Below are 116,929 nucleotides of genomic sequence, written 5' to 3'. Positions count from 1 at the left end.
GCTTGATGGGGAAACAGGAAGAAAGTGGTTAAGGAAAGTTCTTAACTCGATTAAAAAAAAAACAGAAGCTACACATCAAAGATAATACACAATCAAAGTCAACTAGCTTTAAATCTGACACATTTCCTTCCTGAAGCCATTGCAGGAGCTTTTGTGGATGTTCAAAACAAGCAACAATCTCCTAGCTTCATTACTAAAGAGACCTTAATCTTTCAGAACATCAAGGATGGGAAAAGCAGCTTGCTTTTTGCTTTTAATGCTAACCATTCCTCTTCTAAAGTTATTATAAACTGACCTCTCAGAGTAGTTATTGTGTTATAATTTGCAATACAGTCGAGGGTCCCCCTGTCCCAAAACCACTGACTGGTATAATTTACTCGGCAGGTGAGAGCTGGGTGGGTGTTACACTGTGAAAAAAGGTTATTTAACGGTAGGTAAGACAATACAACTGGTTGTTTTTTTTAAACAAAAAAACACGTAACAGGGATTTTATGTAAACCAGAACAAATAGAACTGGATTCCATCTACCTACAATAACATTAAATATATTAATAATATATATCATAAAAATGATTTGAATACACACACAATAACTTACTACTAAGTTTACTTAACTATATATAACCCGGTCCCTCAATATATATGTGTATGCACAGGCTATTATCTTATAGATTATTATTATTAGTTCCAGGTTCCCCTTTTCCCAATCTTTCACTAGGTGCTGTCTAATGCCCAAATGAGTCTTTGAACCTCAAGCGCCTCTCAGAACTTCCTGTGGAGATGGATTTGACTCAGTGGTGTTTGCTTACAGAGGTACACAGTAGACCGAACCCATGGGATCTGAAGGACCTTTGGTTCTCCTGTTCTGGATCTCTGGGACAGTATGAAGCAGTGATAGGAGATGGCTGGATCTGATGCTCAAGGAACATGCCATCAAATATGGACTGACTTGACCAGACAGCTCTAAAACTGAAGGGCCCCTCTCCTGCATGTCTCTGTCTGTCCTGCCCAGTCTAAGCCTCTCCATCCACTCTTGGTTTCTCTCAGTCCCGGTTTCCCTCTGTCTATCCCCTCCCCTTGTTCTCTTTCTCTCAGCTACTCCCAGACTGTTTCTCTGTGTTTCTCTCAGGTTCCCCCTGCTTGCCTCTGTCCCTCAACTGTCCCCATTCTTCTCCAACTCACTTCCCCTCCTCCTGAGGGGAGGAGCCACCTCCCACTTTCCCAGAGGGAGGGGCTACCTCCTTTCCACAGAACAATGACATTGTATTTGCCCTGAACACACCCTAAATCATATATCCCCAGCTAGAGTCAAGTCCAGTCTCTTTACCATATTTACATTCTATTCAAAGAAAGATTCCTGGGGGAAATATCTTCTCACTTGTATACACAGTATTGTTATATGTAAAGGTTTACCAGCTCGCTATGAAGTTCTCCTATGAAAGAACAAATATGGTTATGAGATTAGATAACATTTGAGCTGTACTGTGGATATGAAAACATTCAATAAAAGCACTATGTAATGGTAATAATTTTAATGCCATTGTAACCAGGACATTAGGCAGAATTCCCAAATTTGTTTCCTGGTTTTTTAATGAGTCTTAAGTGTGGAAACATGGTGCAAAAGGGTTGATTTGTCAAGTATTCAGAGGCTTTGCTCTGTAATGGGGAACAGACTCAGGGCCCAATCCTGCCCTCTTCTCCATGGCTCTAATTCCCATTGACTACACAAGAATGACAACATCATGATCATGTTGGTCCAAATGTATGCGGTGGGAACCAGTGTTATGCATTCTGGAAATCCTCAGTTAGATTGTTACAATTCCTACCCATCACGCTGTAGGAATAGAAGTCCCTGGCAGTGGAGCTGCCACAGGTTCCCCTGTGCTGAGGGCAGGGGGATGTGGAGAGCCCATGAATGGGATAATCACCTCATGTGCCAGTAAGCCCAGCTGCCACACACAAGCTTGGGGTTTGAGCAGGCATATTAATTGTTAATCACTAAGCACATCCACTGGCCATCCCCACTGTATACAAGACTTTATTTATGGCAACTTATTTTAAAAAGCACCTATTATGGGCTCTAGGTGCTAATATTTTATTGGGAGTATGTCCTCCACTTTGATCAATCACAGTGGGGTTTAAAATTGGTCTCTTTTCATTGCCTTCAATAGACTTTGGATCAAGTTCCTACTGCGCTTCAGTAATTACACTTTATAAAATAAATCTTCTCCTGGACCAACATCCTCATCCCTCACTGTTTGGGTCTCAACATGTTTCCCTGGCAAATGCTGGCAAGTTGCAAACTAAGGATCACTGTAACACAGTAGGAAACAGTATCCACATTCACCTGGAATTATCTTCTCTATCAGCTGAGTGCCTAGAAAAGGAATATAACAGCACACTAAACATTCAAACTCCAACAAAATCATTTCAAAACAAAACATGTACACTCCATATTCCAAACTTGAAAATTCCTGGAGCCTGATGCTGTAGATTGCTGATTTCACTTGGACTTGACTATTCATGGGCCCCATGACTGATCCCTAGCCCACTGGTTCCCAAACTTTTTACTAAGGCAACCTCCCCCCCCCCCATCTGCATTTTGTCTTTTATTGTGGCCCAGCCATGGTCTAAATTCATGGTGGTGGCACAAAATCATAGGGATCAGCGTCCTTTGCCTACTCTTGCCCCTTGCCCTGTCAAGGGAGCATCCACCACGCACAACAGCACCTTGTGCCTCAGCACTGCAAACCTAATCCCAGCCCAGCACTGAGGAGAGGCCCCTGTATGTGGGGAAGAGGGGAGGGGGGGGAGAAAGTGAGCTCATCCCACAGCAGCATTCACTCAAATGTGGCCTGTTTGCCCCTTCATCATCACAGAGGAGCAGTAGTGTAACCTTGTGCTTCAGGTTGTAGTACCTGGAGTGGGGAGCAGGACCCAGACTTCAGGACTGGAGCCACTGCTGTGGAGTGAATGTAGGGCAGTGTTATTCTACAACTCCCCTCCCCTCCCAGTTCTCTCCTCCTCACTGCGCCTGTGACCTGCTGCCTAGTGCCTTCTGCAATCCACTGGTAGGTTAGGACCAACCTTTTTGGAAACACTGCCCTAGACCAGGGGTAGGAGTGCTTGGTTCTCATCTCCCACTCAGGGAGCACAAGCACAGTCCCCAGTCTCTAACTTCAATCTACACAATAATACCCCCATCAGGCTCCCTTCACAATCTTCTCCTCCCCGCCCAGTAGCTCCAACAATGGCTTAGGGTCTCCCCCAAAAGACTGCAGCTACTGTGAACTCCACCCTCTGCCTCCCTGCGTGTGCTTATTGCCACTGCTCCAATGGCCCTGGCTGGGCATCGGAGAGAGGGGTCACCACCACAAGGGTAGTTAAGCTCTAGAACCAGGGCCGGTGCTACCATTAAGGGAAACTAGGCAGTTGCCTAGGGTGCCAAGATTTGAGGGCACCAAAAAGCAGTGCCCCCAATTTTTTTTACAGTGTTCCTACGCCCTCTCCCCAGCGCGCGGGCGCCGCTCCACTTCTCCCGCCTCCCAGGCTTGCGGCACCACTCAGCTGTTTGGCACCGCAAGCCTGGGAGGGGAGGAGAATTAGAGCGGGGGTGGTGTGCTCGGGCAGGAGGCGGAGCAGAGGTGAGCTGGGGTGGGGAGCTGCAGCACGGCTCCCCGGGCGAGAGGGGTGGGGAGCTGCCACAGGGCTCCCCACCCCAGCTCACCTCTGCTACGCCCCCTCCCCGAGCACGCCGTCGCTGCTCCACTTCTCCTGCCTCCCAGGCTTGCGGCGCCAATCAGTTGTTTGGCGCCACAACCCTGGGAGGGGAGGAGAATTAGAGTGGGGAAGGCGTGCTCGGGGAGGAGGCAGAGCAGAGGTGAGCTGGGGTGGGGAGCTGCCGCACGACTCCCGGGGGGGAGTTGCCGCAGGGAGGTGCCTCAGGAGGGCTGAGAGCTGCCGCAGGGCTGGGCGAGGGGCGCAAGGTGGAAGTTTCATCTAGGGCACGAAACTTCCTTGCACCGGCCCTGTCTAGAACAAGCTTCCACCAGAGGTTGTGGAATCGCCATCACTGGCGTTTTTAAGAGCAGGTTGGCCAAACCCCCTGGCGCAAGGCTGGTGGAGGTTTAGCTGATTCTGTTGATGACTTCTCCAGGTCCCGGCCACCCCTACACGTCTAGGAGTCTCTGACTAGAAACAGGACAGCCCAAAGTCCTGTACCCAAACACCCCCGTGCTCCATGCTCTGACCTTTTGCGCTCCTGGGACCTGAAGACGCGCACAAGTATGAGGAAGTTGGGCGCCTGTTTTCCCAGCATGGGGCCCCGGGGAGGAGAGAAACTAAGCAAACTATCTTTCCAGTCTGGGTGCCAGCGCCGTTGACCCCGGCCAGCAGGAGTCCAGCTAGCTAGGGAAAGGCGTGTGATCGGCCTCATCCCGCCCCGGGTGGAGGGGGCGTGCGGGGCCAGCCACCCCCAGGGGAGCGGCAGAGGGGCCCTGCGGTGCGGCTACACCCTGTTCTCATCGGACCCAACCGGCTCTGCGGGCCCGCCCAGCGCCGCGGGCGCCAGGCAGGGCAGTGCTGTGTGCGCTGTTCCGCACCAGCAGTCCCCTCCCTGTGGGCTGCTGCTCCTCCGCCAGGCCCGTCTCACGTCCCAGGGCGGAGCCTGGGGGGACCCCGCCAGCCGCAGCTGCCCCCCAGGGAAACTGGGGGAGCAGCCACGAGCCCCCAGAGCGGCACGGGACAGCGCCGACCGGGGAGCTGTGAGGCAGCCCCGTCCGGGGCTGGGGGGAAGGAGGCTGGGGCGCAGCAAGCCACTTCCCTCGGGCTGCCAGGCGAGGAGGCAGCGTCTGCAGGTGGGTTTGGCTCCTCCGAGCTCAGCGAGCTTGGGCTTCCCCCCATCCCTAGAGCTCCCACCACCGGCACAAACCGCCCGCCCCAGCCTTGGGCAGCCTGTCTGCATTGCCCGCATTGCCCGCCCCGGCCGGTTGCGGGAGACACTCTCCCGCCCCCCTCGGTCCGACCCCACCTCATCCGCGCGGGGAGAGACCCTGGCTCGCCCCTCGGCCCGACTCACCCTCCAGGTGAGAGACCCCCTCGGCCCGACTCACCCGCCAGGGGAGAGACCCCTCCCACCCCGAGACCCCACCTTACCCGCCAGGGGAGAGACCCCCTCGGCCCGACTCACCCGCGACCCCACCCCACCCCACCCACCAGGGGAGAGACCCCGAGACCTCACCCCGAGACCCCACCTCACCCGCCAGGGGAGAGACCCCCTCGCCCCGACTCACCCGCTGGGAGGGAGTCGCCCCGAGACCCCCATCTCACCCAGCAGGGGAGAGACCCCACCCACCCCGAGACCTGTGATTTCTAAGAGAAGCGATGTGTTTAACAGTCAGAGCAGAGTATGCAATGGAACGCCAGGGTTTTACTCCCAGTTCTAGTGTTGATTTTCTGTGGCCAGTCACTTGCTGGCACGAATACTGTTTCTTCCCTAAACACCACTCTCTGACCCATTGCTCTCACCACAAGACCAAGAAAAAGAAAAGATTAAGTTTTCTACTCAGTGCAACCCTCATCCCGTGTCTCTAATATATTTTAAAAAACAACTTTGTTTTGGTGGCAGTTATAATACAGTAAGGTTTGTTTTAAAGTGTTTGGAGAGCACAAGAGGGGAGGACTCCTGCCTCATACTGAGAAAGCAGCATGATCAGCGAGTTATCTTAAGTGCCTATACACAAATGCAAGAAGCCTGGGAAACAAGTAGGGAGAATTGGAAGTCCTGGCACAGTCAAGGAATTATGATGTGATTGGAATAACAGAGACTTGGTGGGTTAACTCACATGACTAATATCAGAGGGGTAGCCATGTTAGTCTGGAGCTGTAAAAAGCAAAAGAGTGTCCTGGGGCACCTTATAGACTAACAGACGTAGTGGAGCATAAGCTTTCGTGGGTGAATACCCACTTCGTCATACGTCTGTTAGTCTATAAGGTGTCACAGGACTCTTTCTCGCTTTTCACATGACTGGAGTAGTGTTATGGATGGATATAAACTGTTCAGGAAGGACAGGCAGGGCAGAAAAGGTGGGGGAGTTGCATTGTATGTAAGAGAGCAGTATGACTGCTCAGAGCTCCTGTATGAAACTGCAGAAAAACCTGAGAGTCTCTGGATTAAGTTTAGAAGTGTGAGCAATAAGAGTGATGTCATGGTGGGAGTCTGCTATAGACCACCAGATCAGGGGAATGAGATAGACGAGGCTTTCTTCAGGCAACTAACAAAAGTTACTAGATCACAGGCCCTGGTTCTCATGGGGGACTTCAATCACCATATCTGCTGGGAGAGCAATACAGCAGTGCATAGACAATCCAGGAAGTTTTTGGAAAGTGTAGGGGACAATTTCCTGGTGCAAGTGCTGGAGGAACCAACTGGGGGCAGAGCACTTCTTGACCAGCCCTCTGTGGAGAAAGAAGTGGTTCAGGACTATTTAAAAAAGCTGGACGAGCACAAGTCCATGGGACTGGATGCCTGCATCCAAGGGTGCTAAAGGAGTTGGCAGATGTGATTGCAGAGCCATTGGCCATTATCTTTGAAAACTCATGGCGATTGGGGGAGGTCCCAGCTGACTGGAAAAAGGCTAACATAGTGCCCATCTTTTTAAAAAAGGGAAGGAGGAGGATCCGGGGAACTACAGGCCAGTCAGCCTCACCTTAGTCCCTGGAAAAATCATGGAGCAGGTCCTCAAGGAATCAATTTTGAAGCGAGGAAGAGAGGAAAGTGATCAGGAACAGTCAGCATATATTCACCAAGGGCAAGTCATGCCTGACTAACCTAATTGCCTTCTGTGACGAGATAACTGGCTCTGTGGATGAGGGGAAAGCAGTGGACATATTAGTCCTTGATGTTAGCAAAGTTTTTGATACAGACTCCCAGGGTATTCTTACCAGCAAGTTAAAGTAGTATGGGCTGGATGAATGGACTATAAGGTGGATAGAAAGCTGGCTAGATCGTCGGGCTCAACAGGTAGTGATTAATGGCTTCATGTCTAGTTGGCAGCCGGTATCAAGCAGAGTGCCCCAAGGGTCGGTTCTGGGGCCAGTTTTGTTCATATCTTCATTAATGATCTGGAGGATGGCGTGGATTGCACCCTCAGCAAGTTTGCAGATGACACTAAACTGGGAGGAGTGGTAGATATGCTGGAGGGTAGGAATAGGATACAGAGGGACCTAGACAAATTAGAGGATTGGGCCAAAAGAAATCTGATGAGGTTCAACAAGAACAAGTGCAGAGTCCTGCACTTAGGATGGAAGAATCCCATGCACTGCTACAGACTAGGGACCGAGTGGCTAGGCAGCAGTTCTGCAGAAAAGGACCTAGGGGTTACAGTGCATGAGAAGCTGGATATGAGTCAACAGTGTGCCCTTGTTGCCAAGAATGCTAACGGCATTTTGGGCTGTATAAGTAGGAGCATTGCCAGCAGATCGAGGGACGTGATTATTTCCCTCTATTTGGCATTGGTGATGCCTCATCTGGAGTACTGTGTCCAGTTTTGGGCCCCACACTACAGGAAGGATGTGGAAAAATTGGAAAGAGTCCAGCGGAGGGCAACAAAAGTGAATAGGGGGCTGGAGCACATGACTTATGAGGAAAGGTTGAGGGAACTGGGATTGTTTAGTGTGCATAAGAGAAGAATGAGGGGGGATTTGATAGCTGCTTTCAACTACCTGAAAGGGGGTTCCAAAGAGAATGGATCTAGACTGTTCTCAGTGGTACCAGACGACAGAACAAGGAGTAATGGTCTCAAGTTGCAGTGGGGGAGGTCTAGGTTGGATATTAGGAAAAACTTTTTCACCACGAGGGTGGTGAAGCACTGGAATGGGTTACCTAGGCAGATGGTGGAATCTCCTTCCTTAGAGGTTTTTAAGGTCAGGCTTGACAAAGCCCTGGCTGGGATGATTTATAATAATAATAAATAATAATAATAATTAATGGAGATATCCCATCTCCTAGAACTGGAAGGGACCTTGAAAGGTCATCGAGTCCAGCCCCCTGCCTTCACTAGCAGGACCAAGTACTGATTTTTGCCGCAGATCCCCAAGTGGCCCCCTCAAGGATTGAACTCACAACCCTGGGTTTAGCAGGCCAATGCTCAAACCACTGAGCTATCCCTCCCCCCCTATTTAGTTGGGGATTGGTCCTGCTTTGAGCAGGGGGTGGGACTAGATGACCTCCTGAGGTCCCTTCCAATCCTGATAGTCTATGATTCTATGAAAACAAAATGTTATGACTACATGAATTGAGTTTCACCCCACAGTGAACCTTTTAGGCCTTTTGAAAATAGTGGTTTATAATAGAAATGCTGACACAACTTAACTAGTAGCTGGATAGTTGAAAATGACAGCAACAACATTTGGGGCAGGAGCTATGGGCAAAAGTTCTCTCTCTTTGAATAAAGGACTCTGGTATTATTGTTCAGGAGTTAATACCACTAACCCTTTTGATGCTGATTGACCACAGGTCCTTCCTCACATGTTCAGCAGGTAGAAGAATTGATGTATGCAGAATAGTACAGGTTATTTTTTCATCCATTCATAAGTGCTTTAATTTATATTGTATAATGTTCTTTGCCTACACACACACAAAATTGCGCCAGCCTGACTTGTGCACATGCAACAGCCAGTACACAATTACAGAGTGAACTCTTGCATGATGTGCACTTTTGAAAATGTGGGCCATGTTGCACACAGTAAATTGAGTTAAAGCATGAATGCACTAAAAAAAAAAAAAATGTAAAAATTTAGAGCCTACAACTCCAGTCAGTCCTACTTCTAGTTCAGCCAATTGCTTTGTTTACATTTATGAGAGATAATGCTGCCCGCCTCTTATTTACGTCACTTGAAAGTGAGAATAGATGTTCGCATGGCACTGTTGTTGCCAGTGTTGCAAGGTATTTATGCACCAGTGACTAAATTTGCACATGCAAACAACATTTATAGGTGATGGTGCAAACAAAATTAAGAGCCATGTGTTAAGCTTGGACCAATATTTGCCTCCTGATTGAGCAGATTTTCAGTTCACCTGTAAAGTATTTTCATGGCTGTTTGATTAAACGTGGAAAGATCTGTCCAAGTGTAACCAGGTTAAATGTGTGCTGAACTTAATATGCTTTCAAATGTACAATTATTTTAATAGTATAAATGTGTGTATAGTATATTGAAAGCCTTAGGGCTACCTTCTAACCCGAGGTATATATCCACTAGCTATCATTAAAGTTGGGGAGACAGTAAAATTCAAACTCCAGATAACCCTGTCTTCTCTTCCCATTGAGAGTAGTATTTAAATTACACCTAGTTCACAAATGTTGACTATTTATGCAAAATGGTCACAAGATGTGGATGGAGATTTAAATATAAATAAATCAGGCATAAAAGAGAATGGAAGAATAATTCTTTATTTATTTACCTTAATGGCCATGGCATGAGTTCTGGGGTTTTCCTCTGCAACAGTTGATCACACCACCCTACTGCAGGGTGAATGCTTGCAGCTCTCTTTCACCTGAAGCAGGTGAAAGTACTGACAGACAGATGAGTGTTGCAAGAGGAACATAATACCCTGACCAAAGTCTTGGCAGGTAAAAAGTTTTTCAGCTCCCCTGGAAAGATTTTATTTTGGACAATAGATTTTTTAACTTGTTAAAAATAGAATGTTGGAAGCAAAAGTTGATCTGTAGCAGCTGAAAAAAATTGAGAACTGAAGCAGAAACCTCTGAGGGGAGAATTGGGATAAGGAAGGAGAGAAGGGTAAAGTGTAGGGAAGATTAATGAAAATGTTTCATGAAAATGCCTAGATCTGATATATGAAGTTATATTAAGATAATTATAAGTGTTATATCTGCAGTATAATAAAGACTGCAAAGATTCTTATTTGTGGAAAAATGCGAACTGATCATTCTTACTGAATGAAAGGACAGCTTATGTTCTCTCTCTCACAGGGAGCTATGGACCATGCTTTCAAGAAACAGGAGGCTCTTTAATAATGATGATAGAGTATTTATAAGCACCCTATTAGAGTTTAGTAATTTAGGATGAAGTTAAGACTGCACATCACAATAACTAAAAACATAACAAATTAATGGGATCCGGAGGTGAAAGTAAGCCGGTACGCCCCAGTACGGCATACCGGACCAGCTTCCCCAGGTGGCAATGTAAAGGGCCCGGGGAAGCTGCCAGAGCCCCTGGGTAGCAGAGGTGGCTAGGACCCCTGGGGCTCTAGCGGCGATTTAAAGGGCCCGGGGCCCCACTGTGGTAGCGGCAGCTGGGAGCCCCTGGCCCTTTAAATCACTGCTGGAGCCCCGCTGCTGCTACCCTAGGGCTCCAGCAGCAGGGCTCAGGTAGCAATTTAAATGGCCCAGGGCTCTGGCCACCGCTACCGCCCCGGGCCCTTTAAATCTCTGCTGGCTCTGGCAGCAATTTAAAGGGCCCGGGGCAGTAGTGGCAGCTGGAGCCCTGGGCCCTTTAAATCACCGCCCGGGGCTCCGGGCTCTGAAGCTGGTAACTCTGGCAGTGATTTAAAGGTCCCGCCCCTTCCAGTTGAGGCCCCACCCCTGTTCAGGACTCGGGCATACCGGTAAATCCTTTAAGTTACTTTCACCCATGATGGGATCCGACACAGGATGGAGAATGGGATTAGATTAGTTACAATAGGGAAAATATAAAACGATCTTGGGAAAGTGGTATTTAATTATGTGTAAAAGCTGAGAAAGATATGTTTAAAGATGAGTTTAACTATGGAAGTGGTAACATACAAGTTCTCTAAGGAAATAGAACCCCTGTTATTAAAGGCCAAATCCTACTTACCTTACTCAAGTGAGTATTATTGAAGCTAATTGAACTAAAAGGTCCAATTCAAAATTAATTGAAATCAGTGGGAGTTGAATTGGAACCTCACTCATGTGAATATGGCAAACACGATTTGGCACTAGTATATGCCCACCTTTGCTGCCTCAGTTTTTTAACACAGGAAGATGCATGTTTTCAAAATGGCCACAGCCTCCAACTGTTCCCAACAGAAGTGAAACCAAGATTCCCTCAGAGTGATGATGGACCCTGACACCCTTGAGGACAGTTGGTAGCCTTAGTCTCATAGTGAACAAAAGGAGGAGATGGCTGCCATTTTGAAAGAGGGCAATTCTTTGTAGAATTCTCTATAGTGGAATATTATTTATCAGTCTCTGCTGAAGGAGAAACTGTTATGAAGAATAATGTCAAAAAGTTACCATTAATTCTCCCCAAAATTCTTCAAATGTAGCTGATGCACAAAATTTGAGTTTTAATGATTTGAAGTGTCATACTCTGTTCTGAAACCATTAGACACAAAAAGTCTGACACCCAATACTAATTTTTTAAAGGACCCACTTCTGATTATTTAACTCAACCTAGTTAATGGATTTACTTGTAAATTTTCAGAAAATTAATTCTAATTTCAAAGTACTGTAATTTAGGGAAGGATACACTATGTTCTTCATATGTAACAAAATAGTTGAACATTGGCTGAAAGTGCAAAACTTAACTCTACCTTAACTACAACTGGTACTTCCATACTACACATGCCTCTGTGCACAGGGGCCTAAGAGTGCTCTAGACTTGGGCTGCTTCAATCTGTAAGGCTTCCTTGGCCGATCAGGAGGAGCTACTCCTGGGGAAACTGTGGCTTAAAGCACCCCACACCCAATTTTCTCCGAGAAGCAGGCAGAGGAGAAAACAAGCGAGCAGACATCACCCACAGGGCTGTAGTGGCTTCTTTGTAGAAGACTGGGTGAGGAGAGAAAGCCACTTTTAAAAAAAAAATGAAAAAGTGATAGTTATTGGCTTTGTGGGATTAGGAAACAGATTTTTAAAATTATATTAGGTGGCAATCTAATTCACTTACTCTTATTCACTTCTCTAAACACACAGATAAGGACAGTTGATCTTACCACATCCTGATTCTCTAGGAAAAATGGAGGAAAGCAAAATGACTTCTTCCAGAGGACAGCATAAGCATGAGGATGTTACCATGCCGATATAGGTGAAGCAGCCATCCCAGGCTCACTTTGTATAGAAATGAACCTATGCAAACAAGTTATAAAAAGAAACCCAAAAAATCCAAATGGAAAACAAATAGTGAAATCGCTCAGTAAAAATAAAATCTAAATTTAAATTATTTAAGATGACAGATCTTTTAATTCCCAAAACTAAGAACATGTACAGAAGATAAAGGAACTTGCTGTCAATAAAATGGTGTTTCATTTAAGCTTTATACACAATCAAAGACTTGTGAAAATTCAAGTAGGAGTTTTATAACTGCTCGACTGACAACGAAGTTATGATTGTATGCAGTGTTGTGGTAGCTGTGTTGGTCCCAGGAATTAGAGAGACAAGGTGGGTCAGGTAATATCTTTTTTTGGATCAATTTCTATTGGTGAGAGAGACAAGTTTTGAGATTACACAGAGCTCTTCTTCAGGTCTGGGAAATGTACTAAGAGTGTCACAGCTAAATACAAGGTGGAACAGATTGTTTAGCATAAGTGGATAACACATTTCAAGGGACCATTGAAAGTCAAGTGGCTTGTAACATCTCTTCGGGGGGGGGGGGGAGTTATGATTGGCAGGGGAGTTACAACAGTAATCAGTTAATATACTTTCCAAGACTGTCATTAACTCTCTTTTCAGGTATGAACCACTGCGTCCTGTAAGATTTATTTTGCTGGCTCTTATCCTTGAAGAATGGCTGCCATGTCTTGTGCAAATTGTTCCCTTCAATACTACAGCCAACTCAATCAACCTCTTGAAGCTAGCTGTATGCTGCTCCTGATTATGCTTGGAAAAGTGTCGCTCAATCTCTTCATGTTGCGAGTTAGAAGTCTGGATGTAAAACAAAGTTTTATGGGATATTTCTGTATTTCACTGGCACTCCTTGACTTCACAGTTCTGGTGAATATAGCTTTCATCTCCTATTTTGAGGACTTTGCACTTTGGGGTGTGAGATTTACCAAGTACCACATTTGTCTATTCACTCAGATAATTTCCCTTATGTATGGTGTCTTGCATTACCCAGTTTGTCTTGTGTCTGTTCTGGATTATTACATGACTATAGCTCAAACCCCTAAACCTGCTAGCATAGGTCAAAGACTATTTTATATACTTGCTGTGGTTTTTATATGGATTTCAGTCCTCTTTTATATTCTGAAAGTTCCAGCTGTCTCTGCAGAATTAGAAATACAGAACCACTTTTTTACATGCCCTTTCTATATCAGTGTTCAGAGCTACTGGCTGTCATTAACCATCCTGTTTGTTATAGGTGTGGCTCTTGTGATTTGTTGGTCAGAAGTTATAACTATGGTGCGGTCCGTCCGGATTATTTCCTTTACAAGTGTGACTGTTTTAATCTTTTCATATGCATCTGACTGCGATTGCACTGTCTGTAAAAAGCAGCTTTTGACAAGACTCCTCATCTGCTTTCTTGGCACCTGGACACCTTTTGTTTTCCTTCAGATGATCATCTTGTTGCTTGGTGCTCAGATTCCAGCCTACATGGAGATGAATGTCCCCTGGCTATACTTCATAAACAGCTTTCTAATCGCAACAGCATACTGGTTTAGGTGTCATGACATTCAATTGACAGAGGGGATGTGGTCTGCAGATCCATTTGTCAGCTGGAAATTCTGCTTCATCCCATTTAACAATCAAAATACAGAGCAAGCTGAAAAGCCAGGCACAGTAATCATCTGTTAATGAACTGCTGTGTGAAAAGAATACAAATAAGTGCTGTGCATCAGAGGTGTCTGACTATGCTATTTTGATGTCCTCTGTGAACACATGTAAATAGATTATACAAGGAAATTCCTCAAACTACAATATGAAGAAAAATTCACCAAAATTCTCCAATATATAATGGAATATTGCACTATAATGTGGAATGCTGCACTGTTTTCCAAGCTACACTTCACATAAAAATGGGTGCTTAATGCACAAAATATTTTAATGGAATGTGTTATATTTTCAAAATATAGTTGAAAATAGGTAAATAAAAATGTCCAATACTTCTGCAAAAAACTGCCTGATTTTAACATTAAATGCTAATAAACAAAGTTGAGATTGTTTAAAATAAAGCAGGTCTGATGCATGAACTTCCATATAAAGAAAAGAGAGGAGTAAAATCTTTAGCTAAACTTGAGACTTCTACAGCTATGGACAAGTATTATTTATTGTCAAATGTTTTAGCTTTAAACACCTCCTTTATAATTTATCAGTTCTAAAAAAGTTTTACTATTTCCTATTAAAAACTGAAGTTTCCCTCTCTGCTTAAGGAAAAAGAAACTGTCTAAAAGGAATGGATAGAACTTTTAATATCACATAAACTATGTTTAAACCTGTCCACAAAAAAGGAAAGGTGGGTGAGGTAATATCTTTTATTGGACCAACTTCTAAGAAGGGGAAGAGCATCTTTGCATGGTGACTCACCAAGCTAGTGAGAAGGAATGGTAAATTACTATAGAGTCATATGTGAAAGAGGATGGAATTACGTGAAGGAATCTGCTTTACATCTTAGATGTATATACACAAATGCAAGGAGTACAGGGAACAAACAGGAAGAACTGGAAGTTTTAGTGCATAATCTAAATTATGACTTACTTGGCATCACACATTGGTGGGATACGTCTCATGAGGGGAATGTTGGTAAATAGGGGTATAGCTTGTTCAGGAAGGTCAGGCAGGATAAAACCGAAGGAGGTGTTGCATTATACATCAAGAATATGTACACTTATTCTGAGATCCAGAAGAAGGTGAGAGGCAGAAAAGTTTCTGGGTTGAGATAAAAGGGGGAGAAAATAGGAGTGATACCATGATAGGGGTCTAAATCTGGAAGAGGAGGCGGATGAGGCATTTCTAGAATAAACAGAAATATCCAGAACACAAGACCTGGTAATATTGGGGAACTTTAACTACCACAAATATCTGTTGGAAAAGTAATACTGGAGACATTCCAGAAGACTAGAAAAGGGCAAATATAGTGCCCATCTATAAAAAGGGAAATAAGGACAACCTGGGGAATTACAGACCAGTCAGCTTAACTTCTGTACCTGGAAAGATAATGGAGCAAATAATTAAGCAATCAATTTGCAAACACCTAGAAGATAATAAGGTGATAAAATAACAGTCAGCATGGATTTGTCAAGAACAAATCGTGTCAAACCAACCTGATAGCTTTCTTTGACAGGGTAACAAGCCTTGATAGGGGGAAGCGGTAAATGTGGTATATCTTGACTTTAGTAAGGATTTTGATACTGTCTCGCATGACCTCATAAACAAACTAGGGAAATACAACTTAGATGGAACTACTATAAGGTGGGTGCATAACTGGTAGTTATCAGTGGTTTACAGTCATGCTGGAAGGGCATAACGAGTGGGGTCCTGCAGGGATTGGTTCTGGATCCGGTTCTGTTCAATATCTTCATCAATGATTTAGATAATGGCATAGAGAGTACACTTATAAAGTTTGCGGACAATACCAAGCTGGGTTGCAAGTGCTTTGGAGGATAGGATTAAAATTCAAAATGATCTGGACAAACTGGAGAAATGTTCTGAAGTAAATAGGATGAAATTCAATAAGGACAAATACAAAGTACTCCACTTAGGAAGGAACAATCAATTGCACACTTACAAAATGGGAAATGACTGCCTAGGAAGGAGTATTGCTGAAAGAGATCTGGGGGGTCATAGTGGATCACAAGCTAAATATCAGTCAACAGTGTAAGGCCATTGCAAAAAAAGCAAACATCATTCTGGGATGTATTAGCAGGAATATTGTAAGCAAGATGCAAGAAGTAATTCTTCCACTCTACTTGTGCTGATTAGGCCTCAACTGGAACATTGTGTCCAGTTCTGGGCGCCACATTTCAGGAAAGATGTGGACAAACTGGAGAAAGTCCAGAGAAGAGCAACAAAATGATTAAAGGTCTAGAAAATATGACCTATGAGGGAAGATTAAAAAAATTGGGTTTGTTTAGTCTGGAGTAGAGAAGACTGAGAGGGGACATAACAGTTTTCAAGTACATAAAAGGTTGTTACAAGGAGGAGTGGGAGCCGCGATCGGCCGAACCTGCAGACGCGGCAGGTAAACAAATCAGCCCGGCCCGCCAGGGTGCTTACCCTGGCGAGCTGCGTGCCAAAGGTTGCTGACCCCTGCTTTAGATGATATTGATTTACAGATATGGGGAAGGCAGGCAGGCTGATGTAAGGATCTTAGTTGTACAGAATGGATAAAGAAACTAGAGCTGTGTTTTGTTATTTATGCCTTTTTAAAAAAGATGCTCTTAGTGACATTTTTAAAATGTTTCATGATTTGCCAAGATAAATAATAATATATGGAGATATACCTATCTCATAGAACTGGAAGGGACCTTGAAAGGTCATTGAGTCCAGTCCCAGCCTTCACTAGCAGGACCAAGTACTGTCCCTGACAGTTATTTTTTTGCCCCAGAGCCCTAAATAGCCCCCTCAAGGATTGAACTCACAACCCTGGGTTTAGCAGGCCAATGCTCAAACCACTGAGCTATCCCTCCTGCCCCAGATGTGTAAGTATGCCTACTTTACATGCACCAAAAACAATAGATATGTGCATACATTTAAAAAAACTAAATTGCAATGTGATAGCAGTCAGAAAGGATAGTTACTTCCTGGTTAAAGCTAGAAAGAATTTTTTTTATAGTTGGAATATGAAAGCAAATGTTTTATCTAAAAATTATATTTTAAAAAGAGCTACATTAGTGGGAAAAATATTAACTTGTAACTGCTAACCCAACTCAAGTGAATAGATGTTATTTGTTCTTTTGTCCTTAAAGCTTTATGTAGCATTTGATTTTTAATTTTAAAGTGAAAAAGTAAAACAGATTAAATAATCAAAGTAAACAAATGGAAGTAGCTTTTATTTTTGAAGCACTGAACTCACAATACAACATAGTATTGAAATATAATGATATAAGTAAATGATGCTGTAGGTTGGCTAATTTTCCACTTAGACCCACAGGGAGCAATGTTATCACGCAAGAATGTTCAATAAGAAAAAATGTGCCGATAACAAAAGGTGCAATTACAAACAAATTTAAGCAGCATAGTATAAGGTGCTTTGATTCAACATTTGTATAATCAGATTATCCATTCACAGACATGTTGTTAAATGTAAATTTTACTTCACTCTGTTACAGACTAACAAATATGAGAATCTATAATTCATTCACATGCTAGCTAATAGGAAAGTGCTTTTTCTTTGAAAATGATACACAAAGTGAACATAATATTTTACATAGATCACTGTGCTCTTCAACTCTAAAATTTCTTTAACTTAATTTTTGGATTAACATTTACATTATTACACTTTAATTATAGACACTGATATTACATTTTAATTATAGACATTGATCTAGGTGCTGAATTTGATGCTACATATGCTAAAACTTCTTGGTAAAGAAGAATCCAGTATGATATCACTCCATGAAAAGAACAAACACATATCATTCTCTTTATATATATTAATCTAAAATTTGTTTCTGCAAACAAAGTCCAATTGTCAGTTTTAATACATGACTTTACCTTGCATAAAGCTTCTCTCATCCACCGCGTGCCACATCTTTCTGAGGTTTCAATAACCAAAGTGTCCTTTTTTAAAGATGTAACCAAAAGGAGGAGCAAAATTTTAAACATATGCAAAATGGTTGGGGGAAGTATGGTTAAAAAGCAAGTGAAATGACTGGTGTCATTTGCTAAATTACCAACAAACAGTTGAATTTTAAGAACTAGTGCAAATAGGAAAAGGCAATAGTTAACAATATGTAGTTTGAAATGTTTGGCACCACAATCACAGCTTCATCCCTTATGCTGTTTTACACAGCATGGAAATGTTATTATATTTTATGTTAAAAATAGGAAAATAACTAAAATACCTTCAAGAACAACCCTGAAAAACACCAACCAATACATTTAATTTCTAGTTACTATTTGAAAAGATATAGGGCAAACCCTGCCCTACTACATTTCTGAACACTGTTTCGTCAGCCTATATAAACTGGATACACACCTAAAAGGGCTGATAAAATATTTACAAAAACCCAATGGAATTTAAAAATCAGCATATATCTCAAATGTATTCATGCACCAGGCATTTAAAAAGATAATGAAATAAGTAAAACTTTACCGAATCTACAGGTATATGTATGAAAATACTTCATTTTAACTTCATATGACAATAGATGGAGATTATAAGGTTATGTCCTGTCACATCCATTTTAGCAGCTCCTGTTTAATGAGGTTAATCTAATCTCTAGTCCAATAACAATTCTGAAACATCAACTTCTCAAATGGAACTGGAACTATAGATGAAATTGTAAAAAGTTAGATAAGGTTGCTAACATATTGACAAGTCGGATTTGGTTTTTAAAATCTAGATCTAATAGTACATTATACGCATTTTTTCTGTCCTGAGATGGCAGCATTCTTTATATTTGCTGCAATCATTTTAAAGCTAATGGCAATTTTTACAGGAAAACGTGACATCAAAGCAAATCAATTTCAATTCACAAACATTATATTACAAAGAACACTTTTAAAGCAAGATTTGGAAAACTTTAAAATAGAATAGTTCTTTTTATTTTACCCATACACTTTGGGAAAAGGTATCAGATAGGATTTCAACCTTCAGTGTTGCCAATGTATCCACTGAATAGATAATAGTAGGAAGACAAGCTTCCACATACCATCCTCCTACTGTGCTTTAACCCAGTGTTGGAGGAACCATCTTTAAATATGAAATGGTAGTTTTCTCTTTATGCCCATTTAATCCTTGTCTTCTTATTTAAAGAAAGCAATTAGAATGTGGAAAAATTGTTCACTAAACCCTAGACTGAAATCATAGACTCATGTCATGTAGGATACCAGCTCAAGGATAATGATTTTTTTTTTAAATCATAGTTGAATCCCAGCGTTTTATGGTAAAACTATCTGTATCCCATTACCCTTCCATAAGATATCTGTTCAAATAAAGGATCTTCTCTCTATAGCCCATCTTCTTCTCTTAGCTGATACTACAGCAAAGCTATAATGCTGCATCTTTGATATAACAATACAACCGCACACCATGATATGATCAGGGCTGGCTCTAGGTTTTTTGCCGCGCCAAGCAAAAAATTTGCCGCCCCAAGCTCAGGTGGGGCTGGGGCTCACAGGCAGCACTGGAAGCAGAGGGAGTGATGTCACCTTCTCCCAGCGCCTGCAGGGGCTTTACCCCCTCCCCCACCCGGCCGTGCAGAGAAGCCCCGATATAAGGGGTGGCACAAGGCAGCGCAGCAGCCAGTGCGCAGATGAGGTTGCGCAGCCCCGTCTCCCCGGCAGGACTCGCCCTCTTCTCCCCAGGTAGCGGCTGGGCCCTGGCAGCTCAGCATCCCGGGGCTAGGGCTTCCCCTTCCTGCTGCGGATGTGGGCGCCCATCTAAGTGGCGCAGCTCTGAGAGCGCAACTGCCCCCCCAAAAAGGATGGCCGGAATGTGGCCCCTGGAAATGTGCCGCCCCAAGCACGTGCTTGCTTTGCTGGTGCCTAGAGCCGGTCCTGGATATGATTAACAGGATTACAGATTTGCTGCAGAATCCAATAGGAAGAGAAACTATGTTGAGAAGGTGGTAACTGCAAATATTTCAAATCCTGGCAAAATAACTATAGAAAAATCACTGCCAAATAATGTGCTTTGTGCATTACTTGATGTGCATGCTTGTGTCAGCATTAAAGTCCTCCTTTAACAGGCCATATGCCACCCAAATGCTGTATAGTCATCTAGCTATCATCATCAACATCCAATAAATTCATGATGATGAAGGTGCTACCCTTATTAAAACTCTTCTGTACCCATCTCATCTTAGATTCCATTAAGAAACCAATGAATGGACTCAGATGGGACAGTGTAAATCTGCTCTTTAATGAGATATTCTATTTGCTTTTCATCTCCAAATGGAAATATTAGGTACTTATTAATAAACCTTTTATTTTTCTTACCAATGCTAACCCACATCTCTCCTGGGTCAAACTGGTTTCATCTGCAGAGCAGTTGTACATAATAGACCATTCTATACTTGTGTCAATTATTTTTGTGCTTCTATTCCTACTTCCTCATCAGGAGGCTGAAATATCCTGATTTATTATGTGTTAACAATGCTGTACTTTCCTACTACAGCTATATAAGAATACAGTACTTTAAAAATGTTCGTTAAGTATGAATTAAACATTGTACTTATTTAATATTTATAATCATTGTACTAAGATATCTGTGCTCAAATTATCATTCATATAAAAATCTCTTCAAAAGGCTCCATTTCTAGATGTCTATTTCATATCTAGATGCCATTTTGGATAATTTAGCAGCAAGCAGCTTGCACTGGAAGTCAGTCTAAAATTTTCACTCATCCTCGCAATTTCTCTTGAAATATATTCACACCACTGATTCTTATGCATGTGTTTTAGGAAAAGCTGAATCCATATCTATGTCAACTCCAAGTGAACTGCAAGCTTATTGAAAAATTTAAATAATATGCTGCTTATATATGATCTTTCTTCTCAAAATTTCACCATTTCAACATTAATTTGCCCCATAATATTACACTCACTTCATAGAAGTTTTTACTGAAGTGTAGAGAAGTTAACCAAAGTTACACAGCGATTTTAATGTAAGGGATTTGAATAGAACCCAGAGATCCTAATGATCAGTCCCTTGTTCTAACCACTACACAAGAGGCACTAGTGCACACAGCCTACACTCATGATGTAAATATCGCATTTTTTAATCTCTGTGGTGATGCTTGGGGAGGAAATCTGGCATAGTTTAAAACTTCTCCTTAAGATGTGTGGTACGAGAAGACAGCACTATTTCTCTCACTCAGATATAATAATTTCTTAAAATCCAGAACATTTTAGTATTTGCAATGCACTGAGAACACAAATTAAACAAATAGAGTCATATTCTTCTCTTCCATAAACAGCTACAACTCTATAGAGTTGAATTTGCTTATGCCAGCATTGACTAATTCCCTTAATCTTTCAAGACAAATATTAACGTATCTAATTTTAGTCACCTTTGCCATTAAAATAGTGGAACTCCCCTCTCTCTTTAAAAATATACTTGGCCATGTTCTCTAAATTACATTAAAACAAACAGGGGGGAAATGACCTTTTAATCATGTTTACAAAGACATTTTTGGCAAAACTGATAAAACGTTCTTACCTTGTGGCTCAAACTTACCTGATAAGCACACTGCAAAACCTGGCTCAAACTATAACTTATTTCACTATAAATATATATACAGAGAAATCTTCAACAAATAAGAGAAAAGACTTGCAAATACTAACAGTGAGATTTCTTGACTTACTAAATTAAGGTTATTTGGTAGTGCACAGTTCAGTGGCACTTTCAAATCTTTCTCTGTTTAGCTTCCCTGAAGGATCCAGCACCCACTGAAGTCAAGAGGAATCAACTTTCAAAGAGTGCTAGACCAACCTCTAAATGCCAAAAGGTACATTCTTTTAGCAAAATAAAGCACAAAACAACTAACTCGTAAGTTATCACAATAGTAAATAAACAAACAATGCTCGTAAAAACCCTACTATAACAACTGTACTCACAACTTGAATGTAGGTGTTGACAGGACCTACTGCATAATGAATACAAATTAATATACGAGTATGTCCAAAAATGTATAGAGCCTTTATAACACAAAAATCTCTCCTCTGGTTCCACACAATTATTACACACGTAGGGCTCAATACAACTTCCCTTGTCTCCAGAGATAGTTGGAACAGGCCCTCTTACTCTTAATTTGTAAGTCATTGGTATTCTAACACTTTAACCTGATGTACAGTGGGAAGGTTTTATTTAATGTGCATCCTACTGCTTTCAATCAAAATAACGGAGTTGTCTTTTAAAAGGCCTTGCACATGAGAAAACAATAAAGCTTTTGTTAGTATGAAGATGCAATAACACCCCTCAAACATGGGTCTAACGTTTCAATGTATAGAAGAATCTGAAAATGATACTGGGATTAAACTTTTTAAAATGCCCCCACATTTTCAAAGCAATCTGCAGGGATATAACCACACAGAGTCTACTGGCTCTAATGGAAGTCACCTGACTTATACCCATATTAATTCCTCTTAATATGTAGAATTTTTATTCTATTTTAAATCTCTTTAAAATATTTCCAAACTGAAACTATAGCTTATTGTGCAAAAGTGACTTTTTTAAAAATTACAATTACTTCTATAGGAACAATAAATAACATCTAAGACTGAAAAATATTAATTTAGAGCTCTGTTCAGCCCCATATCCCAATCAACATTCAATAGTAATGATTAAAAAAAAATACTCCAAAACCACACACATTAGAGAAAACCATAAGCTTCTCTTCCTTTTTGATCAACTAGTTTTGAAGCAGCATCAATTAAAAAAATGGACTTACTGAATACATTGTGCCAGGAAAAGCCCCAGCGTGTATGCAGTTATACCAATATTAATTACTGTGTTCCAAGATAGCTTATTGCACTTTGCCAAACCAGAATAAGCAATATTTTTATACTAATATAACTGTATCTACACTAGGTTTTTTTGTTTGCACTGCTTTAATTATGCTAGCATAGTTAAAGCAGCAAAAATTTTAAGTGTGGACCAGGCCTACAATCCCCAGTTCTCCAATCCATGATATTTTAAACCATACATAGTGTTTTGTGGCTCTCCCTGCTCTATAAGGAATTATGTATAAAAGTGTACCTCAGCAAAAGAGCCAGAATAAACGTGTACAGAAATCTGGGTTACTTTGAGCTCTTGGCAGTCTGTCAATAATTACTCAACAAGGATTTATACATATAAAGGCTAATATATATAAAAATCCTTGTTGACATAGCTGATGGATAGATATATCTATATCTATCTATCTATCTCAGCTAACTGTAGAAGTGTTTTTTCTGAAAACTGTCCAACAATTCAAGATTAAAACAATAACCAAACTAATATGCATGTAACACTATAAACAACTGTAGATCTAGGATATAAGCCTCACAATATAAGATCACACTTTCTAACATCATTATCAATTACATGTGTAACACATGTACTTTCTACATTGCCAAACAAAAAACACAATAATCAGACAAAGATTAAAAAATAACCAAGTAGTATTTTTGCATAATCAACCCTCTCTAGTTTTGACAAATCCAAGAGATAACTATCAACATATATTTAGTCGTCTACTAGCTTATCAAACCAGCACAGATAAGATTAAAAAAAAAAAAAAAGGCAGCTAAGGAGAACTCAAAGTATACATTATTTTATCACTGAAATGAACATCACCAAATTCAGTACAGTGCACTCTCAGTTGAGGAGTTTGATTTAACCACACTGTGATTAGCCAGATTAGATTCTCTTCCCCACACCATCAGGGGTGCAGAAAAAAGTAAATCTAAAAGTGCTTAGCAAAAAAACCCAGCTTTTGGCTGTGTATTTTTCTAAATCTTTTGGTGCCGCACAGGGTGTTAAACTCTCACCAATACATTTTGCATTAGTAGGTAACTTTGGGCAATCCTAACTTCCAGCTTCAGAGGCGGATAGAAAATATCAGAACAGAATCTTTTGATAGAGTCAGTTCAAGAAGTTATAATTAAATGCAGTGGTTCTAATGCTGACCTCTGTAGATATCGACAGAAAGTCTGCTGATAGAAACAAAGTGTTATATCTACTGAAGGAAAGGGAAATACACATTTTTCTGCAGGTCCCATTTGCTCTTCAAGGTCATCTGTGAAATAGGAGCCAAGTATCAGCACACCTTTGACCAATTCTTTTCTTTTAACCAGCAAGTGTGCATTGGTCTAGGTTAACTAGCAGCAAGCAAACTAGAAGTATAACAACTTAATGCCCTCTTTGTGCATACCAGCATACAATCAACAAAAGTAATGTGTGTGCTTCAGTACTCTCTGGGAAGAGTGTCATGCCATTTGCATGTCAGTAGCTCTACCATTGCGAATGTCAGGATTATGATGAACATCCTACATTTTACAGAGTGCTTCCAAACGAAGAAAATACTACAATGGCATACAGATAAGCTTTAGGCTATAAGAAGAGGTTTGTTACAAATTCCCTTCAAACGATATGCTCAAGACTAAACAAAACTCAGAAAGCATGTCTAAATGCATAGCATTTTACCATAATAAGTGCTTCCACAGACTTTGTGGACTCTTCTGTTATTCCATAGTCTAAAAAATGCTTCTGTGGGAAAATCTGTTTTTCTGAACATAATTTAAATGATGATCAGATTGTGTTAAAAAAACCTTAATCTTGTATGATACAGACCATGGGGGGGGGGTTGGGGGGGGGAGTGGGGGAGAATAGTATCATCCACCACAACATATTACATTTTGTATGTGCCATTCATCCTACCTCACCCTCTGCTTTATTCTAACGATTCCCCAGCATTGCTTATACATCTGCTAATTACTGGAAGTTTTGGAGGATTATATGATACAGCTGGAGGAGTAAATTTTAAAGTCTTTATGTGGAAAAAAAAGGTATTTAACAAAACATCACAGTAATAGGTATGCCATAGTGTGTATCAGTCTGTTAGAGAGAGGCTACTGTCTAAAGCTTCCCACTAGGACTCCTTCAATGAGTTGATGCGTGCACAAATTTTCAGTGCAGGTCCCAGCTTAATGTTCATTGCACTCATAAGGTGATCCTCTTTCAACAAGAGAAGGGCCTGTCCATCAATCTCTTGTGCTCTAAATTCATCTGCAATATCTTGACAACCTGCAGCGGAATAAGAAATAATAGGTTAGAAATAAATGCTGACAGATGCAATGGCCTTGTATACACTTGAATTTTTCTGATTCAGAATTCCCAATGGCTGTATTTTTCATTGGTGGAAGTTGTAGTGTAGATGAGAATTAGACGATGATTGCAAGAGGTCCTGAGTTCAGCTGAGTCCTACCTACATTACATCATAGACTGGTGCTAACATTGGTGCAACTGTGCCCATTAGAAATTAAAAATCCTAGTATAAAACAAGGCAATTTTTTACTATTTTGTTTACAAGAATGAGTGCCATGATCTCAGAGTCCTTTGAAAGGACCTGAGATGCAGACTAAAGAAATGCCTATTAAATAAAAACGCAGAATCCCTCTGGATTCTCTCCAGCAAGAAAAGACGACATTAATATTCTGCAGGCGCAAACAGCTCAAATCTCAGAGGCTCAGAAAAAAATTACTTACCTGTAATTTCTGAAATATCCCCAATTTTTGGGTTCCCGTGTGCAACTCTGTCGACTTAAATTTTCAGCATTTTTAGCTATGAAGTTTTATTAGAACTTCCCCAACAAAAATCATTAATATTACAGGCATTGATCAAAGCGCATACTCTATGTCTGAAGGAGGAAAGATAGCAGATTGGCACATCAATGGAGGTGAGTTAAGGTAGTTGGGTGCCTTGTTTGAGGACAGCCATAATGCTGCATTTCCCAGGTGTCTGTTGGTTTTTCTTTCCTTAACTAACATTCTTGAAAGGTAACAAGCACTCAGCTCACTGATACATGGCTGCAATCTTAACACAGAAAATTGGGATGTTCAATGGGAAAGACTGTTTCAAATAACCAACAATCTCTCCCACAGATTGACATTGGGGGAAAGAAAATGATTCTCTGAGAGATGTCCTGATGAACAGTTTTCCTAATCCAATTAGGTGGGGAATTCTGTTATATTTCAACTCCAGCCCAGGCACCTGTTAAGCAGAAACTGTCAACTATGCCAAACTGTATGGTAGCTGTATCCTATAGAGAATGTATAAATTTCCTCTAGCACCTAGAAGACCACTCATTTTTAGTTGTGACTTGAAGATTTTCCTTTCCCCTATAATTCATATTTTTATTGTTTTTAAATTAATATACTTATTTTCTTAAACCACTTGTCTGACACATTTCTTCTTATAGTCTTTCAGATGTTTTCTCCCTTAACCTTCCACCCCTCACATCCTGATTTTAAATTATTACTCAATAAGTTTTACTTTCTTGATTTAATTTAATGTTTTTGGCCTTTCCCTTTTATAAAAAATCTGTACAGTTAATGGGGAAATCCTCAACATGGAAAAGTCCCTATTTGTGTTCCCAACAGAATTGCGCACCATCGTCTCTATGATGAGAGCAACTGACTAATTCTGGATTTAGTTGTAACTTCATATTTAAATTCTATAAAATAATGAATATTGTCCTCTTTTCAGTCTGATTTATAAATGAGCAAAGGACAGGTAAATAGAAAGTGGTGAAGAAGTGTTAGTTCAGCTTGAGTGGAGTGACATTGCATATGAAAGCAATAACATTCATGAGCTGAAACAGGAAGCCCTCCATAAAGAGTAAACCCACTTTCTACTTCCTTTTTAGTACTCTATACACAGATTTGGTTATGTACCAAATCAACTGACCATTTATTAAGGAGATGAATGAGTTACGGTCCAGGGTGATGCAGATTAGAGGACCGTTGAGATAAATGGTTAGGAAACAGGAATGTCTTGATGGGGAATTCCATAGCATAAACTAGGTCTTCAGGAACTTCAAGCTACAACTCAGTATCACAATAATTAAGATAGCTACTGTAAAGCGGCAGATTGTCTTCTGTGTTAACGGTCTATATAGCACCTACCACAATGGGGCCTTGATACCTGATTGGGGTTCCTGGACACTAACATGTATAGAGTGGCATAAAAAGGGGAAAAGAAAAATTAAGCATCTCATAATAAGGATTTATACACCCTGATAACACATCAGAGAAAGGATTACATATTCTGTTATGTGCATCAAGTGATAGAACAAGGCGTTTTTTTAGGCTTAGGTCACAAATGTATTACATAACTTCTACTACACCACTAAGCATTTCAGCTGTAATACAGTGATGCTTTTGGGGCCCTATCTAACAACTAGATCACAACCTGTATGCTAAGAACCATTGATGTAGCAATAACATACTTTCACCATGGATTCTTGACGGCACAGACATACACAGAGAAATAACAAGTTTTAAAAGCATCAGAAATCAACCTTTCAGCTATGAATTGAAGACAATGGCCTCAATAAGCAGAAGTGAAATTAAAACAGCATAGACTACTGGTTCACACACAAATGACTGCCAAACTCACACCCTTGATGATACAAATATTGCAGACAGATGTGATGTTTTAGACATCACTATAAAGGTTCTTATTTATTGATTGAATGTAGCTAAAACTGTCACAAGTAAACTGGAAAGTAAATATTTCTGAGAAAGGATATCATCCTATGTCTGGCATGGGATCTGAACATGGCAGTTGACAGACATTACATGCATTTACAGAGATGAACAAGAGCAAATGATTATTTTTAAAAAACAAAATCAATTAATCCTGTTAGAAGAGATTACCTGTTTTTTTAAGAGGTTAGCTTTACGAGGCACCTAGATAAGAGTTTTACTAAGAAACTTGTTTTAAAGTCAGTTTTGGAAAATTGAGGAATTGGAGTTTGGATTATTTCAATTCCCTTATTCAAATATATACTAGCATTCACAGCTGCCAAAAGAGTGAGTATACTGTATATACCTTGTATTGCACCCAGCTGGTAATGAGCGCTTGGAGTTATATAAAGACCACTGACCTTGGAACAGTATATGTGAAAGTGGAACATCTCTGGAGGAGCATAGCAGATCCAACAGTTCTTCCTCTTCCCCACGAGAAATTAGTGGCAGTAAAAATGTCACAGAAACCAACAGTCCTTAAAAAAGCTCCAAGGGAATTCAGGAAAAGCTATGTATTGAGGCCAGATGAGGAGACCCTATTCTGTGCTTAGATTTCAGTTCATGGATTCTATTTAGAAGGCTGTAAACCAAAGGTATCTAATGGATTACCAAAGACAGAAACTGACAAATCAATGTTGTATAACAAGACTGATGGCCTGTATGGAGTGCATTAGATTCATAATCCAAAAGTCCAGTTACTATCCTGATACTTTCCTGTACAAATGTCAATCACCTCTGCCAATTCTGTTAACAACCTAGGAGAACATCTTCTAGAATGCTGCTTGAAAACATATTGAAGGTGTGACGAGAACCTGAAAGTGCCCAAAAAGATAAGAAATGTAGTCATATAGTAATAAGGAAGCTTTCTGGTATGTTGGGCCCATCATTTGGATATCTAGAAGATAAATAATTTCCAAGGAGGGCAGAAAACAAGAGCTTAGACTGGACTGAAACCTAATGTTAACTGTAGAAAAAAATTTCTGAACTAGTGTCATTTAAATTCAGAAATCAACATGTTTATCAAACATATATGAGGAACAGATTCAGTATCCTGTAGAAACTTCCTCAGGTAATTGTTTCAAAGTAGAGAACTGTACATTAGGATTTTAAAAACAGTGTCCTTGTTTAACACAGTTGTACAGGAATTTCTCACGCCTAGGCTGCTCTGCATGTTTTAAAAACATACTGTAGGGTGATCCAAGGTAGATAATGCAGCTTAATATACATCCACATATAATAGTCACCAGAAGGAATGTACATCAAGGGTAATTTCTGTGGATTTAAAACTTCCACCTCTTTATAGAAGCATCATTTACTGTCAGAGATTAAATTCTTCTACTAAATTTGATTTACTTCGTAAAAGACTAGTGGCAAAAAGGCAAGTTTTATCACCCAGGGATGAAGATACTTTCCCACAGAAAATCATCCTACTAAAATGTTTGTGTTTCAAGAGAAATTGTTTGATATCACTATAAATCCCAGAAGCGAGTAAGCCAATAAGAACAGAGCCAACCTGAGTTTCAATGCGCAGAGATGTAAGTGACATGTTTTGGTGAGAGAAGAATCTTAGATTGCTTCAGATAGTGAGGTGGGCCTCATCACCAGCAAAGGGTAAGATATGTGCTTGGGAAAAACTACATTCGCCAAGAGGGAAGCAGATATGGGAGCTAGTCACGGAAGAAAATGCCAAACAAATGTAAAATCACAACTATGAACACTGAGCTAAAAGAGAAAATATGTAAATAACGAGACAGGAGACCCATCCTAGATATTAGAATGGAATATTACAATTGTCTGTATGATTTCTAATACATGCATACTTAGAGGCTACATAGAAAAGGCTCTCTGTATTTCAGGTCCTCTGAAAAGTCATACAAACTATGGATTTAGTTTTATATAGGAAAAAAAATTTAAATCAGTCTTTTATATTATAAAAGATCTTTAATGTTAATCTTTCAATAATATATAAGGAAAGAAGAGCCCCTTTCTTGCTTTCTCTTTTAAATGAAGAACGAGTAAGGAGGGAAGAGAATAGAAAGAGAGAAGCATAAAAGGGAGGAAGTGTGTCTGATTCAATCTCTCTACTGACCTCTTGAGAGAAATCAGACTGAAGGGAGGAACACCTTTACTCTCCATCAGCTGGGATGCCACAGCAGAGGTGGGACTAGTTCTATCGACATGGGGCTTGGAGGGGAAACCCGGTTGTGCTGAGGGAACAAGCAAGAGGAAACAAATCACATTCCAGCCTCTACTACCAATTAACTAGCATCTGAGTGCTGTTACAGTACCTCTCCATCATAACCATGCTAAAAAAAGCAAAGAGCTTTATTGTTGCAAAACTGTAAAAAAGTGAAAGTACTCTACATTTACATACCAGGCAAAGAACGTATGAAGGCCCAAACTTCATCAACTGTCCACATTGATGGGTCAGCTTGTACAGATGGTAGCAAGTCAACATTCTCTGGCATTTTCCTAATTTTTAGTTCCCTAAGTTCACGCTCTCTTTCCCTCTCACTTTGTCTTCGCAGACGAGTGGTCATGGCAGCTGGCACAGCATCATCATGAGAAGCCAAATCATTTTCTGCAGATGGATAAGTAATTGGAAGCTGGAAAATGTAATACAAATAAACAACTGTATTATATTTCTTTTGCAATTCTTAAAATGGTGCTCTAGTTTTAAGCAAGTATTCCACAGACCTGTCTAAGGAAGTGCTCTCGTGATACCCCATCAGAGCCACTTGGTCGACGTGCACATCGTCCAAGACTTTGGCTATCTGACTTCCGATTCCAACGACTGTTCTTGTCTGATGTAAACAGCCCAAATTTTTTAGTGCAACTAACGTTGTGCCTAAGGAAACAAAATATATTCAATAGTGTACTGATAACACAGTAGAATTAAGTTAAAAAAATCAATATAAACAACATTTTATGCTTCCTACAGAACTGTAGTCTACTTGGTGGAACATGTTTGTTTCAATCCTGTTTCCCTAGAAAAGTTGGAGAGCTGTAATAAGGCTTGGCCTGCATGCTAATACTTTAGTACTCCCTGAGCCAGCTGTAACCATTATTCAGATTATTCTTAACTTTTAGTAGGGGCAGAATGCCCATTGTGGCTATACATATAATTGCTATTATCCAGATTACAGGCATACATTAGCACTGATTTTGCAGTGTGTATATTTTGGGGATAACTACACCACTTTTCTGTCCCTTATCAGAATTTGGCCATATTAAAAAAACAAATAAACAAAATAATATTTTGAACAGGTGGCACCAAAATATATATATATATATCATGCCTTGACAGCTTATGACCAAAAATGATAGGACAAGGTTACTTACCAATAACTGAAGATCTCCAATATATTTTCTCTGCAGAGCCACACTGTAGGAGCCACAAACTTACTTCACAGATCATCGAATCATTGCCAGCAGTAGCAAAAATCATCAGTGCTCAGTGCATTTCCCACCCAGAGATGTTCTGGCAGGTAAATCTTGTCTACACTGGGAAATTTATAAGTTTAACACAAGTGGGAGAAGTCCCAGTACAGACAATCACTGTCTACACTGGGGCTCCAACTGATACCGCCTTTGGGTTTGAAAAGTCCTGCCCGCTAACTGTCCCATTTCTCTCAATTCAGAAGAGCCTAACACAAATTCCAAAGGTGGCGGGGAAAATGTCTGGGTCCAGTATGGAGTGGCAGAGGTAATATAATTGGAGAACTTCTGTTACTATTATGAAATATACTTTTTTCACCCCTTGCATGAAACCAGCTCTACTGAGCAAACAGTGAATCCTCAGGACAAGGGCTACATGGTACTACATGAACAGAGACAAAAGCACTGGTCCCCTCACATGAATATCCAACCTTGTTGCCAAATAGAGACAATTCTTTGTAAAAGCATGAACTGAACTTCAAATGGCAGCCTTGCCAATTTTCAAAAATGACATTAGTTTAGCCAAAGACCAGTGGCTGCCACTCTTCTAGAGAAATGGGCTCTAATGAAAAAATGGACTCTTAAGGTGTGTCTTTCCTGTGGAGGTAACTGAGTTAGACAACTCAAGTTGCTTCTCTTGAATTAGTTTAGCATGAGTGAGAGTAGCCATACTGCAAAATTAATCTCAAGTTGTTGTGTCCAAATTAGCATTGCACTCGTTCATGTGTTGCACTAAGACTTGTAGAGGCATATCCCATGGTTCTTTGCACTGCAAAAAGCTGAGCTGTTCTGTGACTTCTTTCCCAAAGAATTGTGGGAGAACATGTCTATTCTTTCTGGGCACAGGAGGAAATTATGGGATGCCACTGAGGACTAGTGACACTGAAGTGCATGGACTCAGACTATGGTCATGTTAGCAGATGTTGTGCTAACTTGAGCTGTAGCATGAACCCCTGATGAGCCAGCCAATTCAAGTGAAAAGCACCACCACACTTGAGTTAAGGGGTTTTGTGTTTGCGTGTGGACAGGAAATACTCAAGTTATAACTCAAATTAACGGCAGTGAAGACAAGTCCTAAGTCATTTTGGCACTGGAACACAACAAATCTGAATACATAACTTGATCCATTTTGACGCTTTCTAAACTTCAACGGAGACTTTAGGTTTTCTCACTAATGCCACGAACAAATTAGGTGATTTATAGAAAGGTTTATATTTCTATCTACATTTAAAAAGAGAGACACAGCATCCTTGTAATATCTAACCAATGGATTCTGAATGTGGCCTCTCAACATAAATCACAAGGTCTAGGAAATTAAAGGTTACAAACAAAATAAATGGTTTGGGATGAAATTTCTTGTAAGGTACCATAAAGAAGGATCAGCCACAAGGGCATGGATTTATTGACCATTCTAGCCAAAGTAATGGCAATAAAAATGCAAGCTTCAAAGGATAATGGCGAAAGCAGCCACTTATCAGCAGAGCTGGTCAAAATAGTTCAAATTTTGATGAAAAATAGCAAAGAAATTGATGCATTTTTTGTGGTTCCTCCCCCCAACTTTTTAAAAATAGCTCAATTTATCAGTATCCAAAAGAGCTGGTCGGATCAAATTGAAATCCTGAAGACTTCTACAGTTAAAAGTTAATAAATACAAGTGTGACAGCCCCTTAAGGAACAGTTTTTCTGTCTCTTCTCACCCCTTTGTATAGTAACCCACAGGTGCATGGTAAACTTAAATGACTGCCAGATGTACCTTAGCCAGAAATCATACCATCTTCGTCATAAAGAGAGGGTAACCAAAAGTAACTGTGATTGGACAAGTAGCAGGAGCAACATTTTTAGGACTTGACTACTCTTTTAAACATTTCCACTTCGAAGTATAACAGTGCCTAGTGAAATGCTTTCTGGATTTCAAAAGAAACTTTCCAACCTCTGTTGAGACCAGAGATGGAATTCTATGCATACTATGAATGACTAGATTGTAAAGAGAATTTAGCCAAACCCCTAAAGCAGATGCATAAGAAGTCTCATAAATGGCATTATGAAAGCACATGAAGCCATCAGTCCTACCACTCTAAAGAGATGCTTACTGGGAAGTTGTGATACAACTACCTTTCGTAGAATCAGCCTTGAACCAGAGAAGCAGGGATCCTTCTGGAGTCCAAAGAAGCTCCTATAAATTGTTGCATTTGAGCTGGACTTAATACAGACTTTTCTACATATATCCTTCAGCCCAAAAGGGTTGAAGAAGCAGCATGTTATCTTGCTGATGTGACTCAAACCTGATCTGACAGAATTCTTATGAGCCACTTGTCCAAACAAGGATACATCTGTGATCCTTAACAACAAAGGCAGATAGCCACAACTGCTCGAATCACTAGGGTGAGGAGCAGAAGGCTTTGGAGCCTCCTCATCATGAGGCATCATCTGAGGTCAGCGGAATCAAGAGGTTGACAAATATTCCTCCACTAAACAGATTTTGAGCCTACAAGTTCCGTTGCCTCTGGCTTGGGATGTAAAAGCCCAAACAGCCTGTAGAGTTATAGTGTATACGCTCCTCACGCAGACACCAAAGGTAGTAGTAGGACCTAAACTGACAAAAGAGAGAGGTGGAGGTCACATGGCAACCCTTGATGGCAGAAAAAGGAACAGAGGGATGATTAGGAAGCAGGGCCTTTTACCCATACTGCTGTATTTCGAGGAAGTCTGGGGTACGCGTGCCCCTTAGTTTTGTTTCTACTGAAATGATTCAATGGCTTGTAAGACAAAGCAAGGCATTCCTAACAATGGGTATTTGCACAAATAATTTCAAAAGGAGACCTTTGCTATGAAATTTTGTTTTTCCTCACTGGCAAAAGCTTAGTAGGGGCTCACCTCAGAAGCTTTTCGTGCATGTTCATATGAATCTTTTAACAGAATCTAAATAGAATGATTGAAATTAGACATGGGAAAATCTATCTCCCACCCAGTGTAGGACTATTCCCTACAGTACATATTCCAGTGCTTTATTCTATCTATTTTTAAGTAGCTCAAGTACTGGGGCTTCATTCAGACCGCCTTGGAAGACTATTCCACAGACTAACAAACCACACCGTCAGGCTATTTCCCTTGACATTTAAGATTTCTTTTTTACTTTAATCTCATGGTCCCTAACTATGCCTCCTTGAAGAACATCAAATAATTTTTCTCCCTCTTTGGCCTTCAAATATCTGTAACAGTTATATTCTCTTCATAATCATGGGTTAGTTAGCCAAGCTATACATGTTTAGCTCTTTTAATATTTCATCATTAAGGTCCAGCTCCTTAATAATTTTTGTTGCTCTTCTCTCATTTCTCTCAAATTTATCAATACTGTATCATTTTGATAATGTGATGCTGAGAGTGTCCATTACTGCCTTGTTCCTCTGTGTACACAGCCCAAAAAGTGCATGGGACATTTTTCCTGCCACATCACATGTGTGAACTCATTTAATTTGGTTAAAAAACCAAGTTCTCAAATTTAACCTAAAGGGTTCACCCTTGTTCCATTGCTTCAGAAGGTAGATAAATAATGGAGACTGGACTTTTCTACTTTCAGCTCAACTATAAAAATTATCACTAACTGGAAATTTTAATTCTGAGTATTTTCATTAAATTCTTAATGCTCTTTACACAAAAAGGAGTTTAAATTCTTAGCATCATGCAAAAAAATCCTGCAATATTGTAATATCTGTAGTTAGAAATGGAAGATATTTAAGATCATCTAACATTTCCCTTACAAGTGAAGGATTGTTCCCTACATTATGGGTCAGATTCTCAGATGGTGTAATCAGTGCAGCTTCATTGATTTCAGTTGAGCTACGTCGATTCACATGGACTGAGAATCTGGTCCTATATTTTTTAATCTGACAATCACATGTTCTTTAGATGTAGGGTTGTCAACTTTCAACTCACACAAAACCGAACCCTCTTGCCCCACCCCTCCTCCGAGGCCCTGCCCATGCCCCGCACTTTCTCTGAGGCCTTGCTCCTGCTCACTCAACCCCCTCCCCTTCCCTCTGTTGCTCGCGCTCCCAACCCTTACTCACTATCACCAGACAGTGGCAGGAGGTTGGGGTGTGGGAGCGGGCTCTGGACTGGAGGTGCGGGTTCCAGGGTGGGGCCAGAAATGAGGGGTTCAGGGTGCGGGAGGGAGCTCTGGGCTGAGGCAGGGGGTTGGGAGTGGGGATGGAGAGTGAGGGCTCCGGCTGGAGGTGTGGGTGTGGAGCCAGGGATGAGGGATTTGGGGTGCAGGAGGGTGCTCCGTGCAGTGGCTGAGGGGTTCGGAGTGTGGGAGGGGGCTCCGGGCTGGAGCAGGGGCGCGGGGAGGTGCGGGCTCCAGCTGGGGGTGCGGTCTCTGGGGATGAGGGATTTGGGGGGTACAGGAGGGTGCTCTGGGCTGGGATCGAGGGGTTCGGAGGGCAGGAGGGGGATCAGGGCTGGGGCAGGGGCTCGAGGTTGGGGGTGCAAGCTTACCTCGGGTGGCTCCCGGTCAGCGGCGCAGCGGGGTTACGGCAGGCTCCCTGCCTGTCCTGGCTCCGCGCTGCACCCTGGAAGTGGCAAGCAGGTCTGGCTCCTGGATTGGGGAGCCAGGAGGCTCCAAGCACTGCTCTTGCCCGCAGGCACCCCCCCACAGCTCCCATTGGGCGCAGTTCCTGGCTAATGGGAGTGCGGAGCCAATGCTTGGGGTGAGAGCAGTGCACAGAGCCCTGTGGGCCCCCCCAACCTTGGAGCCAGACCTGCTGGCTGCTTCTGGTGTGCAGCACGGTGCCAGCACAAGGCAGGGACTAGCCTGTCTTAGCCCTGCAGCACCGCTGACTGGACTTTTAACAGCCCGGTCAACAGTGCTGACTGGAGCCGTCAGGGTCTCTTTTCGACTGGCTGTTCTGGTGTCGAAAACCGGACACCTGGCAACCCTATTTAGATTCCTCCATGCCTGGAATCCTGAATCCAACAGAAATCAAAAAGAGTTTAAGTTCTAGGAAAAGCAGAGTCACCAAATCTCCTCTCTCCTTGGATCTATAGTACCTATGTTTAGTCTTGAGTTTAATGGATTCTATCTATTTACACAACTAATTTGTGACAGAAACGGTCTGACTTTTTTGACTCATGATGATCTCATTCAGCCTTCAACAATTTCAAAAGAAGATCAACTTGGAGAAAAATTACACATACTTTTCTGTCAGTGGATAAATCATGCTTTCCTCTCTATGCTCTGGAATTAATGAAAGCAGTTCTATGAAAACTTACAGTAAAATGAATTTAGCTTGCTTTTTCATTTTAAATTAAAACTGGTTTTAAACATTCAAACCAGCAAAAAAACACAAGATAAAACTTCCACAGCAAAAGACCACTAAAAGATTAATACCTCTAGCTAATTAAGCGTAACTGTGTATCTGTAGACTTCAATATTAAATTTCTACCCCAACAGCACTGACTGAAGAGCTCACAAATAAAAGTTTGATTTTTAAAAAAAACCAAAGTCAAATATAATCAGACCAGAGAAGGACCTGAAACCATCTGTTTACTTAATTAACAAAGTAACTGCTGTGCAGCTTCGTTTATTTGGAACATCAGAGCAGCTTTGGAAAACACCAACTTAACTATACTTGCTCATTACATTTTTTATTTCTCTTTTATGTATGTAAGTAAAGACTATTCCCACTCAGTCTAATAAACCTCTAAAGCCCTACCTATTCTGAGCAGCATTTCAGCTATGCCAGAACACAGCACTCTGTTTTCTGAATTGCTTTTTAGTATATTACACTGTATCCCCTCATCACTGTAGATTGTAAAATCTTTGGGGCAAAGACCCTGTTTGTTATTTAGCATGGATGGTTTAACTATTTTTCAGGGCCATATACAATTTTAGTGTTATATCCTGATTAATAAATAAATACATTAATAATAATAATGCAGAATACCTTTTGGCACAGGACATGGAGCAGAATCGCTTTGACCGTAGGAACTTATTAGCATATCCCATTTTTCCACAAAACTCACACTTCAGGAGATCATTTTCCATTTCATCTAGTCCCTCTAAAGAAAGGAGTGACACACACAAGAAGTCAGTTTGAACAATTTAAATATGATGCCATTTAATTTCTCATCTCTTAAGGAGGCACAAAGTAAAATTCAAATATCAATATCAATACATTTAACTGAACGCCTTTAGGAAAGTAAACAGACAATGGATGCCAAACCAGTAGATTATACAAATCATTGTTTGACCAGAGTGAAGTGTTAATTAATTTATCTAACGAATTTAGCCTCTTTTGTTTTGTTTCATTTCATGAGCAGGTAATGTCCTCAAATTTAATCAACCTTTTTGTCCCCTTCTATGAACTGATCATAAACAGTTCACTGTGAGCATTTGACAATCCATATTCAAAAGTCAAGCTCTGTCGCTTAGCTGTAATATGTCACATCATTACATAGTACTATTTCTCTTCCCCGAATGGATGAGAATAACTCTTATAATAGGTGGAGGATTGAGGAAGCCACTGAAGCACTGAATCTAATCTATAGAACAGATAGCAATTTAAGAAGAGAATAAGCCTACAGGGAATTAATATTATTAAGGTATTTTCCTTTTTAAGCCCCACAGGCCATGCCCAAGCCAGGATTCCTAGAAATATTAGGCTACTGTAAGATGTATTGCCTATGTTTAGCTTATTTTTCCTTTTCAGATTGCATAATGTAGTGACATATGTGACCAAATCTTTGTCAGCTCATTTGATTGTCTTTGTGCTCTGACAAGTGGTCCGGGAAATCCTGTTCTCTCCTGTATTAAGCAGTGTTCCCATCTTATATAAAATATACTTCATTTACTGTTTTAATAATAATATTACGTCACATATTTTATCACCATAGTTATTAATGCACACTGATCACCACACTCAGTGATATAATTATATGTGAATGCATGGTCCTAGTTACAAAGGGACTGGTCAGAGCCGCTGAAAATTTAAACATTTTCCAGTACTATACTTTGATTAATTTCAACAGCAAATTTTCCAATTTACTGACACACAAGAAAACTTAAGGCATTGTACCTAACCATATCATATAACCCACAGAAATTATGCTTCAGCTTCCAGCCCTCTCACCTAGGAAACTTAACTCCCCAAAATATTATAAGAGAAATCAAACTTTAAATCGTGCCTGGAAAGTTAACAAATCCAGGTTCTGCTGGAACCAGGAGGGAAGCTAATTCCAAAGATGAGGACCTGTCATGCTTTAGACATTGCTAGGTCGACCTAGCTACTGCCTCTTAAGGGGCTGGGCTTACTTAAGTGATGAAAAAATCCCTTCCATTGCTGTAGTAAGTGTCTACACTATAGTGCTGCTGCAGCTGTAGCCCTTGTAGTGCAGACATACCTAATGATGCAGTGACATCTGCCTGCTTTTGCAGCATTGGAAACTGCTTTTAGAGGTGAGATCTGCCCCATTCATCTCAATGGATGCTAACTTGGATGCCAGTGAAAATATTCTAAATGTCACATTGTTGTTAACTTCAGAGCATGTAAGAAAGGAGAGGGGCTGATCATATTATGGAGAACTGAAAAATCTACTTCGACAGTTTATTTTGGTGTACCTTCTTCCCACTTCCAACCGAAGGGGAGCACAGCAGGGCCTCTGAGCCCCTAAAGGGGGAGCCAAGCTCAGGAAGCCCAGCAGGGGACACAAGCCTTATTGCGGGGAAAATAAGCCTGAGAAGCACAGTAGATCATGTGCTGTGCAAATGGGTGTTTCCAAGTCCCACTGAAGAGGAGCCAAGACCAAGAAGCACAGATGGCATGCCCGGTCATATTTTGAACATCTGCACAATGTACTGTGAGCAGCATCTTACATGGGTGGAGCCGGAAAGAGTACCACCAGCTTTTTTCCCCCACTCCCTTCCAGTCTGACCTCTGGCCTCAGACAAATTATCCTCATGCACAATTATTGAAATATAGCACTACTGGTGCTAATGATCAGGAGACCAAATTTAGCATTTATATTCTGCATGCATTCATGTGAGTAAAGCTCAACAGCTTACAAAACAGGTGCAAGCATGTTCAAAACAAATTCATTTTAAAATGCAAGTGAACATATAAAGAGGGGGGGGTTGTTTTAGTTTCTGGGTCGTCCGCCCCAGTATTTAGCTATTTTCCCCCCAAATCAGGCAATTCACTGACTACATCTTACTTCTTGCTCTTTTCATTCATATTTAGCGACACAACATTTCCACTTAGTTTGCAACCATGGTTGCTATTTTTTTGGTTCTAGACTGTTCATGGAACTCGAATACTGGCTAATAAAGACTCTGGTATGGTAGTTTAACACAAAGATCAGGAATCTGAACCTCTGATATTCTGACTCATCAAGAATCATGCCCAACACCCTGCTGCATTGTCAATAGGATAGCAAACTGGAAAGCACTACTTCAACAAGAAGAAATCAAACAATGCTGAATAGATTAATGTGGGGGGGAAACGTTGAAGTCCCAGGATCCTAATATATTATTAAAGCTAAACTCATCTTAAGAATGAAAATATTACCATGTTATGTACCAGTTTTATAAACCCATACAGTATTACAACTGCAGTAACAATGGAGAAAGGAACTCAATCTCATCTGCTTAAAAACTGCAAAATGCATCAGATCTCATCAACTTTGCAATTGAAGTAATGAAAACCACGCAAATGTTCCCTTAAAATCAATCTCTCTTCCTACAGGAAAAAGGAATATACTGATACAATTCAATCTACACGCTCCCTGCAAAAAGACGACGACTGCTGGGAAAATGGGTAAAAAAGAAACTGTTCTTTTGCATATGAAGCACTTCTTTTTACCCACATTTTAGCTGTTGAATGATGGGAAAAGGGATTAAATTATTTGATCTTGGTGTTTGTGAATGGCTCTCAATGCTGTCTAAACGTTTCCTGGCTCATCAACCGAATAACTGCAGAATGTTTACGATACAATAACCAACTGTCAAAAATGAAACTACAAATGGTAAACAACAATGCAAATGTTTGAACAGTGCTGTAAAACAGATACAGATGCTCCCCGACTTACGCAAGTGTTCCGTTCCGGAACACCTTGCGTAACTCAAATTTTGCGTAAGTCGGAAACATATACCCGACCATTACGCAACCCCCCCGCTCCCCCTCCAAAAAAACCCCAAAACTATTTCTAGTTTATTGAACTTTTTCCGTAAGTGTGGATTTGCGAAAGTCATGTTTGCGTAACCGGGAGGCGTCTGTAAACCGTCTGCTTGACATCTGCTCAGGAACAAATGTTATTGTTAAGGCTAAGATTTAGTCACGGAATCCATGACTTCCAGCAACCTCCGTGACTTCAGCGGCCGGGAGCTGAAGAGTCCCCCACTTCCCGTGGACTGGGAGTTGTGGGGTACCCCTGCCACCTCTGGCAGCCCCACAGCTCTGGCAGGCGGTGGGGGGAACCCAGAGCTCCCAACTGCAAGGGGAACCCTTGAGCTCCCGGCTGCAGCAAGCCCCTGGAGCTGCAAGCGGTGGGGGTACCCCGCAGCTCCTGGTCCCCACAGGCAGCGGGGGACCCCTGGAGCTGCAGGTGGCAGGGATATCCCACAGCCCCCAGCTGCTGCAGGAGGCTCCTAGCCCCTGTGCAGCTGCCCTGCTTCAGGCAGGGTGGGGACCCGCAGATCCCCATTTTATCCCAGATATTTTTCGTAAAATCACAGACAAGTCATGGCTTCCATTAATTTTTCTCTTTTGCCCGTGACCTTTTACTAAAAATATCCGTGACAAAATCTTAGCCTTACTTATTGTTAGTACACAAAGAACCCTAGAGAGAGTCCTGTGAAAAATGAAACAGACAGTATTCAGTGTAACTACCAAATTTAAGATGACTTGCAAATTACTCCACAGAAACTGCAAACACGCTAAAGCATACATCAAAAGAAAGTGAAAGTCATGAATATTTTAAAAATATCTCACATGAAGTAAAAAATTAGTACCGGTAATTACCAATGAATCAGGTAATTGCCATCTTGATAGTCTAATAGCTTAATATAAATCAAGAAGTAGAGCTCTCCACACAAACATGAGGTAGGAGATTTACAAAGCTGTTGCAAGGTAAGTTTTGTCATTTATTTGTCTAGAAGGGTATTGTATACAGTATTGTTAAATTAACAAAAAAAGTCAAAAGTAACAGAACTCACCACATATACAACAACTTTGAAAGCCTCCTGCCTCTCTTATGCTGTCCATGTCATCAGACTGTACTTCCTACCGGAAGAATCAGTAAAATGCAGCTCTCACTGAGAGACATCGGCACCATTCACAATTATGAAGACAATAAAACAATGATAGATATTTCTAAAAGCTTTTGTAAAATATTCTGTCAGGCTTGGTCTACACTACCCCCCTAATTCGAACTAAGGTACGCAACTTCAGCTACGTGAATAACATAGCTGAAGTCGAAGTACCTTAGTTCAAACTTACCTTGGTCCACACTCGGCAGGCAGGCTCCCCCGTCGACTCCGCGGTACTCCTCTCGCCGAGCTGGAGTACCGCAGTCGACGGCGAGCACTTCCGGGTTCGACTTATCGCGTCCAGACTAGACGCGATAAGTCGAACCCAGAAGTTCGATTGCCAGCCGCCGAACTAGCGGGTAAGTGTAGCCAAGGCCTCAGTTATCATCTTTTCCTTTACCATACTCCATATCCCTCAAAGGTTAAGCAACATGCAAGCCAAGGAGTTAAGTCACTTTCTCAGGGAAAAAGACAGGTCTCTGAAGAATCTTGCCTACATATGATACAGAAAGGCCAGGGGCTCAAATCTCATTGGTTGTACACATTATAGAGTACAGAATGTTCCATTGATGACTACCAAATAGCTGAACATGGTGAAATTTCTGTGTTTTTTAATTTTTATTTTTAAAATATGTAGGAAATGTAATTTAAAAAACAGCATTAAAAGAATGTTAAGGTTTCAAAGTGAAGTCCTCAAACATCAGGAAATTACTAAGTTAAGGCTGTCCTTGAAAAATGCAAAAAGGTTTTGGAGGACTTTTATGAGCCATATCAGCAATTGTGATCTCTCAAACTAAAATAAGTCAGAAAACCCTGAACTGGAAGCTTAGAATAAATTTTGTATTTAATTTGTAGATACCATCTCATGTGTTTTGACTTGCAATAGGACTGCAAACTACTATATCTCATTTCAATAAAGTGTTTCCAAGATAAATAAGTTATCAATGTGTGTCTGTTCCAATGTGTTACTGAAATGAACTACTAAGATGAGGTTCAAATTGGATGTAAATTCTCAAGGCATCTGGCCCCAAATATCATTTGAGCTGTAACCTGAATCTCAGCTTTAAATAAAAATCCAGTAGTGATTAAATTTTCTATTATGATATCACCATCAACAAATATTCCTCTTAGCTTCAGAACTGTTAGAAACACTATGCTTTTTCCCCTCCCCAAACACCTGCAATTCTCCTCTCTTAAGCAGTGGCAAACCATGATAGTAAAAACAATGTTCCAGAAGTTAATAATTAAATAAGTTGAATTTTGAGCTTGTTTGACATTGAGATATACTATAAATACAATATATTTTCCCATCACTTCTATATAGGTTTCACTAGTGGGAGAACCACAGATATGAACAACTCTAATTGCTATAGAGGTCTCTGACGCCCTTATGAGGAAAGATTAGAAAAATATGTACAGCTTGGCTAACTAACAACTCATTTGGGGCAGAGGAGAGGACAAGGTAGCAATATACGGATATTGAAGGACAGAAAGGAATTATGGTACAAGGAGGTATAAACTAGAAGCTGAGCTGGAAAATTAAGAAAATCATAGGCTGAGTACCAAAAACAACTTCCTGACAGCGTCAGCTGTATTAGACTGTGGAAGAGACCCCAAGAGGAGATGGTGGAATTTGGGACTTTAAAATTAGACTGAAAATATATTAGAAAATGCAAGGCAGAGAATAATACACCATTGACTGGCGCCTGGACTAGGAGGTCTAAATCTCTTCTCTCTCTATCATCTATGATGCTATCCATACTAAGGCTTGAAGACAGAATGTTGATAAATTGGAGAGGGTTCAGAGAAGAGCGACAAGATTGGTTAAAGGATTGGAAAACATGCCTCAGTGATAAACTAAATAGACTGAACACCTGGAATCTAACAAAGAGAAGGCTCAAGGCTGACTTAATCACAGGCTACAAATACCTACCATGGGCAACAAATATTTGATAATGGGATCCTCAGTGTAGCAGACATAGGTGTAACAGGATCCAATGGTGGGAAGTTGAAGCTATACAAATTCAGACCAGAAATAAGGCAGCAATTTTTAACAGTGAGGGTTATTAATCATCAGAGTAATTTAACCAGGGCTGTAGTAGATTCAGTCTTGATTTAAAATTTGCCAGCGATGGAGAATGTTTTTCTAAAAGATATGCTCTAATTCAAATAGCGGTTATTTTGTGGAAGTTTTATGGCTTGTGTTATGAAGGTCAGACTAGATGACCACAGTGGTCCCATCTGGCCTTTGAATCTGTGAACCATGGTAGTAAAATAATCCATATTAAAAAAATGTTTGATAACCAGGGTTCTAACAAAATTGTCTGTAACTGTTTTGCAATGGACCTATTGTCAGCATGGTTTCTTTTTTGAGAACCGTGCTAGCCCAAGCTATGCTATACTACTTAGGTAAGTCAATGGCATCGTTTTTATAAAACAGTGTGCATCCATACTGAACACCATTATAATCTGTGTTTGGCTATAACTGTTTGAAATTAATTTCAAATATCATCACTAGATATAGTGTCGAAAGGATCTAAGATAGAGAAACAGTCCAGATGTACAGACTACACAGCCATAGCATTGATTGGAGTAATGTGTATTAAATTAAATCTACAAACCTTCAGTAATTATGTCCTCTATCTCTGTGTCTGAGGAGTTCTCTGCATGTTTTGTATTGTTCTGCAGCTCTGACTCAACACACATGACACTCATGACCTGACCCTCGATTAGGAGCCTTTTTTTTGCAGGTTGCTCAACCAGCAAAGATGAACGACTTACCTGTTATAATAAAAGCAGAGCAGTATGAAACAACAATTAGAAAAAATGGCACATGGTATTTAGCACTTGTAGCTGTGCCACTACAACAGTGTTTGCATTCTTTATCCTGTTTATTGTTATGATACATAGAGCCAAACATGCACACATCATTTTATAGACAAATAAAATGATAGATTCCTGCCCTTCAGATCTTACAATCAAAACTAGACTTAACACAGGAAGACACTATAGTAAGCAAAGGGAGATGAGGAAGGTGAATGAGAGCATGAAAGTTATCCAGTAAAGTGATTAGCAATGCAGAAAATATCACACTTTTCAAAACTACAGACCCAGTAGTCTGGAACTGGCCATTTCTGGCTTTAAAAGTTTCCATTGGTTAGCAACAATCTGCTCTTACAGGGCCAACTCCTGTCAGTGTTTTGTCAGTGACTTCAATGGGATCAAAGTTTGTCCAACACATCTTAACACCAAAGTCATAGTATATGCAGAGCACCATCTCAGATATCTACACTGAGTAATTTTTCTATAAGATGGATAAAAGTAAAACTAAATATTAGAAACAATAATACTAAAACAATTTAATCTTACTATACACATCTCCTCACAAAAAAAAAAAACATATATACTTTTTAATAGCCCTTTCCCTCCCCCCCTCCAGAAAAATTCTCTGCTATGGTTCTATTAAAAACTAGTAACCTGCCATTCAATTATACACCCGGATGAAAAAAGCAGCATGAATCTGAACTATACACTTAAGATAAACCTGATTCACATATGCTGTAATACATGTAAATATGCATATAACATATGCATATATAAAATATGCTGTAACAAATTGGCTATAAAACAGAAGGAAAAGAAGGTCAATCCCAAAATTCTGAAAAGTTATTCAGAATATAAAGAACTTAACTACATAATAGCCACAAATAACTAAACCAGATTTGTTTGCCTTTTAAAACATATGTTAATAGCTTTTAACTTTTACACTTACAGGAAATGGCTCTAAACCCTCCTGAATCACAAAGCCCTCAATAACATGGGTCAAGATCTGTGGTTTAACGATAGCCTGTGGAGGTCTGTTTTCTAGGCTAGGGATGCTATTAGGCATTGATGTGATGTTACTCCTTGTGGCAGCTGCTGGAAGCAAAAGAGGTGGTGGTGGAATAGAGGCATGTGAAGGGTCTGATGGAGATTTAATTACTGAGGCACTGACTGATGATGCCATTGCAGGAAGTCCCACTTGTTCTGGAAAAAATAATTAAAAATAATATGTTATACTTTTAATCAGTGTGTCCAGATATTTTCACAGAGTTATAGAAAGCAGAGATGGAAAACACCTACATTACTGCATTCATGGTCTTGTCAATGAAGATTTTTTTCTCCTATAATTTATAAACTTTAAATTATACCAATGATAGGACAACTTTACTTTCCGTGGAACAGTCTTCCAAGGAAAGGAAAGTTATCCTAATAGCCTGCACTATTAGGACATTTTTCCTGAGATTCAACCTAAATTTCCTTTTGTTCAGTATCTCCTAGCTATACTCACCCTTGTCCACAACAAACATTTTTCAAATATGTGTATCATATAGCCCTTAGCCATCCATCTAGATTGTAAATCCACAAGGCAAGAACAGAGACCAACATTTAAAACTTGGGAGTCTAAAGCTGGGCTCCTAAAACCATATTAAAGCACTTCAATAGAAATGGCCTGATTTCCAGTGGTGGTGAGCAAACCCTGTTCCCCCTGAGCTGCAAATTCATAAACACATTAGAAAGTCAGGCCACTTCTATTTAGGTGCCTAAATATGGATACAGGAGCCCAACTGTAGGCACCCAGATTTGAAAATGTTGGTCTGTGCCTCCTAGTGGCCGTGTAAGATGTCATGCATGCTTATGGTATATAAATAAATCCACTATTATTATTCTAATCTTCATCTCAGCAGGTTAATTATTTGTTACAGTGCATCAAGAATATTCACTTTCTTATCTCTTATTTTATATAAAAAAAACCAAAACTAACTCAAAACCAACAAGGTGTGCATATGCCTTAAACTGAAAAACCACAAGTATATTGCTGTATCCTTTGTCCTTCCATGCCGTGGTCCCTCTTTGCTTGTTGTCACCCTCACTTGCTAACTCCCTTATAAATTCAGAGGGGTAATGGTTCCCTTGCCAGATACTTCCTCTAATCTTTCCAGCCCAAGAAGCTGATTGGACTGATACAAATCTCTTAAGAGGACTTAATTAAAATAGTAGAATAACTTGAAGTTAAACAGAATTGTAAATGTGTGATATATATTTGGATTTTTAATTTACTCTGTGTTTGGAATAAAAGTGTTTGCTCTAAAGTTTCTCATCAAAACAAATGAAGGCCTGGGATAAGATCGAGTAAAGTATACTTGTACCTGATGTTGGCTAGTATTTACTTTTGACTGAGTATATACAGTAACTGATCCTGATATCAGTCAGCATTCTCTCCTGGCATGTGAATGCAATAAATAAATCCTGTCTTGCTATCTGAGGGAAGAGACTTTCTTATGCCTTTTTCTCCCTGTTCTATTCCAGGACCTGATCCTACAATGTGCTGAGCACCTCCTGTGATGTTCAAAATGCTCTGAACTCTCTCTGATTTAGAAAGGAATTGAGGGTACTCAGCACCTCATAGGAGTACTCATCTATCTGCAGGATCAGGCCCTAGTGCAACAGACAAAGTAAATTCTCTATAATTAAACTAAATAAATTATTTACTGGTTGCTTTTGTCTCACAATACGCCATTCTCATGGCCTACCAAAAAAATGAAGTGAACTGGAATAATTACAATGCAGCTGATATCCATATAGCATTTTCCAACTAGAGACCTTGATTCTGTAAGAAGATCAGCTTGTATGATCAGGGCTGCAGTGTTTTGGGGGCAGTTCACAAACCAATGAAAATTGCTACGGTTATTAATTAATTGTGGTAGTGCCTGTGGGCCCCAATCAAGATAGGTGTTCCATTTGCTAGGTGCTATACAAGCACATATGGAAGCAGAGTCACTGCCACAAAGACCTTGTGTCCAAGAGGTCAAATGATATACAAGCCGCAAGTCATTTATCTTGGTTTGTTTTTAATATAAAAATCAATTAAAATTAATAAAAAACGTATTCTCACTATATAAATAGCTTTCTTAATATTAAATAATTGTTCATACATTTTCTTTATAACTGAATACATCATTCTACCATCCTGCTTTCTAGTATAGTTCATGAAGCTTCATTAACTTGGAGAACTATCCCATTAAACCATAAAAACAGGTGAAAGTCTCATACTTTTGCTTTAAACATTTCAAGCTAGGAAAAGTATCTGATCAGAAAGAGATTCAGGCAGAAAAGCTGACCTAATTCCACCGTCTCTGCATTTGCGCTCACCTGACAACGGTGCCTCTGAAGCAAGCTCCTCGCCATTCCCTAAGGTTATGACTGGTGGAGACAAGGTTGGTGGGGTAGGGGTTCTAACCATACGGATGCACTCAGACTCCTCTGGCATCTCTTCCTCACACATGTTCTCCACTTGGTAAATCTGCATTGAACAGATCATTGCTTTAAGAAAGATTTCCATTCTACCATAACACCCCAAAACAGATACATGAACGTAATCTTGACAAACAAGTTGCCAATTGATTTTTAAAAATATATCATCACCTGTTAATAATATAATTCAATTTTCCACACTACAGACACCCCTCAGCCCCATCTATCCATGATTGGATTCTGATGACATAGTAATAATGAGAACAAAACCACAGCATTTGTAATATGAGCCAAATTCTAAGACATGTGTACCATTCTCTTCACAGACAGGTGGTCCCGAGAACTTAACTGGCCCTCCCCATCTCTAATCTCTCTAGTCTTCCATGTTTTATTATATATATTTAAAGATTACCACTAGATTTAAGCAATAAAACAGAATGGCAATCTCAGTAAAGAGGACATGGATTGAAGTCGCAACACTTTACATTATAAGATCCCTATTTTCATTTGTTTATAACTTTGCCAAACTAATTGTTTCAGCTGAAATTTAATGTGCCAGGCGTGTCTGCCTCAGACCGAATGTTTTTGGAAACTTTCAGCAAACACTGTTCACCTATTTCTCAGAATGAGTTTAAGGGAAAATGCAATGTTTTGCCCATGTTAAAAGAAAATCTTACAACTGTTTCACTGAGAAGTTCTAGCAACTCCACGCTTTGGACCAGAAGTACTTGAAATTTGGAGGCGAGGTCACCCAGGAATGAGGGACATGACTTTTACCATCCTCATGAAAATCCACCCAAATTTGGTCAAGTTATAAACCTCTGAAAATTGCAGTTCGCACATGACCAGTGGAGATTTGTTAGAGTTAGGCAGCTAAATTCTCTGAAGATTCTGTCTGTACTGAGCATGCTCCATCCTGGGTCTGCAGCGTCTGAGTGAGACCTTCCCATCAATTTCTCCTCCCAGCTGTTGGGGCACCGGGCACAAGAACAGAGAGCAGGATAACTATCTCTCCTGTGCTCACAATGCTCGCCCTGCTGGCGTTCAGGATGCATAGAAAAGGCGGGGTCCTATGGGAAAAATGTGAGATCATTCCATTAAAGACTATCACACAAGGAGGTCAAATTAAAGGTGGCACAGGCAACCTTAATTCTGCCATTTTCTAACTTTTGAGTATTTGACTTTTCAAACTTTATATTCTTTTAATGTCATTTTTTTGGATACAATTTTAGGTAGAGTTTACAAATTATACCTTTTCATTAAACATACAGAGATTCAAAGTATCCCATAAAAAAGGCTTCATGTTCATAGGGGAAGTTATATTTTACAATTAGTATTTCTGAACTGAGAGCAAGAATCACTTCAGTTTGGAGTCTTTAATGTACAAGATCTCCAAAGTTATGTGCAAACACCAGAGTGCTTTCCTTCTCATACAGCTGCATACTACAGTAAGCAAAACAAGGATTTCAAGAGAACATGCCAAGTTTATCAGCTAAAGTTGTTATAAATGATTTTCTCCAAAACTATAATGTAAATTGAAGTGATTTACTGATTTACTGACAGTCAGCAGATATGGGAGTTCAACGCCAAGCTGTCAAGAGACACCTTGCTTCCATCCGCGGGCCTTGTCCCTGCCTAAACTAACAGGGGACTGGGATTAACATTATCTTCCAAATGCATATGAAACAATAACTACAGTAGTGTTTTCCTCAGTCGGGTGACAGCCTGAAACAAAGCCTCTGAAATTCTCCTGCACCATTAATCTCACTGGGGTGTTATGTCTAAAGCCTAATGATGATGATGCTTTAAATGTCAGTATTAGCTATTTCACAACTGATCATTTTAGTAGATGGTGAGAGTGAAGATCATGAGGGTAGAATTGAGAGTTGCAGCAGAGATGAAAATCCAGAAGGAAGAAAGAGAGACTGAGTTGAGGATGGAGAAGAGAGAAAACAAAACAAAACAAAACAAACAAACAAACAGGAGGATAGAGAAGATAGAGAAACAAAAAGGAAGGAACACTGGTAGTCCTGAATACATAATACTGAATACATAATAAATAATGATAATTGGTGGCCCTCCTCAGTCCTAAAAGTTTAGTGCTATATATAAAGGTCATATTCTACACTTGCTCTTTGTGCAAACCTTCCATTCACATCAAGGAGTTCCACTGATGGCAGTATACAGTCCTAAACGTATACTCTGGCCCACAGATTATAAATTAAAAATAGAATTCAGCCCTCCCCATGGAAGGAGTCTGATGCCCCCGTTCTGGCTTCAGGAATATTAAGCACGGTCATACAGACAGATAATAGTCCTTTTCCACATAAAAGGTCTGTAAGAAAAATGCATATAGTTTCCAAATATTTGTGGGCAGGGAAGAGGGAAAGAATTTAGACAAAGTCCACGGTATAAATAATACGTCTGAATATATCAGAATAAAAGATTAGAAGCAAATAATACATAATCTTGTTCACATTACAGTTAGGATTGTCGATTAATCGCAGTTAACTCACGCCATTAACTCAAAAAAATTAATCACGATTAATTGGACTGTTAAACAGTAGAACACCAATTGACATTTATTAAATATTTTTGGATGTTTTTCTACATTTTCAAATATATTGATTTCTATTACAACACAGGAAACAAAGTGTATAGTGCTCACTTTATATTATTTTTATTTCAAATATTTGCACTGCAAAAATGATAAACAAAAGAAATAATATTTTTCAATTCACCTCATACAAGTACTGTAGTGGAATCTCTTTCTCGTGAAAGTGTAACACAAAGGTAGATTTTTTTCGTTATTGAGCAGAACCTGTCATCAGCATGGACGCATGTCCTCTAGAATGATGGCTGAAGCATCAAAGGACATATGAATCTTTAGTACATCTGGCATGTAAATATCTTGCGACTCCTGCTACAAAAGTGACATGCCAATACCTGTTCTCACTTTCAGGTGACATTGTAAACAAGAAGCGGGCAGCAAATTGTAACTAAACTTGTTTGTCTGAGCGATTGGCTGAAGTGGGACTGAGTGGACTTGTAGGCTCTAAAGTTGTACATTGTTTTATTTTTGAATGGAGTTTTTTTTGGTACATAATTCTACATTTGTAAGTTCAACTTTCATGATAAAGAGATTGCACTACAGTACTTGTATTATGTGAACCGAAAAATACTATTTATTTTGTTTTTTACAGTGCAAATATTTGTAATAAAAAATAAATATAAAGTGAGCACTGTACACTTTGTATTCGGTGTTGTGACTGAAATGAATATATTTGAAAATGTAGAAAACATCCAAAAATATTTAAATAAATGGTATTCTATTATTGTTTAATAGCGCGATTAATTTTTTTAAATCGCTTGACAGCCCTAATTACAGTAGCACTAATCCTCTTTGGAAATGTACTTTGGAACAGATACAGTTAAATTGCTGGCCCATTAGAACTCAAGCTGTGATGGATACAAGAGACGCCTACTGAAAAACAGCTGGTCAGAGAATAGGAAGCTGGGGCGGGAACAGAGGTGGGACATCTTATTTTGTTATGTATATTGAAATCTAATCTTGTACAATCCAAAGAAATTAAACACAATTCTGGTTCAAGTCAAATATTTTTCACAAGCTCATTGGGGATGTTCCCAGCTGGCTGGCTGGCTGAACAGTGATTTATAAATCTGCCTCTCTTACACATAATATTTGAAAGGTAATGAAGATTGTCACAGTGTTTCCCTTATGTATTTTCACCATTTGTTTCAAGTCTAAATAAGCTTAGGAACGTTATTTAACTAATAAACCTTCTCTAAATTATCTTCCCTCCTCCACCATCATATGAGCATAGAGGGCTTATTTATTTTCCTTATGTGTACTGGTAAACATAGATGTTTGACTTGACTTCCATTCTTAGTTTTTCACCTTTGATGCTCTTTTTGGTGTAAATCCTCACCTGTTTAATATTTCTAAGGATACCAGTTTGAAACATAACACCACCCTCTCAATATTTAATAGATGGACACATGTAACACCACAAAGAACATATAGTGTGTGAAGAAATAAATGTATTTATGAATAAATAAGAACAGATGCCTGAATGAAAAATAATATTTTGTAGGTGTGAATGAGTGAAAAATCAATGGAAATTCATGGGTGGATAGTAAGTGAGTGAATGAGCAAGTGTTTTAATTATGATAGCAATAGGAGCTGTCAAGTAGGCGCACATCAGGAAAACCAGATGACAAAGGCTCTAATCCAGCAAAACACTTAAGCATGGTCTTATCTTTAAACATGTGAGTAATTCCACTGTCTTCAATGGGACTACTCATGCTTACTGTTAAGCACATTCTTAAGTGCTTTGCTGAATCAAGGTCAAAATGAGTGAGCCACACCTGAAAACAGCAACTAAAAAGTAATAAGAGCTAAGACTAGCAAAGAACTATTTGGTTAGGGCAGTGGCTGTAAACACAAAGGGGGCATAAACATTCCCTAAATCTCTCTTGGTGGAGAGCTTTTCAGTTACACTACCAACTGAACTATCCAAAATTCAGTTACCCATAACTTCCTCTTATGTTCCCTGAAAATTCCCAAAGCCTTGATTAGACAAATCTATTTGAATATTTAAAATGGCACTGTATTTAATATAGAGGGCCAAGATTTCATAGTCCAGAGGGGAACTTTCCACTGGCATAAACCTGGTGGAGGCAGCTCTTGCACCAACTGTTCCTCACCCTCGCATAAGGGGAAGAAGGGATTATGTTAATGACATTCTACGGGTATGGTGGAGCTACTGATTCCCTGAGGGACTTGGCCCTGTCAACACTGGTTCTCCACTTGCGAAGTAACTCCCTGCTCTCCATGTGTCAGTATATAATGCCCGCATCTGTAACTTTCACTCTATGCATCTGAAGAAGTGAGGTTTTTACCCACGAAAGCTTACGCCCAAATAAATCTGTCTTTAAGGTGCCACCAGACTCCTTGTTGTTTTTGTAGATACAGACTAAACACGGCTACCCCCTGATACTATGTCAGTGGTGTAAGTTACAGCTGGTCCTGTGCAGTTCTCGGTGTCCCTCCACCTCCTTCAAATGCACTCAAGTGGAATTTGGGGTAGGATGGAGAATATGTCCCAAAAGGCTGTATGGCATTTGGCTCGTATTCCTGGACTTTCACTCAATTTTCACTTGGTTTTGAAGAACAACAAAACATTTTCTTCAAAGGATACAGTTTCAAAATGGAAAAGTCAGTTCTGCAAAGATAGTAATATTACTTGCTTATCCAGCAATAAAATGAGTGTCAGACTGGGAGCCAGCTTTTCAACACATCACTTTGTTCAGACGCCATGCAGCAATGCCAGTTTTACCAAACCTGTAAATGATTTTGAGAACAGATTCTTCTTTCCTTACACACACAAGAGATTTGTGTCATCTACGGTCGTAATAGAATGTTGTTGGAGAAAGGGTTTTTCACTTTTAGTTAAATATCAAAACCAAAAAGAAAATTTCTGAGGGCTTACCACAGGGGTTTCAACAGGTACCGATGGTTGTACTTGAAGGTTTACTGCAACAGTCTGTGGTGGCGGAAGAGTCTGAAATGGCAGCTGGACCAAAGCTTCTGCAGCAGGAAGCTGCTCCTCAGAAACCAAAGTATTTTGCACCAAAACCTGGCCCTGGGATAGAATTTCAGGCTGCATTTGTAAAGATTGCACAGACTGCAAGGGCAGTTGTTGAATCTGGGTTGGAGATGTCGACAGCTGTGGAGGGGTTGCAATTGGGAGTGGCATGGACTGTAAGGTTGGATATTGCTGGTGTGGTGTTGGAGACACTGTCTGCTGGCCCGGGGACATCAAGTTCGGCTGATCTACTGGTCCAATGTGTACTACTGGGGAAGGTGGAACTGTAAGATGGGATGGAAGATTAAGCTGTTGTGCTACTGGTCGTACTTGACTAGTAGTGGGCTGCTGTGGGTTCTGCTCCGACTGTAGAGCTGATGGCATAAGAGGATGTGGTTGCGACTGAATAAGTGCTTGTGGATGAATTATTATGGAGGGAGACTGACTAGGTGAGTGAGCAGGTGTAGGAGACACCACTACTGACTGCTGGGCTGACGATGATGGAGTAGGAGATATTGTTAAAGGAGGAGGATGGATGTGAACAGGTGAGCAATGTTGTGACTGGACACTATTGGAAACTGGAGGAAGACCATGGCTTTGGAGTGGAACATAGTGTTGTGATGGAGGTGGTTCCTGATTAAGAGGAGTCTGAAGTGTGATTGGCTGAACTTGCTGCTGTTGTAATATCAGCTGATGATGGGAAATCTTTGGAGGTGGTGAATGAAGAGGTATCTGCTGATGTTTTATTAGAGAATGAGGTTGAATTGCAGAATATGAAGCTGTGAGGGGGAAAAATGACAATTAGTATTTGTTTACTTAAGTTCAAAGAACATTACAATAAATGTTTAAATGAGGAAAATTTTCACATCAGATGACTAAAGTCAGCACAGAACTTGACCAAGCCTTTCAGACGAGCACAACTTAGAAATGCCTTAGAAAATACCCTCTTCAACCATATACAGTGTCTCAAATATAACACATGAATGGAATGCATTTATTTTGGTAAATTCCAAAGTGAAATACAGCATTGAACAATTAAACAAAACATGCTTGTTTTAGATACACAAATGCTTCTAGAGAAAGACATCTATCTTTCTGCCACCAGTTCTAAGACTATTGTTAATAAGACTGGTTTCAGAGTAGCAGCCGTGTTAGTCTGTATCAACAAAAAGAACAGGAGTACTTGTGGCACCTCTCTAAGGTGCCACAAGTACTCCTGTTCTTTTTGTTAATAAGACTTTTAGTTAAAAAAATACTACCCTCAACTTTGAAAAGAACGGCATTTGCCTGCTTTAAAATAGTTATAATATAAAAGAGGTAAGTACTTTAGAGTCAATAAGGCTGGATGAAAATTTCTAATTTTATGTCGGCAGTGAAATTTAAAAATATTTTTTTTAAAAATAATGGGCTCAGAAAGTTTTTAATTAGAACATTTAGATTAAACCTGTAAAAACTAAGTGCCTAAAGTTATGCAACTAATAAATAATTAGGAACCTAAAAAGTGGTCTCATTTTCAGAGATGTACTCCCCTTTCTCCCAAAAGAGCCAGTGACTCCTTGTCATAACTGCCTATAATGGGAAACTGAAATGCCTGAGATTTTCCTCTGGGGCATACCCTTCCTTTTCTCCATCCCTCTTCCCAGCCCTACCTGTTTTCTCTTTCATTTGAAAAATAATCATCATTTAATAGCTTTTTTTTTTTTAAAGTAGGGGATGGATTACTTTCCTGATTGACAACAATGGGGGTCAAAAATTCAAGAGCTGTCTGCCTTGCAGCTCTCTTTCTCTCGAGAAGCCTGAAATTAAGCAGATCTGGCTCACCAGCCCTACTCAGCCCACTTACCATGGCAAAATTTCTACTCTTTGAACCAGCAGGAATTATTAAATTATGCAATAGCCAACCTAAATGCATAGTTTTAGCTTGGTTAATCTAATCCTCTAGCTCCCCACTTTTTTTCCTTTTGTTTGTCACACTCATTTTCTTGACTTCTTGTAAACTAGATTATAAACTCTCTGAGGCAGGGAGAGGTCTACCTATGAAGTTTATGCACTGTTGAGCACAACGGTGTCCTGATCATGACTGGGCGTTTGGGTGCTAATGCAACAGAAATATCGTAACTACCACCACTCTGGACAACACACAGACACACACACACACACACACACACACACCTTTTTTAATTCTTTTCTCTCTCTCTCCTGCCCTTCTCTGTGAAGGCATAGAGAATTCTAAGATACAAATATTTTAAGCACCACTGAAAATAATTATTTATTTCCAAATGATTTAAGACCTCAAACATTCAATGAATATTTGAGGCATTAGAAACTTGTTTGTGGGCTATAAATTACAGGATAAACTTTAACAACCTTTTTAAAGCTAAAGATTCATCGCACCTGGTGCTATTAACTGATGTATACTTGATGTCCGTGTGACAGATGTACTTCGACATTCAGACGTTGGGCTCTCTCCTTTTCTGTTGCTGTCTGGAGAATCCGGTTGGCTGGCCTTGGTACCAGTTACGGTTTTATTAGTACATAGAGCCAATGACTGAGCTTGACTACTGCTCTTTGGTGGGCCATTCTGTGAACTACACAATACGCCCAACTTCTGACTGCGCAATGTTAAGTTCTGAACCTGAGAAAAGAACCAAATATGAAAAGTATAGATAGAAATCTATTACATTAAAGACAAAGACAATAATAATTATTGACTTTATATGATGCATTTCATCAAATGATACCAAGATATCTGTAAAAAAATAAACAAACTACACAAGTTAGTATCAAGGTATTTTACAAATCCCATAATTTCAAGTAAGTAAAAAAAAAAACCGGTTACCTACCTTTTCGTAACTGTTGTTCTTCGAGAGGTGTTGTTCACGTCCATTACACATTAGGTGTGCGTGCGCCGCGTGCACGGACGTCGGAAACTTTTCCCCTTAGCGGCTCTCGTCGGGCCGGCAGGGGAGCCCCGCCAGAGTGGCGCCTCATGCTGGTGCATATATATCCCTGCCAACCCAACCCCCCTTCGGTTCGTTCTTGCCGGAGACTCCGACAGAGGGGAAGGAGGGTGGGAAGTGTAATGGACGTGAACAACACATCTTGAAGAACAGTTACGAAAAGGTAGGCAACCATTTTTTCTTCTTCGAGTGATTGTTCACGTCCATTACACATTAGGTGACTCACAAGCTTACCATAGGAGGAAGGTAGGAGTCATGGAACAATTGATTGAAGCACAGCCCTGCCGACTCCTCTCTGGCCTGTTGATGGACTGCGTAGTGGGCTGTGAATGTGTGCACTGTCGACCAGGTGGCTGCTTTGCAGATCTCCTGGAGTGGAACCTGTGCCAGGAAAGCTGCTGAGGACGCTTGAGCCCTAGTTGAGTGAGCCGTGATCGCCGGGGACGGCACCTTGGTGAGTTCATAGCATGTGCGGATGCAATCTACAATCCATGACGATATCCGCTGCGCCGAGACAGGGAGTCCTTTCATTCTCTCCGCAATGGCAACGAACAACTGTGTCGACTTGTGGAAAGGTCTAGTTCGCTCCAGATAGAATGCCAGGGCCCTATGGACATCCAGAGTATGTAGGCTACGGTGACTCGGGTCTGTGTGTGGTTTGGGAAAGAACACTGGCAAACAAATGTCCTGTCCCATATGAAATTGCGAGACTACTTTAGGGAGGAATTTAGAGTGTGGCCTAAGTTGCACTTTGTCCTTATAAAAAACTATAGAAGGGGGCTCCAAGGTGAGGGCCCTCAACTCGGACACCCTCCTTGCGGACGTAATGGCCACCAAAAATGCCACCTTCCAGGAGATGAGTGAAAGAGCAAGAGGCTAGGGGCTCGAAAGGGGGTCCCATGAGCTTGGTCAGGACCAGGTTAAGGTTCCAGGGAGGGACCAGAGGGCGTGAGCAGGGAAACACCCTCTCCAGCCCCTTGAGTAACCGGGCAACCATGGGGTTGGAAAACACAGAATGCCCCGACTCCCCTGGGTGGAACGCCGAAATGGCAGCCAGATGCACTCTAATTGAGGAGGGAGCGAGACCTTGATGTTTAAGGTGCAGCAGGTATTCCAGGATAACTGGAACGGAGGCCTGAAGCAGCTGTATATGCTTTGGTTCACACCAGCAGGAGAACCTCTTCCACTTAGGGAGGTATGTCGTCCTAGTGGAAGGTTTCCTACTGCCGAGGAGAATTTGTCACACCTGAAGAGAGCACTGGCTCTCCATTGCGTTCAACCACAGAGTTTCCATGCCATGAGATGCAGAGACTGCAGGTTCGGGTGGGGCAGGCGCCCGCGGTCCTGCGTGATGAGATCTTGGTGCAGGGGCAGGGCAATCGGGTCAGCTATTGACAGCTTCAGCAAAGTCGTAAACCAATGTTGGCGGGGCCAAGCTGGGGCGATGAGAATCATCACTGCCTTGTCTCTGCGAACTTTGAGGAGAACTCTGTGGATGAGTGGAAGCGGTGGAAAGGCATCCTTCAGGCTCCTGCTCCAAGGGATCGCAAAGGCATCTGCGACCGAGCCCGGACTGTGGTTTTGGAAAGAGCAAAACTGTGTGCATTGACTGTTGTCCCTGGTGGCAAAGAGGTCCATTTGGGGAAATCCCCACTTCTGGAAGATCGACTGCAAAACATCTGGTCGCATCGACCATTTGTGCATGCGGTACGACCTGCTGAGGTGGTCCACCAGCTCATTCCGCTTCCCCAGGAGGTCTGACGCTACGAGGTATACTGAGCGGGCTATACAAAAGTCCCATAGGAGAAGGGGAGAGGATCGGGCTCCACCCTGCTTGTTTATGTAGAACATGGCGGTAGTGTTGTCTGTCAGAACTGTCATGCTGTGACCTTCTAAAGCAACGTGAAAGGTTTGGCAGGCTAGGCGAACCGCCCTGAGCTCCTTCACATTGATGTGGAGCAATATTTCGTCCTTGGCCCACAAGCCTTGCGTCCGTAGGTCCCCCAAGTGCGCTCCCCAGCTGAGGTCTGACGTGTCTGTTACCAGTGTCAGTGTGGGCTGCGGTGCAGCGAAGGGGATCCCTTCGCAAACTACCTGCTGGTTGAGCCACCAACGCAGGGAGTCCAACACCTGGGCAGGGATTGTCACTACAAAGTAGATATGACCAGGCTAGCCACAATTGCAAAGTCCTGAGCAGCAGTCGAGTGTGTTTGACTATGTGGGTATACGCCACCATGTGTCCTAGGAGCTGCAGGCAGCATCCGGCGTGGTTGTGGGGAACCTCAGCATTGAGTCTATGGCACGCTGGATGGCCAGAAATCTGTATTCTGGGAGGCTCGCTCGTGCCTGTACGAATCCAGGACTGCACCAATGAACTCCAGCATTTGCGTAGGTATCAAGGAGGACTTGGGCATGTTGACTAGAAGGCCTAGCCTGCGGAATACGTCCAGTGCCACCCGCCACATGGGAACAGACTTCCTCCTCGGACCGACCCGCGAGAAGCCAGTCGTCTAGGTATGGGTATACGCCAATTCTCCTTTTTCGTAGAAAGGCTGCCACTACTGATATGCATTTTGTGAACATGTCGGGGGCTGCCGCCAGGCCGAAGGACAGAAAGGTAAACTGGTAATGGTGCTGGGTTATGGTGAACCGCAGGAACCGCTGGTGAGTGGGATGAATAGCGACGTGAAAGTACGCACCTTTTATGTCGAGAGCAGCATACCAATCCCCCGGATCCAGGGACGGAATAATAGTGCCTAGGGAGACCATGCGGAAGCGGACCTTGACTAAGAATTTGTTGAGTCCGCGCAGGTCTAAAGTGGGTCAAAGACCCCCCTTTGCTTTGGGAATAAGAAAATAACGGGAGTAAAACCTTTTCCCCCTTAGATCCCGAGGGACCTCTTCTACTGCCCCTGCCTCGAGGAGCGTCTGTACCTCCTGCATAAGGAGTGGCTCATGAGAGGGATCCCTGAAGAGGGACGGGGAAGGGGGAGAACTGAAGCATGTATCCCACTTGTACCGTACGTAAGACCCAACGGTCTGATGTTATACAGGACCACGCATGGTAAAAGCGGGACAAGTGGTTCAGGAAACATAGGGAAAGATCCGGTAACTCACTGGGTACACTGTCCTTGAGCGCATCTTCAAAACCCTTGCTTGTTGCTGGGTTGCGGCTTTCCCTGGCCCTGGCCTTGGTTAGGCATGTTGTTCTGCCTCCGCCTGTTGTCTCTGCCTCTCCTACAATATGGCTCCTGTCTAGGGCGGGGCTGGTATTGTCTTTGCTAAGGCGGCTGGGGCTTGAAGGGCTTCCTCTGCGTCCCCGGGGTGTGCATTCCCAATGACTTGAGGGTTGCCCGGGAGTCTTTGAGGCTATGCAGCCTGCCATCCGTTTGGTCCGAAAAGAGACCAGACCCTTTGAAGGGGAGGTCCTGAAGGGTATTCTGGACCTCTGGCGGAAGGCCTGAAGCCTGCAGCCATGCTGAGTGCCTCATCATCATGCCTGAGGTGATTGTTCTGGCTGCTGCATCCGCCGAGTCGAGAGAGGCCTGCAGAGAAGTCTTGGCTACCGCCTTTCCTTCATCCACGCAAACTCAGGCTAAGAGCCCTGGAGCAAGGAGTCTTTAAATTTGGAAACTGCTGTCCAGGAATTAAAATTGTGTCTGTTCAGGATCGCCTGCTGGTTCGAGATCCTCAACTGGAGGCCCGCAGAGGAATAGACCTTCCTGCCGAATAGGTCTAGACGTTTAGCCTCCTTGGCCTTAGGAGCAGGGGCTTGCTGATCATGTCATTCCCGTTCATTGACTGCTGAGACGACCAGCGAACAGGGGGCCGGGTGACAAAAGAGGAAGTCGTATCCCTTGGAAGGGGCAAAGTACTTCCACTCTACGCCTTTTGCTGTTGGCACACTAGAGGTCGGGGTTTGCCACTCAAATTTGAGTGGATTTTCACAGGGACAGCAAAAGGTACATCCCTGATATAAAGATTACCTCCATTCAAGTCTCTGCTCCAAAGCATGTGTACTCTAGAGCGTCTCAAATAAAATATTTCTCAATAATTTTTTTTACTGTTTGGACTGAAATTTCAACAAGAGAGCGACCGACACACACACACACACCATGGAAAATTTCAGCTCAAATGGTTAAAGTTTCACAAAAGTTATAAGCAACTGAAACTAGGGTCTTAAAATGGGAAGTTTTATGCAACCTTAATCATAGGCAACATTAAATCCCTACCTGTAATATCCAATCCTTTTGTGAATCCTATAAAGCCCTTAGCCTCAATGATATCTCATAGCAATTTTGAAGTATTTTCATACACCTATTTCAAATGTGTTGTTTTTAATTCCATCTAATGTCTCCTTGTTCACATATTATGTGAAAGAATAAACAGATGACCAGTTTATCTTTGCTAAACAGTTCACTATTTTATACATCTCCATGTTCTCTACTATTCTCCTCTAAACAATCCCAAACTTTTCAATCTCTCATCCTTCCAAAAGCATTTCCATGCCTGCAGTCAATTTGGTTGCCCATCTCTGAACCCTTTCTGCTACTGTGATATTTGTTTTGAGATTCATTATGAGAACTAAACACAGTATCCCAAACAATTAGATCACTTTTACCTGGATACCTATGCCTAGCTTCAGGCAACCAAATTGTATCAGTTTGACATTAACCTGAAATGGATATATGCATGGTTACCAGGCAACGAGAGGCATTTTCCACATACCCAGTGAACTAAGGTATCAAAGAAAAGGGAAAAAAAAATACTACTTCAAAATATAAATGATACTTTAAATTACTTAATTTCAGAGAGTATTCATTTATGTTAGTGGTTCCAGAATTTTGTCAGCTTTTAATTCTTATGGAAGCTTTTATTTTTTTATCTCCTGGGTCTAAACTACTCTACTACCTGTACCCCACGGTGAACACTTTTTCTGCATCATCTACACCTGTTATCTGACAAATGAACTATAATCTACACATTTAGTTGGTATCTGGTACTATACACTGAAAGTAGTTGTGAAATATTGGGCAATATTTCTGCACAAATGTTTTATACAAGGCAAACTGAGCTGGAAAAAAAAATCACATAATGGAAGGAAAATTGCTGCAGTGATGAATATTATACAAAATACTCAACTGCAGACAGTCACAGATATGGATGTATGTAATTATTATTTGTAGTATAATCATACCTAGAGGACCCAACCTAAATTGGAGTCCCATTGTGCTAGGCATGGTACATATACATAGTAAGACACAGCCCCAAGTTGGAGCTTACTATCCAACTAGACAAGCCAGGCAAAAGGTGAAAGAAAGGAAGAATTATCATCCCCAATTTACAGATGGGGAACTTGGAATTAAGAATCAGACTGGTTAAGTGACTTGCCCATTATTTAACAGGAGATCTGTGGTAAAGCTGAGAATTGAACCTGGATCTCCTGAGTACCAGTGCAGTGATTTAACTACAAGACCATCCACCCTTACCAGAGCTACAAGGTATGAAATAATCTACAAACAGAAATGTCATCTGGGAGATTTAACATTAATCTCACATACCTATGGTAAATATTTTATAGGGAACAATCCTGCACTGGCAGAGAGATAGATCAGATGACAAAAAGTCTTTTCTATATATAATTTCTACGATTTTATGATTTTTCAACTATCTTATAATACGGGGGTTAGGAGCTAGTTTGGTTTTATAATCTTAGTCACACTGCCTGTGCTTAGATTTACAGATTTTATTTTATTTCAGAGTAGAGTGAAAAAGAAAGATACACAGGCTAGTCATAAAGAGAAAAAGGAAGGAAGAAGACAAAAGGAAAAGTGGGGAAGAGAAAAAGCAGGGAATGAAAAGAGAAATGACACTTTTCAAGTCTAGAGGTTTTTTGTTCAACTATTATTGGTGAGCGCTGATCTTTGTGATGTCACCACTTCAGGGAGAACATCATGAGACTACCGCCATCTTCATTCCCAACTCTCTCTTCTAATAAAAAGGTAACCCTCTGTCTTATACTATCAATATATTCACTGTATATTCAAAAAACACAGTTTAATGCTAGTTTCTTTGTTAAGTGATGCTGACTCCTTGTTTATGTTTATGAAAAAATGTTTTTGTTTATATGGAAAACAAAGACAGAGTCTCCATTCCCTCAGCCCACCTAACAAAAAACACCCTCCAACCCAAAGGACACAGATTTAACACAGGCTAAAGGGAAAAAAATGTATAGCAGCCCACTGCTAAAGCATTGCCAACACATCACTGGTTGTTGGTGAAACTGGTTCTTTGTGATGTCACTGCTGCTATAGAAACCATGAGTCAACACAGGTGAAGAGCCCATCTGGCAGTAGAAGAGCATGGAAAGCTGAGAGAGGAGGCAACATCTCGAGTCTGGCAGGGTCATCACAGCAGCCCAACTGATAAAAGAACACTCTACGGTCCTGGGTACGGTCCTATTCTCAACCTGCAAAAATGTCTCAGGAAGTTGACTGGTTACACAGTCAGGCAGGTGTGTGTAAAGTAGACCTCTACAACCCTGATGAACAGAAGGACCAGGACCGGAAAGTGATCTGTTTTGTAGACGTCTCCAGCCTGAATGTAAAAGACAAAGATTCAAAAGCAAAGAAAGCTGCTAGCCAGTCCAGCAGCATCTCTGAACCTTCAAATGAACTTGATCTGGGAAATCTGGAGGAAAAAGAAGTCATTGTAATAAAGGACAATGAAAAGCATGATCATTCTAAAACTGAAGGAGCAGTATGTCTTTTCAAACAAGGTTCAACTGATGAACTCAGCGTTGTGAGCTGGCTCAACGATGACCTTCAGAAATATGCAGTTGGATTCCAGCATGCACTGACCCCTTCAGATGCCCCTCAGAAACACAAAGTTAGCGAAACCTTCCATGATCCATCGTTGTCCCAGAACAGTGACACATCTTTAAAGTCTGCCGGTGCCCAAAAGGGAAAGAGAGATCCAGATGATGTTTCATACTATGTAAATAAGCTCTGTTCTTTGGTTGTTCAAATGGCACGTAAAGAGATCACAGATAAATTGGAAGGCACTGCCAGTAAGTTTATACGTCAGGGGATTCATGGTTCAGCTGGTGAAGGGAAAAATAATTCCCGTGGTTCTGTGAGCAAAATTGCCTCACAAATGGTGAATGAAGCCGTTGAAGCAAGCACACAGGACCCCCAGGGTAAACTACCATCCCCAAGACCATCTCAAGAAAAGACTACCAAGAAGGAAGATACTTCAGGTTCTAAGAGAACATCACTCTTCTATGGTGAGATGTCTAATCAAAATGGTTGTAAACAGGGAGGAAAGCCTGGAGATAAACAAATGTGTCAGCAAGCAAAACAGTCTGGGCAGGATGATTCTGGTACTTCTGTAAGCAAAGGGTTAATGGTTTATGCAAATCAGGTTGCTTCAGACATGATGTTCTCATTCATGAAGACCATGAAAGTCCAAAGAAAGGATGGTAAGACAACCCCAGCTTGTGTAGTTTTGAAGAAAGTAATCCTCAAACATACCAAAGACGTCATATCAGACTTGATAGACTCAACCATGAAAAATCTGCATAATGTCACAGGGGTGCTCATGACAGACTCTGATTTTGTTTCCACGGTGAAAAAGAATCTATTCAACATAGGAAGCCAAAAGTCTACTGAAATTTTGGAAGCAATGGTGAAACGCCTGTTTAAAGCCCTAGCAGGGGATGATAAGCAGTCTAGGTCTCAAAGCCTAGCATACACATCACTTAAAACAGGCTCCCAAGACAGCAAATCTCAAGGCATGCAATTTACAGCAATGAAAAGTGAAATGCATAATCAAGGGAAGGACAAAGACCGAGGAGCAGGCAAGTGTCAATCATCATCAAGCAAAGCTTCGGAAAAGCATTGCTCAATGGATAAGTATGCAAAAGACCTCATTGTGACTGCATTAATGTTGATACAACAACATCTATTACAACAGACAAATGGCAAAGACTCAGCACGTGAATCGGGCGCCACTTCGTTTGGATATGTTTCTCGTGATTCTCATTTTGAAAAGGCTGGGAGCACCCATAGTTCCAAGTCCCTTTCAATGGCTGCTGGATCAAGGCACTCAGGGGCAAAGAATGACCACCAACAACTTGACTCCCAAAAGGGGGACATATCAAGTATCCTGTTATCAATCATCCAGAAGGTCTTACGTGAGGCTGGTTTCAATATAGATGACAATTCCAGTGAAACAAACAGGAATTATAGAGATGCTGCCACCACTGATAGCAAGTCCAGCAAAAAGTCCTTATCTAAACAGCCCAATTCATCCATGGATCAGTTTGACAATATGGATCAGGTGAACAAGCAATTTATTGATCAACTGGTGGAATCTGTGATGAAGTTATGTCTATTCATGGCCAAAAACAACAGCCCAGATTTAGCTATAGGTGACCTGTTGGATGAACAAAATGCATTCGGTGCTTCATCCTCAAAAACGCCAGCAGTACCCAGGAGAACTTCACAATCCAAGGATAATGGAAAACAGTTATCAGGTTCATCATCTGGTTCTGAAGTGATAGTGAACAACCAGAATGCCAACAGCAGCTCACTGAACAAAGAACTCCAGGCTATCCTCCAGTGGATGGCTGCTTCCCACTTCAACGTGCCCAACCTGTCATTCATGAACGAAAATGAAGGGGATTTGAAGAAGCTTCCTCTGTTGGCTGAAAAAGCAGCCAAGAAGGGCTACAGCGTTGGGGATATTCTCCAAGAGGTAATGAGGTACTTTGAAAAACAACAGATGGCTGCTGCTGTGGGAAATATGCCTCGTTGTGGGCTGATGGACTGGTTGCTTGCTACCCTGTAAGCAAGTGCCGACTCTTCCTCCCTCTCATGTTACTTTGACCCAGCCCAAGCGCCCAAATCAAATCTTGCTGGCGCAACAAATAAGAACATCACAACCCATTTGCAAGAGGCAACACTGCATTGAATTCAACAGGTTGTCATACACTAGCTGGGCAAGATCATCAATAAAAAAATTTAAAAAAGGAAGACTATTTTATTAAGTACTTCAGCAGAGTGTGAGATAGACAAGGCACTAGTCAGAGCAATAAACCTTCTTCCCCACAGGTAGATATGAAAACTAGAGTAGGGTGAGGAGGAAATGAAAAGATAGGAGGCAAAGAGAAGCAGTAAGCGGGAGGGGCGTGGGGGGAGGAAGGGAGGGAAGGTCCATCAGGGAGGTGTGTTGTTAGAAGCCTTTCTAGAGCAGCTTGAAAAGGATAGGTGTTGTGATTTCTACCAAGGTGTTGTCTTTGGACACTGATTGGACATTTATCTTTCATATCAACCTTTGACTAGTAAGGGGTCTGATAGATTGGAAGCTCCACCCTCATCTTAGACAGAAAAGGAGCTTTCTGTGTAGGGTTACCATATTTCAACAATCAAAAAAGAGGACGGGAGGAGCCCCACCCTAGCCCCGCCCCCGTCCTGCCCTAGCCCTGTCCCTGCCCCTTCCACTCCCTCCCACTTCCCACCCCCTCAGAACCCCCAACCCTCCCCCCCACTCCTTGTCCTCTGACTGCCCCCTCCTGGGACCCCTGCCCCTAACTGCCCCCCAGGACTCCACCCCCTACCTAAGCCTCCCTGCTCCTTGTCCCGACTGCCCCCTTCTGAGACCTTCCCCACATCCTAACTGGCCCCCTAGGACCCTACCCCCTACCTGTCCCCTGACTGCCCCAACCCTTATCCACACCCCCACCCCCTGACAGCCCCTCCCCCCCCCAGAACTCCTGACCCATCTAAACCCCTCTGCTCCCTGTCCCCTGACTGCCCCCTCCTGGGACCCCTGCTCCTAACTGCCCTCCAGAACCCCACCCCCTACCTAAGCCTCCCTGTGCCTTGTCCCCTAACTGCCCCCTCCTGAGACGCCCCCTACCTGTACTCTGACTGCCCAAAACCTTACACCCCCAACCCCCAGACAGCCCCCCCGAACTCCTGACCCATCCAACCCTCCCCCTGCTCCCTGTCTCTTGACTACCCCCTCCAGAACCTCCCTGCCGCTTCTCTGACCCCCTGGCCCCCTTACCGTGCTGCTCAGAACAGAGTGCTGCAGAGCAGCGCGCTCGGCAGCAGGGGGAGGGGAGCAGGGTCGGAGCTCCAGACTGCCGGAGGCCCAAGGCGAACGGCCGGCCGGCGATCTGCGAATGCAGGGAGGGGGGGAGGGAGGGAGAGAGAGGAGGGGAGTGGTCTCAAGTTGCAGGGGAGAGGAGGGGGAAGTGGAGGAAGGGCTCTGGCTGCCGGAGCCCCGTGCGAGTGGCACGATCCGGCCGTCTGCCCTGTAAGCCGCGCACGCTCTGCATGGGGGGGAAAATCCGGACATTTACAAATTCCCCCCGGACGCTATTTTTAACTCAAAAAAGCCGGACATGTCCAGGGGAATCCGGACGAATTGTAACCCTATTTCTGTGTCTTCTCCCTTTCAAAGACTACTAGCTCCTGCAAGGAATAGGGGGAAAATGTCTCCACCTCTCTGTCACTCTCCCAGACTATTTTTAAAAATGTTCCTTCCCAATGAATAACCCCAGTGCTTGCCTGTGCTGTTACTCAGAGCTTCCTCAAGCAGTAGCAGCATTAAATTAACATCATTTTTTCCAATTTAACTGCTGTCCACTGTCTTCCAAATAGTAGTAGTGAAACTGACCATAGTCTTATTAATTTCACTCTGGTACTGTTTAGCAAAGTACATGTCTTCAAAACTTTAAGGGCTAGAAATTTCATTATTTGAAAAAAATGAAAGTTTAGATTCTGTGGAAGATGGTTTAGATCCCTTCACAATAAGCTGCTCACTTGCCCTGGTGAGTCTCTATTTCAAAGTTCTTACTTCTGTAGATGGCATGTATTGTAAAACACTGCAAAAATGAAGTTTAGAAACACATCTGAATATTGGGAGAGTGAAGAGATGAGAGAATGCAGAAACCGATTCCTAACAAATCTTTCAAGTATCAGAGGGGTAGCCGTGTTAGTCTGAATCTGTAAAAAGCAACAGAGGGTTCTGTGGCACCTTTAAGACTAACAGAAGTATTGGGAGCATAAGCTTTCGTGGGTAAGAACCTCACTTTTGCATCTGAAGAAGTGAGGTTCTTACCCACGAAAGCTTATGCTCCCAATACTTCTGTTAGTCTTAAAGGTGCCACAGAACCCTCTGTTGCTTTTAACAAATCTTTGAAGATTTCCCAAGTAGGAAATAATGCAAAATAAGGATTAGTTCCTGCCTTGACTTTTATAACTGACAGTACAAAACTATTTCATCAGCTACTTTCTAAATACTGTTCCCTACCCTGACTACTGCCTTCAAAAATCCCTTCCACTGTGTTAAAGCTTTTTGTGTGTCCAATTATAACATTTTCTGAGCACCAGAATTTCTTTTTTATTAATTAGTTAATTACACAATGGATATTCTCCAGTAGGCATCCAATTGGAATAAATCTGGAATACATGTTTTGCTTCCATCTTTTTGAACACTGTATTGTTGATATTTAGGAATGAAATTAGCCTATCCTATTTATATTGTCTATTATTATTTATACTGTGGTAATACCAAAAAATGCTGGCCACTTTGCAAATACAGAGAAGAGATAGTCCCTATCCTGAAGAGTCCCTACCCTTGAAAGATAAAGACAAATCATGGGGGCATAGGATATACCATGCAAGCAAAACTATCAATGGGAAAATAGGTACATGTCATATTAGTTAAATGTTTTGTTTTCTAACTTAAATTCCCCTCCTCCCTCTACCATTCAACCTCCTTCTGATGGGATATATAACTCACACTTGCACTAAAAGGGTTAACTGGAGCTAGAAAGTTCAATTAACTTACCTGGAGGGTGGGCCAGGCCAAATTGAAGATGAAGCTCAGCAGAGGGAGAAGTTGGGTGGTGAGCATAAAAGAAGAAAGATGAGAAGGAGGGTTACAGGGAGAGAGGAGAAGAATTTTGCAGTTCCTCTCTGGTTGCTAGAAAGTAGAAGAAAGATCTAGATCCAGCACGCTCATGGTGTGGCTATGGGAAAGGGCCTGAAGACAGGCCAAGTTAGTAAGACATCCAGGGAGTTAGAGAGGAGTCTGAGTGAGTAGAAATTAGTTACTTGCCACAGGTTCCTGGACTGCGACCTGGAGAAAAAGGAGGGTCTGAGTTTCCCTACTTGTTCACTGGAAAAGGTGGTACAGAAACACCCTGGTGAAAGGGGGAGGAGGACTACTGAGTTTGGAGCTGGGCCTCCTAGGATGCATTGCTCTGCATCCTGCAGAGCCTGGGAAAGGGTGAAGAGTCTGCATGGGGTGAGCCCAGACAGAGGAGAAGAGTTATATTGTATTTCTTGGAGTTTACTGGACTCTCTTTACCCTGGAAGGGGTCGATTAAACATGACATGGACAGAGGGCTGAGTCATGAGAAGAGGCAGACCACCACAGGGACAAAGCAGCTGTTGGCAGAGGCGGAAGTCTACAATGCCACTTCCAGCCACAAGGGGGTGCACCAGCAGTTAAGTCCATACCTCTACACTCCTCAAGTTCCCTCTCACAAGTCCCCAATGTCATGTCCAGTACCCTTATGTCCTTTCTCTCCAAAAAAATGAGCAATTCACTCCTAAGATAAATAGATGAAAAAAACAGAGTTGAGATGATGTAATATCTTGTAAGTACTGTGAAAAAAAATGGGACTTCTGGAAGGAATTAAATGAGGAAAGTGGTGGTGCTCAGAAGAGATGTTCCATATATAGCAGCAGACATGGAAGTTTTAACTTCTTTCCCCTCCTCCAACGGGCAGTGTACCTTTAACAATTACCTTTTAAAATTATAGGAATCAATGTAACTGCAAGCACCATACAAAAGTTTTAGGAAAATGACAAGACAACCACCTACTGGACCCTGGTTTCATAACAAATTCCTTTATTAAAGCAATAGATTATTGATGTTCTCTTCTGCCTGATACCAAACTGTATAATGGGACAAAACCATTAACTTTATCACCTGAGAACCAAAGTAAACACTCTCTCCAGCCTAACAACCATAGGTTATCTCTGTAAATATGATTCTTACAACATTTAAACTCTTAACAGAGACTGAAAGGAGAGATGCTATGGGAAAGTTGTCCTGGAACTTGAGGTATTTTTCAGTCCCATAAACCAGGATTTTAGGAAAAGTAAACGATATATTAACATTCATCTGAAAACTAATGTGAAATGAAATAGTTTTAAGAAGGTTGCCATTTAAAAGCTTTTCAAATCTTTATACCAAAGGCATACTTTCTTCCCAGACTTTCAGAACTACCCTCTCCCTGCCCCACACAATAATTTCAAGTAAATTACACAAGTTTGCTTTGGTTCTGACAAGTTACACCTGTATCACCATTAATTTGACACTGTACTTAAACTACTATTTGTCATTTTGAAAGAGATCCAGAATAGCACTGTTTAGAGATGTTGCATCTGAGGAATAGTTAGCAATCATATTAATAAAGATTGTTTAACTTTTTGATACATTTTTGTTCAAGACCTTTAATCCTACTTTAAACAGAAAATATCTCCATTTTATTAACTCCCTTTATTCTCATCTTTACGTTGCAGTATAAGATGCTTTTCTGAATTGCAGGGAAAGAGAAAGAGCAACAGTAACAACATTTAATACAGCAAAAGCTCTTAATTACACATTAAGCTGTATTTTCAAAATGCCTGCACACTTAAATACAAAACACAAGTGGGAAGTATACCCACTGAACATTTTCAAAGAGAAGTACAACCAGAGTGCAGTCAGCAGCATCTGGCCAAACATGCGCTCACTAGGAAGGAAAGGACAGGTAAAAACATTGCAGTGAGCTTCCTACAGTAACTCCTCATTTAACGTCGTCCCGCTTAACGTTGTTTCAATGTTACATCCCTGCTCAATTAGGGAACATGCTTGTTTAAAGTTGTGCAATGCTTCCTTATAACGTCGTTTAGCTGCCTGCTTGTAAGATTCTGTGGAAGAGCAGTGAATTTACAAGGGAGCATTGCACAAGTTCCGCTTCTCCGCCTCCTCCTCCTCCCTCCCAGCGCTTCCCCCACTGCCGAACAGCCGTTTAGCGGTGCTTAGGATTTTCTGGAAGGGATGGGGAGGAGTGGAGACGTGAGGCTTCTCTGCTCCTCCCCTTCCCTCTCAGCACTTTGCGCTTAGGACTTTTTGGGAGGAAGGGGCAGGAGCGGGGAAGCACTGCATCTCCGCTCCTCCCTCTCCCTCCCAGAAAGTCCTAAGCGCCGCCAAACAGCTTGGGCGGGGAGGGATGTGGCATGCTCTGGATAGGAGGTGAAGTGGAGGTGGGAAAAGGTGGGCCTGGAGTGGAGCGGGGACAGAAAGAGGCGGGCCTGGAGCATTCACGGCAAAGTCCAAGCCTGTTCTTCTCCGGGGAAGCTGCCGCTGCTGCAGCAAAGGTGTTTCCTAGTGTCCTCGCCTGCAGCGGGCTGTGCCTGTGTGGGGTAAGCCAGAGGCACTTCCCAACCACAGTACAGTACTGTACAGTATATAATGCCTTTTGTCTGCCCCCAAAAAATTTCCTTGGAACCTAACCCCCCGCATTTACATTAAATCTTATGGGAAAATTGGATTCGTTTAAGGTTGTTTCACTTAAAGTTGCATTTTTCAGGAACATAACTACAACGTTAAGTGAGGAGTTACTGTACTGTACAGTTAACTAAGGTAGCAGAAAGAAAAGAAAGAGAATACCATTTCAAAATATAAAATAATGCTTTCCACTATATTATTTCAGTGATATGGGCTAGTAAAGAGCACTGCACTGGGGGCTAGGAATACTGAATTCTAATCCTGGCTCAAAGACACACTCCCTTAGTGGCCTGGGTTGTCCAGTCTAAAAACAGAGATAATACCTACCCCTCTCCAAAGAGCTTGAGCAAGGGGAGAAGCCTCTTGGAGGTCAGGGAGACAAATCTAAAGGTTCAGATAAACACTGAACTCTTGGTGCCTATCTAAACTGAATCACAGCCTTTTGAGTTCATAGATTGCTATGTTAAAGCTTAAGTGGGGACAGAAGAACATTCATACCATTACTACTACTAAACATTACAAAGAGCTTCACATGTTTTACTGACATATTACTAATGAGTATTACTAGTTTAAACAAAGGCACAGTTGAGCCATTACTAAACACAAAATATTTACCAATGACTCCCAATGCAGTGTATTTAGTCCAGTGAAATATCACCTCCTCAAGGAAAAAGGAATGTTTTCATCCTTGTGAGCATGTGGCTTTGAGCAGAAAACTGGTAAGCACGTAGACTGATTCAGGTGGAAATCAGATACTACTTTTGACAGAAACTTAGGGTGTAGCCTAACCAGACTATGTCTCTGTAGAGCATTTAGTTTTCCCCCCTCTCCTGCTCAGGTGATGGCCACTAAAAAGGCTAACTTCGTGGACAGGTTCAGTGGAACGCAGTTGAGCCGGGCCCTGTGGATGAACCTCCAGTTGGCAAACCAGTTGAAGCTGCCCCTGGGGAGGAAGTGGTTGCTGGCGTCCCACTTGCACATCACCTCGAACGCCTTGCCCTGGTCCAGCTTCTGCTTAACCTTTCCCACATACTGGCAGCGGATGGCACCCTTCAGGGTCCTCTCCAGCATGGTTCTAGCTTTCAGAGTGAGGATTGTGTGGTCTGTGTTCTTCACCTGTGGCACCAGGACTCCCAGCTCCTGGCGTTCCTTGCATCACGTCCAGCGGCAGCCAATACGCTTCTCCAGTCATTACATAGCGTTGTGGACACGAGTCCAGAGTGAAGCAAAGTCTCCCCCATCTCTTCTAATTTCGCCTTCCAGCGAGCCGCTCAGGTAGGTGGCAACATCTTGATTGGAGGGGGTCCTGGTGATTCGCTTCTTGATGACATCCTGCAGGCACTTTCTGCGATGTTCCTCACCACGGCATCCGGGCACGTCAGAATGCGGAAGGCATGAGTGATCACTGCAACGTCGTACAGATCACCCATACGAGGGATGTTGGTGCTGCCCTGCATGTGCGAGATGTACACCAGTTCATTGCTGGCTCTCTGAGGAAGAAACATCCACTTCTTCACTAGCTGCCTAATGGTGTTGCTGCCTTGTTCAGAGGTACCTTCACCATGGCAGATCCTCTCAGGATGAATGAGATACGGGGAATCAGGAGGGTGTTCAAGGCATTGATCGTCTGCCATGGTGTCAGTAGGGAGGAGTCGATCCTGGCCACATCTCACAGGATCTCAGCGATGGTATCCTCAGGTGTCTGCTGGACACGGAACCCGTGGGCATGCCGAGATGTTGGTATGCTTGTCCATCCTCGAGGAAGATCATAGGTTCACCCTAGGTCTGAAAAGGTGTCACCTGGACCATGTCTCTTCTACTGCCATCAATATGCAGGGATGCGCACTTCCTACCATTGAATCGGAGTCCCATCCAGTTGGCAGCCTGGCTGGTGATGTCAAGCATTTGTTGGCGATACTCAAGGTTGTCTGCGATCAGGACCAGGTCATCTGTGTAGCCCAGGATATTCACACTGTTGCCATACAGGTCAAACCGCCTAGACTGCTGGAAATGGCTCAAATGAGTGGCTCCATGGCTAAGTTGAAAACAATGGGACTGAGGGGACAACCCTGCTTCATGCCGCTACAGATAGGAATTTCAGGCCTCTCTCCTTCCATGGAGCGGATGGTGGTGGTGCAGCCTTCATAAAGTTCCCGGATCAGTTGGAGAAAGTTTTCAGGCATCCCAAACTCTCGCAGCGTGGCAAAAATGTGCTAGTGGGGCATCAAAAGCATTAGCCAGGTCGAGCCATGCTATGGCACACTGCCTCCGTGCCCTCCTGACCATGTGGATAGCAGCCTGAAGGACAAAGTTGTGTTCGTAACAGCCTTCAGATGACATGAAACCTTTCTGGATGGAGCTGAGCCATCTGAACTCCTAGCAAGTGAGAGGCCCTGAGACTGACTGAGCTCCAATATACAGAAATTCCACAACTGACTGCTTCCTGGCACAGGCTGTCTGACCTAGCGCACATAAAACACCACTATAATGTTGTTAGAGAACCTGGACAGTCCTGAATGTGAGGCAGGAACTGCTCACAGACACAGAATATTGCACACAACTCAAGAACATATGTGTAACGTGAAACACTGTTATCAAAGTGATTGAAGGGAAAGGTTGAGAAAAAGGGACATCCCTCTCCCCCATATAGTCTTGGCTGAATCTGAGAGTGACAGACTCACGTTAGCCACCTCTACTTTTCCCTGAGGTAGAGCTGGGCATGAGAGGTCACATAAGTACATGCTGCCATGTGACCTATGAGCCTGAGGTAATTCCTTACTGTGGTTCGTGGCTGATCCTTGAGCAATGCATAGAGGTCTAATATAATCTGGATTCTGGGGAAAGGCAAGAAAGCCCTGTCAAAAATTGAATCCAGGACCATTCTAATGAACTCTATTCTTTATAAAGGTCATAACGTTGACTTTTCTGTCTTCAGGCCCAGGATGCTGTATGTTCAGAGAGTGCAATGGATAGCAGCCTCTACTTGGTGTCTGGAGTGATCCCAAAGCAACCAATTAGCCAAGTTAGGCTACACAGACATCTTGCTGGCAGAGATAGGCAGCTATCACCATATATACCACCATGCTGAAAATCCACAGTGTTGATGATAGACAGAAGGACAGAACAGAATGGTGAACTGTAATGATCTCATACCACGAATCTTAGGAACTTCCTGTGACTCGGGTGGATCGCCACATGGAAGTAGGTATCTTGTAAAGTTGAGAGTACCACACCAGTCTCCTCAATCTATGGAAGGGATAACAATAGCAAGAGACACCATATGGAACTTTTACTTCTTCTTGTATTTATTTAGGTTCAGAAGAGCTAGAATGAGTCTGAGACTCCTTTCTGGCTTTGGGTATTAGAAAGTATCAGGAATAAAAAACCCTGCACCAAAGAACATAGTATCTTACACTTCCTTGTCTTAGTGGAGACTCGTGAGAGGGGGCCACGAAGAGGGAATAGAAAGGAATTTCAGGATGTGTCTTAATACCACTATGCATAGCAGCCAATTGTCCAAGGTGATAGCCTGCCATGCATGGCAGTAAGTGGGACAATCTGTTCTGGAAGGGCAGGGAAGGAATGGCAAGCTCCTGTCAGCAACACAGGAGTCAAACAGGCTGCTTCAAGGCCTGTGGTTGCCCAGATGACAAGAAGAAGGGGATAGAGAGCAGAGGCCTCCTTCTCTGAGACCTTTGCCTCCTCTTGAAGTGATCAGGCTGCCTGAAGGTGAAATACTGCTGCCTCAGCTGGAACTGAGGACGATATTTAGTCTTTTTTGTAGCAAGAGTGTATAGACCTAACAAATTTAGGACTGCTCTAGACTACTTAGTGTGCATAAAGCTTCATATATTTTGGATCAGAATAAGGCACATCCCTTGAAAGGGAGGTCCCTCAATAGTCTATTTCACCTCTGAAGGAATCCCCAATGACTACAACCAGGAGGAATGGCACGTAGTCACTGCCATCCCCCTAGCCTCAGAATCTCATGAGTTCAAGGAAGCCTGCAGAGCTGAACGAGAGACCAACTAACCTTCTGCAACAAGGGGATGGAACTGTTCCCTAGAGCAGTGGTTTTCAACCTATGGTCAGTGGACCCCTGAGGGTCCGCAGACTATGTCTAAGATTTCCAAAGGGGTCCACATCTCAATTTGAAATTGTTTAGAGGTCCGCAAATGAAAAAAAGGTTGAAAATCACTGCCCTCGAACTTTCTGGCAGTTTATTTGCAAACTGAGAGATTGCCTCCCAGGTAGGATACATCTATATTGTACACAGCAGCGTGTAAAGTACATATACCCATGTTAGAGGGGCATGCCGTGTAAACATCAGTGTAGACAGTAAGGCACTTCTTAGGCAGATAAAGACATAGCTGTATAGGGTACATAGCTTAAGGGTTCAGCTCTCTACATGCTGAAGCAGTGCCTCCCCAGTCTACACTGTTATTTTCAGCAGTGTAGTCTCCCATTGCCTCCCTACTACCAGAGTCTTGCCATGCCACAGAGAAAAGCTCCAGCAGCAGGGAAAAGCTCTGGCAGCTCCCGACTGCTGGAGCCACTCCCTGCCACAGAGGGCTGCAGGAGCCTTTTCCCGCTGCAGGGAAAGACTTTAGCAGTGGAGAAAGTCTCTAGCAGGGGGAGGCAATGGGGAAAGAACCCACCCCGGGAGTCTTTCCCCTCTGCCTCCCCCTGCCAGAGCCTTTCACTATCATGTGTGAAAAGCAGCCTGCTTTTCACTGCCACGTGTAACTACACGTACCCTATTCGCCGCTATCAGTTGTGTGCAGCATATACCTACCCTTAGAATAATCATATCGGGACATTAAAGCCCAGTGATTGGCCATGTGGAGTAAATTTGCTGTGGAATAAGCCTTTCCCCCAAAGAGATCTAACTTCTTTGTATCTTTCACTTTGGGAGTAGCCTTAGTGCAGTCTTGCCGCTGCTTCTCATTTACTGAAACTACTACTAGAGAGCCCAGCAAAGGGTGTGAATAAAACTGCTCAAATCCCTGGGATGGAACCTGGTATTTACATTCTGTTTGTGGAGTGGACAAAGAGTTATTGCATGGGGTCTTGATAGATCTACCCATAAATTAGGCCATCATGCAGCCTACCTTTCATGCCACGGCCACATGTAAAATATCAATCAGTTTGTGCAGGGGTTCTCAAACTGTGGGTTGGGACCCCCCAGGGGGTCACGAGGTTATTACATGGGGGGTCACGAGCGGTCAGCCTCCACCCCAAACTCCGCTTGGCCTCCAGCATTTATAATGGTGTTACATATATAAAAACGTTTTTTTAATTTATAAGAGGGGGTGCACTCAGAGGCTTGCTATGTGAAAGTGGTCACCAGAACAAAAGTTTGAGAACCACGGAGTTTGTGGGTATTCTCTTCCACTAGCTTATGAAGAGAAACAGTCATTCGTCAGAGGAGTTGGCATACTTTAAAAGTCATCTAGTATGGGAGAGCATGTTTCTGGAACCAGGACCTCATCTGGTGATGAGATTTATGCAATAGAGGGAGGCAAGGGAGGAACCTCTTGAGGTTGGTCCTACAAAAATGTTGGGGTAGGCTGCTGTTCCGAAGCCGGCTGAGTTAAGTCCAGCAATGTTGAGTCAAAAGGTAGATTGGTACCGAGCATCACTAGCATTTCTCATACATAATCTGCTCCTGTGAGAGAGTGGAGATATTGATTTGGATGATGAGGGCATCCCCCAAGGCATTCAATACAGCCAGTGAGGAGGCTGGTATGGCCCCAGACCCTTGTTGTGCCTGCATCAAGTGTCCTAATCTCTGGCTCGAATCTCCTCATATCTCCTTTTGCGGGTATGAGAACAGGCCCTGGAGGAAGCCCTAGACTGTCAATAGCATGAGACCCAAGAGCCCACCTCGGATTCTGACAAAGAAGTGGAATATTCTGAGAGCCAAGGTGGCTCTGTACTGGGAGCAGCTATCGGAGACTGACCAGGATCTATTCCGGGAACGTGGTACCAGAGAAAGCATGGACAGCTTCCTAGCTGCTGGTATTGTGTGACAAAACAGAGATAATACAGAAGTGGAGGAGCCTGAAGAAAGTGTAGCAGGCCTATGGCTGCTGTGTCCACAGCATACTGCCAGAGCTGATGAGAACTGTACCTGGAATGGTGCTGGATGAGGGTCTTCACCCTGAATTAACAGCAATGGTGGCCTGCAAGGCATAATAGGTCTCTCACTGCCGCACAGGCCTCTAGCACGGTCAGTACCGATAAAGGCAGATGTTCTACCTTGATCAAAGATGCCTGATATAGCGTCAAAACAGAGGAAGTAGCCAGTCTCCACCATCCCTTGGAGGACACCAGAGTTAACGTCTAAGGTCAATGAGAGTCAGTATGAACTAATACCCCAGAGAGTGGGGAGCCAAAGGGCATGCTCTACCTTTTGCACCAGAATGAACCTCGGTGGAGAAATCTTGCACCGTAAATACCTCCAGTGTAATGGACATATGCAAGAACTCAAAGAAAGTATATTGTATTGCACAACATATGTGTGCACCAAAGACAAATTGGGTTGGAAAAATAGCAAAAGAAAAGAAAAAATACTGCAGTATCTGCTGTATGATATAAAATACTTAACAGAAGTACAAAAGGGGTTATTGATATACAAGAATTTTTTTAGTTCTGGGCATCTCAGAATCTGGAAGAATACTGACAAATTGGAAGGAGTTCAGAAAAGAGCAAATTATTGGAAGGCTGAAAGAAATGATTTATGAGGAAAGATTAAAAGCACTAAATATGTATCTCTTGGCTATGTCAGACATAAGAGGAACATGTTGTATGCAGTGTAGTTGTGTCTCTAATATCCTGGGACCGACATGGCTACAAGGTGGGTGAGATAATATATCTTTTATTGGACCAACTTCTGTTGGTGAAAAAAGAAAAGCTTTTAGACCTGAAGAAGAGCTGTGTGTGGCTCGAAAGCTTGTCTCTCTAACCAACAGAAGTTGGTCCAATAAAAGATATTACCTCACCCATCTTGTCTCTGTAATCAGAGAAACATAACAGTTTAAGTGTAAGAGTGTCAACATCAACAAATGGAGAGGAATTATTTAGTGTGATACAGTGCAGATGTAAGGGATGTATTTTAAGAACTGTCCTAGATTAGAGTTTTTTGTTGTATTGCAACTCGAATTAATTGGTTCCAACTAACTCAAATTAGCATTGTAAATGCTAGTCTAGACATTCACAAATATTTGGTTTCGGTTAACCTGAGTTACATCACAAACAAAATTGCAGTCTAGACAAACCGTGGAAATAAGTGGATAAAATTAATAAAGGAAAACTCTAGTCAGATAACTAACTCCCTGACAGTGGCAGGTATTAGAATATGAAGTATGTAGCCTAAGCTAAGTGGTAGAAGCCACAGCATTTGAGACATTTAAAATGATCACTGAAGAGAGTACTATAATCAATCAGAAACAATCATGCATTGACAAAGGAGAGAACTAGATAACCGAATAGGTTTTGACTATCTGAGATTGCTGTGATTTACTGCACCAAAAATACAACTTCACCAAGAGTCACAATCTTCCTTAGGCTATATAGCAGCTGGGAGATGCGATTCCCAGCTTGGGTTAACATACATGTACTAGCTCTTCTTGAACTAGTATGCTAAAAATAGCAGTGTGACCACAATGGCCATGGCAGTAGCTCCAACTAGCCACCTGAGTACCAGGTTAACCTGTCTGACGTTCTAGATATGTACTTGAGTGGCTAAACCAGGCGTGGGCAAACTTTTTGGCCTGAGGGCCACATTGGGGAATAGAAATTGTATGGTGGGCCATGAATGCTCACAAAATTGGGGTTGGGGTGCGGGAGGGGGTGCGGGCTCTGGGGTGGGGCTGGAGATGAGGAGTTTGGGGTGTAGGAGGGTGCTCTGGGCTGGGACCAAGGGGTTCGGCGGGTGGGAGGGGAATCAGGGCTGGGGCAGGGGTGCAGGAAGGGGTGTAGGCTCTGGGGTAGGCTGAGAGGTTTGGCGTATAGAGGGTGCTCCGGGCTGGGATCGAGGGGTTTGAAGAGCGGGAGGGGGATCAGGGCTTGGGGTGTGGCGCTTACCTCAAGCGGCTCCCGAAAGCAGTGGCATGTCCCTTCTCCGGCTCCTATGCGGAGGCGTGGCCAGGTGGCGCTACACGCTGCCCCATCCACAGGCACCGCCCCTGCAGCTCCCATTGGAGCGCTTGGAGCCGGAGCGGGGCCATGCCGCGGCTTCCGGGAGCCGTGTGGTGCGGCCCCCAAACCAGTGCCCGGCCGGAGCGGGGCCGAGCCGTGTGGTCCGGATCCTGACCCAGCGCCACAGCTGGAGAGCTGGAGTGCGGCCGAGCCGTGTACTGCGGCTCATGGGCCAGCTTAAAACGGCTCACAGGCCGGATCCAGCCCGTGGGCCGTAGTTTGCCCACCCCTGGGCTAACCCAAGCTGTCACCTGTGCTGCCATGGCCAAACTTCTATTTTTAACATACTAGTTTGCGCAGAGCTAACACATGTATGTCTACCTGATCAGAGAATCACACCTCCCAGCCGCCATGTAGACATACCCTTAGGCTTTTTAGGACACCAGAACTTGATGAGCCAGACATTTCTGAAAAAACTAGGGAAGACATAGCAGTTCATTGTAACTGGGTTCACTGTTGCTATGGTCACTAAGAAACCAAATGAGCTAACTCCCAATGTTCTTATGTCATAAAGCCAAATCTAACAGTAACTGGGCTCCCTGCTGGTAGTCTAATGAAGTCAGTCTTGATAATCATCATCTTCTCTACGATGGAGGGAGCAGATTACTTTCTTGTCTCTTACTGTTGCTTTGTATTGTATTGTAGGGTGGCCTGGGTGAAGACTGAGTAGCAAAGTTCTCTAACATGGTGAAGAGGAAGAGCCACAATAGCTTCAGCAATTCCACAACAAATTTAGCTTCATTTTGGGCATGTCAATTCAGAAGAAGGTAAGTGTAAGTTGCTGTGTCACAGCCAGCATCGTGTGCTATTTTGTCTCCGCAGCTGTAGTCCTGCAGTGGTAATGGGAGCTGGGATACTTTCTCACAGCCTATTACATTATTCACTTTGCTCACTCTGGCATCACTCAGAACGCTACAGTATTTATCTTATGTCACTGAGAAATTGTTAGGACTTGAGGATTGAGATCTAAGGATGTGACAAAGGGTTTTAAAGTTGCAGTCTAGCTAATACGTGGGTTGAAATATCCATATACCTTTGGGCACCATAACAAAGTTTTCAAAAATTGAGAATATTTTATCTTGTAAAAACAAACAAATGAAAGCCTGAAGGATACCGCCAACATGCTGTGGCCTGTATGGAGGGAGACAGTATTGAGTCATAGGCCTCCAACAGAAAAGGCCAAGACTTCTGTTTGTGCAAAATTTTAATGTGGGAACAGGGACAGCTAATAAAATCTGTCTTGTTTTTCTACAGAAAAAAGCAGAGTGGTGCACAAGGGACGAAGCTGGAGGAAGGAGAGACGAAGTAGCCACTGCGCCAACTGGAGAGTCCTACAACGGGCAGCAACAGGAAGGGCAGAACCACGTGAGTGATGCTTCATGGTCTATGGCCTTTAAGGAGAGTCAGCAACAAGAGTCTCAGGACCACCCACCCCCTTTTTTCCACAAGAACAACCACCAACACAGTGCAATCTCAGGCTGTGCCCAAAGAGGAGAAGGGGGGGAGGGGAGAGTACCAGGCTTGTACAGTGTCTTCAGAGGAAGAAGAGGACCTTAAGCAGTGGCAGGCAACTCCAGTTACCATCACACCCTACAGGAGTGAGGTAACAGATCCTCAAACATTGTACTCTATCGGGAGCACTGCTGAGCAGTTGGTGGATGAAGTCTATCATAGGTGGAGAGGTACGGTTTTTACATATTCAATAAAAAAGGGAATAGTGGATGAAATTAATGTAGTAAATGTAATATATTTGGGTTTTATACAGTTAAACAATCATGGATTTGATATTCTCTCCTGAATTCATACTCAGAAAATTATCAACATTAGTTTGCAACAGACAGTAAAAATGGTGGAATTTGGTACTGTACACTCAAAAGCATCTAAATACAGAAATATAAATAGCTAAACAGCTCTGATGAGACAGCTAAATTCTGCACTCAGTATTGAGAAGATATTGACAAACTAGAAGAATTTCAGAAAAAAGCAACAGCAATGAATAAAGGACTAAAGGGAGAGGTTTATGAGGAAATATTTAAAAAATTAAATGTATATAATTTGGCTAAACAACAATTAAAAGGATAAATAATAAGGATATAGATTTTCTTGTATAAATATAACTAAAAGAAATTACATGAAATTAAAAGAGAAAATGAGGGCACAAACACTTCCTGCTAGTTAAATGATCTTGCAAGGGAAATATGGGAAGCCACATAATCTGAGAGATTAAAAATTGTCCTGGACAAAGCCCTGGAAAATATTCTGAGGGATCAATCCTATTTTGACAGAAAAACCGACCAGATGACATCATCTCCACCTCTGACATCTGTTTCTATGACTTTTCAGTAGTCTGAGAACAGGTATCTAGAGAATAAGATAATTTAGTTTAATGTCCTAGTCACTGTTCCTCTTTCCCTTTAACACGTTTTAACTTTATGTTGCCAGATTAAAATATAGAGTGCAGACAATGGAATTGCATTGTTAGGGACAAGAAAATTTCTCTGAGATGTTATATTTGAGGTGTTGGATAAGGCACTCTGTCCATTCAGAGTACGCCTTCACTGATGAAAGTGGGGGGGGGGGGGGGAAAGAGAGTGTGTTCTTAACTCAGGTTAGCTAATCAGCCAACTCAGGTTTAAAACAACAGCGAAGACATGGCAACTTTGCTTTTAACTTGGGTTAGCAACTCAAGTTCCATCCCAGGCTCCCATATAGGTATTAACTCAAGCTGCTAACTTGAATTAAAAGCAGAGTCACTGTATCTTCACTACTACTGCAACCCAGGTTAGCTAACCTGAGTTAGTTAAGAACATACTCACCCCCCACAAAAAGTGAAGACATAACCTAAGAATCAGGTTTTTCTACGATGTCTTGTTCTGTGTATCATCATCACTTATTGGTCTTTGCGTTTCCCTAGGCACAAACCATGAAGAAGATAGGGATAAAGAACTTGACCAAGAAAGCTTTCCAACAATGGATGACTTCAGCTCTGTGGATGGAGAACTGAGACATGGGATACTCAAGGAAATGGGGGATCAAATCATTCAAGTTGATAGGTTCCTAAGTATGTGCTAGAACTCCCAACATGAGCAACAACAAGAAGAGGTCAGTTCATGCCACACAGGAACATCCCCATCACCCTTCATGGAAGGATGCTCTGAGGATATAAATGAGGGGCACATCCCTCCTAAGGAACAGGAAAATCACCCATGCTCTCCAACATCAGTCTAATGGAGCCAAGGGAGGAAGCTTGTTGCACTTTCCCACCATCTAACTTCTTTTCTGGTCTGTCAGAGCAACCCAATGATGCCCTGAGGCAACCAGGATCAATCACCTCATCAAAACACAGCTCGCTGATCCCATTCCACAAAATTTAGCTCTTTTCATTCCAATACTCATTGGCACATCTTTCATAGAATCATAGAATATCAGGGTTGGAAGGGACCTCAGGAGGTCATCTAGTCCAACCCCCTCCTCAAAGCAGGACCAATCCCCAGACAAGTTTTTGCCTCCACAAGGATTGAACTTACAACCCTGGGTTTAGCTGGCCAATGCTCAAACCACTGAATTATCCCCCCAATATGCAATAGCTATTCAAATGGCACTTGCTGTTCCCAAATCTGCCTCAAGACAACCTCAACAATGCTGTATTAGTTAGATAACCAACTCAGGTTTCATAATTACAATCCTGTTGAATTTATAAAAATTAACTGCTTTTCTTAAAAATCAAATAAATACGTGATTGGAAATGTGATTTCGATACATAATAGTGCTTGTTAAACAGTATTCAGAGCATTGCAAACCCATTAAATATTGGCTCTTCTTTGATTCTTGGTTCATGAATGCTTCATGAACCAATCTCAATTTTTTTCATATCGGTTCACTTGAAAATATTTTGCAAATATTACAAACTATTGAGTTTACAGATTATTTACAAAATCTCCTTGGTCATCATTGGCAATTCACTTCAGTTACCAGAGTTTGGGTCTGGACCGTCATTGAATGACCTACCTTTTACAAATTGGAGCCATGCCTCCAGAACTCATTGTGGCTTTGATTCTCTCAGGTAGAGGATGGACTCTGGGGTGGAAGATTTCTCTTGCTGTTGCCAATATTGAATAGCAGTTTCTTCTGACCACCACCGCTATATTCAATGCCATCAAATTGGGCACCCACCTATAGCCTAAAGGCACTTGTGCATGCATAATGTTTTCTAGCTGTGTTCTAATGGTGCCTCTGGCTCTCACATGTTCAATTGTGTGCTACGTAAGTCCAACTGTTGCTACTGTTAGGCAGGTGTCTGGCCTTGTTTTTCTGGTTTAAACTCAACTATGTATATTATTTAGTTCAGTGATATTGAGACACAAGTGGCTCTTTAATGAGTCTCCTGCAGCTCTTTGCTACACATATTAAAACACTGTGTGATTTAATTATTAACCAGTCCAAGTTATTAACCAATCAGGATGCTTTTACTATGTTATTAACCAATTGTAGAATACCTGGTCAGTGATTTTTCTGTGAGTATATAGTAAACGAAACAATGAATTCACACTACTGTGGCTTTTTTGGGTAATATTCATCAATAATTTGGCTCCTGAGCCACTGTCTATGGTGGTTCCCAGCAGTGAATAGGGTGGGAGGAGAGTTTTGGCCCATGCCCATGTCTGCCTTGGTAGTGTCTACATTAAATAACTGTATCTTTCACTGCCAACCAGAGGATTAACTCGGCTTTGTAGCTTAACTAATGTTTTGTTCCCATAAAAAAAAAAAAAAACAAAAAACAAAAAATCTTTCATTATTGGTGATCATATCAGCACCCAAGCCACATCATGACTAGAAAAGTATTCAGTGGAGGAAAGAAAGATTCTGTTACCACAAAGACAAAGTAATGATGCCATGCAGAAGACCACGACCATTTGTAACATGGACACCACCAGCTTAGTAGTACAGTCATCCTCACAAACAAGTACTGCTGCAAGCAGTAGACTGCAGCAAACAAGCAAAAACAAACACCACATCATCACAGCCATTTCTGGATACAGTGACAGAAGAAAAAGCAGAAACACTGAGGAGAGAGCATATGGTCATCTCCCAAATCCAGTCCTCACCCAAGATGAATAAAGAGGATTCAGATGTATTTGGCTTGTATCTGAACAAGTTCAGATGAACATGCACTAGGGCCTGCTTCTGAAGACCATATGCTCAGCGTTTTGTATTTGCATGCTTTTTGTATCTGCCATATTTTGTTTGTTTTAATGAATGGCTGTCTCGCCACATGGCCTATGAAGAAGCAAGTATGCCTACCAGCAAGGACAGAATCCACAGCACCGCAAAGCCATTCAATCTACACACTAGGGTCCCAAATCAGCAAAACTTAAGCACATGGGTAACTTTACACACAAATAATCCCATTGACGTCAGTGGGACTACTCATGGGCTTAAAGTTAAGCTCTTGTTTAACTAGGACCTAGAGCAGCAATCATCTCGGTGGTGGAAAATTGTGATAAGTGAGGCTTGCTATGCACATCTTTTCAAATGCCACCACAGGAATGGGTTTGTATTGGCCGATATCACCTAGTGTTATACATATCCCTTCACCACCCATGAGGCCTTAGACTTGTCATCCATGAGGCTGTCACAGCATTAGGTACACCAAGTGCATTTGGTGAAGGAGGGTAAATATCACTTTATGATAGAAATAATTTATAACATCACAGTAGTGTTATGACCTTGGCTTTTCCAACACACAGATGTCCTTTGTGATTCAGGTTGCATCTGCAAATACACATTTTTACATTTTGACAGTATATGAGAAATGCAGTGAGAAATCACTGAGTGCTATTACACCTTGCATACGTTTTCTTTAGATTGCTACTGCTTCTGCAAATGCAGCCTGCATCACAAAGTGCATTTATGGGACTGTGTTGTTCCTTATGAGGTTATTATAAATCCCACATAATGTAATTCACTATTATTCAGCGAACACACAGTGTGTGTACACATGTTGTTGCTGCTGGCATCAGAGATACGCACTCTGTGATCCGGTGAAAGAAGGGTGCTCATTTTCTGTTGTCGGTGTGTTTCACTGCAGCACCCAGGCCATTTCACATAGTGTAAGAAGCTCTGTTGGGACTGTGCAGTTATCACGCAATATATATCATATCATTCAGCAAACATGTCACTATGTATGTGGGAGTTGCTGTTGCTTCCTGCAGCAGTGTACCATCCTGTATAAGTGATGATGACGACATTGTTTCAGGCTTGTATAATAAAAATTTTGGATTTTTCAGAATAGGAAAAAAGGTCTGTCAGAAAATTGTTCATCATTTCATCATCCTCACCTACAAATAAGTGTGTATCACTGTGAATGAATGTTTAAAACTACACGCATCATCTGAACCCTGTAAACAACAAATCCATGTATTTCTGGATGTACGGCCATGAAAATAAATTGACCATTACCTTCTATCCAGAGGATAGTCATGGGCGTGTATTGCATAAAAGTGAATAAAAGTATATTCTGAGTGTGCTGCAGTCTTTCCCCTACCAAAAGCTTTACCCTTTCTAAACATTTAATTTCAGAACACACTGTACTAATAAGAAGATATTGCATAACTATGGCCAATGGCAAACTTTATATATCAAAATTTAACTGGCACTTTGTCTTTATGTACTCTGCAGAGAGTACCTTCCCTCAGCAGCACTTATAAAACACATGAAAAAGCAGACTTGTCAAGCCATCAGTAGTATGAGATGAGGGATACCCCATCACAAGGAAGCCCTTTGCCAGAATCTCCACTAGCAACTATGGCAGCAGCCTCAGCCAACTCTGTCTCAGTGGGAGCAGGTGCATCCATGGCATGGTCTTCCTCCCCAGCCACATCATGAACAGGAGATTTTCACTCAAAATCAGAAGCAACCTATTCTTCCAAAAACCCAACAGAAGAAGGAAATTTGTCAGCACAGTCTCAAGGAACAATGGCTGACCATCGATAGAAACATTCAAATAATCCAGAAATGCCTCTGACTGGTCCTCTCTGTCTACACTTGCCCACTGCCTGATATCTTCAGCCAGCAAATTTCTGTTTCCTCTCTATTTGCTGACTGGCATTGGAAGCCACCTGAAGTCTACACTTCAAGCTGTGCTCCGGCCTTGCAAAGTAGCTATTCTGAGATATGCTATGTAATATGATCACTCCACATACACATCAAATTATGGTCCCAGAAATTGATGGAAATGTCATCACCTAGGCAACATCTAGCCTCAATCCTCCTCTTGACTGCTGATCAGTATGTGTCTGCAGTATGAAACTGAGTGACAAAGAAGTATACTAGTGAGTCACAGGAAGAATTTCTTCCAGTCTCCCATAATAACTTCCTATCTAAGTCACCTTCCTACTCCCATACTGTTCTTAGACAAAGACTGTGTACAGAGTGGCAGGAATGGGACTCCTCAGCAATGATAAAATGAATACGTTCATATGTAAACAAGCACATGTAGTCATATTGAATCTATTCAAGCACACTAGTATTCATTTCAAATAATATTGATCCCTTTCAGAACTTTATATATTCACAACAACTAAAGGGCACTGATTCTGTTGAAATAAACCAGAGCTTTAGTATTGGTAAATGCCATATTTTAGTATTGGCTCAGCTCTATAAGAAGTATGCTCTACCTTGAAAAGTGACTATGTAAAAAGAGCACCTTCTTAATTAACGCATAAGCCAGTGTGTCTATTCAGTCACATCACCTGACTTCAGTGAAAAAAGTAAAGGTTTGAAGGGTTGGAATTTTCTTTTTGTGGTTTTTCCCCCTCAGCTTTTTACATACACACACACACTCCACAGCCTTGCAGAGGCAACATAACTAAGAATAAAGATTCCAAATGTAAAGACCCCAACTGATTTTAACGGGATTTTACTCAGACCCCATGCTATCTTCCTCATCATTATAACTTTTACTAAATTCAAAACAGCTACACCTGTGCAATCACTAAAGGCAGAGATGCTGCACAAAGCATAATGTGAAGATTATGGGGTTGCACAAGCGTCACAGAACATAATTGACCTTTATTGCTAGTTGTGGTGATCAGGAAGGAAAGCAATCAGCTTGACTATCAGATTCTAGACTCGTTGCAGGACAGGCAGTTAGGAAAATGCTTTTTACTTGGAAACTGGGCACATTTCATCTAGAATGAAAGTAAAACAAGAAATATAGAATCCCATAACCCCAGTCTTACAAAGTAAGTTTTCAGAGTTGAACCAGATATTAATAATGCATGGTTGTTCACCATGTATTTTAAGGTAGATAAAATGAAAGTTTGTGTTTGAACATGCCAAAAGTGCTAGCATGTCTCATGAACATCTATCCTTTCAATACATACAGGAAAATCCGTACGTATTATTATCCATACAACTGCCTCCCTGTTAACACCACAACTACTACAGCAACTATACTATTATGGGCACTTGCCCTAGCCCCCAGTCCCCACTGAGTAGAGTAAGTTACAAGGAGAGAAGTAAATTTTGCTTTGTTTTTTGGGACTAATAAAAATGTTTTTTTAGGATTGGACAGGACAACAGCATATGTCACATATTTTAAAACATATTTTTCTGGAGGCCATCCTGAGACTATCTACAAGGTGTTTGTCTCCAGAGGTCTCTTCTTTAAAGCTGAACTCTGTGTTGTACTATCAATATACAGATCTATCTCTCAGGTGAAAGTATAAATATTTCCAGCAAAAATGAAGCTTAATGCCTTTTTGGCAAGTCGTGTTGCCTTCTTCCTTGGTTATGGTTATGAGAAGTGCTTCTGTTTATATGATGAAATAGACCATCCTCTTCTCTTGCACCTCCTGTATCTAAATCCAACTTCCCCACAACGCAGGACAGACTTCTCACAAGCTAAAAAGGAAATAAAAATTATAGCAGCTCCTTGTTAAATAATTGGAAACATACCACTAGTTGTTGGTAAAAATCTCTTCTTTATGATGTCACCACTACTATAGAAACGATGTGTTAACAAAGGTGAAGATACCATCTGGCAGTAGAAGATCATGGAAAGTTGAGAGAGGAGGCAACATCTCGAGTCTGGCAGGGTCATCATAACAGCTCATCTAACACAAGAACACTGGTTACAGTTCCATTTTTAACCTGTAAAGATGTCTCAGGAAGTTGACTGGTTACATAGCCAAGCAGGTGTGTGTAAAGTAGACCTCTACAACCCTGATGAACAGAAGGACCAGGACCGGAAAGTGATCTGTTTTGTAGACATTTCCAGCCTGAACGTAAAGGACAAAGATTCAAAAGCAAAGAAAGCCGCTAGCCAGTCCAGTAGCATCTCTGAACCTTCAAATGAACTTGATCTGGGGAATCTGGAGGAAAAAGAAGTCATTGTAATAAAGGACAATGAGAAGCATGATCATTCTAAAACTAAAGGAGCAGTATGTCTTTTCAAACAAGGTTCAACCGATGAACTCAGTGTTGTGAGCTGGCTCAACGATGACCTTCAGAAATATGCAAATGGACTCCAGCATGCACTGACCCCTTCAGATGCCCCTCAGAAACACAAAGATAGCAACACCTTCATTGATTCATCGTTGTCCCAGAACAGTGACACATCTTTAAAGTCTACTGGTGCCCAAAAGGGAAGAAGAGATCCAGATAATATTTCATGCTATGTAAATAAGCTCTGCTCTTTGGTTTTTCAAATGGCACGTAAAGAGATCGCAGATAAATTGGAAGGTGCTGCCAGTAAGTGTATACACCAGGAAATTCATGACTCCGCTGTTGAAGGGAAAAGTAACAATCCCCGTGGTTCTGTGAACAAAACTGCATCACAAACAGTGAATGAATGCACTGCAGCAAGCACACAGAAACCCCAGAGTAAACTACCATCCCCCAGGCCATCTCAAGAAAAGACTACCAAGAAGGAAGATACTCCAGGTTCTAAGAGAACATCACTCTTCTATGGTGAGATGTCTAATCAAAGTGGCTGTAGACAGGGGGAAGACTCTGGAGATAAACAAATGTGTCAGCAAGCAAAACAATCTGGGCAGGATGATTCGGGTACTTCTGTGAGCAAGGGGTTAATGGTTTATGCAAATCAGGTTGCTTCAGACATGATGTTCTCATTTATGAAGACCATGAAAGTCCAAAGGAAGGATGGTAAGACACTCCCAGCTTGTGTAGTTTTGAAGAGAGTAATCCTCAAACACACCAAAGACGTCATATCAGACTTGATAGACTCAACCATGAAAAATCTGCATAATGTCACAGGGGTGCTCATGACAGACTCTGACTTTGCTTCCACAGTGAAGAAGAATCTATATAACATGGGAAGCCAGAAATCTATTGAAATTTTGGAAGTAATGGTAAGACGGCTGTATAATGTCCTTGTAGCAGAGCAAAACGATAAGGGACAGTCTAAGTCTCACAGTCTAGCGTATACTATACTGAAAACAGCATTCCCATCAGATTCAAAATCTCAAAGCATGCAGTTTGCAACACTGAAAACACAAAAGAAGGATAAGGAAAAAGCAAAGCCAAAAATGTTTACCTGTGCTGAGAAAGTAAGTGAGCACATAATTAAGGAGGGACTAACCATGTTGCATTCCAAACAAACAGCAAGCAAAGTTCCAGAAAAGGTAAGAGGGAGTCAAGAGAAAAAGCCAGAAAAGGTCAGCACCTCAACAGAGTCACTAGCAAAAGACCTCACTGTGACAGCATTAATGTTGATACAACAGCACTTAATCCAACAGACAAACAGTGGCAGAGATTCAATCGCTCATGATTCGGGCACTTCTTCACTTGGGTTTGTTTCTCGTGAATCTCATTTTGAAAAGGCTGGGAAAAGCCAAAGCTCCAAGTCTCTTGCAATGACTGCTGGGTCAAGGAATTTTCCCCAAGAGCTCAACTCCCAAAAGGGTGATATATCAAGTATCCTCTTATCAATCATCCAGAAGGTTTTACATGAGGCTGGTTTCAATATAGATGACAATTCCAGTGAGACAAACAAGAGTTTTAAACAGGTTGCCACTACTGATAGTGAGTCCAGCAAAAAGGCCTTATCTACACAGCCCAATTCAGCAATAGATCAGTTTGACAACATGGATCAAGTAAACAAAAAATTTATTGACCAACTGGTGGAATCTGTGATGAACTTGTGTTTATTCATGACTAAATGCAACAATTCTGATTTAGCGATAGGTGACCTATCAGATGAGCAAAATGCATCTGGTGCCTCATTCTCAAGAAACAAATCCACAGCTTTTGATAAGGAAGGGTCAAGGGAAGCTTCACAAGTGAAGTCAAGTGGAAAACAGCTATCAGATTTATCATCCGGTTCTGAAGTGATAGTGAACAACCAGAATGCCAACAGCAGCACACAGAACAAGGAGCTCCAGGCTATCCTCCAGTGGATGGCTGCTTCCCACTTCAATGTGCCCAATCTGTCATTCATGAATGAAGAGGAAGGGAATTTGAAAAAGCTTCCTCTGTTGGCTGAAAAAGCAGCAAAGAAGGGCTGCAGCGTGGGCGATATTCTCCAAGAGGTAATGAGGTACTTTGAAAAACAACAGATTGATGCCGCTGTGGGAAATGTGTCTCGTTATGGATTGATGGACTGGTTGCTTGCTAACCTGTGAACAAGTGCCAGCTCCTCCCTCTCATGTTACTTCAGCCCAGCTAAATGCCCATCTTAACTCCCCGCTGGAATAACAAGAACAATACAACTGATTTTCGTGAGACAACACTGCACTGAATTCCTCGGGTTGTTACACACTAGCTGGGCAATATCATCAATAAAAAAAAATACCATCCCTATTGCCATTAATTATTTATTAAGCACTTCATCAGACATTTAAAAACTGCCACACACCTACTAGCCTGAGGACAGTACAGGAACAAAGGTAGATATAATAGATAAGGTGAGGAAGGTATCCACCAGCAAGATGCAGGGGCAATGCCCTAATGAGAAATCTAGCTCCCCTGCCATAAGCAGGAAGGGTGCTGGAGTTTCGACTAGGGCTCTGCTCACAGGTTTGTCTTTCATATCATCCTCAGACTAGCAGGTGTCAGATAAAAACTTATCTCCATCCTCCATTAGTTGCTGGAAGGAGCTTTCTGTCTCTTCTCCCTCCTCAGAACTTGCTGGATGCTGCAGAGAGTAGAGGGTGGGATTGAAGAGATCTGTGTTCCTGTAGCTACTTCCCAGTCACATTTTTGTGTCCTCCCCAGTGAGTTTGCCTCTGCTCCTGCTTAGAGCCTTCTAAAACAGCTGTAGCATGGAATTAACACAATTCTTGTCAGTTCTGCTATCCACAGGGTTCAGAACAGTAGCAGTAAAAATGAGCAGAGTCTTGTTAATTTCACACTGCTGCTGTTTGGCAAAATTACCAACAGCAGCAGAAGCACCAGAACCAGCTCTTTGCAAAAAGATGAAGCAACATTAGTTTATGCTCTGTTCATATTTGAAAGGTTGTTTTCCACAACCAGAAAGGCTAAAAAGGTTGGAAATTTTAAAATAAAAATGTATCTTCTGCAGAGGTGGATGGCTCCTTCTTGCCCAGAGTGAGTAGATTTTTCAAGCCCCGTACTTGAAGGGGCACAGTTAACTTAAAAATAAAAAGCATACATGTATCTTTAAAATATATATGTAATATTACAATAACTGAAAGTTTAGAGATTTTTTCCTATTTATTTACTTTAACTGTACAAAAATGGCTGTCAAATGAAGTTTCACTACAGCCAGTTCCCCATTTGTTCAGATACAATGTAATTGTAAAACCTCAAACCAGGGTGGCACAAAGACAAATGTAATCCCTAACATTACTTTTAACTTTCTTTTCCCCTAAACAATGAATTGATTTCAAGTTGGCATTGTCCCTTAAAAGCAATACTGACATTTGCACCAAACTGAAAAGAGAGATAGGGACTATTAACCCCAGTCTCTCTGCTTGTCATGATACTATATACCATACATGATTATCGAAGGAAACATTCCCCATGCCAGAGACAACAGGCTATCACAGAGGAAATATTAGGGAGCATAATCCCGGAATTTAGGATCTCCAGGTATTTTTCAGTCCTATAATTCCAGGATTTCAGGAAAAATAAGGAGAGATAAAGAACTATTGTGCATCTGAAAACTGAACACAAAGAAAATAAGTTCATTGAGGGTTTTCTTTACAAACATATCACGTTTCCAGGCATTTACAGCAATGGCCTCACTTCTTCCAAATCTTTTGGACAGAGAATAACTTTCCACATTTACTGTGGTGGTTTACAAATTACTCCAATGTTGTTGTTTCTTTATGACAAAATATTAAGATAAATGTGGTATCCTTTAAAAAAAGGATTCAGAATAGCATTATGTAGAGATGCTTCAATGTTGCATTTTAATGTTTAACTTGGATTATTATAGGCACAGGTGGTAGCACCATCTATTATTAAGGTTGCCCAACACTTGCATTATAAATACCTTATTTTGAGTTGCATATAACTTTGTCAAACTTTAAACAGTTTGAGCTAAATTTTTCGATGCCAGGTGTCTACCTCTGACTTTTTTTTTTGTTTTGGAAAATTTTAGCCAAAATGGTTCAGCTACTTCTGAAAGCAAGCCTAGGGGAAAATACATTGTTTTGCCCAAGTTAAAAAATTCTGGCAACTTTTTCTTGGAAAAACTCTAGTCTCTCTATGCTTTGGAGCAGATACATGAAATTTGGCTGGAGAGTGGACTTTGTTTCAGGGTTGTGCCTTGTGCCCAAATTTGACCAATTTATAAGCCTCCAGGGGAAAAAATTACAGTTTACATATGCTCAGTTGACATAGCTTAGCTTTTAGCAACTAAATTCCCCAAAGATACCATAGACACTGGGCATACTCCAGCCCAGGTAATTATGCTGCAGTTATAGCTCCAGACTGCTGCGGGTTATGCCAGGTCCAGATCCGAGCACCTGAGCTGAAAGCAGGGAGACTGTCTTTCCTGCACTGTCATTGACTCACCTGCTGGGTCCACGCAGGCTGGGGACAAGGGCCAGACCTACAGGAGGACTGAGGGAAGAGGCTGGAATAAGGAGCCTAGGGGTGGGGGGACAGAAACTGGGACAGAATGAGAAAGGTGGGGGAAGGAGATGAAGACAGATCTCACAAGGAGACAGAATGGTGGGGAAAGAACTGGGAATGAATGGACAAGAAGCTGAGGGAGGGCATTCAGACTGAATCAGGAGCCCTGGGAGGGAGAATGGGACTAGGAGCCAGTGGGAATGGGGAATGTGGGCAGCGGGTGCACATGAGACTAGAGTGGGGGAGAGAGACAGATCACATGTGGGGCTGGGAAGGTGGAATGGAAACTGGGAGTGTAAGAGTAGCAATGGGATGAGAAGCCTGAGGAGCGGAGTTTGGGACTGGCTAGGTGATGAAAATGAGACTGGGACAAGGAGCCAAGGGGGCAGGAAGAGACAAGACTGAAACAGCGAGAGTTTAGAGAGGATGGGGCAGAAGGGGTCCCAGTGAGGAGGGGATCAGAGTCTGTGCCCACTGGGGAACATTCCCATCCAGAGCTGTCAGTAAATATCTATGAAACCCACCAGCTAATTCCTTCCCCTTCTAGTGCTGCTCCACATAGCTGTAATAGGTTGTCATCCTCTATCAGTTACTCCTTAGCTTAACTGGCAGAGGTTTGTATGGTGAATCTAAAAGTTCCATCCCTGCTGACCACCAGTGTGGGAGTCAATATGATGCCAAAATGATAGAATTTTTTTCCAGTCTGTTTTTTTTTTAAACTAGGAAATTACATGCACAAACTACATTAAAAGAACATTAAGATTGCAAAATCAAGCTCTCAAGTTAAAAAATGCCAGTATTAAGGTTGCCTGTGCAACCTTAATTCAGCCCCCTTGTGCACATGCATTCTGAGAGTCTTTAATTACTTGAGCACATACTATTTTTTCCAAAGGACTCATTCAGTACACAGAATGGGCCTGCTCTGGGGATGGAGCAGAGTTGTGAAGTGAAGGAGACTGTTGAGACAGGCATCCTACAGACATTTGTTGCAAAAGTAGGAAGGTGCGTAGTGAATGAGACAGGGAAGTGCAGGAAGAGAAAGGATGGTCTCATGATTAAGACAGCTGAATGCTGCCCTATAGAAATAATGTCGATCCCTACCTCTACCACAGAATTCCTATGTGATGCCAGTCAAATCACTTAAACTGTACTTTTCACAGGTGGTCATTAATTGTGTTCTCCTTATTTTCTGAGTGCTGACTTAAGAGCCTGCAGTCTAATCAGCAGAAGTGCTGAGCACTGTCAGCTGCAAGTGAAGTTAATAGGAGCTGTGCTTTGAACATATGAAGTGCTATATAATTAGGCGTGGCAGAAATTGATTTTTTTATAATTGTAATGGATATATCAGTGTTTATTTTTAAGCAACTTTTTCAATTTTTATCTATTTAAATTTTCACAGTTGAGGAAATTATAGGGCGAATCAGATAATTATTTAATGTCAGTAGATGTTGAAATTCAAAAAGTTAAAGCTATATAATCATTAAAACATAAATTTTCAGCATCGTATGTCAAAATGTACAACGTAAATACCCTTAAATCACACTCTAATACAGGGGCTCTCAAACTGGGGGTTGCAAGGTTATTACATGGGGGAGGTCGTGAGCTGTCAGCCGCCAATCCAAACCCCGCTTTGCATCCAGCATTTATAATGGTGTTAAATATATTAAAAAGTGTTTTTAATTTATAAGGGGGGTTGCACTCAGAGGCTTGCTATGTGAAAGGGGTCACCAGTACAAAAGTTTGAGAACCACTGCTCTAATAAGTTCTCAAGCAGCATTTTTCTTACTTTGGTTATCTGCAAATTCCAATTACCAATATAAATATTTTTGTTGGTTTGTGTGTACAGTGAAATTTACATTTACCAATAAAAATCTAATCCTTCCAAGCCTTATTATAATGCTAAGCATTCTGAAAATTACCAACAGGCACCCAGAAGAAGTGGATATTTTTCACAGAAATGTAGGGCTGGATAGCAGCTTGAGAGGTCACCTAGTTCTGTCCCCTGTGCTGAGGAAGGACCAAGTAAATCTACACCATTCCTGACAGGTGTTTGACTAATCTGTTTTAAAAACCTCCAGTGATGGGGGACGCCGCAACCTCCTTTGGAAACCTATTCCAGTGCTTAACTATCCTAATAGTTAGGTTTTTCCAAACATGTAACCTAAATCTCCATTGCTGCAGATTACGCCAAATACCTCTTGTCCAGCCTTAACATATTTGAAGACTTATCAGGTCTTCCCCCCACTATCTTCTTTTCTCAAGACTAAACATACCCAGATTTTTTACCCATTCTTCATAGGTCAGGTTTCTAAGCTTTCTATCATTTTTGTGGCTCTCCTCTGGAGTCTCAGTTTGTCCATATCTTTCTTAAAGTGTGGCATCCAGAACTGGACACAGTACTCCAGCTAAGTCCTCACCAGTGCTGAGTAGAGTGGGACATTTATCTCTCATGTCTTACATACAACACTTCTGTTAATACACCCCAAAATGATATTAGCCTTTTTCACAAGTGCAGCACATATCTGAATCATAGTCAATTTGTGATCCTCTATAACTCCAGATCCTTTTCAGCAGTATTACTGCCTAGCCAGTTATTCCTCATTTTGTAATAGTGCATTTGATTTTTTTCTTAAGTGTAGTACTTTGCACTTGTCTTTATTCAATTTCATTTTTTGATTTCAGACCAACTCTCTAATTTCTCAAGGTCATTTTGAATTCTAATCCTGTCCTTCAAAGTGCTAGCAAGCACTCACTGCTTGCTGTCATCTGCAAATTTTATAAACACACTCTCCACTCCATTGTCCAAGTCATTAATAAAAATATTGAACAGTACCACACTCAGGACTGACCCCTGCAGAACACCATTAGATATGTCCCCTCAATTTGACAGCAAACCACTGATAACTTTGAATATGGTCTCTGAACCAGTTTTGCATCCACTTTATAGTAGCTTAATCTAGACCACATTTCCTTAGTTTACTTATAAGAATTTCATGTGTGACTGTGTCAAAAGCGTCACTAAAAATCAAGATATATCTACTGCTTTCATCCATCCACCTTTCACCTGCCACACCTCACCCCAGAGAGGATCAAAAGAAAACTCCTCCAAGTGGCCTGGAGTGGCTGCAGGGGAAGCAGCCAATCAGAAGGGCTGCAAGAGTGGCCAATCAGGGGCCAGGAGGGCCACATAAAAAGGAGCTGCAGAGACAAAGGGCTGGTCTACACTGGGGGGGGGGGGGGGGAAATCGATCTAAGATACTTCGCGTAGCTGAAGTTGCGTATCTTAGATCGAATTACCTGGAGTCCACACGGCGCGGGATCAACGGCTGCGGCTCTCCCGTCGACTGTGCTACCGCTGCTCGCTCTGGTGGAGTTCCAGAGTTGACGGGGAGCGCGTTCGGGGATCGATATATCGCGGAGACGCAATATATCGATCCCCGCTAGATCGATTACTACCCGCCAATCTGGCGGGTAGTGAAGACGTACTCAAAGGCAGTCAGTTGCTGCAGGAGCTGGAAGAGAGAGGACCAGGTTCCTGGCTGCTAAAAGAGCATCAGAACCATGGACAGCTCAGTGCAGGCAGGGACCAGGGGAGCTAAGAAGGGACTCCTGGCTGGTTGTGGGGATTGAGCAAGGACTGATCCTAGGGAGGGCTGCAGGAAGACAGTTTCCAAGGAAGAAGCTCTGGGGGTATGGCCCCATACCAGGGCCAGGAGAAGGTAACGACTGTATACTCTGGAAGGGGGTTGTTCTGTTGCACCTACAGACAGTGCATGTGACTCAGCCACAGGGCTGAGTCATTGAAGACCCATCGAAGAAACCATTGACCAAGGACAGGAAGCACTCACAAGATCTGGGTGCCACACATTCCACAAACTGAGAGACTGCACGTGCATTCACTTGACCAGGGGGACACTTGTGTGAGGTGAGTGGTGACCCTGTTACAGTAAATTAATCGTTTTCAGGGCGTGAGTACTGTACAGTAAATAACACACAGGCTACACATTGAACAATGAGCAGAAAATAAAATATTGCATAGCTGCTCATTAAGTGAGTACTATCCACTCTGTGGACTGAATGATGCAGAAGTCCTATGGAAAAATAGAATGTGGTCATGTAATTAAAGACTATTATACTGCATACACATAAGAGGGCTGAATTAAAGTTACACAGGCAACAAGTAACCTTAAATTGTGACATTTGCTAACCTTTGGGTGATTGACTCAATGTTCTTCTCACATAATTTTGTGTGTGCAATAGGTTTATACAATTTTTTTTTCAACCTTTAATGAGCTTGAATTGCACACAATGCATAGAATGAGAGTGTCGCATATCCCCAAGGACAAAAGCCTTTGAGTAGCTGTGCTTCCACATTCTTTATCATTGTATTCTGAGTGTGGGTAGTGAGGTTTTTTTGAGAATCTGAAAAGATCATTGTGGCAAGTCCAATGCAACATCAGAATATTCTGCAATTGAAAATAAGCCTTTCTTGACTATTGTTGAAACTTGAATTTTTATGTTCATTGTATGGTAAAATTACATCTAGCCACCCCCGAACAGAATAGCCCAAACAATAAAACTACCACCACGCAAGCAAGATCTTCTGGACATTTTCTCCAACCTGTTAGTAATACCTCCATCTTATCCAAGATTAGTTTCAATCAGCTTTGCCATTAACTCATCAACCTTGATCAAACAGGGAGAGGGTACTGAGGCTGAATGCTGAAAGGACGGTCCAAATAGATCCAGGTTCTATTAACATACTGACATTACTGAAAATCCTGACACTTTTCAATTCTCTGTGGTTTCATACACATTGAACAATAGTAACACATGCCAATATGTAAATTAAAATTTGTAAGATGTAATAATCCTGTCTATTAAATTACTTTTTTTTTAAATTAGGTCAGAATTTATTGAATGATACAATGAAACTATGTGAAGAACTGTCATAAATGTAAACAACATGAGAACCAAACAGTAAGGTCTTGATCTTTAAAGGAATGCATCTGCTGCACAGGAAAGCAAGACAAACAATGTAACCTACAAAATAACTATTACTAGGTCAGTTGTGGAAGACTGCAGTTAAGTTGTTTTGTTACAGTAATAATTAGTTATCTATGGTTTGTAACATCTTGAAAGCCAAATATTCAATGTATTATGTTATGACATTAAAAGAGCACATTAAGGACTTATAGATACTATTACAATATAAAACACGGAAAACATATGCACATTGATATTTCACTTAGAGCTCTAGCTCAGTGAAGTGGATATACAATAAATCCAGGCAACCTCACCTGAGTAGCTGCAGACTGACAGGAAGAGGAGGAAGATGATGAGACAACAGGAATGTCAGACTGGACAGCAGCCACAGTGGTAGCAGGAGTAAAAATCAGCTGGGAAGACAGAAAAAGAAAACTGAAGAAAACACAATTCACAGATAAAAGAAAGTAGTCAGGTAACAGTAAAACCTTGAAATTTATAGTAGGGAGGAAAATGTTACTTAGGGATGCATGAATTCTAATTTAAATTCTTGTTGCCTTTAACTCCACTTTATTTTTTTTAAAGCAAATGTTTGTGGGATCTCAAACAATATACATTATATAAACATAAGTAGTAATTTACAAAATGTGTTCTGCATTTTAAGGATAATAATACTTCCGCACTGACGTTGCCTTCCATCCAAGTGTCTCAAAACAGGCTTACTTAATCCTACTTCCATTTTACAGAGCAGAGGAGGGGGGTGAACAGAGGCATAAAGTCAAGCAACCAGAGTCAGATAAAGATATGGAATGAAGCAGCAACAGAACCTGACATCTCTTGACTCCCAATAGTCTGCTCAGACAACTGGACTACACTGCCTCAAAATGAATTTTCAAATTAGAGAATATCATATTTAGTAACACAAATAAGTGACATTTTCTTTTTTCAAGTATACAAATTGAGTGTTTTGTGAAAAAACGGTCACAGCTAGAGACTGAAATCCTCTGTTCATTAAGATAACATATACCATACAGGTAACACCAACGTAAGCTTCCCCACAAAACACCACCAATGTGTCTGTCATGACCTGCAAGGACTTCCTTTAGGGACAGTTCAGACTCTGTCCATTCAATCCTCCCTATATCCAGGTGCTGAGATTGCCAACTAGTTCTAATGGTGGTGGGGTTTTGGTGTGATATATTGTCAACATTACTTTAAAAATATTTCAGTTCATCCCACAGAGCGACAGAATAATTTGTAGGAGTAAGACTAGACTTGATACATGTGTTCCTCAGAAGAATTACACTTGCAAAAAGCAAGAAAGAATGCTTTTAAAAAGATAGCCAAAGAGGTTGAGGAGGAGAACCACTCTGAACCAAGCAGACTACATGTCTGTTAATTCAACAATCAAGGTTTCATAAATATAAACAATAAAAATATAAGGGCCCAAACCTCAGGTTATGATTCAGGAAAAAGTCTTCAAGATTGGGCCCTGTAACAGAGTCCTGGCCCTTTAAGGCCAAAGGAAGTAACATGAGAGACCAGTCATCCCATTCCATGTGTCTAGGGATGGCAGAGGAAGGCTGAAGGAAACCCAAACAACCACTGGGTCAGAGGAGGATAATCTCAGAATAATTAGTGTCTGAAGGGGGCAGGGATAGGAAAACCCAGGTCATTGCTCTCTATGGCAGCAGGAAGGCCCAGGACCATGAGCCTTGTAGAGGGGGAGGAGCAGGGCTCCCCACCCAGGTGTTTAGGATAATTAGACCCACATGGGAAAGGTCAAGGGAGCGGTCATATGATAGGGATGGAGGACTCAAAAACAAGGTTCCAAGCCCAGTCAGGGAGAGCTTGCTGAAGGGAGGATTTAAAGGACACAGTCCTACAAGGAAGGTTGTGAAAAGCGCTGAACTAAACAGGTGAGTTTGCGGATGGAGGAGGCCAGCACTTGAAGCACACAGTCCCAGAAAGGAGGATTTTGGGGCCCTGAACCTAGGGTTGGATGAAAAGGCAGCTCTTTTGAGAGCTGGGTTATGTTTAATAAATTAGAACCCAAAAGAGTGAGAATATTGTTCCCAAAGACTTTGGAGTGTAAATTAATTATATCCAGAAACTGAGGTAGGGGACTGCAGTGGCATGCCATGCTACACGAGGGTGTGCTTGGAGACTGCACTCTCTTACAGATCTTAAATAAACAAATACTATTTTACATTATAAAGAGAACTGTATCATAACTAAAGAGACATGAAAGTCATATGGCATCAGAGTATCTTCTGCACTTTCCACATCACATCTGAATCTCCCAAGATTCACTAAATAGCTGCTCTCAAATATCTAAAAGGGAACTGAAATGAAAAAAACTGCTGATATTGTATTACTGCTGTACACTACAGTACATTTCATTATTTACTTAATTGAGTGTCAAATGTTGAAATACCAATTTCACTGGCACCGAAAAAAAACCTGAGTAAATTAGCTGTTCACAACAGCTAGACAACACATACTGAAAAGTTTAATAGATATACATGTTGTGACGTTATCTGATTAAAATATGACCATGCAAATCATTGTTGCTACCACTGTTGTATAATTGCAACAAATCTTATGCAAAGTGTGACACATGGCCAGAAAGGGTTAAACATTCTACAGGCTAAATGACCCAGAGTCAACCTGTAGAGACATGTTAGAAAAGTATGAATGGTAATTAGGGCCACTCCATGCTAGATAGGCTAGAACTTTGAAATGCAAACCTGTATTGTTAAGAATTGGAGGTGATACCAATGGTATGTGTGTACTTATAGCATGTTAGATGTTAGCCATGTAAACAGACAGTTCCTGTCTGTCACTATAGCTATTGATTCAGAGATCAAAAGGAAATATTAACATTTAAGTGAACTGTAAACATAGTAATGTATAGCAAATCACCTTAGAATGGTGGAAAATGGGCAATTGCCTTATGTTAATCTGTATAGCAACTTACTAGTGATGCTTAGAAAATAGGTCTATTTCAAAGTCTTCATAATTGCCTATTGTTCGCCTGAGGACTCCGAGCTGTCAAAGAAGACCTGGAACTTTATAAGAATGGCTGGGGTCCTGATCCTTTTTATCTCAGAGCTACTTGCTGCTTCATGCAGGGGAAGCTTAAGCTGAAAGGCTGAGATCTCCGGTCCTAACCTGGAACCACCCTGAATATAAACACTGGACTATAACCTGTGAACTAATTCTGAAAGAACTCTTTGCAACAACAAAGCTCACCATCTCTACCATGAATCTGAAGAACTGTACTCATGTCTGTATGTATACTGATCTTTTAACCAATACACTCTCTCTTTTCTTTTTTAATAAATTTTAGTTTAGTTGTTAAGAATTGGCTGTAAGTATGTATTTGGGTAAGATCTGGAATATTCATTAACCCAGGAGGTAATGTGTCCGATCCTTTGGGATTGGTAGAAATTTCTTATATGATTGATAAGATTTTCAGTAATCCTCATCATATTTGACTTGGGTGTCTGGGTGGAGACCTAAGGCTGGGTTGCTTTAGGAGAACTGTGTTGTTAGCTTCTGGGTAACCAGTAAGGTATTATAGAAGCTGTTTTGTGCTGCTTGGTAAATGTAAATACTGGAATATCCACCAGATTTGGGGATTGTCTGCCCCATTCTTTGCAGCTCACCCTAATTGAGTAACTCCAGTGTGGCTCCCCGGGACTCCGGTCACACATGTATATATTGCATCTTTTTCCGTCCTATTCAATATATTATGTATCCACCATTAGCTTTACACATCAGTCTCTTTGAAACTCCCTTTATTTATTTTTTGGCAAATTGGAGACAGCTCCTTCCAGGTGTCCACAAAACACTGGTAGCATATACTAGATTGCTGCATCTACAGTTTTAACTACTTTCTCAATAAGTATGTAGGAAATTTAATAGTATAAGAAAAAGCTCTACCAGCGTATATCTATATTGTTTAACAAATCTCAGGGGGACGAGGGGATTTTTCATGAATATAATTATAGGTCCCAATCGTGCAAGTCTTATGTATGTACTTAACTTCATGCACTGTGAGTAGTCCCACTAATATCAAGAGCCCCGATTGTGGAATGAGATCTGAAGTCAGTGGGGAGTACTCAGTGCACAAAGCACATGCATAAGTCTTTGCAGGACCTGGGCAATAGCTTGTATGCAAACAATAGAAATATCTATGGCCCCACACCAGCACTGAATACCACCTGGATGGATCTGTGCACTTGTGCAGAGCCCCAATGCCTTCAGTGAGGTTGCACACAAGGGCAGGGGTCTGCCCATGCAAAGCTCATTGCAGGACAGGAGCCTGTGTTTGCACTGTGAACAGCATTACATTTTTTAAATCTCCATAATTAAGGTTTTACAACAGTCATTTTCTTTTACTGTAGAATTATTCAAACTTTGAAAATTACCCTTTGTTTAAAAACATGGAAATACAATACTGACAAGAAATTTCAAAAATCAAATGAATCCCATATGAATCTTAACAGCACGAAATCTATAAACCCAACTCAGTCTCCAGAGGCAATACTCCATCAAAGCATATTCTTAGTTAAATGTGAGAAAGCTTTAATCAAGAGCCTGTGAACTCTGATGTTAGAAACACATTAGAACAATCTGCGGGGAATACAGACAGCTACAGTATATCTTGTCACATATCTACTAAGCAAGGACAGATGTTCTCTTCCTATTTTACAAATGTTCAGTCATCTCATTAATTACAATATGTACCAAACTAATAACACTGAGCTGTTTCTAAAGCAGAATTTCTTTTTTCTGCTCTCAAAGGACTAAGCAGTCCCTTTGTCTCTGTGGCTCATGTTGCTCTAAGAACTATTTATGTACAAAAATAACTGTGAACATGGCAACTTGTGAAACTTACCATTTGTGCTCGGAGGTACATTTGAGCCTGGCTTGCACTCAGGGTAGGAGAAGTGCTCCCCAGCAACATCGTCTGTTGGGTTATACTGCTGCTAGTAGTGTTGGAGGTCTGCGAACGGCTTATTAATTGTGGAGGTGTAGGAGAGGTGGAAAGGTTAATCTAAGGAAGTAAAAATGTTACTTTGGTCATGGCCCTTCATCCTGGGTTTTAAAGTCAATCAGCCTTACCAAATACATCAAGGCAGTTGTAGCATCCAAGCTGTAAAGACTTCAACAATATTTTGATCTGAAGTCTATGACTGCTACAGATTCTCATCAAAATAAGTCAGCTACTGTGTGAACGCTCATACGGTACCTTTTTTTATAAGTAGCAATATTAATGTGGCAGTATTATACATTTTCATTATAATAATGCAATTTACATGCAGCCATGCTTGGGCAGTTCAATCCATGAATTGCAGAGTTACTTGTCACCATACGTTTTATTTTTAGTTTTGCATTGAACATGAAACAGAAATAGCTAAAGCGTACACAATACAGAAATATGTGTGGTCTGTCACTAGTTTAAGACACCAATTCAAATCAGTGGCATCAATAATCCACACTGCAACACTATCTACTCCTTTTCTCACACCTTAATACTCATGTGCTGCCCCTGTCTAAATTAGGATGGAAAACGAGTTGTTTACATATCACTACAGAGGTGCATGGTTTTTATATAAATGAAATAAACAACAAAAGAAGAGTTCAGACAGGTACATTTTCAAATGAAGAAATTCACAGTATTTTGGTATAATTGTAAACTCGTGACGATAATAAGGAATTAAATTTTAAGCCAACATTTTCACACAGTGTCAAAGATAACTGGCTTCAAATAATTGTGTGTTGGCATAATTCATCAGATTACAGGTTCTAAATAATTAATGATTAAAGTGTACATAAAAAAAAAAGTAAATGTGGGGCTTAGGTTGCATGAATGTCATTTGGAGGAAGACAAGGCCATTACAAACAAATCCTTAAATACCATTGCCAATTTAAAATTTACACCATGCATTGTATTCTTCACATGAAAATGCATAATTCCCCATAATGACTGTTTGGTTTAATGTAAGCATTCTTAATGAATGATAATCTGTGATTGTTGGATCAATAGGTGTTTTGTTTTTGTGAGCTGTGAATGGAAGTTCTAGCTAAAGAATGAATGCACTGGAGAAGACAACAATTAATTTATTATGGTTGAACAGAAACAAAACTAATTAATAAAAAAGTTATTTTCCTCTGGATAATTTACCAGAGTTACCATGAAATGAAGAAAAGATAGCACAGATTTCATCTGATGATGCCAGTTGTTTGTAATATCCAAAGAATTACACTTATTTTATGCTAAATGGCCACGGAACGTTAAAAGTCAAAGATTTAGTGTGAAGTGTAGTTGTAGCCGTGTCAGTCCCAGGATATTTAGCAGGGCTTTGGAGCTGTGCTCCGGCTCCGCTCCAGCTCCAGGCAAAAACCTGCAGCTCCACTGCTCTGCGCTCCAGCTCTGGGCTCTGCTCCAAAGCTTTGATATTTAGAGAGACAAGCTTGGTCTCTCTAAATATTTAGTAGTCTATTATAATTGTTAGTAATCCTACCAATTACTATACATTAAGTTTAATATAAAGTGAATTACTACAAAGTGAAAAATAAGATTAGCGGCTCAGAATTAAGCTCACAACTATGAAAAACATTAAGATAAAAATATTTTGCAAGCATATTAATCTGTCACATCTAGTTTTTCAAAGCTATTCCATTATACAATATTCAAAAGTGGAACCTATTGAAATAGTTAAATCTGTCTTCCTGAGACTTACGATGTTTAGACTTTGAAGATGTTACACTTTCCAGCATCGACACATTAAAATTTTGTTATTCTTGCATTGGCTTTCAAAGAATCAGAATCTCAAAATTATGTATAATCGCTCGTCTGATTTCTGTATACAGTTATCATGAATGCGTACACAAACCAGGTATGAGATGGCCAGAAATACTTAACTGGCCAATTTGTATACCTAAATGCTCAATTTAAATTCACAATGACAATACCTAGTGTTACAAAATTAGAAATTTGATGCAACAGTGGGCTTCTGAGATTTTGAAAAATTAAACCTTATGTTTACTTTAAACAGTCCTCAGCATTTCCAGTTAACAGATGCAAGTTAACAGACTGACAAGCACTTGTGTAATAGCTCCCTACTAAACACATGTATTTTATGAGAACATAACTGCAAAAAAAAGTATGTCATACAAATAAGGTGTGGTATTTTAAAGGAACAGCATTGAAAATCTGTAATTGTAGAGGCCAAACAAAGTACTTCTATTTTTGCACTACACCAGTGGTTTTCAACCCCTAGGGGTCCACAGACTATGTCTAAGGGCGCCACAAAAGGTTGTGGTTACCATATAACAGTAGTTTTCAACCTCGGGTCCGCAGACTGTCTAAGACTTCCAAATGGGTCCACACCTCCATTTGAAATTTTTTTAAGGGTCCGCAAATGAAAAAAGATTGAAAACCACTGCACTACACAGTGGCCTGTAATTAATAAATAATAATTGGGTACTTTAACACTGTGTCTCAATCAGAATATGAAACAATAATTAGTATAAAGGGTAATGTTGTGGAAACGGATTAATCTAAACAGCTACCACGAATAGATACTTACTGAATGTGATACAAGCCAGCAATTAATATTTTAAGAAAAATATTAACTTTAGACACCCAAATATTAAGTGCCTAAATCCATATTTAGGCACACGAATAAAAGTGGCCTGATCTTTTAAGGTGCTACTCACAGCTTGCTCGACAGCTCTGAAGATCAAGCAATTTTATTTTATCTACCCACATATTGGTTTAGTTGTCTAATTTTAGATATTCAAGTTTGAAAATTTTGGCCAATAACTCTAAAATATTATGCAACTTAATGTTAAATTGTGCTTCCTAGAAATTGTACTTAATATTTTCTTAAGATAAAGGTTGAGATTTTCAAAGGGGAATTGGGCAACTAACTACCTTGGATTCCTTTGAAAATCCCAGACTAATTGGGGTACTAGTTGAACACATGATGTCCTTTTAGGGGAGTGTCTCTTACATCTTTTTACCTCTAACTACTACAGTCTCATTATGCACCTACTTCTCATTGTGTTGCAATAATTTTAGTCAGATTTATTTATTTTAAACATGAAAAATGTTTTTTCTTTACAAGAAGTTGCATTATAGCCATTGAAGGCTAGGATGGGATACAGAACCTTACCGAGGTCTGTGACATGCTTGACTGCTGAGTGACGCTCCCAGTAGGGGATGAACACTGCCTTCCACCCGACAGGCTTGCCTAAATAGCAAGAACATGTATTAAATATGTCATCTAAGCGGAAATAAAAAATGTTTAAATAACACTGATATTATTACATGAGCCAACAGAAACCCACCTCTAGTTTTACCCTTTCTCTGAATTATCAGTAAAAATAAATAAATTTTACCCAGTAGAGTTAGGGATACGTTTACAGCATAGTGCAATCCAAACTATTGGCCCTAAACTGCATGGTGCCCAATGTCCTCAATTTACATTAATATGAAGGCACTCAGAACTTTGCAGGCTTAGTACCTCTGAGAGGAACACAAACTAACAGAAACCAGGAAAGTGTTAATGATGAAGCTGGGTGTTTAGTCCACCACATACAGCACTGAAAACTTACATGACAGGTCACTGATGTTGAAGTGTAAAAATCAGTCCTCACTAAAATCCTTATGAAATTGATTTGCATGGTGAAAAAAATCCTCATAAAATACCTTCCAAACATAATTACGCATGCTCCAAAAACACTTTTCAGAGTTAAATGTTTGGTCATTTCAGTTATTTTTTCAAAAGAGAAAGCAATACAATAATTGAATGGCATAAACTCTGAAACAAGTTTCACCCTCCATTTTTGTTTAGCACCCAAAACTATTTGGTCATTTTTAAATTATAAATTCCAAAACACTAAAAGGTCAAAATATTTTGAAATTTGAGAGGAAAAAAGTTTATTTCCACCAAGGCTTTGCATTCCTGGTTGCAGCAGGAACCAAATTTTTATGGCTAAGACAAAAACCTCTCACAATATGGGGTAGAGAACATCAGCCTTTCCATTATAAATTATAAGTGCATAAGCATTTCTGTAATTGTATTCTGGATGATTTTTTTCTACCATATAGTTCTTAATACTAAAACTAAATCCTGTGGAGACCCATTTCATGGACAAAAAACAAAATTAAGTTTTTCAGGAGCAGATCATGTAAATAAAGGAAGGTTTCCCTCAATTTTTACAGCTTCTGCCTGTCACAATTGCTTAAAAATTGTATTCGTCTCTCTATTGTTGGCTACCTTTGAATTTGGGGGTGAGAGGAGGGTTACCTGCAACTTGGATAAACAGCCTAAAACATATATGAACAGCAAGGAAACAGGATCCACTTTCTAATTAAGAATGCAATCCCACTATGCTTACTCACATGAGACGTCCCCCATATATTTTAATATGTACTCACATGAGTAAGGATTACAAGGTCAAGTCCTGTGTGGATTATATTTAATTGTCTTAAATTCAAGGTCCTTTATTGAACATGGATGCAACATCAGTTACCTTCTTCTGAGTCATCTCAATTTTAGGTTGAGATCATGTGACTGTCTCAGGCAATCAGCATGATCCAGTGGAAGAGGTACACAACTGTGATCCATCAACTCCCGAGTCCTAATCCTATGTCTGACAAAATGAAGCTGTATAGCCTTGAGGTCTTTAACTCTTCATGTCTCTGCCTCTCCATGTGTAAAATGATAATTACTTCTCTCACCTGGATACCGTTCCCTTTCAAATAACCACTGAGGACAATGGAAGTCTTTCGATTAATTTTAATGACCATTGGATAAGGCTTATTGTGATGATTAATGCTAAAGCCTTTGCAAATAGGAACAGAATATGGCATTGTCTCGTACTTTCTTTTCCAATTTCAGAATTACAACTAAGGTTTGTTGTAACTTATTATGTACCCATATTCCTTGGCATGATTCACTAAAATTAAGTACCAAAATAAGATATAAAACACTAATTATTTTTATTTTATCTGTATTGGGGAGTATTATGTTCCTTCCCCCCCCCCCCACCCATATTTTGGGAAGGGGGGTTGAGGGTTGGAGAAGTTTGGATTTTTTCTGTTAACATCATTATTGTACCATATAAGTATCTGTACAGTTTATTTTAATATATGTAATGGACACTCAGAGCACTGGATGAGCACCTATTGAGATTCTTACAAAACTAAAAATATTCAAGTGGGTTTGCAGTCCATACAGAGCCAATTAAAAGAATAAAGTCATTAAAATATTACAATGAATTATTGTGAGGTATGTAGACATGCACAGTAAAGCTGTTGTTTGGTAATGGTTTACGTTTTTCATCCTAGAACATTAGTTTTAGACATGTGATCCAGAGAGCCCTCAATGCCAACTGACAGGGCCCATCACACTGTAGTTCATATCAGGCCGGACACACACACTATGCACTCTTGTCATAATACGTATCTAAATGGTGTCTTGTAAGGTATTATATGTAAACTGATGACACGCTGGTTCCAAAAATTATTGTGATATATATATAGATATATAGATATATATATACACACACACACACACACACACACAGTTTGTGTACATAGAGTTGTGTGTGTGATAGAAATATGTGCTTATGATGTGCCTGGGAGGCAGTGCATACACTAAGTTGACAGCCTAAACAAAGGAATGTGGATTTGCCTGTCTGACCATCTTGATTGCAGGCAAAGGACAATGAAAGTAAATTTACATATAAGGTAAACAAAGCCATTAAACTAACAAATGTAAGGAGGAGGTTAGTGAGCTCACCAGGGGACAGAACCTGTACCGAGGATGCCTTCCTGGCTCTTAAGGCAGAGACAATGGGCTTTGGGTAACATAAGGGGAGCAAAAAGACCTTTTAGCTATCCATTACTTAGGGGACATAGCATACAGTACACTTTCAGCCTGTGAAAGTTGGGTCCTGTCATCTGAAAGGTTGGGGACGCTGTAATCTGATATAAGTAAGAAAACTGCTTAGGAAAAGATTGTATCTTGCTAAAATTAAGTTTTAGCCAATAGAAAGTATGTTTTGTTTTGTATATAACCATACCTGTCTCCTTCTCTTGCTTAGTATCACTAAAATCTCTTCTTTGTTAATAAACTTTTTTTAAATTTTACTATGAATCATCTCAGTGCCGTTATACTGAAGTAAATGCAAGTCTTCAGCTAAGTTAACAGAATAATATGTACGCTGTCTCTTTGGAGGGAGAAAACTTAATTTCTGCAAGTGTCCAGTGAGAGAGACCACACACTGAGGGAGGAACTGGGGTTCATTCATTGTTACCTGCAAGGCGAGATTAACACTGGCAGAGTCTTGAGGAGTTTGCTGGTGAAGCAGACAAGTTGCTTTGGCAGGGAGCGGAGACACAGTTTAATCTCCAGCAAAACTCACTCTTGCTGAGGCAGAGGGGTAACATGGTGGCTCACAGTTCTGGGTGTCCTAAGCAGAACATCACAACATATTTAAGTCTCACCTGCGGAACAGCTGCCAGACTCTGAAACTGGGTACTGCTTAAGTGCTGCTGTTGTAGAGCGGCAGTCTGCAGCATTAAATGCTGCTGTTGGGCGGCATACATCTGCTGAAGATACTGAGCAGCTGAGCTAGGGGGACGATGCAAGGCCTGCTGAATAACCTGCAATATACCAATAAGTAACAAATCACAATTACAAAATACTAGGGCTGTCAAGCGTTTAAAAAAATGAATTGTGATTAATTGCACTGTTAAACAATAATAGAATACCATTTATTTAAATATTTTTGGATCTTTTCTACATTTTCAAATATATTCATTTCAGTTACAACACAGAATACAAAGTGTACAGTGCTCACTTTATATTTATTTTTTATTACAAATATTTTGCACTGTAAAAAACAAAAGAAATAGTATTTTTCAATTCACCTAATACAAGAACTGTAGTGTAATCTCTTTATCATGAAAGTAGAACTTACAAATGTAGAATTATGTACAAAAAATAACTGTATTCAAAAATAAAACAAAGTCCACTCAGTCCTACTTCAGCCAATCGCTCAGACAAACAAGTTTAGTTACAATTTGCAGGAGACAATGTTGCCCACTTCTTATTTACAATGTTACCGGAAAGTGAGAACAGGGATACTCCTGGCACTATCCTAGCTGGCTTCCTAAGATATTTACGTGCCAGATGCGCTAAAGATTCATATGTCCCTTCATGCTTCAACTACCATTCCAAAGGACATGAGTCCATGCTGATGATGGGTTCTGCTCGATAACAATCCAAAGCAATATGGACCGATGCATGTTCATTTTCATTATCTGAGTCAGATACCACCAACAGAAGGTTGATTTTCTTTTTTGGTGGTTCAGGTTCTGCAGTTTCTGTATCGGAGTGTTGCTCTTTTAAGACTTCTGAACGCATGCTCCACACCTCGTCCCTCTCAGATTTTGAAAGGCACTTCAGATTCTTAAACCTTGGGTGGAGTGCTGTAGCTATCTTTAGAAATCTCACATTGGTACCTTCTTTGCATTTTGTCAAATCTGCAGTGAAAATGTTCTTAAAATGAACATGTGTTGGGTTCATCATCCAAGACTGCTATAACGTGAAATATATGGCAGAATGTGGGTAAAACAGAACAGGAGACCTACAATTCTCCCCCAAAGAGTTCAGTCACAAATTTAATTAAATCACTCTTTTTTTAAATGAGCGTCATCAGCATGGAAGCTTGTCCTCTGGAATGGTGGCTGAAGCATGAAGGGGCATATGAATGTTTAGCATATCTGATACGTAAATACCTTGCAATGCCAGCTACAAAGGTGCCATGCAAATGCCTGCTCACCCTTTCTGGTTACATTGTAAATAAGAAGAGAACAGCATTATCTCCTGTCAATGTAAACAAACTTGTTTACCTTAGCAATTGGCTGAACAAGAAGTAGGACTGAATGGACTTGTAGGCGCTGAAGTTTTACTTTTTTTTTTTTTTGGTTACATAACTGCACTCGAAAACAATCTACATTTGTAAGTTTCATTTTCACGACAAAGATTGCACTACAGTGCTTGTATGAGGTGAATTGAAAAATACTATTTCTTTTCTTTATCATTTTTACAGTGCAAATATTTGTAATCAAAAATAATATACATTTTGATTTTAATTACAACACAGAATACAATATATATGAAAATGTAGAAAAAATCCAAAATTTTTAATAAATGTCAATTGGTATTCTATTGCTTAATAGTGCGATTAAAACTGCGATTAATTTTTGAGTTAATCACGTGAGTTAACTGCAATTAATCGACAGCCCTACAAAATACTAAACTATTTTAATCTTGATAGTGCTATAATGGAAGTTAACCATTGCAAGAAAATAAAAAACAAACAAACACTTCCCCCACCCCCCAACACCTGCATAACTCTAAACTTCCTACATAATCATTGTTCAAGTGAATTATAGATTGTAACTAACACACACATTCTGGTCTACAGTATAAGCCTGTTCTTTGACAATCTACATTATATAGCGCCTTTCAGCTCAATTGTTCCCAAATCATTTTACAAATAAAATACATACTATACAGCACTACTGAAATGCTAGTTCTTCTGAGGTGAATGACAGATAAGCAAAGCAGATAACTGGCACTAAGAAACATTACACAACAGCCAGGATTGGAGATAAAAGACTGGCAAGAACACTGGGGCAACCTTCTACATCTACTCTTCAAAAATGTGTCACAGGCCCTTTAGGATAAAATTCTAGCTCCAATGAAGTCAATGGGAGTTTTACCACTGACTTCAATGAAGCCATGTTATTATTAATGTCTATGCACATTGGTTTTTAAAGGTCTCGTCAGAAAAACCTCACATACAACCTTATAAAATACATGGTATGCAATTTATTTATGCAAAAGACTGGTGAGCAGATCTGACCCTTGTCATGACAAGGCTGTGGTTCCAGGGAATCTAGATATTTCATCCACTCCACTACTTATGATCATGATAACAAATCTAGTCTGTATATTGTAAGATTCAAGTCAGCAGCACTGTTTCTACCACTGAAAGTTTTTGTAGACAATCAATATTTCATAAAAACACTCAAACAAGCCAGACAGTAAGAACCAGAAGGGAAAGCAAGAGTGAAACTTTTAACTTACTAGCATGCAGCACTGCCCAATTTATTTTTATAAGCCAGTACTGTTTCCTATGTTTGAGTTTTTAATCAGTAAACTTTGGTTATGAATTTCCTTTCCATTCCTCTGTACACTACATCAGAGGTTCTCAACCTTTTTCTTTCTGAGGCCCCCCCCAACATGCTATAAAAACTCCCCAGCTCACCTGTGCCACACAACTGTTTTTCTACATATCCAGTAGATTAAAAGCCAGGGCGGGTGTTAGGGGGTAGCAAGCATGGCAGCGGTCACAGGGGGCCCAAGTTGCTTGGGCTTCGGCTTCAGCCTCGCATTCAGCTTTCTGCCCTGGGCTCCTGCAAGTCTAACACTGGCTTTGCTCTTTTATTTTGGAGGCCCCCCTGAAACCTGCTTGTGGCCCCCCTAGGAGGCCCCAGATCCCTGGTTGAGAACCTTTGCACTACATCACAGCCCAGTACCTGTACAGCATGTCTGTCGGAGCCACTGTAGACAGATATCTGTGGTGGTTGTGTCCGAGAGGAGGAGGTGGTGGTGATGGTAGTTGTACATGCAGAACACGTCGTTGCATTTGATTCATTCTCCATAGCAGTGCAATGTTCCTTCAGTCTGGCAGGAAATTCAAGCAGTTCATTTATACTAGTACATGATGTACTGAATTTAAAGAAAAAAAATCTAAATGATTCCAAAAAAATAATCATGGACAATTTATGTTAATTCCTAAGAAAAGGACTCATTGTATATCACTTGTGGACAGGCAGACACAGAATACCTTCACAAGCTTAAAACTATTTCAAATTATTAGGTATAATACACGTAAGCTACATTAAAAACTACATCAATAAACTACTACTTTAGGAATCACCGTCAAAACTGTATACCACCAAGCTACACATTATATCACCATCCTCCAAAGAAGCACAGTGGGAAAGCCACTGTGCTACTCACATCATGCACCTGAACCAAGATAAAGTTTCTGAAACAAAAATCATTGGTGGTTCGCTTTTGCCCTCAGGAGACAAGACAGTGGGAAAATTCCTTTTACTTCTCTGCTGCCTTATAAAGAAGAGCAGTATTGTATGAAGGGAGTCTTCTTATCTATTCTGGCCTCTCTTTACCCACTAACTGAAATAGCAGATTCCATTCACTTAATGCAGATCTCCTCAGCTCTCCTAACCAACCTTTCTTTCTTTCTTCTGTAGAAGATGACTTCTCTTCATAGAAGTCTTGTTTAAAATTTAAGTAAACTCACTATGAGTTTCTGGTAGAGTTAACATTTTTGTTCCATTTTCTGTTTCAGTATGGTCAGAGCAACAATAAAGAGGATGGCTAGTATTTTTGGAAGGAGTAGGATCATGGGAGAACATACTTTTTCTTTTACTTTATGTTTTTAAGAGAAGGTAGCAGAGCACAGAAAGCAGTCCTTTAGAAAGTTGCAGACAAACTGCATTCTAAGAGCATAACAAAGCTCTGTAGAGCGCTATCCTACAGCACATAACTTGTAATAATCAATACGTTCTAACAAACATGTGATAATCTAGGACTTCGCACTTGTCACTATGCTGCTTCCCATGGCCATTATGAACCTTATGGCGGTAGTGGGAAAATAACTCAGAATTCTTGCTCCAAAAGCATAGGCCTCCTACCACTTGAGCTGAAAGAGAATCTCCTTCTGTAAAATGGGAATAATGATACTTGTTTGCAAAGTGCTTAGAGATCTACTAATGAAAAACGATATGTAAGAGTTAGGTACAGTATCATCATCATCAGGTGTTATGTATAGGGCTTATGGTACAAAGCTGACCAGTTCTGATACTCTCCAGCAGAGGACAACAGCCCTATGTGTACATGCCAGTATCATTCAATATTAAGAAAAAAATGTAACAGGTAATATAAAGGCAAACTGTACAGTATTGTATCTCCCTCCTGTCCAGGATCTTGGGTGCACTTCAACGAAACATTTACATTTAAAATTCCTCTTTCCGATTTGAGCAGAATCTTGTATAATTCAACTAAGTTATCATGAATACAGGGAATCACTCAATGTTTAATTTTCATAATTGATAAGTATTTTGGAGGTACAACACTGGCTATATGTGTGATGCATCCGCCTCTAGTGGCTGATCCACAGGAGGCCAACAGGCTACTATTTCTGCGAGATAATAGTTACTCCTTTATCTTAAATTAGGGTGACCAGACACCAACTGTGAAAAAACAGGGTGTGTGTGTGTGTGTGGGGGGGGGGTAATAGGCACCTATATAATAAAAAGTCCCAAAAAACGGGACTATCCCTTTAAAAACGGCACAGCTGGTCACTCTAGCTTAAATGGTCCCACTTGCTCAAAAAGAGTTTATTCTTCCAACTTTCCCTAGCATTAATTTGTTGAAAATGAATTCAATAATTATATGAAGAAAATATACTATAATTATGCAGAGTTTTTGTTATGTTTAGTTTGAGATCCAATCTTAAACGCAGTGGGCGCATAACTCACTCAACTCAACCCTGCTCTGGTGTTTTTGCCAATGATTGCGTGGACAGGGCTTAACAGAACAGGGTCCTTCATTGGTGGCACCTAGGTGCTATCACAGTACAAACAATAGTAATGGAAGCAACATTTAGACATTTTATGTGTGTCTGAAAGAAAAAGAGAACACTATCTTCTCTACTGATTGGTTGCAGCATAGAAAGAACTACATGTATTTCATTAGGCGACAGCTAACCTGATCTTTTGTTAGCTCAAGTAACATAGACCTATAATTTTTGAGAAATTTGTATTTTTGGGGCTGAAGAGGCTGGAATCCAGAATCAGTTCAGCAGGTGGATGATAATTTATGACACAGAGGATAACCTCTCCATACTGAAGGTTGAAACCATAGTCCCTTTATAAGACTGACTTGATCCCGTTTGCATAAAGCAGCTACATCCCTCGGCCCGCGCCACTTCCTGCAGTCCCCATCGGCCTGGAGCGGCGAACCGCAGCCAGTGGGAGCCGCCATCAGCTGAACCTGTGGACGCGGCAGGTAACTAAACTGGCCTGGCCTGCCAGGGGCTTTCCCTGAACAAGCGGGGGACCGGCTTTGAGAACCACTGCTCTAGTGTAGACACAGCCTTAGACTAGAATTTGGAGCAACCCAAGCAACAAGCAACTAAGTGAACCCATAAAATTATCAGATGACAGAGGCATCAAACACCAGGAACCAGTAGAACCACAGTGTTAAGGGGATAGGGTGAAACCTGTTCAGCTATATCCAGTGGTACTTCAGTTTTGCCAAGAAGATCCTATGCAGGTTAATCACAAACCCAAGTAAGCTTAAGAGTCCATAAAACTGCCTGATGAGGCCAAGCCACCCCAGCAGTCTCCACCCTCCCCCACCCCATGCCCTCAGCAGATTGCCCTATGGTAGAACCCCCACCCCTCCCCGCCACTGCCCTCCCCGTGCCACCACCCACTTTAAGACACACCACACCACTGCCCTGAGCCACCCACCCCATGACCCCAGCGCTATACAGCCTCCCACCATGATACTGCCACCTCTGGGCCAGGCCACCCACCACCGCATCCCACTTCAGGCCAGGCCACCACCCCCTCAGGCCACCCACTGAGCCACCGCCCCCTCAGTGCGGCGGGCTGGCCAAGATGGGGCCCCTGGCGGGGGCAGCGTGGCAGGCAGGAGCCCTAGAGCCAGGAGGGGCCCATGGCCCAGCGATGCCCTGCCTGGCACCCGCTATCAGACAGGACAGGGGAACGGCTCCTTGCACGAGAGTGGCCCAAGATCGCCGCGTTATCAAGTCCCAGTTCCCGGCCCCGCCCGCAGCCGCTTCCCCCTCCCCCATCCACCCCAGCAGGACCGGATTCGCCTCCACCGAATTACTCACTCCGCTTCCGCCATCTTCTCTCCTCCCTCACGGGGAGGCATTGCGCATGCGCCCCGCCGCCGGGCGGTCGGAGTCGGGTTAAAGGGGGAGTTGTGAGCCCCCGGCTCCAGACGTCCCGCCCCACGGCTGCAGGTACCTCACCTAGCAGTGCGGTCCTCGGATCTGTGTGGGCGCCATAGTGTGGCAGACAGCTGCTCCTCCGAGTCCTACTCCCCTCACGCTGCCCAGCCGACACAGCTTGTGTTATCAATAAGCTTCTCCTAAGTCGCCACAGACTTAGAGGGGGCGAGGGAGGCGGAGGGCTAATGGCCGTGGCCCAGGGTCAGGGGAGTTTTTAGGGGACTGTTACCTTTTTAATCAAGTCCTGTATCCCAAAAATGCCTCCAGCCAAGGCCCATGAAAGGTTATCGGGGTCATGGTGAAATGGTGGCTGCGCTTTAGCCCAACACAACTGCACTCCCTCCAGTCCTCCTCCCCAATGTTTGTTTTTGGAAAAATCTAAAGAGGGCACAGGAGACAGGTTTCCGAGTAGCAGCCGTGTTGTTCTTTTTGTGGATACAGACTAGGAGTACTTGTGGCCCCTTAGAGACACAAAAGCTTATGCTCAAATAAATTTGTTAGTCTCTAAGGGGCCACAAGTACTCCTGTTCTTTTTACGGGAGACAGGCTGGTCAGAATTAGAGGGTAGCTAGAGCATGGGACTGAGACAAAGGGAAACCTGGATTCTGTTCCCAACCCTGTTGCTTAAGGCCTGATTTTCAGAGGTACCAGCCTTCACATCTCCCCCTGAAAATAATGAGACCTGCAAGAGGTCGACAACTCTGAAACTCTTTGCACTCAGTTTCCCCCTCATTAAATCTGTATAAATAAATGTTCTTCTCAGAGATGTTGAGGGGTAAATTAGTTAACATTTGTAAATCACTTTTAATTTGTAAGTATTTTAAGATCCTTGGATAGAAGGCACTATACAAATGCAACTAATTTATTTTTATTGTTGGATAAATATATATAATATATTAATTTCCCCTTTGATATCACACATTCAATGATGTTATTGTGACTCATGACCACAGAAT

The 116,929-nt window shown here is 41.4% G+C and overlaps 4 protein-coding genes across 10 annotated transcripts; 3 read left to right on the top strand and 1 right to left on the bottom strand.

Moving 5' to 3' along the window:
* The first annotated feature begins 3,791 nt into the window (after window positions 1-3,791).
* Window positions 3,792-14,147, top strand: GPR160 (G protein-coupled receptor 160). Of its 3 annotated transcripts, none has more exons than XM_065557782.1 (2): window positions 3,792-3,880; window positions 12,709-14,147. In XM_065557782.1, the coding sequence occupies exon 2, from the start codon at window positions 12,763-12,765 to the stop codon at window positions 13,768-13,770; it is 1,008 nt and encodes a 335-aa protein (XP_065413854.1). In that variant the 5' UTR covers window positions 3,792-3,880; window positions 12,709-12,762; the 3' UTR covers window positions 13,771-14,147. The 3 variants fall into 3 exon arrangements, with proteins under 3 accessions (XP_065413854.1, XP_005299301.1, XP_023958375.1); XM_005299244.4 differs by lacking the exon at window positions 3,792-3,880 and adding an exon at window positions 4,282-4,856; XM_024102607.3 differs by lacking the exon at window positions 3,792-3,880 and adding an exon at window positions 4,865-5,084.
* Window positions 14,148-16,937: 2,790 nt separating this feature from the next.
* On the bottom strand, window positions 16,938-115,995 carry PHC3 (polyhomeotic homolog 3). Of its 5 annotated transcripts, XM_005299242.4 has the most exons (16): window positions 115,854-115,995; window positions 112,438-112,585; window positions 109,333-109,491; window positions 105,992-106,069; window positions 102,706-102,864; window positions 98,114-98,212; window positions 55,405-55,645; window positions 52,915-53,789; window positions 47,300-47,450; window positions 44,880-45,133; window positions 43,729-43,888; window positions 36,750-36,864; window positions 30,067-30,217; window positions 29,744-29,975; window positions 29,459-29,576; window positions 16,938-24,865 (listed from the first exon to the last, which is right to left on the bottom strand). In XM_005299242.4, exons 1-16 carry the CDS (start codon window positions 115,892-115,894, stop codon window positions 24,844-24,846), a joined length of 3,003 nt encoding a protein of 1,000 aa, XP_005299299.2. In that variant the 5' UTR covers window positions 115,895-115,995; the 3' UTR covers window positions 16,938-24,843. The 5 variants fall into 5 exon arrangements, with proteins under 5 accessions (XP_005299299.2, XP_005299298.2, XP_023958374.2 ...); XM_005299241.5 differs by lacking the exon at window positions 29,459-29,576; XM_024102606.3 differs by lacking the exons at window positions 29,459-29,576; window positions 98,114-98,212.
* On the top strand, window positions 62,161-68,201 carry LOC101952859 (A-kinase anchor protein 4-like). Its single transcript, XM_005299261.3, has one exon. It carries the CDS (start codon window positions 62,448-62,450, stop codon window positions 64,818-64,820), a length of 2,373 nt encoding a protein of 790 aa, XP_005299318.2. The 5' UTR covers window positions 62,161-62,447; the 3' UTR covers window positions 64,821-68,201.
* LOC101953148 (A-kinase anchor protein 4-like) lies at window positions 87,632-90,485 on the top strand. The gene has a single exon (XM_042853933.2). It carries the CDS (start codon window positions 87,911-87,913, stop codon window positions 90,392-90,394), a length of 2,484 nt encoding a protein of 827 aa, XP_042709867.1. The 5' UTR covers window positions 87,632-87,910; the 3' UTR covers window positions 90,395-90,485.
* Window positions 115,996-116,929: the final 934 nt, after the last annotated feature.

Source organism: Chrysemys picta, chromosome 9 (genome assembly GCF_011386835.1).
Source record: "Chrysemys picta bellii isolate R12L10 chromosome 9, ASM1138683v2, whole genome shotgun sequence".
Lineage (NCBI taxonomy): Eukaryota > Metazoa > Chordata > Testudines > Emydidae > Chrysemys > Chrysemys picta.
This window is presented reverse-complemented; position numbering and strand designations above follow the sequence as displayed.

Coding starts and splice junctions, on each gene's coding strand:
- GPR160 (XM_065557782.1), top strand. CDS start 12,763: ATGGCTGCCATGTCTTGTGCAAATTGTTCCCTTCAATACTACAGCCAA.
- LOC101952859 (XM_005299261.3), top strand. CDS start 62,448: ATGTCTCAGGAAGTTGACTGGTTACACAGTCAGGCAGGTGTGTGTAAA.
- LOC101953148 (XM_042853933.2), top strand. CDS start 87,911: ATGTCTCAGGAAGTTGACTGGTTACATAGCCAAGCAGGTGTGTGTAAA.
- PHC3 (XM_005299241.5), bottom strand. CDS start 115,894: ATGCCTCCCCGTGAGGGAGGAGAGAAGATGGCGGAAGCGGA. Junction 36,865..43,728: donor AGAGGACATAATTACTGAAG/GTTTGTAGATTT, acceptor TCCTTTCTTTAG/AGGGACTAGATGAAATGGAA. Junction 29,976..30,066: donor GAGAGCACTTCCTTAGACAG/GTCTGTGGAATA, acceptor TACATTTTCCAG/CTTCCAATTACTTATCCATC.